Consider the following 144,179-nt stretch of genomic DNA (forward strand, 5'->3'; position numbering starts at 1 on the left):
TCCTTGTATCCGTGGACCCGATTATATAACCAAATTTTTTCGAAAGTTCTTAGGTGGGAATTCAATTAGTTACCTAGGATTATCTTCCAACAGATGCATGATGTGAGGTTGGGGTTCGACGTTTAGTGGATTCGTTTGTTCACGCCCTTTCTTATAGACGATAGTCTCAATATATGTCATCACATATGCTACATCAAGCCTTTTAGTTTGCTACGCTTAGGGAGCATATTCAAGCGTCATTTCAATATGATAATACGATGTACGATCAAGCCTGTGCGAACCTTACCACGAAAATATCGAGAAAAATGGCTGTCATGAATTTGTTTTTGGCTTGTTTAGTATTCCTCATCCTTTGTTTTGTTGGTGTATAGTAATTCGAGTTGCTTCGATGTAAAGTGGTGATTTCATATCTTTTCTAAGTGGTGTTCTCATATTTCTACGAGAGTGCTAGTAATTTTTGTTCAATCAATTGTCATGTCAATTATTTCAATCGAGTGCTTCTCTTCAAGTTAAATCAAACTTCTCCAATATTTGCAATGTCATTCCTTATAGTTCTTTCTAGAGTTCGTCTCATTTGTCCCAAGTTGCCTTTGTTTTTTCCCACCCTTCCGCCCTTTTATTCAGTGATTTAATTATCATCCAAGTGCATTTCTTTTTATTGATGCTTCTGCTATATTTTCATTCGTATTGTATATAGTGATTCATAATATTCTCATGAGTTTCGAGTTCATCATTTTTCTTGTTGTTTTTCTTCTCCGGTGGATTCAATCCAAGCTTTCGGTGTTCATCATATCCTTTTCATCCTCTAAATGATTCATGTGTTGGAAATTCTTATTCAAACCTCTCTTGTTTATTCATCCCTCTATTTTATATGGAGTGTTGAAGATATCTCAGAAGATTGTGTTTACGTTGAAATCCTTTCAATTATTTCGAGGTTCTCACCTCATAAAATTTTATCTCTACCGGTGCAATCTCTCTTCTAAGCAAATTGTTTCAACGGTGTTTCTCTTTTGAGTGGTGTTGGGGATATTATCCCGTCATGAGACCCGCACTAGGGGGCCGGGTCAGGATAATGGCGGCTCAGTGATTCCATTTTCAAGATGGGCCATGACTTATGAAGCGGAAGACACAAGGCGTATACTGTGAGAGCCGGTTGCAGCCCAAGACACGAAGAAGGTGACTTATGGCCCATATGGGAAAAGAGTCGCTTGGAGTTTCCTTGCATAAGGGACAAGGCGAGTTAGAGATGTATCGGTTCATGAATGGTAATATGACCCGGACTCTTGTAAACCTAGAGCCTCGAATTGTATGTAAAGGCGACTCTCTAGGATTGATAGGCTAAGTTAACATCAATCGAGAGCTAGGTCAGGCGAATCCGCACCCTTGTACTCGATTTCCACAACAATATACACATAGCAGGATGTAGGATTTTACCTCAATCTGAGGGGCTAAACCTGGGTAAATTTATCTCCCGTTTCCTGATCAACCCTTTGAGTCCCCACATAGTTGCGGTGGCTTCACCACTAAGTCCTTTCACAAGGACATCTGCCGTGACAAAACCACGACAGTTGGCGCCCATCATGGGCCTGCGCACAGTGTAGTTGAGTTCTCAAGGGAGCCCTTCCAGGGTTTGGGAGCTATGAGGTCGGCCTCATGATTAAGAGTCGCCGCGGAAAGTACTACGCCGACAATTCGAGTTGGGGTCCTGAGGCCGATTAAGTCGAATCAGGATACCGGGTCCCCTTCGGCAAGTTCAACGTCTTTATCGACAATATCAGAATGCCGGTTCCCGAGCCGGACATCTGCACCGACATCGCCGAGCCGGCTCGGCTCACCCAACCTGCCACATCTTGGATTGTACGATGTTGCGTCTTCGTCGGCTTCACGCAAGGGGCTAGCCTCCCGATGAGTTGGAGGCTGATGGAGATACCTGTGTCAATTCTGATGGCGAGTCGTCGATCAGAGATACTTACTCGATCTGCCCTCTCTATGAGGGAAGGCTCGGCGGGTTCCCTGAGGCGGTGATCTCTGAAGGGCCACAGGAACCACCCCGCCAAGTCTCCATCTATATGACAGGGGCTACGACGGCTCAGGACCAGCCAACACACGGCAACCGCCAATGGGGCCAGTGGATCTGGGAAGACCCCGACTCATGCCATGTCAGATTTGATGGCTGAGATGTCAAAACTCATGGCAGTAGCCGTAACGGCTGATAACCAAGAGGAAGTTAATACTGAATTAGCTAAACTTCATGAAGAGATGGCTCAGATACAACGCCAGATCGATTTGAAGAAAACCCGGATGGCGGATCAGCAGGTTCAAATTGATGAAGAGGTGGAGCGTTTGAAATTGGAGGCATGGTGACTCGATGCGAGCGAGTCGCGTCGGACGCTATATATTAGAGAAGGCGTCAGAGTCGTGTCCCACCCAACCTTAATCCTAATCTCCTGTTCAGCAACCCGCAAACGCCCGACACGGACCACAACCCGCCACACCAGAGAAATCCATAAGGTGAGATTGTCCAGCAGCCAATGCAGCCCCCGTTGAACCCGTCGGCGACTTGGCACTTCCAAACACCTAAGGGTCACTTCTCCAACCTAGTGGATAATGTGCTAGCTGCGACCTGCCACTTGGAGTCTCTTCCTATTTGTGGGAATACCGCGTTGGAGGTAGAGGCAAGGAACGCCATCAAGATGTTAAAAATGGCGGTGGTCCAGCAGGCGAAGTTTTCATACAGTCGTGATCGTCTGCACTCCACCCGCAGGCAAGCCACACGAAGAGTCGCCCAGATGATCCTTCGGCGGTTTCCAGCGATGTCCTTCGACACCAACCTCAGATCAATCCACCAGAGCCGCCAACATCGAATGCTCAGGCGCTTGTCAATGCGGCACGAGCCGCCCGACAGGCCGAGGCAGAGGCAGTGGCGGCATTGGCAGGTCAGGGAGTTCCACCTTATGCCCAGCCGACTCCTAGATACAGTGTGCATGAACAAAGGAATGTAGGGGTCCCGTGCCTATCTTTTTCTCTGTGCAATGACCACATGCCCAGAGACTTCAAAGGCCCCCGTAAGGTACCCAACTATACACCCGACCTTGAGCCGGGGGCGTGGGCCAATAGTTATGAACTAGCTATGGATATGCTTGACGCTAGTGACGCGGTCTGCACTAAGTATCTCACCATGATGTTGGAAGGGCCAGCTCGCACGTGGTTGAAGAACTTACCACCTAACTCCATCAACACTTGGGCGGACACTAAGGAGCGCTTCGTCAAAAACTTTCGAGGAACCTGCAAGCGTCCAATGACCATCATAGATCTCCAACACCGTGTTCAGCGAGCGGATGAATTGGCTCACCATTGGACAAGGCAGGTCACGGAAATCATCCACTCTTCGGATGACATTAGGATGGCTCAGGCCGTGTTGATCTTGGAGAAGAACTGTCATTTCAAGCCCTGGTGTTGAAGCTTGACCGCCTCAAGCGGAAGGTGCAAGATATGGGCGAGTTGATGTATATTCTCACCAGGTATGCTGAGTCGGACGACACGAAGGACGCCGGATCTGATGACGAGAAGGCTAGTGAAGTTAAAAGGGGAGATGGAGCTAAGAGTCACTTCCAAACTTCTAGGCGCAATAACAACAAGGGAAGTCAAGGACAAAAAAGGCACCAGGATGGCATGTCTGATTTTGTTGCTAACACCAATGCTGGAACCAAGAATGAACAGCGAAACATGAATCAAGGCGGCTTTCAGGACCAGGGCTTTAGTGGAAGGAAGTCGCGTAATTATGAAGAGCTTCTCAAGGGACCTTGCCCTAAACATAGTACCCTAGCTGCCCCGTCTACTCACTCTTGGGAAAACTGTTTTGTGATGCACGAGCTCCGTCTTCAGGCGTCCCGAGATCACTAATGAGGCAATGAGGGAGCACAGCAGGGTCAGTTTGGCCCGGGCGGGTCACGAGGTGTTTTGTTCAGTGACATTCCTAACCCAGGGCCTCAGGGGCGAGGCGGCTCACATCATAATGCTGGACAGTCATCGGGCCAAGGTAGTCAACAGCCGAACAACTAGGTTTTTTCATGGATGGGGGTAGCAGTATCAACATCTTATACTATGACACCTTCCAGCGGATGAACTTTGATGAGAAGGACTTAATGCCCTCAACCATGATTTTTTCACTGCATTGTTCCGGGCAAGTTGGCGTACCCTATTGGGCAGATCAAGTTCAATGTGGCTTTCGGTGATGAGTCCAATTACAAGGGCGAGTCATTGACATTTGAGGTAGTCAAAATTAAAAGTCCTTATCATGCTTTGTCCGGGCGACCGACTTATGCTCGTTTCATTGCGCGGACTTCTTATGTGTACCTCAAGCTTAAAATGCCGGGTTTCAAGGGCATCATGACATTCAATAGGAACCGGAAGATAGCTCAAGAGTGTGAAGAAGTAGATGCTGCATATGCCGAGTCGGCGTGTGCTGCTGAGGAGTTGAAGTTCCACAAAGCCAATGTGGATCCAGCTCACATGAGACCGTTGAAAAAGCCGATGGTGTATTCTGAGCCGCCCCCTTAAGTTCAAACCGGCAGACGATACCAAGCAGGTTGATTTCGTCCCTGGCGACTCTTCCAAACAGTTAACTATTGAGACCGGCTTGGATCCCAAATAGGAAAGCGCCCTCATCCAATTCATCCGTGAGAATCGAGACATCTTCGTATGGAAACCTTCTGACATACCAGGTGTACCGAGAGAATTCGCTGAGCACCATCTCAATGTAGATCCCAAGATGAAGCTGGTTCGTCAGTACCTTCATTGTTTTAATGAGAAGAGGTGCAAGGCAATTGGAGAAGAAGTCGCCTGGCCTTGGCCACCGGGTTCATCATCAAAGTTTTTCATTCTGAGTGGTTAGCTAACCCGGTCTTGGTTCTCAACAAGAACGACACCTTTTGCATGTGCATTGACTACACAGACCTCAAAAAAGCTTGTCTGAAAGATCCTTTTGCCCTTCCCTGTATCGATCAAATCATTGACTCTACGGCATGTTGTGAGCGGCTGTGCTTTCTGGATGAGTACTCTGGTTATCATCATATCAAGATGGCCAAGGAGGATCAGGAAAAGACGACTTTTATCACCCCCTTTGGTTCTTTTTTGCTATGTCTCAATGCCTTTTGGGCTCAAGAGCGCAGAGGGACTTATCAAGCTTGTATTCAAAATTGTCTGCACAGACAGATTGGACGTAACATCCATGCTTATGTCGATGACATCGTGGTAAAGTCACAGAAGAAGGAAACACTTCTAGGTGACCTCAAGGAGACGTTTGACAACATCCGGGTGTATCAGATGAAGCTTAACCCGACCAAGTGCGTTTTTGGGGTTCCTGCAGGAAAAGTTCTGGGATTCTTGGTGTCCGAGTGTGGCATAGAAGCTAACCCAGACAAGATCAAGGCCATAACTTCTCTTGGGAAGTCGGCTAACATTAATCAGGTCTAGCGTATGGCGTGTCATATCGCGGCACTGCGTCATTTCATAAGTCGCCTCAGGAAGAAAGCTATTCCTCTTTATCAGTTGATCAAGAAAACAAATCACTTTGTCTGGACCAATGCGGCTAATGTGGCTTTCGAGGCCGTCAAGAAGCTACTTGCAGAGTCGCCCGTGCTGGCAGCCCCAGCTGACAAAGAGCCAATGGTCTTGTACATTGCCGACAGGCATTGGTGGCGGCGCCTCAGGTTGGTGGATAAACGCTCTCTAAGGTCCTCATGGATGGGGTTGAAGTATCAACATCTTATACTATGACACCTTTCGGCGGATGAACTTTGATGACAGGGACTTAATGCCCGCAACCACGGTTTTTCACTGCATTGTTCCGGGCAAGTCGGCATACCCTGTTGTGCGGATCAAGTTGAATGTGGCTTTTGGTGATGAGTCCAATTAAGTCATTGACGTTTGAGGTAGTCAAAATTAAGAGTCCTTATCATGCTTTGTCTGGGTGACTGACTTATGCTCGTTTCATTGCCCGACCTTGTTATGTGTACCTCAAGCTTAAAATGCCAGGTTTCAAGGGCACCATCACAGTTAATAGGAACCAGAAGATAGCTCAAGAGTGTGAAGAAGGAGATGTTGCATATGTCGAGTCGGCGTGTGCTGCTGAGGAGTTGAAGTTCCACAAAGCCAATGTGGATCCAACTCACATGAGACCGTTGAAAAAGCCGATGGTTTATTCTGAGCCGCCCCCTTAAGTTCAAACCGGCAAACGATACCAAGCAGGTTGATTTCGTCTCTAGCGACCCGTCCAAGCAGTTCACTATCGGGACCGGCTTGGATCCCAAATAGGAAAGCATACTCATCGAATTCATCCGTGAGAATCAAGACATCTTCATATGGAAACCTTCTGACATGCCAGGTGTACCGAGAGAATTCGCTGAGCACCATCTCAATGTAGATCCCAAGATGAAGCCGGTTTGTCAGTACCTTTGTCGTTTTAATGAGGAGAGGCGCAAGGCAATTGGAGAAGAAGTCGCGTGGCCTCTGGCCGCCGGGTTCATCATCAAAGTTTTTCACTCTAAGTGGTTAGCTAACCTAGTCTTGGTTCTCAAGAAGAACGACACTTTTTGCATGTGCATTGACTATGCAGACCTCAACAAAGCTTGTCCGAAAGATCCTTTTGCCCTTCCCCGTATTGATCAAATCATTGACTCTACGGCGGGTTGTGAGTGACTGTGCTTTCTGGATGAGTACTTTGGTTATCATCAGATCAAGATGGCCAAGGAGGATCAGGAGAAGACAACTTTTATCGCCCCCTTTGGTGCTTTTTGCTATGTCTCAACGCCTTTTGGGCTCAAGAGCGCGGGGGCGACTTATCAACGTTGTATTCAAAATTGCGTGCACAGATAGATTGGATGTAATGTCCATGCTTATGTCGATGACATCGTGGTAAAGTCACAGAAGAAGGTAACACTTCTAGGTGACCTCAAGGAGACGTTTGACAACCTCCGGGTGTATCAGATGAAGCTTAACCCGACCAAGTGCGTGTTTGGGGTTTCTGCAGGAAATTTTTTGGGATTCCTGGTGTCCGAGCATGGAACAGAACTAACCCGGACAAGATCAAGGCGATAACTTCACTTGGTAAGCCGGCTAACATTAATTAGGTCTAGTGTATGGCGTGTCCTATCGCGGCACTGAGTCGTTTCTTAAGTCGCCTCGGGAAGAAAGCTATTCCTCTTTATCCTTTGGTCAAGAAAACAAATCACTTTGTCTGGACCAATGCGGCTAATGCGGTTTTCGAGGCCGTCAAGAAGCAACTTGCTGAGCCGCCCATGCTGGCAGCCTCAGCTGACAAAGAGCCAATGCTCTTGTACATTGCCGACAGGCATTGGTGGTGGCGCCTCAGGTTGGTGGATACACACTCTCTAAGGTCCTCATGGATGGGGGTAGAAGTATCAACATCTTATACTATGACACCTTCCGGCGGATGAACTTTGATGAGAAGGACTTAATGTCCTCAACCACGGTTTTTCACTGCATTGTTCCGGGCGAGTCGGCATACCCTATTGGGCGGATCAAGTTGAATGTGGCTTTCGGTGATGAGTCCAATTACAGGAGCGAGTCATTGACGTTTGATGTAGTCAAAATTAAAATTCCTTACCATGCTTTGTCGAGGCGACCGACTTATGCTCGTTTCAGTGCCCGGCCTTGTTATGTGTACCTCAAGCTTAAAATGTCGGGTTTCAAGGGCACCATCACAGTCAATAGGAACCGGAAGATTGCTCAAGAGTGTGAAGAAGGAGATGCTGCATGTGCCGAGTCGGCGTGTGCTACTGAGGAGTTGAAGTTCCACAAAGCCAATGTGGATCTAGCTGCCATGAGCCCGTTGAAAAAGCCGATAGTTGATTCTGAGCCACCCCTTAAATTCAAACCGGCAGACAATACCAAGCAGGTTGATTTCGTCCCTGGCGACTCTTCCAAGCAGTTCACTATTGGGACCAGCTAGGATCCCAAATAGGAAAGCGCGCTCATCGAATTCATCCATGAGAATCGAGACATCTTCGTATGGAAACCTTCTGACATGCCAGGTGTACCGAGAGAATTCGCTGGGCACCATCTCAATGTAGATCCCAAGATGAAGCGGTTCGCCAGTACCTTCGTCGTTTTAATGAGGCGAGGCGCAAGGAAATTGGAGAAGAAGTCGCCCAGCCTCTGGCCGTCAGGTTCATCATCAAAGTTCACTCTGAGTGGTTAGCTAACCCGGTCTTGGTTCTCAAGAAGAACGACACTTTTCGCATGTGCATTGACTACACAGACCTCAACAAAGCTTGTCCTAAAGATCCTTTTGCCCTTCCCCGTATCGATCAAATCATTGACTCTATGGCGGGTTGTGAGCGGCTGTGCTTTCTGGATGAGTACTCTGGTTATCATCAGATCAAGATGGCCAAGGAGGATCAGGAGAAGACGACCTTTATCACCCCCTTTGGTGCTTTTTGCTATGTCTCAATGCCTTTTGTGATCAAGAGCGCGGGGGCGAATTATCAGCATTGTATTCAAAATTGTCTGCACAGATAGATTGGACGTAACGTCCGTGCTTATGTCAATGACATCGTGGTAAAGTCATAGAAGAAGGAAACACTTCTAGGAGACTTCAAGGAGACGTTTGACAACCTCCGGGTGTATCAGTTGAAGCTTAACCCGACCAAGTGCGAGTTTGGGTTTCCTGTAGGAAAATTTCTGGGATTCCTGGTGTCCGAGCGTGGCATAGAAGATAACCCGAGACAAGATCAAGGCGATAACTTCGCTTTGGAAGCCGGCTAACATTAATCAGGTCCAGTGTATGGCGTGTCGTATCGAGGCACTGAGTCGTGTCATAAGTCGCCTCGGGGCGAAAGCTATTCCTCTTTATCAGTTGCTCAAGAAAACAAATCACTTTGTCTGGACCAATGCGGCTAATGCGGCTTTCGAGGCCGTCAAGATGCAACTTGCTGAGCCGCCCGTGCTGGTAGCCCCAACTGACAAAGAGCCAATGATCTTGTACATTGCCGCTAATTCTAAGGCGGTGAGTGTGGCGGTGGTTGTTGAACGCAAAGAAGAAGGCAAATAATATCCTATTCAGAGGCCTGTGTATTTCGTTAGTGAGGTATTGACCCTGTCCAAACAACGGTATCCTCGTTGGCAGAACTTGGTCTTTTGGATTTTTATGGCAAGCCGGAAGTTGAAGCACTACATCTTGGAGCACCCAATCGCTATGGTCAGTTCTGCGTCGTTAGGGGATATTATACAGAACCGAGAAGCCACTAGGAGGATTGCTAAATGGACGATAGATCTTGGTCCTCCTCATGTGAAATATATGCCTCGCACAACCATCAAGTCTCAGGCTCTAGTAGACATTATCAATGATTGGATCAAGTTGCGGATTTAGGAAGATAGGCCTGATAACACATATTAGACTATTCATTTTTATGGTTCTAGGCAGTTGGAAGGCTCAGGAGCTGGAGTGGTGTTATCATCCCCAAGAGGAGACAAGTTTTGCTATGTTCTGCGGCTTATGTTTCCTTGCACAAACAATGTAGCCGAGTACGAGGCTTTGCTTCATGGGCTCAGGATGGCTAAGGATATGAACCTAAGCCGAGTCAGGTGCTTAGGCGACTCAGATTTAGTGGCTCAGCAAGTGTCAGGAACTTGGATACTAAGGATCCAATGATGGCGGCTTATAGGCATGCGGTAACCGAGGTGGCGGGTTATTTCCATGGCTATTAGGTTGATCATATTGATCATCGACAGAACGAGGCTGCTGATGCTCTCTCCTGACTCGGATCAAAACGTAAGCCCGTTCCCCCCAATGTGTTCTTGGATGTCTTACATAATTCTTCTATAAAGTTTCTTTCTGGGGAAGACATAGCAGTTCCTGACCCGGAGTCAAAGTTGGTGGCGGCTCTCCAGGCAACTCCTGACTGGACGATACCCTACATGGCTTATCTAGCTTGAGGCGAGTTGCGAGCTGATGAAGTTTTTTCTTGCCAAATCGTGCGGCGGTGCAAGTCCATGGTTATACACAAAGGCGAGTTGCACAAACAAAGTACTTGTGGGGTTTTCTAGTGCCGTGTCTCACCGGAAGAAGGGCAAGATATTCTCAATGAGATACATGCGGGCGATTCTGGACACCACGTCGGGGCACGATCCTTGGTGTCAAAAGCTTTTCGCCATGGTTTGTACTGGTTGACGGCTCATGCCGATGCAGAGGACATAGTGCGTTGATGTGACAGATGTCAGAAGTTTGGACGTCAGGCACATGTGCTGGCTCAGGAATTGCGCATGATCCCAATTAGATGGCCTTTCATAGTTTGGGAGCTTGACATGGTCGGCCCGTTTAAAAAGTCTTGTGACAAAAAGACCCATCTGCTGGTGGTGGTTGATAAGTTTACTAAGTGGGTTAAAGCAGAGCCGGTAAGCAATTGTGAAGTAGAGACAACGGTAAAATTCCTCAAGAAGCTGATTTTCGATTTTGGTTATCACCATAACATTATTACTGATAATGGTACAAATTTGTCTAAGGGGGCAATGAAGGAGTTCTGCCAAAGAGAGCACATCCGGCTTGATGTATCCGCAGTAGCTCATCAACAGTCTAATGGTCAAGATGAATGGGCTAACCAGGAAATCTTGCATGGGATAAAGCCCCGGCTCATGGTTCCTCTGCAGCGCACTCCGGGTTGTTGGGTCGAATCACTTCCTTCTGTACTTTGGAGTATCAGAACAACACCAAATAGATCTACTGGTTACACTCCTTTTTTCGTCGTCTATGGGGCAGAGGCGGTTCTCCCAAGTGATATAAGGCATGATTCTCCCAGAGTCGCTGCATACGTAGAAGCCGATAATGAGCAAGGACATCAAGATTCTTTGGATGCTCTCGAGGAGGAGCGTGATTTAGCCTCAGCACGATCGGCAATCTACCAACAAGACTTACGTCGTTACCACAGTCGATGAGTCAAGAGCCTGGTCTTCCAGGAGGGCGACTTGGTTCTTCGACTGATTGAAGATCATACGGGTATGCACAAGCTTTCACCTCCATGGGAGGGACCTTTTGTCGTTAGCAAAAACCTCCACAACGGCTTGTATTACTTGATTGATCTACGCCCTAACAAGCCTACCACGGAGGAAGAAACAACCCGCCCATGGAACATTGCACATCTGCGGCCCTACTATACTTACAGCCATTGGCTCCTTATCCATGTACATACTTAGGTAATTGTGTACTCTTTACATTACATCAATAAAGCCGGTGCCCATGAAATTCGGGGTCTTTACCGTTTCAGCCTATATTTGAGCATGAGTCTTTATTGATTAAAATAAGCCGCCCAAGAGGATGAGTCGCTGCCAAGGAGGCCATCCAAACATGGACGCTATTAGTATTAAAGAGAGTGAGTCGCCCTTATGTGATCACTCAGACATGGATACTAGTAAAGCCAAAGAAGATCAAGTGCCATGATGCACGGTTCAAACATAGGCGCCAATGTATGATAATGAACGATAAAAACCGGCTTACTTGGGGGCTACTAGTCCCCAGGTAGTTTAGAAATAATAGCATAGTCTTCTGCTATCCTATGCCCGTTTTTCCTTGATCATAGGTCCTTTGGGGGCTTCTGACTCATTGAGTCCCGCCTTACTACCCTCTTGGCTAGCGAAAAATTAATGCTTTACAATGGTTATACTGGACTGTATGTTTTGCGACTCGCCCATAAGACCAGTGTACTCTTGGCGAGTCAATCCAATATTGGACCCTGAACTTCCAAGGTTAAAACATTGAGGTACTTGCAAGAGCCAGCATATGGAAAATAGACAAACCATGGGTTCACTGAACCAGCTCCACTGAAGCTTGACTTGAGCCTGATCAGCAAATCTAAACACACAAAGGTTTTTGCAAAAACCTCTTAGGTATGGCTAGAGCCTTGCAAGCTCGTCTACCCGCCGCAACTCACTGAGCCAGCTTATTTTCCACCTCATATGGTGTTATACTTTCAGGAAGAGATTCAAAAATTGTGTTGACTCATTCAAATTAGGCGATGATCAAGGAAGAAAGAACACAATACTTCCTAAATCTCTGACAGCCAAATAAGGCGAATTATATTACAAGGTAACGCCAGGAAAGTGTGTCATCCCTGTTAATGCAAGTACATAAGCAGTTTAAAGTATGCTCAAAAGCGAATTACATGGCTCGTAAAGGCCAAAAGTTTTTCTATATTAACCCGGTGGCAAGTTCCCTTCGGGTTCAGTCTCTTCTTCAGGTTGAAGTTTCGAAGGTCGCCACGTCTAAGCCGCCTCCGGGCCACCCTGTGCCGAGTTTTGGGGTCTTGGATCTGGAAGTTATCCAGATCCCAGATGCAATTGATTAAGGCATGAAATTCATCTTCTTATGTCAAGATGGTTGACGGGTCAGCATTAGAGGCAAAAAGATGCTTACGACGCTGAGGAGTCAAGTCCATTGGTGCAAAACTGGGAGTCGACACACGCTTACAGTCATCATCATAAGCCGCCTGATACTTTGATAGGTCAAGGCTCTCAGCAAGTCGGCTTGCTGCAGGGCGAACATCCTTTACGCACTGAGCATAGTCTTCTTGCATAAACTCTGTGACATCATCCTTATATTCAGGAAATCTGCCAGCTATTTCATCGGGCTTGAGCTCTGGAGCATAGGCTATAGATCGGCTCATAGATGCGATCATGCCTTTTCGTGCGGATGATTTCCTTATTTCCTCTATATGTTGGGGAATGGTTGAGAGACGCCTTAGCATATCCTTGATATATTTAACCGGCTCCTTATCCCCCCATACAACCTTGACAATCAGTAAGCCGCCAGCATAGAGTTGCTCTGTAAGGGTATATATTGCCTTCGGCTTCAGAACAGAATCATCATGGAGATTGGCGGATCGAGGGCCTGCAAGGAGCAAATGAAACATAAGTCGCCTGGCACCTTGTGTCCTTTACAAAAATTATAACACGCACTATATCAAGGACTTACCAAAGATAGCATTGGTCATATTGGAGATGTGTTGACGAAGACCAGTCAATTCTTCTATGTTTTGTTTTAATTGGCCCTCGGCGTTTTCATCACGTTTCACCAGGGCGACTTTCTCAGCTTCAGTTGACTCTTTGTAACAAAGATGCTTAGCCTTGACCTTTTCAAGTTCTGTCAACGTGGCTTGAAGTTTTTCCTCTGCCGCAGCCCTGGCGTATTGCTGACGCCCCAAACTTTTTGCCATCCCATTTAAGGATGCGTTAGTTTGACTTACATTATCCTACACAATCAAGCAGGAAGGATCAGTGACCTTACCGCTACTTGGTCGCATTGATCGGCGGACATCAAGTCTCAAGCACATTGCAAGCAATACACTTGACACTTGGCGGCTAATGTATTTGCTTCTCTAAAAAAAGAGGGCGGATTAATAAATAAGGCCCGACTCATTTTCAAGAAGATGACCCGGCCCTTGGGGGCTATAGGTTGAAGTTTTTCAAGATTATTAAACAAGACCCGACTCATCTTCGAGAAGATGACCCGACCCTTGGGGGCTACATGTTGAAGTTTTTCAAGATTATTAAACAAGACCCGACTCATCTTCAAGAAGATGACCCGGCCCTTGGGGGCTACAGGTTGAAGTTTTTCAAGATTATTAAACAAGACCCGGCTCATCTTCAAGATGATGACCCGGCCCTTGGGGGCTACAGGTTGAAGTTTTTCAACATTATTAAATAAGTCCTGACTCATTTTCAAGAAGATGACCCGACCCTTTGGGGCTATAGGTTGAAGTTTTTGAATATTATTTAATAAGACCCGGCTCATCTTCAAGAATATGACTCGACCCTTGGGGGCTACACAGGGATATATGGGATAATTTATTCCATACCTCGTATCTTTTCTTCATCATGTTCACCATGCCAGCTTCAAAGTCTCAGCTCATGGAAAGGCGGGTTAAATATCCTACATGAAGCTCTTCAAAATTCAGCTTCTCGATATTGGGGAGTTCAAGTGCAGATTTTCCTTTGACTATCTTAGTTGAGACGTCCCCGACAGTATGCTTAGCCAACACATTATGGACGGGTGTCGTATGACCCGTCTCAATAATGACAACAACATCTCCTTCAGGCATGGCGTCTTTGGATGACTTCAGGGGACTTGGCGAGTTGAGATTTTCTTTCTTACTCGGATCCATGGTCATATCATCAGTTTTTGGCGGATTGGCTTGAACATCAGGGATATTATCCATGGTAGTGATTTCTGGAGGATCAGTATAAGTTCCACTTGGTTCATCTAGAATATCGTGGATAGAGGCATCTGTTTCTTCCACTTCAGGCTTTTCAATATTTGGAGCTAACCCGCCGGTTTTCCGTTTCTTTGCTTGGGCTCTAAAAAATAAAAGGTTAAAACATATATAATGACATGTGAATGACATATGAAGTATCGAAACAAGGTTTTGTAAAGAAAATAATAGTATACCCTGCGAGACGAACAAGGGGTGGCTGTTTTGAGGATGCTGAGTCACCAGATGAAGGAGGAGACACCTGTTACAATAGAAAATTTTGGTGAGTTTGAGCAAGTTGACAATATACTTGATAAGGAAAGAGTAGGTACCTCAGTGAGGCGCTTGCGGCCGGATGTTTTTTCAGGCATACCCTCCATAAGATCACCTGAGGATCTACGGGTGTGGCGTTTTGGATTATACAAAGCCTTCTTCCAAAGGAAGTTAGGATCCAAATGAGCATGTGGGTGATTCATAGAGACTTTCCTACAAACCCGACTTTGAGTCTTTCCAAGGAAATATTTGAGTTAGAAGATATTGACATTACCTCAGCATCTTCAGCGTCAGTTTCAACGTCATACCCTGAGAATGAGACAAATGGTTACAACAAGCGTATGATACAAAAAAAGGACAATCTAGACATTTACCTCGGACAATTCTTCAACATTTTGTGACTTGCCCAAGACAGATGACTCGCCCGCACCTGTCTTGGCTTTCTTCTTCTTGGCAAGAGTCTTGACCCTTTTTACGGGCGTCTTTACTATCCTACGTTTCGAGAAGGGCATGTTTTTCTACAACAAGGGAAGTTAGTCCTACAAGAGAGCAAAGGGAAATACCAAATAAGACGGGTAAAGGATGAATTTATTTACCTCAGGAGGTGTCGTGGGAATGAACCTGACATTAAGGTGTAGGGTACGACTGGAGAGGGCAGAGTCCTAGTTGCGGCAAGCTTGTACATAAGATGTATGAGTTTAGGCCCCTCTTAGAGGTAATTGCCCTAAGTCTCAGTGCTCGGGAGCTCTTGTAGTGTGGAATGTGTATTACAGGGGGTGCGAACCCTTGTGCCAGAGGGGAGGGGTGTCTTATATAGAGTGCGCCACCCCTCATCAAGGCCTCAACATCTAAGGGCTCGATCAATATGGTTTAAATATATATGTTACTGATAACGTATGTATGTAGTTAATGCTATTTATGGCCATTAGCTGAGCGCACGCCCGTTGGCCTCCATGGAGGTGGCTTCTGGTATTCTATGTCGACTGGAACCGTCTAAGTGGAAGTAGGTCGTTGAGTGGATGGGAATATCTTCCAAGTGTTTATGTATCGAGTGACTTTTTAGGTGCCATGACCATCCAATCGGAATCTTCTGTGTGACCCTTCAGCTCATAATGAGGTACCCTTGGGTAGGACATTTAGGTTGGGCCTATGACCCTACCCTAGGTACATATCCCCATCATTAGCCCCCGAATGGATTGGGGTTCGAGTGAAGAAGGGGTCAATGCGGATTCTGTCGAGCCATACTGACCTTGGTCATACTCCTCGGATTGATGGAACTTCGTGTCGACTGTAATCTTTGTCATTCACCTTGATCGATTCTGTTGCGAAGTGTGTGCGAGTAAGTTTAAGTGCTTGAAGTTACTCCGAGTGATTGATGGGATCTTTGGATGTGATGGATCACTTCGGCAGGCCCAGATTTCACAGGATTCAAAATTTTGGTTTCCGCACGCTGCGCAGGGATGACGCAACTGTCAGGGCAAGTGGAGCAACGACGCCTCGATTATCGCACCATCATCATCTCCATGCATCATGTCTCCTCTGATATTGGGATATGCTGGGATCTGGGGGGGGGGGACCAGTCGGTGACACAGTCGATCGGTTATATAAATGCGTCCGACGCTAGGGTTAAGCCCGTGCCTTCTTTGATCTTTCCTTGCTTCTTCTCCACCTCTGTCCCGCAGGCTTCGCTTAGGTTCTTCTCCACCACCGCGGCCATGACGAAGGGAAAGACCTCCAAGCTTGAGCGCGCCAAGAAGGGAAGCAAGGCGAAGAAGCTAGGTCGGACCGCACTGCCGCCGGGGTGGATTTAGGGGGATTTTCTGCCATCCACCGTGAAGTAGGAGGACTTCCTGGATCTCATGGAGCACGGAATGGTGGTAAAAAACTCTTGGAGGTTGCCGGAGGGGGAGCTTGAGCCAGAGCCCCGTGAGGGGGAACGAGTCCTTCTCCTCACACATGTCGAGCGAGGTTTCTCTCTGCCTCCACACCCTTTTATTCGGGGCTTCCTCTATTATTTTGGGGCACAACTTCACAATCTCCCTCAGAATACCATTGCATATCTCTCTGCGTTTATCACCCTGTGTGAGTGTTTCCTAGGTTCTCCTTCTCACTTGGGGCTGTTCAAGCACATATTCTCTGTGCGATCCCAGACGGTGAAAAAAGCGAACCCAGGCGATAATAGGACCAACGTTATCCAGTTGTGTGGCAGTTTAGGGATTCAAAGAGTCATGCTTTGTTTTTGACTCGGCCAGGCCGGACCTGGTCGAGTGGCTTTGTATCTAGTGGGGGCACGCTGAGTGCACCCACTGGGTGTCGTCCCCAAGACTGTTGTCGAGTGCTCGCCTCGGCAAGGGTCTAATTGGGAAACAGTTGGTATTTCTTTTTGGTTACTCGGTCAGGACATGCCTGGTCGAGTATTTTCATGTCCAGTGGGGGCATGCTAAGTGCACCCACTTGGTGTAGTCCCCCAGACTAATGTCGATCGTTTACGAAGGGCACTAGTCATAAAACTTGGGTGGGTGCGGCGGACCGCTAGTTGGTCCAATGAACTGTATTTCTCCACTCAGAAGTAGAAAATAATAGTGCCGACTGAAATGTATTTCTGCACTCAGAAGTAGAAAAAATATTAGCATTGACTGAAATGAATTGTTTATGTTTTTCAGAAGGCTTGTGAGATTGGTTCAAAATACACCAATGTAGAATCAGAAAAGAACCAACTACAACTGGATTACGACGCTTTGAAGAAGACGCTTGAAGACAAGGACAAAGTCCTTGCAAAGCTTAAGGAAAAGTCTGAAGCTGATGAGCAGAAGCTGGCAGACTTTAGTAAGTTGGTAGATGAAAATGCTAAACTAAATAAAGAAAGAGTGGAGTGGGGGAAAAAGCTCGATTCCATGGAAAAGAGGGGAAAAGTTCAGGAAAAGTTTGTGAAGGACTTCCTGGCGGAGATGCTTCTGACGCTCATGGGTATGTTCTCTTCACCGAGTGAATATTTACGAACTTCGTCGAATGAATTGTGATTGATTCTTCGTTTTTCTTCTCATACATAATTCTCCCTGGACTTTGAGAAAGAGACCTTCGAGGTGGATCTGTATCTGGACCCTTTCAAGACCCCTGTCCCTGACGCCTTGGCTGTAAATATGTACCGCCTCAACTATCGCCTCCTGAAGGTTCAAGGGTACATTGCTCGACTGCGAGCTACTGTGGGGAGAATTGACAAGGAATTGTGGCCTGAAGACACTGGAGGCTGTGATCGGTCTCCTGGGTCAGATTCCTGACAGGGTCCAAGCATGGAAGAAGTCAGCCACACGGTGTGGAGCTGATGTCACCCTCTCACTTCTGAGAGTCCATTGCAAGGAGGCGAGAGAAGATAAGTTGAAGGATCTCCAAGTGGCGAACACGAAGAAACTCGAGTTCGAAAATTTCATGGAGACTTCCATCGAATCGTCTTCCATCGAATCGCATTGCTGATGGAATTCATCTCGATACCTTCATCGAGCCCGCAAGTCCCGGGGAGCCTTGAGAAGTAACTGCAGTTACTATCAAAACTTAAATTCACCTCGATATGCTGAGTGTTTTATGTATCGTTAAACTTCGTTCGGGTGTGGAAACTGAGTACTTTTTGGTTGCACGGATGACTTTGATCCGTGCCGAATTCTTTTGAACTTATCTGCTTTTGAGATTTGCTTGATTTGTGAACCGCTCGAGTGAATATGTTGCTATTAATTCGAGAAAAGTTTTTGACTTAGGCGATTTACTCGCAGCTAAGTCTCCGAGTGTAAAGTTTTCCTTTCACTCGGAGTATATTTTTACTCACGCGAATTGTGTTTGCAGCTAAGCCCCTGAGTGTGAGGATTTCTCTTCACTCGGAGTACGTTTCGTACTTAGGCGAAAACTGGTTTGCAGCTAAGCATCGAGTGAATAGTTTGTTATTCACTCGGAAGTTTTTTTAACTTAGGCGAATCATGTTCGCAACTAAGCCCCCGAGTGTGAGGATTGCTCTTCACCCGGAGTATGATTTGTACTTAGGCGAAAACCGGTTCGCAGCTAAGCATCCGAGTGAATAGTTTTTTATTCACTCGGAAGGTTTTTTTTTAACTTAGGCGAATCATGTTCGCAGCTAAGCCCCCGAGTGTGAGGATTGTTCTTCACTCGGAGTATGATTTGTACTTAGGCGAAAACCGGTTCGCAGCAAAGCATCCGAGTGGATAATTTGTTATTCACTCGGAAGGTTTTTTTAACTTAGGCGAATCATGTTTGTAGCTAAGCCCCCGAGTGTGAGGATTGCTCTTCACTTGGAGTATGATTTGTACTTAGTCAAAAACTGGTTCGCAGCTAAGCATTCGAGTGAATAGTTTGTTATTCACTTGTAAGGGTTTTTGAACTTAGGCAAATCATGTTCGTAGCTAAGCCCCCGAGTGTGAGGATTGCTCTTCACTTGGAGTATGATTTGTACTTAGGCAAAAACTGGTTCGCAGCTAAGCATCCGAGTGAATAGTTTGTTATTCACTTGGAAGGTTTTTTTAACTTAGGCAAATCATGTTCGCAGTTAAGCCCCCGAGTGTGAGGATTGCTCTTCACTCGGAGTATGATTTGGGTGAGAAGCTGCTCCATCGGAATCGACACAAATTGAAGAAGTTATGACGTTGACAAGCAACATTGGTCAGCAAACTTCATCTGTTACATCACACCAATTAGTGATCAAGCATAAAAGCATTTGAGTAAATCTGCATTCCATGCACGCGGCTCGTCGATCCTCTTCTGTAGATTGTAGAGTCGATAAGCACCATTGTTCAACACCTTGGTGACGACGAAAGGCCCTTCCCAAGTAGGAGCTAGCTTATGAGGTCACTGCTGATCCACTCGGAGTACCAGATCACCTTCGTGGAGTGCGCGACTCTTGACATGTCTTGATGAAAACGACATAAATCTTGTTGGTAAATTTTTGACCGAATTAACGCCATCTCGCACTCCTCCTCCAAGAGATCCACTCCATCCTATCGTGCTTGCTCGGCTTCAGCTTCTGAATAGATATCCACTGGGGTGAATTATGGAGTAAATCATTCGGAAGAATGGCTTCAACCCCTTACACCAGGAAGAATGGTGTTCTCCCAGTCGACCGATTCGGGGTTGTCCTCAGAACCCAGAGAACAGAAGGCAATTCAGTCACCCAAGCGCCCGCGACATACTCAAGGTCTCGCATGAGTCGAGGCTTCAATCCTTGGAGGATCATACCATGTGCTCGCTCAGCTTGGCCGTTGGTTTCGAGATGGGCAATGGATGCATAATCCACTAGGGTCCGTTGGTTAGAACAGAAAAGTCTGAATTAACCGAGTCGAAGTTTGACACGTTGTCCGTGATTATGCTGTGCGGGACTCCATACCGGAATGTAATATCTTTCATGAATTTGATGGTCGTGTGGGAATCCAACTTCTTGATTGGTTTAGCTTCGGTCCATTTGGTAATCTTGTCGACTGCAACGAGCAAGTGTGTGAATCCACTCTGACCCGTTCAGAAAGGTCCGACAATATCTAAGCACGAGACAACAAACAACCAGATGAGAGGGATAGTCTTCAAAGCAGATGCAGGTTTGTGAGACAAGTTGGAGTAGAACTGACATCCTTCACAATGATCAACGGGATCTTTGGCCATTTCATTTTCGCGTGGCCAGAAGAATCTGGCTCGGTATGCTTTGGCGACGATGGTCTGAGAGGACGCATGATGGCCACAGGTCCCCGAGTGGATTTCTTCCTGAATCAGTTGGCCCTCCTCTGGAGAGATGCATCGTTGAGCTACGCTGGTAACACTCTCTCTATAGAGCTGATCACCCATCACCGTGAAGGCCTTCGACCTACGGACAATCTGTTTGGCTTTGTCTTCGTCTTCTAGCAACTCTCGCCTTAAGATGTATGCCATGTACGACACTGTCCAGTCGGGTGTGATTACTAGAATTTCCATGATCAGATCGACGACTACTGGAACATGAACTTTAGTCGGATTGTAATCACTCATAGGTTGCGGGGGCTCTTGAGTGAAAGGGTCTTCTCACACCAACGGGGTGTGCAAGTGTTCCAAGCACACATCACTGGGTACAGGTTTCCGAGTGGATCCAATCTTAGTCAATTCATCGGCTGCCTGGTTAACCTTCTCGCACCAAAGGGCGCGTGATGGAGTTCTAAGCCTTCAAACTTCTTCTCCAACTTCCTCACTGCATTGCAGTATCCTGTCATGGTGGGGTTCCTGACATCCCATTCCTTCATCACCTTGTTAACCACCAAATCCGAGTCACCATATACCATCAGGCGTCGGACGCCGAGTGAAATGGCCACACGCAACCCGTAAAGGAGAGCTTCATACTCAGTTTCATTGTTGGCGGAATTGAAATGGATCTGAAGGACATAATTAAGCTTGTCACCTTTTGGAGACACCAGCACCACACCAGCACCGGACCCATTTAACATTTTGGAGCTATCGAAGAACATAGTCCAATGTGCTAAGTGAATCTAAGCTAGTTGTTGTTGTTCCACCCACTCGCCCATAAAATCAGCAAGGGCCTGAGATTTGATGGCTTTCTTTGCCTCAACTTTGATGTCCAATTATAACAACTCCATGTCCCATTTAGCCACTCGACCTGTTGCGTCTTGGTTATGAAGAATTTCTGATAGTGGAGCATCGCTGACGACTGATATAGAGTGATCTTGAAAGTAATGCGCCACCTTCTTTGGTGACATGTATATTCCATACAGAAGCTTGTGGTAATGGGGATAACTTTTCTTCGAAGGGGTCAATACTTATGAAATTTAATAGACTGGGCACTGGACCTTGTAGGCTTTACCTTCTTCTTCTCTCTCAACTGTCAGAACTGTGCTGACGACCTGATTGGTGGCTGTGATGTATAGGAGCAGTGGTTCTTTGCTGTGCGGAGCAGCAGACACCGACTCGGTGGAAAGCAGGGCTTTGAGCTCTACAAACGTTGCTTCTTCTTCATCATTCCACTCGAACACATCTGATTTCTTCATCAGTCGGTATAAAGACAGTGCCTTCTCACCGAGACGAGAGATGAACCGACTCAATATATGCTTCCAGACAACCTGTGAGTTTTTGTACGTCGTGCACCTGCACAGGGCTTTGCATTCAGACGATGGCGCCGATCTTCTCGGGGTTATCATCGATCCCTCGTTCGGAAACAAGAAAACCAAGTAACTTGCCGCCAGGAACACCGAAAGTGCACTTGGTTGGATTTAGCTTGATATCATACTTCCTAAAATTAGCAAATGTTTCTGCTAGGTCAGCCAGCAAGTCGGAAATTTGCATGACTTGACCACAATATCATCCATGTACGCTTCAACGTTCCGACTGATATGATCGAGCAGGCACTTCTGGATCATACACATGAAAGTCGCACCAGCATTCTTTAGACCAAAAGGCATGGTGATATAACAGAAAATCCGAAAGAGGTGATGAAGGCCGTTTTTATTTCGTCTGGACCAAACAGATGGATCTGATGGTAGCCAGAATAAGCATCAAGGAAAGATAAACGCTCACACCCCGAAGTTGAATTGACAATTTGATCAATGTGGGGGAGCGGGAAGTGGTCTTTCGGGCAGACCTTATTAATGTTCTTGAAGTCGATACACATGCGAAGGGTTTTGTCCTTCTTGGGGACCATGACAACATTCGCAAGCCACTTCGAGTGGTATACCTCGCGAATGAATTTGGCCTACAAGAGTCGCGCCACCTCCTTGCCGATTGCTTTTCTCTTCTCCGATGCATACCGTCACAAGCACTCCTTGACCATCCTTGCCTTCGGATCCACTCTCAAGCAGTGCTCAGCCAGCTCCCTGGGTACGCCTGGCATATCAGCAGGCTTCCATGCAAAGATGTCCAAGTTTTCACGAAGGAATTGAGTGAGCTCGGCTTCCTATTTGCCGTCGAGTGTTGTGGATATGTTGGTCGGAGTAGCATTGGGATCTGTCGGGTGGATGTGCACTGGTTTGATCTCGCCTGCCAACTGCAAAGCACACTCAGAAGCAGGCTTCTTGGAGCGCATTAGATCGGTAGGATTGGCGTTCTTCCGATACTCTTCCAATTCGACACCAGCCATTTGCTGATCTGCAATTTTGATCCTTGTTGCAAACACTCTTCAGCAATGGGACGATTTCCTGAGACAGTGATGACTCCTTTAGGCCCTGACATCTTCATCTTCAGGTAACATGCTCAGGCCATGAAATGTGCATAGACGGGACAACCCAGAATGGCATGATATGCACTCTGGAAGTCTACCACCTCGAACGTCAGCTTCTCCTTGCGAAATTTCTTGTCGGAGCCAAAAACAACATCCAATGCAATCTGGCCGAGTGACTTGGCCTTCTTTCCTGGGATGACTCCATGGAATGACATGGTGCTCTCGCTGAGTCAGGACATTGGAATGCACATTCCCTTGAGAGTTTCTACATACAGGATATTCAGTCGGCTTCCTCCATCCATCAATACTTTACGAAGCTGAACACCCTCCACAACTGGATCAACAACCAGAGCCTGTCGACCTCGAGTCGAAACATGAGTTGGGTGGTCCGACTAATCAAATGTTATGGGGGTCTACGACCACTTCAGGTACGTCGGGGTGGAAGGCACTGCCATGCTGACTTCTCTGTTGATGACCTTCAGTCAACTTTTGCTCTCTACGTCAGCAAAAATCATAAGCGTTGCTTGGACTTCAGGGAAATCATCTTTTTCTTTGTCGTTTTCTTTTTCAGGATCTTTTCCACTCGACTGACCCTCTTTAAACTCCTGGATCAACAGTCGGCAATGCCGAGTGGTGTGCCTTGGCAATATCAAATTTCCCTCTTCGTCTTTTTTCGTGTGGAATAAACACGACTGATCTAGAACATCCGATTGAGTCTTGGATTTCTTGGGAGGAAACTATGTCTTGGGCTTTCCCTTGTATTTTCCTGCCGACAGAGCGGCTGCTTCTGCTGGTGTAGCGCTTTCAACCTTCTGCTTTTGCTTCCGATCGAAATTGGCGTCGGTGTCGACTGCTTTACCTTTGCCTCTACGGAGGCGGTCTTCTTCCTCCCCGTTAGCATAACGGGTTGCTATCTCCATCATTTTTCTCATTGACATGTCACCTGTCCGGCCGAACTTCAGATACAACTCCCTGTACCTGACGCCTGCTTTATCTCTCTCTCCAATCTTTTCAAGAAGAGTAAGTGGTATGCTAAATCGTTGCTTGTCATCAAATTAACTTGATGAAGGATAATCATAACATAATCCTTATTCTCGTTTCATCAAAGTTCTTGCAATCCTTCTTCTCGAGTGCCTCATGATATCAAATCTTCATTCTAAGTTGTTTATCTTTTCTTTTCCAGAGTTTTTAGCCTTCTCAAGTATCTCTTCGTCAAGCTTCGTTTAAATATTTGCAATATCATAATCTTATTCTTTTCAACCTTCAATTATTTTCTATCATTCTTTCATTCCGGTGTTCTCCAAGAGGTTCTTCATGGTGGTCATCTAGGATTTAATTCATTCTTGAAGTGTTCCTCAAGATTCTTGTTGGAGAACCTCAAGTTTTCTTTGTCTTTCATTTCCAAGAGCAATTGTTCCTCCATTTTCCTTTGAGGTGGTGTTATAGAATTCATGACTCATGAGGAGTCTCTAACAGAATTTGTTTCAAGAATGAGATATTTAAACCCACCAATTCTTTCATCATGAGATATTTTCAACCCATCTTTTCTTCCATTGAGCTATCTTGGTTTAGATTTCACCTAGAGCTTTTCGTAAGGAATGTTTCTATCATGGTGCTTGTCATTAATCCAAGTTCTCAATGTATCCTATGGGTGATAGAAGTTTGCATATCCTATTGCTCCCAAGCAATCTCTGTTTCCGTTAGTGGCCGACTATCACCTCATTATTTGAGATGGTTTTCATAAGCCCACTACAAGCTTCTTATTTTTGTTGTTGATTTTCCAACAACTTCGTTCAATTCTTCTTGTAAGGATGCTCTTCAATTCAATTGTGGTAGAATTTGTATCAATTACCATTTGGGTAAAACCAATGTGGTTCCGATGCCCTCAGCCGCAAACCAGCCACATTAAATGCATTAATGGAAGCTTTGCCTCCTTAGCTATAAGAACAGATGGACGAACTCAACTTGGCTATTGTTGTTCCTGACCACGCTGCTATGCTAGAAGTCATCCCCACTCTAGAAGAAGAGGTCCGTAAGGCCCAACCGGAAGACCGGTTATTGCAATAGCATGTCGCTCGAATGCAAGCCAGCAAGACTCAAGATTTCCTAGTATATGTATACCAGACACCGGAGATCTGAGGCAAAGGATATTAAAGGAGGCACATGAATCATCATACTCTATCCATTCTGGTGGAACCAAAATGTACGAAGACCTAAAGCAGCCATTTTGGTGGGATGACATGAAGAAGGACATTGTATATTTTATCGCGTGTTGTGACATATGCAACAGAGTAAAGGCGGAACATCAGAAACCCGTCGGACTGCCTCAACCCTTACCCTTTCCAAAGTGGAAATGGGACGATGTAGGCATGTATTTCATCACGGGACTCCCCAAACCCCCTCGAGGGAATAATGCCGTATGGGTAGTGGTGTACATGCTAACCAAAGTGGCCCATTTCATTCAAATTAAGACCATGTACCCAGCAGACCAACTTGCTCAACTATATGTGTCTAGAATCATGAGCTTGCATGGAGTTCCAAGAACCATCACCTCCGATCGATGATCTCTTTTCACCTCAGCATTCTAGTCACGCCTTCATCAAGCTTTGGAAACCGCCCTAAAGTATAATACAACCTATCATCCTCAGACAAGCGGTCAGACTGAACGAGTGAATTAGATACTAGAAGAGATGCTCCGAGCATGTACACTCGCTCAAGGGCCTAAGTGGCAAGATAGTTTGCCCTATGTAGAGTTTTCCTACAACAACATCTATCAGATTAGTCTCAAGATGTCACTATATGAAGCCTTGTATGGGCGTAAGTGTCACACACCTCTGAATTGGTCTCAGACAGGAGATAGCCACATCTTCGGGACTAACTTAATAATGGAAGCTGAGAAGCAAGTAAGAGAAATCCGGGATAGACTTCAGGCGGCAAAATATTGAGAAAAGGGTTACTATGATTTCAAACATCGGCAGATCAATTTTGAACAAGACGAGTATGCCTCTCTCCGAGTCACACCCATGAAAGGAGTCAAAAGATTTTAGACTCGCGGGAAGCTTGCACCAAGATATATTTGCCCATTTCCCGTCATGTCCAGGGTTGGTACACTTAGCATATTAGTTGGAACTTCCACCTAAGTTGTCGGACGTACACGATGTCTTCCACATGTTGTAGTTGCAAAAGTGTGTCTCACAGCCAGAGAAACAAAATGATATGACAGAAATAGAGCTTGCTCAGGTTCTGACTTATGAAGAGAAACCCTTATGGATATTGGATGAAATGGAAAGAGTGACCCGTAGTAAGTCAGTCAAATTTTACAAAGTACAATGGGAACACCGTACGGAGGAAGAAGCAACGGGGGAAAGAGATGACTTTTTAAGGAGTGCATATCGTGAATTTTTCCTGAGCAACCGAATCTCGGGGACGAGAATCATCCTAAGGGGGGGGGGAGGTTTTTGACACCATGATTTTTGCCCCTTTTTCTTGTCTTCGATTTTTATTGAATACTTGGTTTGAAATTGAGTTTTTTAATCATCTCATGGGGATTTGCACTTGGGCATTCTTTTGGCCTGCACCCAAGTGACTCCTAGCTCTCTCAAACCATCTTGAGATATCGTCTCTCTCAAGATATTGCCATATAAATATTTTGCTTAAAGGCATAATATTCAATTTCTCCCTAAAAATGAGTATTTCACTCTTCTTCTCCAAAGCAACCCTCATTTTTATTGCCTAGAAAAATCTAAAAAAAATCTCTATCATTCTTTAGGTCATGCCTCATCTTCCTATGCAAAAATATCTCATGGTCATGTGAAGAATTTTGGCTCAGGAAAAATATTTTCTCTGTTGGACAGAAAAGTCACTTTGTGAACGAAGTGCACTTTTGCAAGATCCATTTGAGCTGATATTTTTCTAGCATGGCTACCTTCGAACCTGAACCTTAGCCTCCAAGTTTCAGCTCTTATCTCCTTTTAATTTTCTCGCAATTTTCTGATACAGTTTCTATCCAGAAAGTTGTCGGCTCTCTAATTTCTTGTTCGAGCAGCCTGGCGATGAACCAAGACCACAACTCAGTCTGCCCTTGAAAGGACTAGAGCCTAGACATGGTCTGGCAGCCTTGGCGCATGTGTAGCACCAATTCACGTGGTGACAGCATGGAAACAAGGTGTTCGACAAGTGCTCGGTACGCTCTGCGTGTTGGCCATCGCTCTGTCTCGCGTGTGAGCTCGCCTCGCGACACCTCGGCGTGTCTCTGCCCTCCTTCTGCTTCGGCCCGTTCCTCCCCATCCCTCTCTGTCGCTCCCCAACGCCAATGACTAGCTCGGCGGACGCGGACACGACGGCCAAGGGAGAACAGTGACGCGCGTGATCAAAATATCCCGCCTACGTGTCCAATGCTTGGCTCGGCGTTGCCGCTGTGTTTGGATGATCCCCCTGACCTCTCCCATTCGTCTGAGCCCGTCCCGTCGGCTCTCCCCACTGTAGAAGCTTCACCGGCAGCCGAGAGCCCTACCTCGGCCTCCCCTATAAATGGAGCCCCTCCCGAGCCATTCTAGCCACCTCAACCAACTCCACTGGCCACAAGACCTCTAGTGAAGCACCGCGGCAAGGCCGAGTGAGCCTCCAGCTGCCGATCATCGCCGGAGTTGGTCGCGGATCCCCTTCTATCGTCCGCTCGCTCTGGTGTTCCCTCCCCTTTTACATCTCCCCAGGCGTGCTTTTGAGCTTCCCTGGAGCGCGACGGTGCTGCTGGACCCCGTCAACCTCGCCGGAATCCCAAGCTCCGACGAGGTCCACCGCTCGCCGTCTCTGGAGAAGAACCCCGCAACACCATCCGACCTCCTCTGCTCGAGTTTCTGGTACGTACGTGCTCACCTTGATGAGCTGCCTCCATTCCCCTCCTCACCGAAGGCAGCCGTACCCTCCTCACCGGAGAATCATCACCGATCGAGTTGTCGTCCTTGTTCTCTCTCTCTCTATTGGAACTAACAAGAGCCCCCCCTCTGTGAGTCAGTCTTTCTTCTCTCTCCCGAAGCGGTATAAGTGAAGACGTATTCTGGGAATACGCGTTCGACGTGGCCCTCTCTGGGTTTTCCTATTTCCTGTTTAAATTCAATTATTTTGACAAAACAAATTGACCAGCTCTAATTACAAAACCATAAGTCCAAATGAGATGATTCTTTTAGCAATAGTTTTTATTGATCTCCTCTTACAACATGGAAAAATTGAGTTTTTTCCTTGCTGTACATATTTCCTGGTACATTAAAATGCTTTATCTGACATATTCCTTTTAAAATTTGGATTATTTTCAGAAGGTTCAACTTGTCTTGAAGAGGACGAGGATTTTTGTGACCCTTCTTTGTACTAAGGCAAGCCACCACAAACATTTGCAAGGGTGACTTGCAATGATTATGATTTTACTTGAACTTAAATTCATATATGTCATATAATCATTTAAATGGCATCACTTGTGCTAGCTTAAAATTTCTTCCTATTCCTAATATGATAGTAGAAATAAGATGGTTACTTCGTTAAGAATGTTCAGTAGAGTTGTATCATGCTTATGTTGGTACCTTCATTAGGTCGAATTTGTGCATCTGCATGTAATGGCATTTTCATGTCATATTATGGCTCGAGTAAATTTTATTTCAATTAAAAATGATAATAATACAACTTGAACATATTTTCTATCGAGTCACGGTGCTACCGAATCAAGATTCCTAGTGCAACGACATTTGCCTTTATGGGAAGGCCCTTATTCGGTCTACTCACAAGCCGATGCTTCCAACAAGGGAAGGTTATGCGCTTGCGCTTCCCTCGTCCGGTAGGCAGGCATAGCCTTGTGTGACCATAGTTGTTTTGATACCATTGTCCCTGTTTGGGATCATTTTGTTTTGCCACGATGGTGGCCGGGTGATGTTTAGGGTGGCATCCGGGGCCACCCATGACTTAGCCCAAAGGGGATTTGGTCGGAGTGACCGGGAGAGTGTCATGTAGTAGGTTGGTTTCGTCAGAACACCGTTGGTCCACCCGAATGGGAACACGAGGCCATGGGTTCTATGGTGTGGGTACTTTGTCATAATCTTTGCAGAATGTGTATACAATCTATCGATAACCGCGTCCTTGGTCACAAACACAATTCGTAGTAGGTCATATCGTGGATCAACAGAAAGAATTAACCTGCACACTGATGATATAATCAGGTCACATGTTATATGGTTTCTCGAGATAAACGAGATGGTTTCTTTCGTGATCTGGAGGTGATCACCGTGGTAAGATGGTCATATGGTTACAAGGTAACCGTGATGGTAAGAGAGAAACTAAGTCGCTATCACTTGCACTTCATGAGTAGCATGTCATGTCTTGCATATAACCTGCTCTAATATTCTATCGTTGTTTGTCATTATTGTATATTCAAAGTACTCACTCGTGTGTCATGCCAGTTTCAGGAGAAGCCTTGCCAGGAGTCTGAGTTACATCATTACAGTCTAGGCCGTGTTCCAGCATTGTTCGTGTGATCTGGAGTCCCTCTACGTCGTCTTTCCGCTGTCGACTAGTTTTGCCATTAGCATCGAGGCCCCATGCTTGTCTACGAAATAATGTACATATGTATAGCCGCACCGTGTGTGCTGCTGGGCCTTGCTTCTTTATGTAATCTTGAACCTATGTATCCGCTAGAGATCAATAAAGCGGTTCTATTTCTGTACCAAGTTTTTTTGTATTGCCAGAAGACATGATCCATGGGATAGGAGTGTAGGGTAAACAGTTGCTCTGAGCCATGGTGCCACATAGGTGGAGCAACAAGCTATGAAGATGCCCATCAATTGATATCAACGCGGGGAGCAGGGATTGCCATGCAATGGATGCACTTGAGCTATAAGTGTATGAAAGCACAAGTGAAGCTAAGTGGGTGTGCATCCAACCTCCCTCCTCATGAAGACGTGAGGCATTGGAGGAAGCCCATCATTGGAATCTACTAGCCGAGTTCTATAACAGAAAATTCCCATTAGCATATGAAAATGACAACTCAAGAGACTCTCTATATGAAGAACATGGTGCTACAGCAACACGAGTGTGGAAAAACAACAGTAACTATTGCCCCTTCTCTCTTTTCTCTCATTTCTTTCATGGTGGGTTTTCTCTTTTTTCGCCTTCCTCATTTTTTCTTTTTTTTCTTTTTTCGTCCGGACTCTCATCCTAAATTGTGGGGGAATCATAGTATCCATCATCCTTCCCTCACTGGGACAATGCTCTAATAATGATGATCATCACACTTTTATTTACTTATAACTCGATATGAAAACTATAGAAGATGACTCTATATGAATGCCTCTGGCATTGTACGAGGATGTGCAATGATCTAGCATAATATGTAGATAATGATGAATGATGGTTGTGCCACAAACACTATGTCAATTGTATGATCATGCAAAGCAATATGATGATGAAGACACAAGTCATGTGACGAAATGGTTGAAATTGCATGGCAATATATCTCGGAATGGCTATGAAAATGCCATGATAGGTAGGTATGATGTATTTTTTGATGAAGATATAAGGAGGCTTATGTGAGATAGAACATATCATATCATGGGGTTTGGATGCACCAGAAAAAGGTTGCACAACTCTCAAGGTGAGAATTGGGAATGCACGACACCGAAGAGGCTAGCAAAATATAGAAAGGTGAGTGTGCGCATATCCATGGATTCACATTAGTCATAAAGAACTCACATACTTATTGTAAAGCCTTATTAGCTCTCTCAAATCAAATTAGTACTAAGGGAGTCCGGTACAAGGGGTCCTCGGGCTGGTGACCTATGTTCACAGGCCAGACTCATGGGACGCCCTATGATTATCGTTGAAGGGCCAAACTACAAGATGACGCCGTATCCAGAAGGAAATCTTTTAGAACCTTGGTGTATGCTCCAAGTCATGATGGTGGATTCGACATGTTTACCCCCTGATGTGACTGACATTATGTAACCCTAGGAACCCCTGGTATCTATATAAACCAGAGGGTTTTAGTCCGTAAGGAAGATTGAGATCAATACTCCTAGAGTTTAGACCACATCATACGATCTCGAGGTAGATCAACTCTGTACTCGGTTCTTCATCATCAATACAAACAAAGCAGGACGTATGGTATTACCTCCATCAAGAGGGACCAAACCTGGGTAAATATTGTCTCCCTTGTATCCTATTACCCATGGATCCCAAATCTACAATGTGAGACCACCTACTTGAGATTCGTCGGTTTTGACACCAACATCAAAGCCCAGCTCGCCGTCAAGGAAAGAGGGGTGAATAAGTGAGCTCGACTCCCTCCATAGGTCCTGGATTCTTCCCACGCTCAAATCAAATAGGGATATGTTCCCCACAACAGAGCCTTGCTAGCCGTAAAATATGTGCCCCGGAGGTACGCGCTCAAAATACAATGGGTAGCTACGGGACCTGCATACATAAGGACCAAGTATCCGACTTAACCGAGCTATGGTCAAAACATGTCTTCGAACAATATCAGGTATAATAATGGACCTACTCAGCATCAAGCTAAACACACTTCGGCGACTTCTCAAGACCTCCTCTCACAAAGGCCCGCTCGCCGACTACTACCACCTCTAAAGGGGCACTTAGCAAAGGCGCAAACATGCAGCAGGGCACAGTAAAGGGCATCAAGCCATCCATAAAAAGACCTTGTGGAAACCTTTCCTTTGTAAATTTATGTTTATAGTATCAATAACAGTTCCTTGGGCAGATCGGATTGTACGGATAGGTCTCGTGAGTTCATCGGAAATATAGACCAATTTTTACGGTCCCATGGCAATCATTTACATTGTATAGCCTTTTTTATTTTTTCCTTTTCCTCTCTTCGACACCAACACAAGCCAGTTAGATACATATTTTAGATGCGATCGACTAATCGACCGGGGGCTTGATTATAAAGCTCACCCTAAGCATCACCCGACACCATTTCCCACACTGTGTGCTAGGCGTATTGGATATTGCGTTATATGCATTGGTTCCGAATTATGTCTTGGGTCAATAGTTCGGTTCCCCAACTCTTGTGGTTACCCTTTTATGTTAACATGTTCGGATAAAGTGGTAAAGGGAGAACCACTACGATTGTACGTGTAGCTCGCATGGTTAAGTACCTCAATGGAGAAAGCAAAAACTGAGTGTCATAATAAGTGCGAACCGGTCTGCGATCTGAAGACAAGTGTTAAACTAAGAATCGATGGAGGTTCATCGTGTTATACGAAGGGTTTGAAGTTACACAAACCAAGTGAGAATGTTTTTAACCTCGGTATATCTAAACATCACAAATTACAGGGGGCTGGTAACTAGTCCCTACAATCAAGCTCCTACGGTTAAGTGAAAGCATTGAAGCGGTATAGTCTGATGGCCTTGTTTCCTTCCGTACAACCACCTCCAGGCACAAAGACGCTGGCTAAGGGTAATAGTGCGGAAGTCAAAAACAACTCTGATAGCATCTACCAGGGGGCTGAAGCCGATGAATGGAAACTTTTAGGTTAAAATAGCCACACAGGAGTCAAAATTAAACAAAGCAAGGCATGATATACCATGAAAAACAATAGCATTATATTGCACAAAAGTTTAACTATCAATACGTGATAGTATTTTCACTCAAGAATTCCATCCTTCAAGCACTGGGTTTCTATTGCCCTTGCACCATCCATAACGGTGGGAAAGTACAGTTCATGGCGACTATGCTCCTTTCCAGGCGGTGGGTATCCGGTGGCCATCTTGGTTGGCTTTAACTTTGACCAATGCAGCATGGTCTGCGCAAATGCCTTCCGAGCTCCCTCAATGCATATAGAGTGCTTTAGGACGCCAACCTAGGACATGGCGGCAATCAGCTTCTGCACCAGGCTGAAGTAGCTACTCGGCAGGGGCTCGGTAGGCCATAGCCTCATGCAGGGGTACTTCATGGCTGGATACGCCACCCTATACAACTCCATCAACTATTTCAGCTGATCGGAGATGAGGAGAGGTTGCACAGGGGCTTGGGAATGCAGCCAGAATAGCCTCATCTTGGCACCCCACCTTGGGATGCCTAGTGCCTTGCCGCATCCACAACACTCTTTGGGAGGTGCGCAAACGCGCCTGGAGAATGCCATACTCGGGTGAGCACTGCGAACCTTTTCCCACCAAAGGCACATGGCAGTAAGTATTTTTTAGTGTTGGGGAACGTCGCAAGGGAAACAAAATTTTTCTACGCGCATGAAGACCTATCATGGTGATGTCCATCTACGAGAGGGGATGAGTGATCTACGTACCCTTTTAGATCGTACAGCAGAAGCGTTAGTGAACGCGGTTGATGTAGTGGAACTTCCTCACGTCCCTCGATCCGCCCCGCGAACAATCCCGCGATCAGTCCCACGATCTAGTACCGAACGGACGGCACCTCTGCGTTCATCACACGTACAGCTTGACGATGATCTCGGCCTTCTTGATCCAGCAAGAGAGACGGAGAGGTAGAAGAGTTCTCCGGCAGCGTGACGGCGCTCCGGAGGTTGGTGATGACCTTGCCTCAGCAGGGCTCCGCCCGAGCTCCGCAGAAACGCGATCTAGAGGAAAAACCGTGGAGGTATGTGGTCGGGCTGCCGTGGGAAAGTCGTCTCAAATCAGCCCTAAAACCTCCGTATATATAGGTGGGAGGGAGGGGACCTTGCCTTGGGGCTCAAGGAGCCCCAAGGGGGTCGGCCGAGTCCAAGGGGGGAGGACTCCCCCCCAAACCGAGTTGGACTTGGTTTGGTGGGAGGGAGTCCCCTTTCCTTCCCACCACCTCCTTTTCCTTTTCTTTTCTCTCTTGATTTTCTCTCCTTGGCGCATAGAGCCCTTTTGGGCTGTCCCACCAGCCCACTAAGGGCTGGTGTGCCACCCTCAAGGCCTATGGGCTTCCCCGGGGTGGGTTGCCCCCCCCGGTGAACTCCCGGAACCCATTCGTCATTCCCGGTACATTCCCGGTAACTCCGAAAACCTTCCGGTAATCAAATGAGGTCATCCTATATATCAATCTTCGTTTCCGGACCATTCCGGAAACCCTCGTGACGTCCGTGATCTCATCCGGGACTCCGAACAACATTCGGTAACCAACCATATAACTCTAATATGCATAAAACAACGTCGAACCTTAAGTGTGCAGACCCTGCGGGTTCGAGAACTATGTAGACATGACCCGAGAGACTCCTCGGTCAATATCCAATAGCGGGACCTGGATGCCCATATCGGATCCTACATATTCTACGAAGATCTTATCGTTTGAACCTCAGTGCCAAGGATTCATATAATCCCGTATGTCATTCCCTTTGTCCTTCGGTATGTTACTTGCCCGAGATTCGATCGTTAGTATCCGTATACCTATTTCAATCTCGTTTACGGGCAAGTCTCTTTACTCGTTCCGTAATACAAGATCCCGCAACTTACACTAAGTTACATTGCTTGCAAGGCTTGTGTGTGATGTTGTATTACCGAGTGGGCCCCGAGATACCTCTCCGTTCACACGGAGTGACAAATCCCAGTCTTGATCCATACTAACTCAACTAACACCTTCGGAGATACCTGTAGAGCATCTTTATAGTCACCCAGTTACATTGCGACATTTGATACACACAAAGCATTCCTCCGGTGTCAGTGAGTTATATGATCTCATGGTCATAGGAATAAATACTTGACACGCAGAAAACAGTAGCAACAAAATGACACGATCAACATGCTACGTCTATTAGTTTGGGTCTAGTCCATCACGTGATTCTCCTAATGACGTGATCCAGTTATCAAGCAACAACACCTTGTTCATAATCAGAAGACACTGACTATCTTTGATCAACTGGCTAGCCAACTAGAGGCTTGCTAGGGACGGTGTTTTGTCTATGTATCCACACATGTAAATGAGTCTTCATTCAATACAATTATAGCATGGATAATAAACGATTATCTTGATACATGAATTATAATAATAACTGTATTTATTATTGCCTCTAGGGCATAATTCCAACAGTCTCCCACTTGCACTAGAGTCAATAATCTAGCCCTCACATCACCATGTGAATTACATTGTAATAAATCTAAGACCCATACAGTTCTGGTGTTGATCATGTTTTGGCCGTGGAAGAGGTTTAGTCAGCGGGTCTGCTACATTCAGATCCGTGTGCACTTTGCATATATTCACGTCCTCTCCCTCAACGTAGTCGCGCATGAGGTTGAAGCGTCGTTTGATGTGTCTGGTCTTCTTGTGAAACCGAGGTTCCTTTGCTAAGGCAATGGCACCAGTGTTGTCACAGAACAAGGTTATTGGATTCAGTGCACTTGGCACCAATCCAAGATCCGTCATGAACTGCTTCATCCAGACACCCTCCTTAGCCGCCTCCGAGGCAGCCATGTACTCCGCTTCACATGTAGAATCTTCTACGACGCTTTGCTTGGAACTGCACCAGCTTACTGCACCCCCATTAAGAATAAATACGTATCCGATTTGCGACTTAGAGTCATCTGGATCTGTATCAAAGCTTGCATCAACGTAACCTTTTACGGCGAGCTCTTCGTCACCTCCATACACGAGAAACATCTCCGTAGTCCTTTTCAGGTACTTCAGGATATTCTTGACCGCTGTCCAGTGATCCACTCCTGGATTATCTGGAACCTACCTGCCATACTTATGGCCAGGCTAACATCCGGTCTAGTGCACAACAACCCATACATGATAGAACCTATGGCTGAAGCATAGGGGACGGAGCGCATATGCTCTCTATCTTCATCAGTTGCTGGGCACTGAGTCTTACTCAATCTCGTACCTTGCAGAACTGGCAAGAACCCTTTCTTGGACTGTTCCATTTTGAACCTCTTCAAAACTTTATCAAGGTATGTGCTTTGTGAAAGTCCTATCAGGCGTTTTGACCTATCCCTATAGATCTTAATGCCTAGAATGTAAGCAGCTTCTCCTAGGTCCTTCATAGAGAAACTTTTATTCAAGTAATCCTTTATGCTCTCAAAAAACTCTACGTTGTTTCCAATCAGTAATATGTCATCCACATATAATATTAGAAACGCCACAGAGCTCCCACTCACTTTCTTGTAAATACAAGATTATCCAACCACTTGTATAAACCCAGATGCTTTGATCACCTCATCAAAGCGTTTGTTCCAACTCCGAGATGCTTGCACCAGTCCATAAATGGATCGCTGGAGCTTGCACACCTTGTTAGCATTCTTAGGATCGACAAAACCTTCGGGTTGTATCATATACAACTCTTCCTTAAGGAAACCGTTAAGGAACGCCGTTTTGACATCCATCTGCCAGATTTCATAATCGAAAAATGCAGCTATTGCTAACATGATTCTGACGGACTTAAGCATCGCTACAGGTGAGAATGTCTCATCGTAGTCAATTCCTTGAACTTGTGAAAAACCCTTTGCCACAAGTCGAGCTTTATAAACGGTCACATTTCCGTCAGCGTCCGTCTTCCTCTTAAAGATCCATTTGTTCTGAATGGCCTTGCGGCCCTCAGGCAGTACCTCCAAAGTCCACACTTTGTTCTCATACATGGATCCTATCTCGGACTTCATGGCTTCCAGCCATTTGTTGGAATCTGGGCCCACCATTGCTTCTTCATAATTCGCAGGTTCATTGTTGTCTAACAACATGATTGATAAGACGGGATTACCGTACCACTCTGGAGCAGCACGTGGTCTCGTCGACCTGCGTGGTTCGACAGAAACTTGAACTGGAGTTTCATGATCATCATCATTAACTTCCTCCTCAACCGGCGTCGCAATGACAGGGGTTTCCCCTTGCCCTGCGCCACCATCCAGAGGGATGAGAGGTTCGACAACCTCGTCAAGTTCTATCTTCCTCCCACTCAATTCTCTCGAGAGAAACTCCTTCTCGAGAAAAGCTCCGTTTTTAGCAACAAACACTTTGCCCTCGGATTTGAGATAGAAGGTGTACCCAACTGTCTCTTTTGGGTAACCTATGAAGACGCACTTTTCCGCTTTGGGTTCCAGTTTTTCAGGCTGAAGCTTTTTGACATAAGCATCACATCCCCAAACTTTAAGAAACGACAACTTTGGCCTTTTGCCATACCACAGTTCGTATGGTGTCGTCTCAACGGATTTTGATGGTGCCCTATTTAAACTGAATGCAGCTGTTTCTAATGCATAGCTCCAAAATGATAACGGCAAATCAGTAAGAGACATCATAGATCGCACCATCTCTAATAGAGTACGATTACGACGTTCGGACACACCATTACGCTGTGGTGTTCCAGGCGGTGTTAGCTGTGAAACAATTCCACATTGTCTTAAGTGAGCACCAAACTCGAAACTCAGATATTCACCCCCACGATCAGACCGTAGGAACTTGATCTTCTTGTTACGATGATTTTCCACTTCACTCTGAAATTGCTTGAACTTTTCAAATGTTTCAGACTTGTGCTTCATCAAGTAGACATAACCATATCTACTTAAATCATCAGTGAAGGTGAGAAAATAACGATATCCGCCGCGTGCCTCCACGCTCATCGGACCACACACATCGGTATGTATGATTTCCAACAAGTCACTTGCACGCTCCATTGTTCCTGAGAACGGAGTCTTAGTCATCTTGCCCATGAGGCATGGTTCGCACGTGTCAAGTGAATCAAAGTCAAGTGACTCCAAAAGTCCATCAACATGGAGTTTCTTCATGCGCTTTACACCAATATGACCTAAGCGGCAGTGCCACAAAAATATGGCGCTATCATTGTTAGCTCTAACTCTTTTGGTCTCAATGTTATGTATATGCGTATCGCTATCAAGATTCAATATGAACAATCCTCTCACATTCGGTGCATGACCATAAAACATGTTACTCATAGAAATAGAACAACCATTATTCTCTGACTTAAAAGAGTAACCGTCTCGCAATAAACAAGATCCAGATATAATGTTCATGCTCAACGCAGGCACTAAATAACAATGATTTAAGTTCATCACTAATCCTGACGGTAACTGAAGTGACACTGTGCCGACGGCGGTTGCATCAACCTTGGAACCATTTCCTACGCGCATCGTCACTTCATCTTTCGCCGGCCTTCGCCTATTCCGCAGTTCCTGTTTCGAGTTGCAAATATGAGCAACATAACCGGTATCGAATACCCAGGCACTACTACGAGAGCTGGTTAAGTACACATCAATAACATGTATATCAAATATACCTTATTTTTCTTTGCCCGCCTTCTTATCTGCCAGATACTTGGGGCAATTGAGCTTCCAGTGACCCATACCCTTGCAATAGTAACACTCCATTTCCGGCTTAGGTCCAGCTTTGGGTTTCTTCGTCGGATTGGCAACGGGCTTGCCGCTCTTCTTCGAATTGCCCTTTTTTCCTTTGCCGTTTCTCTTGAAACTAGTGGTCTTATTCACCATCAACACTTGATGCTCTTTACGGAGTTCAGACTCTGCGACTTTCAGTATCGCAAACAACTCGCCGGGAGACTTGTTCATCCCTTGCATGTTGTAGTTCAACACAAAGCCTTTATAGCTTGGCGGCAGTGATTGAAGGATTCTGTCAGTGATAGCTTCTTGCGGGAGTTCAATCCCCAGCTCAGCTAGACGGTTTGAGTACCCAGACATTTTGAGCACATGTTCACTGACAGATGAGTTTTCCTCCATCTTGCAAGCATAGAATTTATCGGAGGTCTCATACCTCTCGATCCGGGCGTTCTTCTAAAAGATAAACTCCAACTCCTGGAACATCTCAAATGCTCCATGACGCTCAAAGCGACGTTGAAGTCCCGGTTCTAAGCCATACAAGACTGCACATTGAACTATTGAGTAGTCCTCCTTACGTGCTAACCAAGCGTTCTTAACATCCTGATCAGCTGTAGCGGGTGGTTCATCTCCTAACGCAGCATTAAGGACATAATCCTTCTTCCCAGCTTGTAAGATTAGCTTAAGATTACGAGCCCAGTCTACAAAGTTGCTTCCATCATCTTTCAACTTAGCTTTCTCTAGGAACGTATTAAAATTCAGGATGACTGTCGCGTGAGCCATGATCTACAACACAAATATATTCAACGTGGACTTAGACTATGTTCAAGATAATTAGAGTTTAACTTAATCAAATTACACGCTAAACTCCCACTCAAAAAGTACATCTCTCTAGTCATTTGAGTGGTTCATGATCCACTTACACTAGCTCAAGTCCGATCACCACGTGAGTTGAGTATAGTTTCAGTGGTAAGCATCCCTATGCTAATCATATCATCTATATGATTCATGATCGACCTTTCGGTCTCATGTGTTCCGAGGCCATGTCTGCACATGCTAGGCTCGTCAAGCTTAACCCGAGTGTTCCGCGTGCGCAACTGTTTTGCACCCGTTGTATGTGAACGTTGAGTCTATCACACCCGATCATCACGTGGTGTCTCGAAACGACGAACTGTAGCAACAGTGCACAGTCGGAGAGAACACAATTTCGTCTTGAAATTTTAGTGAGAGATCACCTCATAATGCTACCGTCGTTCTAAGCAAAATAAGGTGCATAAAAGGATTAACATCACATGCAATTCATAAGTGACATGATATGGCCATCATCACGTGCTTCTTGATCTCCATCACCAAAGCACCGGCACGATCTTCTTGTCACCGGCGCCACACCATGATCTCCATCAACGTGTTGCCATCGGGGTTGTCGTGCTACTCATGCTATTACTAGTAAAGCTACATCCTAGCAAAATAGTAAACGCACCTGCAAGCACACACGTTAGTATAAAGACAACCCTATGGCTCCTGCCGGTTGCCGTACCATCGACGTGCAAGTCGATATTTCTATTACAACATGATCATCTCATACATTCAATATATCACATCACATCATTGGCCATATCACATCACAAGCATACCCTGCAAAAACAAGTTAGACGTCCTCTAATTTTGTTGTTGCATGTTTTACGTGGTGACCATGGGTATCTAGTAGGATCGCATCTTACTTACGCAAACACCACAACGGAGATATATGAGTTGCTATTTAACCTCATCCAAGGACCTCCTCGGTAAAATCCGATTCAACTAAAGTTGGAGAAACCGACACTTGCCAGTCATCTTTGAGCAACGGAGTTACTCGTAACGATGAAACCAGTCTCTCGTAAGCGTACGAGTAATGTCGGTCCAAGCCGCTTCCATCCAACAATACCGCGGAATCAAGAAAAGACTAAGGAGGGCAGCAAAACGCACATCACCGCCCACAAAAACTTTTGTGTTCTACTCGAGAAGACACCTACGCATGAACCTAGCTCTGATACCACTGTTGGGGAATGTCGCAAGGGAAACAAAAATTTTTTACGCGCACGAAGACCTATCATGGTGATGTCCATCTACGAGATGGGATGAGTGATCTACGTACCCTTGTAGATCGTACAACAGAAGCGTTAGTGAACGCGGTTGATGTAGTGGAACGTCCTCACGTCCCTCGATCCGCCCCGCGAACAATCCCGCGATCAGTCCCACGATCTAGTACCGAACGGACGGCACCTCCGCGTTCAGCACACGTACAGCTTGACGATGATCTCGGCCTTCTTGATCCAGCAAGAGAGACGGAGAGGTAGAAGAGTTCTCCGGCAGCGTGACGGCGCTCCGGAGGTTGGTGATGACCTTGTCTCAGCAGGGCTCCGCCCGAGCTCCGCAGAAACGCGATCCAGAGGAAAAACCGTGGAGGTATGTGGTCGGGCTGCCGTGGGAAAGTCATCTCAAATCAGCCCTAAAACCTCCGTATATATAGGTGGGAGGGAGGGGACCTTGCCTTGGGGCTCAAGGAGCCCCAAGGGGGTCGGCCGAGTCCAAGGGGGGAGGACCCCCCCCCAAACCGAGTTGGACTTGGTTTGGTGGGAGGGAGTCCCCTTTCCTTCCCACCTCCTCCTTTTTATTTTATTTTGTCTCTTGATTTTCTCTCCTTGGCGCATAGAACCCTTTTGGGCTGTCCCACCAGCCCACTAAGGGCTGGTGTGCCACCCTCAAGGCCAATGGGCTTCCCCGGGGTGGGTTGCCCCTCGGTGAACTCCCGGAACCCATTCGTCATTCCCGGTACATTCCCGGTAACTCCGAAAACCTTTCGGTAATCAAATGAGGTCATCCTATATATCAATCTTCGTTTCCGGACCATTCCGGAAACCCTCGTGATGTCCGTGATCTCATCCGGGATTCCGAACAACATTCGGTAACCAACCATATAACTCTAATACGCATAAAACAACGTCGAACCTTAAGTGTGCAGACCCTGCGGGTTCGAGAACTATGTAGACATGACCCGAGAGACTCCTCGGTCAATATCCAATAGCGGGACCTGGATGCCCATATTGGATCCTACATATTCTACGAAGATCTTATCGTTTGAACCTCAGTGCCAAGGATTCATATAATCCCGTATGTCATTCCCTTTGTCCTTCGGTATGTTACTTGCCCGAGATTCGATCGTTAATATCCGTATACCTATTTCAATCTCGTTTACCGGCAAGTCTCTTTACTCGTTCCGTAATACAAGATCCCGCAACTTACACTAAGTTACATTGCTTGCAAGGCTTGTGTGTGATGTTGTATTACCGAGTGGGCCCCGAGATACCTCTCCGTTCACACGGAGTGACAAATCCCAGTCTTGATCCATACTAACTCAACTAACACCTTCGGAGATACCTGTAGAGCATCTTTATAGTCACCCAGTTACGTTGCGACGTTTGATACACACAAAGCATTCCTCCGGTGTCAGTGAGTTATATGATCTCATGGTCATAGGAATAAATACTTGACACGCAGAAAATAGTAGCAACAAAATGACACGATCAACATGCTACGTCTATTAGTTTGGGTCTAGTCCATCACGTGATTCTCCTAATGACGTGATCCAGTTATCAAGCAACAACACCTTGTTCATAATCAGAAGACACTGACTATCTTTGATCAACTGGCTAGCCAACTAGAGGCTTGCTAGGGACGGTGTTTTGTCTATGTATCCACACATGTAAATGAGTCTTCATTCAATACAATTATAGCATGGATAATAAACGATTATCTTGATACAGGAATTATAATAATAACTATATTTAGTATTGCCTCTAGGGCATAATTCCAACATTTACCATCCACAATTCGTTTGATCACGTCGATCTCCCTCTGGTGGCATTGTGCCTCCACCCGTGCCTCTTGGATCGCTGCGGTAAAAGAGGACAACTTAGAAGCCTCCTTCTTATTCTTCTCCTCAAGGACCTCACATTTAGTGAAGGTGTCCTTGAGATTTTGCTACACTTCAGCAACTCTAGCCTCGTGCTTATCAATGGCAGACTTGGCCGTCAACAGTTTGGCAACTGATTTCTCGGCTGTCGCCTTATGTTCGGCAGCCTCTGGCCTCACCTTGTTCAGCACGACCTTTAGGTTCTCGACCTCCGTGGCGACAACTACAATTGTCATAAAAACACCCCGCACTTAAGGACAAAAGTAAAATACCTCGTTTCGATGAGGAAATTACTGATAGTAGTCCAGTTCAGACGTACCTTCTGCATCATCGAACCGCTTGTTGAGAAGGTCGAGCAACTCCTCAGAGATCTTGAGCTTCCGGTTCATTTCCGCCAACTCCACAGCGTTAGGGCTTGCTGCCGAACATGAGGCCTGCATAAGCAATTTATATGTCTCAAACTCCCAAGTTATCGGATTTTTGGAGCCTCTGCCAGGTTTTCCTATCATCCTACCAGAGTCTTGGGGGCTATGACTCATTTTAATATTATAAGTGTGTTTCTCGCACTATTTTGACCCCCACATGAGTTTTCAAACTCACAAAAGGACCGGGGGCTACTGAATATGGGGATTGCATATAAACCCTTAAATAAAAATTACTTTGTAAAAAAGATATTGTGTAAATTACCTTGAATCCCATCAACATGCCATTGAAAGCTTACGTAAATCCACTGTCAATGGATCAAATGCTTTGTAGAACCTCACCCAGAAGAATGCGGTGTTCTTCGGCGATGGAGGAGTCATTCAAAATCTCCTCCATCATGGTCGGCCACTTGATTTGGGGCTTATCTGTTATGTGTGGCTCCGGGTGCGACATTGCAGTTTCTCCTCTCGGAGAAGTTGGTGTAGATGATTCCGGAGGTTTGGAGGTCTCCGGAACTGTCTTCGGAGAGATCGGGGGTTGTCCGAGCTCTCTCTCTTTTCTTGCCAAGATGGATTCACCCTCCTGGTCTTCGGAGGCCAAGGTGTTAGCCTCGGTCATGATATCATCATCCTCGTCCCTAGTATCCGGCTCCAGGGGGGGTGTCTTTCGGGATACCACCTCCTCGATTTACTCAGTGATCGATGGATGTGTGTTGTGCAAGGCGGTCCCGCTCTCCGCCAGATCGACTCGCAAGGAGTCCTCCTCTGAAGCCCGATTGGTGGGGAAATCATGCGGCGGGCTACAACACGAAAATCATGTATACAGTCGATAACAAAACCTTTAAAGCGGAAAAGTGATTATCTTCAGATACATTTGCACTGGGGTATTGACTGTGGGGGGTCCTTCGAGGAACCCTTTCAAAGTTCTCGAACTCAAGGCCACCTTAGGCTTCCATGGTCTTTTTGGGGCAATGGGAGGTAGATCTCCCTCGATATCTTCGAACGCCGCCCTTTTCCTTGTGTGGGAGGAGCTGCTCCTCTTCCTGCTCAACCCGAAGAGCAGAGCATATGTGTGTACCTTTGGATCGAGAGTCCGGAGGTCCTTTTGAACCGAGGTACCTGCGGCCTGCTTCTTCTCTTCCTTCTTCTTTGACACTCTCTACGGATTTTCGACTATAATGGTCGTTAGTAAGGTCGTCCTAGGGCCCTCGGGCAACGGTGCCGGAAAGTTGCCCCGCTTGGATTTCTTCAGCGAGATCTACAACTATGTAGGAAAGAGGGGTAAGAGCCTTATCGAATGGAAAAATCCGAACGTAAGTAATGAAATTTTGCCTCTCCGGGAGGGTTCGTGGCGTCGATGCCGATGTCTTCCTCCTCGGCTGGCCCATAATATTTTCATTTTGCATCATGAATTACCATTGATATTTGTGTTAATCATGTCCATTATCTCTTATTATCATACAATTCTTATGTTCTTTCTCTCTAAATATGCAAGGTACATCACTGAGAAGGAAATATCTGTAAAGTGGAATTCTGGACCGGGAATTCGAGAAAAAGGCAGAAAAATCAACTTGCTCCAAATGACCTAAAATTTTACGGAGATTTTTCTGAAGTATTTGAGAATTTCTTGGCCAAAAATATACTAGAGAGGGGCCGCATGCTCGCTTGTCGGCCCAGGCTGCGCCTTGATGGCTTATGGGCCCATGGATGGCCCTCTGGCAACCATATTCTCCTATATGGTGTGTCTTACCATAGAAAAAGACATAAGTCATCTTTCGGGACGAAGCTCCACCATTTCGTGGCAGAAACCTGGGCAGAGGCCCTGTTGCTCTCCGCCAGAGAGATTCTGACAGGGAAACTTCCCTTCAGGAGGGGGAAATCGAAGCTATCGTCATCACCAACACTTCCTCCTTCGTGGGAAGACCAATCTTCATCAACATCTTCACCAAAACCATCTCATCTCCAACCCTAGTTCATCTCATGTATTCAATCTCTGTCCCAAAAGCTCAGCTTGGTACGTGTGGTTTACTAGTTGTGTTGATTACATCTTGTAGTTAATGCTTGTTGGATTACTTGGCGGAAGATATTATGTTCAGATCCTTAATTATTATTATTAGACCTTTGATTGTGAACATGTTGATATTGTGTGAGTAGTACCAATTGTTCATGAGGACATGGCATAATTCTTGTTATAAGTAATCATATAAAATTGGTATTGATTCGATATTTTGATGATATGCATGCTGTTACTTCTCTTAGTGGTGTCATGTGAATGTCGACTACATGACACTTCACAATGTTATGGACCTAAGTGAATTTATTGTGGAGTAACAAGTACATGATGGGTTGCAAGAGTGAAAGAAGCCTAAAACCCCAATTTCTGCGTTGCTTCATAAGGGGTTGATTTGGATCCACATGTTTGAGGCTATGGGTAGATTTATCTTAATTCTTCCTTCATAGTTGTTGATGCTTGCGAAAAGGGGCAATCATAAGTAGGTTATTATTTCAAGTAAGAACACCACCTTAGAACCGGTCCACCTACATATCAAATTAGCAAAGTAGCGAACGCGAATCAACTCAATATGATGAACATGACTAGACAGAAATTCCCATGTGTCCTCGGGAGTGCTTGGTTTATATAAGAGTAGTTTCAGGCATGTACTTTGCTATAAAAATGATTGGGCTACCTTGCTGCACCTTTTCTACTATTGTCACTTGTTATGAATTATCCAGCTACAAAAAGATCTATCATTGTTACTTATATCACTTGCAGAGAATACCATGCTGAAAACTGCTTATCATTTTCTTCTGCTCCTCGTTGGGTTTGACACTCTTACTTATTGAAAGGACTATGATTGATCCCCTATACTTGTGTGTCATCAAGACTCTTTTCTGGAGCTGCTGCCGGGGAGTGAAGCGCCTCCCGTAAGTTGGAATTGGTAAGGAAACATTTTCTACATGTGTTGAAATTTACTAATCCTTGTCTCTATGAACGGCCACCCTGTGAGTGGTTTGTTCGGGGTATCTTCACCTTGAACTGAATATGAGGAAGTTTTTCCTGAACCTACTGAAAATGTTTATTATGAAATCCGTTCGGGTATGCTTGAAAAATTGTTATATAATCCATATGATGGTACGACTCATCCTGATTATCATTTGATATTTGCTGATGAGATTTGTGGGTTATTTAAGCTTTCAGGTCTATACGGAGACAAAGTAAAGAAGAAACTTTTCCCTTTATCTTTGGAGGGAAAGGCATTAATGTGGCATAGGCTATTGGATGATATTGGATCACGGGACTGGAATTGTTTGAAGCTAGAATTTCATCAGAAGTTTTATCCCATGCATCTAATTCATCATGATCAGAATTTTATTTATAATTGCTGGCCTCGTTTAGGAGAAAGTGTCGATCAAGATTGGGGAGGCTTAAATCTATTATGCACGCCCTCCCCAACCATGTGCTTCCTAGAGAATTGGTTATACAAAATTTTTTACTCGGTTTTCTCATGCTGATCGAACGTTACTTGATTCTTCTGCTGCTGGTTCTTATATGAAGGAGACTATTGAATTCAGATGGGATCTTTTGGAAAGGATTAAACACAAATCTGAAGATTGGTAACTCGATGAAGGTAAAGTGTTAGGTATAGATCTTGATTCATATTGTGTTAAATCTATCATGGAAACTTCTCCCTTTCATTAGTTTAGCAATAAATATGGCCTTGACTGTGAGATAGTAGCTAATTTCTACGAATATTTGGCTAATGATACGTCTCCGTCGTATCTATAATTTTAGATTGTTTCATGCCAATATTCTACAACTTTCATATACTTTTGGCAACTTTTTATACTATTTTTGGTACTAACATATTGATCCAGTGCCCAGTGTCAGTTCCTGTTTGTTGCATGTTTTTTGTTTCGCAGAATATCCATACCAAACGAAGTCCAAATGTAACAAAAACTTACGGGGATTTATTTTAGAATATTTATGATTTTAGGGAAGAAGAATCAACGCGAGGCGATGCACGGAGTGCCCACAAGCCCTGTAGCCGCTGCCAGGGGGTGGGCCCGCGGCTGGCAGGCTGGTGGCCACTCCTTAAGGCGTTGGTACCCTCCTTTCGCTGCAAGAAATATAATATAAGGAAGAAAATCATGTTAAAATTTCAGCCCAATCGGAGTTACGGTTCTCCGGGAATTTAAGAAACGGTGAAACGCAGAATCTGGGAACGCACAAACAAAAGGACACACAGAGAGAGATCCAATCTCGGAGGGGCTCTCGCCCCTCCGCCGCCATGGAGACCATGGACTAGAGGGGAAATCCTTCTCCCATCTATGGAGGATGTCAAGGAAGAAGAAGAAGGAGGGGGGCTCTCTCCCGGAGGCGCCGAAACGCCGCCCGGGACATCATCGTGTGACGGCGATCTACACCAACACCTCCGTCATCTTCACCAACATCTCCATCATCTTCCCCCATCTATATTCAGAGGTTCACTCTCCCGCAACCCGCTGTACCCTCTACTTGAACATGGTGCTTTATGCTACATATTATTATCCAATGATGTGTTGCTATCCTATGATGTCTGAGTAGATTATCGTTATCCTATGAGTGATTGATGAACTGCTATGATTGGTTTAATTTGCTTGTGGTTATGTTGCTGTCCTTTGGTGCCCATCATATGATCGCACGCGTGGATCACACCATAGGGTTAGTTGTATGTTGATAGGACTATGTATTGGTAGGCTAGAGTTACAGAAGCTTCAAACCTAGCATAGAAATTGATGCATATGGGATTGAAGGGGGACCAATATATCTTATTGCTATGGTTGGGTTTTACCTTAATGAACGTTAGTAGTTGCGGACGCTTGCTAATAGTTCCAATCATAAGTGCATAGAATTCCAAGTAAGGTATGACATGCTAGCAGAGGCCTCTCCCACATGATACTTGCTATCGATCTAGTAATGTAGTCAATTGCTTAGGGACAATTTCGCAACTCCTACCACCACTTTTCCACACTCGTTAGACACTCGTAGTTCTTTCTTTATCTAACCAACCCCTATTTTTACTTACGTGTTCTTCACTTTCTTGCAAACCTATCCTATCACTCCTACAAAGTACTTCTAGTTTCATACTTGTTCTAGGTAAAGCGAAAGTAAAGTGTGCGTAGAGTTGTATCGGTGGTCGATAGAACTTGAGGGAATATTTATCCTACCTTTAGCTCCTCGTTGGGTTCGACACTCTTACTTATCGAGAAAGGCTACAATTGATCCCCTATACTTGTGGGTTATCAGCTACCTATGTTGATCTTCCCAAGGAGAATTTGTTTAGATATCGTCTTCCCATTGAAAAATTACCCGAGGAACCTGTTAAAATTAAGAAGGAAGAAATGATTGTTAAACATGTTGATCCAATTATTCCTACTTAAATGTAGAAACCTCCTTTTCCTATTAGGATTAGAGAACATTCTAAGGCTACAACGGTGGTTAATAACAGTTATGTTAGGATAACTACAACTTCTGAAAAAATAAATGATGAGCCTAATGTTGCTATAGTTAAAGATCTCCTAGTTGACAATATTGATGGGCATGTTATTTATCTGTGTGAAGCTGCTAGAATTACAAAACCTCTTAGAAACAAACGAAATGAACTAGATAAAAGTAAACCAATGGTAGGCGTGCCTGTAATCTTAGTTAAAAATGGAGATCATTGCTATCATGGCGTGTGTGATGTTGGTGCTAGTATTAGTGCTATACATTTTACGTTATATCTAGAAATTATGCATGATATAGCACCCTCTGAAATTGAAGATATTGATGTCACTATTAAACTTACAAACCATGATACTATTTCACCACTTGGGATTGTTAAAGATATTGAAGTCTTGTGCAGAAAAGTCAGGTACCCCACAAATTTCCTAGTACTTGGTTTGTAACAAGATAACTTTTATCCCATCATATTTGGTAAACCTTTCTTGAATACAGTTAATCCTGAAAATAATTGTGCTACTAAGAATGTCAAAGTGAGCTTTGGTGATATTTCTCATGAGTTTAGTTTCTCCAAGTTTAGAAAACAGCCACATGAAAAAGAATTGCCTAATAAGGATGAAATAATTGGTTTTGCTTCTATTGATGTACCACCTACCGACCCACTGGAACAATATTTGCTAGACCATGAGAATGATATGCATTTGAATGAAAGGAATGAAATAGATAGGATACTCCTTGATCAACAACATATCCTTAAGCACAACTTACCAGTTGAAATTTTAGGTGATCCTCCTCTACCCAAGGCAGATCCCGTATTTGAGCTTAAGGCTTTACATGATACTTTGACATATGCTCATATTGATGACAAGAACATATATCCTGTTATTATCAGTGCTAACCTTTCAGGGCATGAAGAAAAGAGATTACTCAAAACTTTAAAGAAGCACAAGGCTGCTATTGTATATACTCTTGATGATCTTAAGGGCATAAGTCCCACTCTCTGTCAGCACAAGATTAATATGGAATCGGATGCTAAACCAGTCGTTGATCATCAACGCCGTATCAAGCCTAAGATGAAAGAGGTGGTAAGAACTAAAATACCAAAACTTCTGGAAGCAGGTATAATTTATCCTATTGCCGATAGTAGATGGGTAAGTCTTGTCCATTGTGTTCCTAAGAAAGGAGGTATAACTGTTGTTCGCAAAGATAAAAATGAACTTATTCCACAAAGGATAGTAACTGGTTATAGGATGGTAATTGATTTCAGGAAATTGAATAAGGCTACTAGAAAAGATCATTACCCCTTGCCTTTTATTTATCAAATGATGGAAAGATTATCTAAGCACACACACTTTTGTTTTGTTGATAGATATTCTAGATTCTCTCAAATACCTACGTCAAAAAAGGACCAAGTGAAAACTACCTGTACTTGCCCTTTTGGAACTTATGGTGATAGGCGTATATCTTTTGGTCTATGCAATGCACCTTCTATCTTTGAAAGATGTATGACTCCTATATTCTTTGACTTTTATGAAAAGAGTGTTGAGGTTTTCATGGATGATTTTTCCGTTTATGGGACTTCCTTTGATGATTTCTTGAGGAACCTTGCTCAAGTTCTGCAGAGATGTGAAGAAACTAATCTTGTGCTTGGGCATAAAACTTCTGAACAAGGTATTGAGGTGGATAAGGCCAAAGTTGATGCAATAGAGTAAATGCCTTGCCCAAAAGATATCAATGGTATAAGAAGTTTCCTTGGTCATGCTAGTTTCTATAGGCATTTCATTAAGGATTTCTCAAAGATCTGTAAGCCATTAACTAATCTTCTCCAAAAAGACTTTCCCTTTGTTTTTTATGATGATTGTGTAAAGCCTTTGAAATACTTAAGAAAGCCTTAATTTCTGCACCTATTGTCCAACCAAGTGATTGGAACCTACCATTTGAAATTCTGTGTGACGCTAGTGATTGTGCCGTTGGTGTTGTTCTAGGGCAGAGAGTAGACAAGAAATTGAGTGTTAGTCATTATGATAGTAAGACCCTAGACACTGCTCAAAGAAATTATGCTACTACTGAAAAGGAATTTTTAGTAGTTGATTTCGCTTGTGATAAGTTTTGACCTTATATTGTTGATTTTAAAGTAAATATTCACGCTGATCATGCTGCTATAAAATACCTAATGGAAAAGAATGATTCTAAACCTAGACTAATTAAATGGGTAGTATTCCTCCAAGAATTTGGTCTTCATATTGTCGACAGGAAGGGAGCTGGCAACCCTGTAGCGGATAACTTGTCTAGGATGGAAATTGTTCTTGATGACCCACTTCCTATTGATGATAATTTTCCCGATGAGCAACTTGGCGTTATAAACAGTTCACGTAGTACTCCTTGGTATGCGGGTTATGCCCATTACATTGTTGCCAAATATCTTCCGAATAGTTTAACCTATCAACAAAAGAAAACATTCTTCTATAATTTATGACATTACTTTTGGGATGAACCACATCTTTATAAATAAGGAGTAGATGGTGTTATTAGATGATTTATACCTGAGCATGAGCAGGAAAATTTCGAAGGAAATGTCATTCTGAGGCCTACGGAGGACACCATGCCGGTGACAGAAATGCACACAAGGTATTTCAATCCGGTTTCTATTGGTTACTCTTTTTAAAGATGCTCGTAAGTATGTCTTTTCTTGTGATGAATGCCAAAGAATTGGTAATATTGGTAAACGTCAAGAAATGCCTATGAACTATTCACTTGCTTTTGAAATAATAGATGTGTAGGGTTTTGACTTTATGGGACCTTTTCCTTCCTCTAATGGGTTGATACATCTCCAACGTATCTATAATTTTTGATTGTTTCATGCTGTTATGTTATCATTCTTGGATGTTTTATAATCATTTTATAGCAATTTTATAGCATTTTTGGGACTAACCTATTGACATAGTGCCTAGTGCCAGTTTCTACTTTTTTGCTTTTTTCCTTCACAGAAAATCCATATGAGATGAGTTCCAATTTCCATGAAACTTTATGGAGATTTTTCTGGACCAGAGGGAACTTGGGGACCAAGATTGAGCAGCAACCAAGGCCCAGGGGTCCCACTAGACACCGGGGCACCAGAGGCCCCTGTCGGCTGGCGCGGCTTGGTGTCTAGTGGGGACCTCCCAAAGCTTCTGCACCACCTCTCAGCTCTATAAATACCCAAATATTCCAAAAAACCTAGAGGAGTCAACGAAAAATCATTTCAGCCGCCGCAAGTTCCAGAGCCACGAAAACCAATCTAGAGCCTTTTCCGGAGAAGAACATGATCATGGAGGGGTTCACCATCTCCATTGGTGTTCCTCCCATGACGAGTGAGTAGTTCATATCATACCTATGGGACCGTAGGCAGTAGCTAGATGGCTTTCTCTCTCATTTTGTTTCTCAATACAATGGTCTCTTGGAGATCCATATGATGTAACTCTTTCTTTTGCGGTGTGTTTATTGGGATCCTATGAATTGTGAGTTTATGATCATATCTGTGAAAACATATTCATGCTTGATTATTATAGCCTCGTATTTCTTCTCTGATATTTGGTTTTTGTCTGGCCAACTTGATCTTTTATCTTGCAATTCGAAGAGGTGCTTTGTGATGGGTTCAATATTGTGGTGCTCAATCTCAGTGACAGAAAGAGACATGACACGCATGTATCGTTGCCATTAAGGATAAAAACATGGGCTCTATTCCTACATGAATAGATCTTATCTACATCATGTCATCGTTCTTAACGCATTACTCTGTTTCTCCATGAACTCAATACACTAGATGCATGCTGAATAGCGGTCAATCTGTGGAGTAACATAAGTAGATGCAGGCAGAAGTCGGTCTACTTATTTTGGTCGTGATGCATATATACATGATCATTAACATGAATATCATCATAATTGTTTTTCTATCAATTGACCAACAGTAATTTGTCTACCCACCGCTTGCTATTTTTCGAGAGAGAAGCAACTAGTGAAACCTACGCCCCCCGGGTTTACTTCACATAATCTGTTTGCAATCTCTACTTTTCTATTTGCTTTTTTTACTTTATTTGCTCTTTTGTTATTAGATCTATATTATCAAAAAACCCAAAAATACCTTGTTGCGTTCAATTTTCTATCACTCTTATTTACATCTATCAATATATCCTTACTTTACCCATGAGGGTTTGACAAGCCGTTTACACGTTGGGTTGCGAGTATTTGCTATTTGTGTGCAGGTGGTGCTTACATAGTCATGTGGATCTTCCTACGGGATTGATACCTTGGTTTCTTAACCGAGGGAAGTACTTGCCATCGCTGTGGTGCATCACCCTTTAAGCTTGGAGGGAAACCAGCGCACCCGGGAGGTACACCAGCTTTCTTTACAAGATGGACAGTTCTCTTCCTGGGCCTCTTCACACCAGCTTTCTTTGCAGGTGCATCCTTGGAAAGCTCATTGCTCTTCCTGGCATACTCAAGTGCTCTCAGATCAGCTAGAGTAGCAGTGAATTTCCTGACAACCTTCTTAGGAGGGGCCTTCGAAGGAGATCAACTCTCTTCAGGCACAAAGTCTAAATCCTCCTCATCAGAATTTAGCTTCCTTCTCTGCCTGGTGGCTGCCAAGGGCAAGCCATGGGAGCTATATGATCCAGGATCAGGGTATGTCCTCTGTACACTAGTGCGAGCATCCAAGTCAACACTTGGTTCCCTGAAATCATTCTGACTATCATCTGAACCTGACATATTGACAGACACGCTCGACATCAAACATCATAACCTGTGAAGTGGATATAGGAAAGACAGAATGCATGAGCGTCATAAAATTCAGTTATTTTTGAAATTTGGAGTCTGAAACTTAGGGTATGATCTTCTACATGATGTAAATCGGTGGTACCAAGGTGGCATTTTCGGAGTCACCAAGAAAGCTTACTCACTTAACAGAAACTTGGCAGTCATTTTCGGTGACACCGTAAAGAGATGCTCGGTGTCACCAAGTTGCTTCTCAAGAACCCTAAAACAAGAATCGGTGGAAGCGATTTTACAAACTCGGTCTCACCGAGTTGCATACGGTGGCAGATTAGATCCAAAATTTCCTGCTTCTACTAATCTAAGGATTCATCTGGTGGGCAGGAGGTTTTCACACGGTTGAAGAATTAAGATTCCAATGCCTGAGAATTGGACGGGGAAACACAAAGGAGATCGAACCATACCTAGCTCGGTGGCGGTTCGGCTACGGCGACAACGACGGTGTGGATTGCATCGATAGCGGCGAATCCCAGAGGCAGCGAAGCTCGGGGAGACAAAGGCGATGACCTGTGGTCTTGGGGGTAGCAAAGGTTTGGCAAACGAACCGTTTTGACGAAGTTTAATCAAAGGATTCGGCCCGTGGATATATATATCCGTGTGTTGTCAGTGTCACCGATATGGCAAAATCGGTGGCACCGAGTTCCTCAACTGCCAGTTGACAGGGAAACTCGGCGTAACTGAGTTGGCGATTTCGATGGTACCAAGATAGGACAACCTCATCAACTTTGAAAAATTGGTGGCGCCGAGTTTGTGGAGTTGGTCACACCGAGTTTTTCAAAGAGATTTCGGAAGGCAGCCTTTGACGATACGGAACACCAAGTTTTTCAAAGAGATGTCATCTTGAAAATTTCCTGCTTCTACTAATCTTCACACAGAGGGATCGACAAGTTCTTGTTCAAGATTTGTGATGAAGCATGAATATAACTTGAGATGAGATAGCATAGATAGCTAGAGAAGGGTCTAGGCATTCTTGTCCATCCAATTGGTAAAAGATAAATCAAAATCCAAATAACAACAATTGGATGTCCTCGAATGATCAAACACATGCATACCAACATGCTCACATAATAAGAATGATGAATAAAACATGGTGAACATGCTCAAACATCCTAGCAACTATCAAGCACTTCGGTGATGACAATGTCATCTATATATGAGTATATTGACATAGGAGCCAAGTAAGAATACTTGATCGTTGGTCATGCTCGTCATTAAGCACAAGTGGGGTTACCACTTTTACATAAGCATTAATGTGTTCGTATCCTTAGGAGATGCTTATACTCAAGTCTTAGAGTAAAGCTCCCCCTTGATATGATATCCCCACTAAGAGGGATCAACTAATCTTGGGTTTTGTCGTAGATGATTTCAAGTAGGTGAAGTAGTGGTGGATGCTCAATGTTGATGAAGATCATCTTCAGTTGGGAGCAATCCTTGTTGTTTTCATACTCCTTTCACCTACATGGGTAAGTCCCAAAGCAAAAGGAACATATGCAAGAATATCTATGGACATGGAGTGAAGCACACATGGGATAATGTCCAAAGATGCATTAATTACCTTGTTCCTTGCTTACCTTTGAGGGAATGTGTGACTCCTTGAACTGATGTATATGGTTGAGGGTGATTGCATATAGTTCTTGCCAAAATGAATAAGAGTGAATTTCATTGGTAGAGTCATGCCTCAAGAACTTCTAGTTCTTCCTCTTGGGAATCCACACCAAATTGATGGGAATCCTTGGAGTTGTGGTAGCACTTGTTGAGGTAGAGCTAGTAGTATCCTTGGGAATCCACTTGACCTTGCCTTGGGGTTCTTCTTCAAATAGGTCAATGTCATCTTGAAGCTTTCCCTTGACTTTGTGGTCTTGTGGTAGAAGGCCATCTTGTGATTTCATTCCTTTGGAAGGAGTGGAATCACACTTCTCTTCTTGGGGAACAAACTTGGGAGTGGGAGATGGACCTTCTTCCCAAACATCTCCGTTGACGTTGAAGTAGCCAACACCTTAATTCTTCCGACCTCCTTGCTTGCGCACAATTTCCTCAAATTGATTACTTCCGGCAAGACTCTTGAAGACACCTCTCTCTATAAACCCTTTCAATAGATCATTTTCTTGCTCAAGTGTAACTTGGATAAGAGAATCATTAGTGGAATCAATAGAGTTACTAGCAACAACATTATTGGATTTAGGTTTAGCATTGTTGTTACTAGATGAAGAATCCTTCTTGCCTTTGTTACTAGTGTTCCTAGGTTTAACTTGTGGTACAAAGTTAGACAAGAGTAATCGTTTGGCTAGATAAGAAGAACTCTTCTTCCGAAGATCATCATTGATTGCTTTTAAGAACTCATGCTCTTGCTCCAAGTTGAGCTTCTCGAAGTGTAGCTTCTCATGGGTTCTTGCAAGCTCTCTATGATGTTCTAGAGTAGTCTCATGAGCTAACTTAAGAGTTTTTAATTCTTGAGTTAGTCGTTCAATTTCTTTCTTATCATCATGATTCGATTCTCTTGACTAGCATGATAAATAGTAAGTTCATTTTCAGTGCATTCACTAGTTTTATCTAGCAACAAGTCATCTTCTCCTAATAAGTCATCCTCATCATTATTGAAATCAAGATACTCACGATGTGATACCTTGGGGCCTTTAGCCATGAAGCAGTTCCTGACTCCCTCATTTGGTGAATCAAATAAGTCATAGGAGTTGGTGGAAACAAGCGCAATCCCGGCAACACCTTCATCTTGACTATAATCGGAGTTGGAGTGATTGCTTCTCTTGGAGTGGTGATCATACTCGGAGCCAGAGAACCGTTACACACAAAAGGGCAAACTTGGTGACACTGAAGTTGGAAACTCGGTGGTACCGACTAGCACTAAAGGTGTGAACTTTTTAATCTTGGTGAGGCCGATATATACAACTCGGTGGCACCGAAAAGGTGACTAATGGTCAGATGGCCAAACTCGGCGGCACCGATACTCAAACTCGGAAATTCCGATTTTGTGTATCTTGGCAACAAAATGTTGGTCACCCAAACTCGGTAGCACCGATGCAGTTTCGGTTGCACCGATTTGGTGTGAATGGCTAGGGTTCTGTCTCAGGTTCAAACTCGGTGGGTCCGATGTGGAAATGTCGGTGACACCGAATTTGTGAATGTGGTACTTGACAGAGTGGATATGTGGGAAAAATGAGTAAGTGTTTTGGTGGCTAATTTTGAGCATTTGATCAATCAGTTCAGTTTACTACCTCACCCCCTTTTAATAGTATTGGCTTTCCTATGGACTCAAAATTGATTTCTCACAAATATAAAATGAAGAGTCTTCTAGCTTGAAGCTTGAGCCAAAATTATTCCTTTCTTGCATCAAGGGGCATCTCCACAAAAACCATAATCCATAACATCTTTTGAACTTTTCTGAAATATACTTGGGAAACACATTAGTCCAATGATGCATATGTTGTGATCAATTATCAAAACCACCCTAGGGAGCAATTGTGTTTTCAGTAGGTATGGACGGCACCCGTGATACGGTTAGCCGTGGAATGTGAAACAATGGTGGAATAGGAATAAACTTTTTTTAGTTTGGGAACCGCCTATAATTTGTTTAGCATGAAGGATATTGGAAACTCTTAGTCATTCTCGTTGACAGGAAAAGCATGCCACCCTAAAAAAATTATCTCTAAGTTTTTCACTTTGAGCAATGGCACCTCTAGAAATCCCTGCTTACCTCTGCGAAGGGCCTATCTATTTACTTTATGCAATCTTTATTTTTTGAATTTCAGTCTCCATCTTCTCTTATAAATCCCCAACTAAGGAACACTATTATCACATTTGAGCATTGGATGTAGTTAATATTTGAGTATGTTGCATGAATAGATCAATGATAGAGCATAATGGGCTAGGGATAACGTTCTTTAGCGTTGATATTTTGAAAGACTTAGTTGCTTGTTGCTTTGCTTGAGTATTGAAATATTCATGTCAAATTATAGACTATTGCTTTGCATCATCTACAAGTCCATATGTCCATGCTGAAAGAAAAATAATATGATAAGCATGTCAGGTAGCATTTCACGAACAAAATTATTTTTTTATCATTTACCTACTCGAGGAGGACCAGGAATTAAGCTTGGGGATGCCGATATGACTCCAAGATATCTATAATTGTTTATTGTTTCATTCTGTTATGTTATCATTCTTGGATGTTTTATAATAATTTTATAGCAATTTTATATCATTTTTTGGGACTAACTTATTGACATAATGCCTAGTGCGAGTTGCTGTTTATTGCTTTTTTTCCTTCACAGAAAATCCATATCATATCAGGTCCAATTGCCACGAAACTTTACAGAGACTTTTTTTGGACCAAAAGGAAACTTGGGGCCAAGATTGAGCAGCAGCCAATGCTCAGGGGGCCCACTAGACACTAGGCCGCGCCAGAGGCCCGTGGCGTGTCCTGTTGTCTAGTGGGGCCCTCCCGAAGCTTCTACAACGCCTCTCAGCTCCATAAATACCCAAATATTCCAGAAACCCTAGAGGAGTCGACAAAAAATCGTTTGGCCGCCGTAAGTTCCAGAGCCACGAAAACCAATCTAGAGCCTTTTCCAAAGAAGTACACGATCATGGAGGGGTTCACTATGTCCATTGGTGTTCCTCCCATGATGAGTGAGTAGTTCATATCATACCTACGGGTCCGGAGGCAGTTGCTAGATGGATTTACCTCTTGTTTTGTTTATCAATATAATGGTATCTTGGAGATCCATATGATGTAACTCTTTCTTTTGCGGTGTGTTTGTTGGGATCCATTGAATTTTGAGTTTATGATCAGATCTATGAAAACATATTCATGCTTGATTATTATAGCCTCGTATTTCTTCTTTGATATTTGGTTTTGTCTCACCAACTTGATCTTTTATCTTGCAATGGGAAGAGGTGCTTTGTGATGGGTTCGATCTTGCGGTGCTGAACTCAGTGACAAAAAGAGACAAGACACGCATGTATCGTTGGCATTAAGGATAAAAAGACGGGATATATTCCTACATGAATAGATCTTGTCTACGTCATGTCATCGTTCTTAAGTCATTACTTCGTTTCTCCATGAACTCAATACAGTAGATGCATGCTAGATAGAGGTCGATGTATGGAGTAATAGAAGTAGATGCAGGCAGAAATCGGTCTACTTATTTTGGACGTGATGCGTATATACATGATCATTGTTATGAATATTGACTATTTTCTTTTTAATCAATTTCACAACAGTAATTTGTGTGCCCACCGCTTTCTATTTTTCTCGAGAGAAGCCAATAGTGAAACCAATGGCCCCCGGGTCTACTTCACATAATCTATTTGCAATGTATACTTTGCTATTTGATTTTCTACTTTATTTTCTCTTTTGTTTTCATATCTATATTATCAAAAAACTCAACAATACCTTTCTGTGTTTTATTTTCTATCACTCTTATTTGCATCTACCAATCTACGTGTTGACAACCCCTCTACGTGTTGGGTTGCAAGGATTTGCTATTTGTGTGCATGTGCTGCTTACATAGTCTTTAATTTGGATCTTCTTAAGATATTGATACCTTGGTTTCTTAACTGATGGAAATACTTGACGTCGTTGTGTTGCATCACCCTTTAAGCTTGGAGGGAAACCAACACACCCGCAAGGGACGTCATGGGTATACTCGTCTTTTAGTTGCTCTTAATTACGTTACTAAGTGGGTAGAAGCTATTGCAACTAGTAGTACTAATCATAACATTTCTATTAAAATGCTTAAGGACATTATCTTTCCGAGGTTTGGACTGCCTAGATATTTAATGACTGATGGTGTTTCACATTTTATTCATGGTTCTTTCTGGAAACTTTTATCTAAATATGATGGTAACCATAAGATTGCATTACCTTATCATCCTTAATCTAGTGGTCAAGTTGAATTGAGCAATCGCGAAATAAAATTAATCTTGCAAAAGGATGTCAATAGGTCGAGAAAGAATTGCTCTATGAAAAGCTTGCCATTTACCTCTTGAGTTAGAACAAAAAGCTTATTGGGAATTTAAGGAACTTAATTATGATTTTAAACTTGCCGATGAAAACATGTTATTCCATATTAGCTCACTCGATGAATGGAGGACACACGCTTATGAAAATGTCAAGTTATTTAAAGAAAAGGCTAAAAGATGGCATGACAAAAGAATCCGAAAACGAGAATTTAATGTAGGAGACCTAGTGATTTTGTACAATTCTCGTTTTTGATTCCTTGTAGGGAAACTCCTCTCCAAATGGGAAGGACCATATGTTGTCGAGGAGGTTTATCGCTCCCATGCTATAAAAATTTATAACTTCGAAGGTAAAAACTCGAGAGTGGTGAATGGGCAAAGAATCAAGCATTATATTTCAGGTACACCCATTAATGAGGAAACTAATGTGAACCAATTCATAACATGGGAGGAGCACATAATGGAAGTCTTCTGGAACACTCTAGAAACCTGAAAAAGGGTAGGGACGTGGTACGATAAGTAAACCTACTCCAAAAATTCCAGAAAAAAATAATTTTTGCTAGTTTTGGTATTTTAGAAAAAATATAAAACTGAAAAGAATTCCAGGGGACCCACGAGGAAGGCACAAGCCAATACGCCCCCTAGGCCGCACCCTGATGGCTTGTGGGGCCCTCGTGTGCTTCCCGGACTCCGAATTCTTCCCGAGCACGTATTCTGACCAGGAAAAAGTAGTTATATGTTCTCACATGTGTTTTGACCACCGCATCGCGAGATTTTCCTGTGTTCTTGTTTCGAGCAGTTTTTCAAGCACGCTTGAGAATATGTCGTCTCAAGATTCAGATGGAGAGAGCTATGTCTCCCACTATATTGTGGATCCAAAGATTTTTGGCGATATCTATCCCTACATTTGGTCCACGGATGAGGAGGGGGACAATGAGTTGGAGGAAACAAAGGAAGCTAGCTCAAATGAAAATCAAGTTCCACTAGCCCATCCTAAAGATATGCATGTGGAATTCAAGAAGTCAAGTCTCCCAAACGGAGTAAATAAATCTAAGAATCAATTTAAGCTATCACGTTTTCTACAGGAAAACAAGATGGAATTATGCAAGAAAATATTGAATCATGAGCAAGAAAACGATGACTTGAGGGATGAGAATTTTATCCTCCCATGTAAGCTCGAGAAGAAGAATGCTGCTACATCACCACCACCATCACCTGAGGAGGACGCTTGAGTACATGGGTATGGGCACCACCCTTGGACTGCCCCGAGCTTGCGGGAGGTGCCCCGGTATCGTATCACCATCACTTCCATCATTACTATCTATCTTAGTTTGATCCTTAGTTGTTTCATGATTTAGAGAAAAAAAATTCAGATTCACTTTTCTTAGAATTTTTTCTTTGAGTTCCATCTATCCTTAAATCGAGTACGCGAGTTATATAATGAAGATTAGTTCAGTTTTTGTGCTTTACCTGTGGGCACCCATCATCATAGCATGGAAATAAAAATAAAGATAAAGACCATATGATCATATTACGAGAAGTAATGACTTCACAAAAAAAGGGTATAAGTGATAAAAGTTCTTGATGGTAAACAAACATAGTATTAGTCATCGTTGCAATCTAAGCAATATTATGACAGAGGAGAGGAGACTCATATATAAATACACTATCTTGGACATCTTTTATGGTTGCGAGCCTTCATCAAATATTATATAATGATCAAGTGTTGATGTTGGACATGGAAGGCAACGTAATGATCATGGTAGTTTATATTGAGATAGAAGTTATATTGTCTTGGATCCTTCAACATGTGATGCTTACTTTAGATCCTTTGCTAGACCAAAAATTCCGCACTAAGTAGAGATACTACTTGTGCATCCATAACCCTGAAACCCAGTTTCTTGCCATGAGAGTCCACCATACCTACCTATGGATTAGTAAGATCCTTCAAGTAAGTTGTCATCGGTACATCGAGGAATAAAAATTGCTCATAAATATGTATGATCTTTTATTGCAAGGGAAAATAAGCTTTGGATGTGTGATGCCAAAGAAATAAAAGAGACAGAGTGCATAATAAAGTTTGCTATCATAAGGGGCAATATAAAGTGATTTTCCTTTGCACTAAGAGTGTGCACATCCAAAAACTTAAAATCCCATGACAACCTCTACTTTCCTCTGCGAAGGGCCTATCTTTTATCTTTGGGACTTCAATCTTGTGCTTGAGTCAATAAAGTTTATTCCTCTTCCTACCTATTAATTCTATAGTGGAAGGCACCATGTGTTGAGTAAAGATTTAGATTTATATATCCAAATGGATGTAGATGATCATGATTTATTATTGTTGATGTTATCCTTAAGGTAAATAAGTTGGGTGGAAAATCATTTAAGCCCCTATCTTCCCATGTGTCCTATGGAAACATGAGCTCCAAACATATGCCTTGAGCATGAGCAATCATGGAAGACTAGATGATAGTTGAGTATGTGGGCTTGCCAAAAAGGAATATCTTACATAGAATCTCCTATGAATTATGATGAATTATGATTGTCTCATTGATTGAGAACATAGTTTGTTGATTGTCAATAAGGTTTATGCTTCGTACTCCAATAGTTGTGGATGGATTGTTACTTGTTTATGAGAAGTTATATGATAAAATACTTGCTCCTATAATAATATTTATGATGCTCTCATGTTCGTATTTTATTTTTATTGATACCTCTCTTTCTCTAATCATGTGGTCACTATTTTCAAGCTCGTCTTTCGCTTGAGGACAAGCAGGGTCTAAGCTTGGGGGAGTTTATACATCCATTTTGCATCATGAATTACTATTGATATTTGTGTTAATCATGTCCATTATCTCATATTATCATGCAGTTCTTATGTTCTTTCTCTCTGAATGTGCAAGGTACAACACTCAGAGGGAAATATGTGGAAACTGGAATTCTCGACCGGGAAACTGCGAAAAAGGCAGAAAAATCAACTTACTCGAAATGACCTTTAATTTTATGGAGATTTTTTTTGGAATATTTGAGAACTTATGGGCCAAAAACATACCAAAGAGGGACCACCTGCTGGCCACAAGCCAACTGGGTGCCCCCAGGTCGCGCCCAGATGGCTTGTGGGCCCATGTCTACCATCTTCTCCTATATGGTGTCTTTTACCCTAGAAAAATACACAAGTCATCTTTGGGAATGAAGCGCTGCCGTATCGAGGTGGAAACCTAGGCAGAGGCCCTTTTGCTCTCCGAGAGAGAGAGATTCTGCCAGGGAAACTTCCCTCGAGGAGGGGGAAATTGAAGCCATCGTCATCACCAACAATTCCTCCTTCGTGGGAGGACTAATCTTCATCGACATCTTCACCAACACCATCTCATCCCCAACCCTAGTTCATCTCTTGTATTCAATCTCTGTCCCAAAACCTCAGATTGGTACATGTGGTTTACTAGTTATGTTGATTACATCTTGTAGTTAATACTTGTTGGATTACTTGGCAGAAGATATTATGTTGAGATCCTTAATTATTATTACACCTCTGAACGTGAACATGTTGATGATGTGTGAGTAGTAACTATTTTGTTCTTGAGGACATGGGAGAAGTCTTGTTATAAGTAATCATATAAAATTGGTATTCGTTCGATATTTTGATGATATGGATGATGTTACTTCTCTTAGTGGTCTCATGTGAATGTCGACTAAATGACACTTCACCATGTTATGGGCCGAAGGGAAGTCATTGTGGAGTAACAAGTAGATGATGGGTTGCAAGAGTGACAGAAGGTTAAACCCCAGTTTATGCTTTGCTTCATAAGGGGTTGATTTGGATCCACATGTTTCATTCTATGGTTAGATTTATCCTAATTCTTCTTCTTTCGTAGTTGCGGATGCTTGCGAAAGGGGGTAATCATAAGTTGGTTGTTAATTCAATTAAGAACGTCACCTTAGCACCGGTCCACCTACATATCAAATTATCAAAGTAGAGAACGCGAATCAACTCAACATGATGAATATGACTAGGCAAAATTCACATGTGTCCTCGGGAGCGCTTGCTTTATATAAGAGCACTTTCAGCATGTCCTTTGCTATAAAAAGGATTGTGCTACCTTGCTACACCTTTGCTACTATTGTCACTTGTCACTTGTTATGAATTATATTTCTACAAAACAATCTATCACTGTTACTTATAGCACTTGCAGAGAATACCTTGCTGAAAACTGCTTATCATTTCCTTCTACTCCTCGTTGGGTTCGACACTCGTATTTATTGAAAGATCTATGCTTGATCCCTTATGCTTGCGGGTCCTCAGCCAAGTCTTTTGTGGCTTGAACATCACCTTCCAAACCTTGTTGTGGGTGATGCGGTAGAAGTGTTGCACAGTGACCGGGTCATTTAACCTATAGGACCACATAGGGGCTGGCGGATGTTGACACGGGAGGAGGCGACGGCGTAGCATGACCTGAACCATGTTGGTAAGCTTGATTTTCTTCTTCACCAGGATGGAGATGCACCTTTGTACCGCCAACACCTCCATAGATACCCTCCAATCGATCCCCTTCTTCCTCCATGACACCAGTCTGGTGGGAGTCCGGATCTAAATCCAAGGTGTGCTGCCCACTCCACGTCACGTGGTTCGGTGATGAAGAAACACTCCTGCCGTGAGACCTTGACGGCATCTATGAAAGAACCGTCTGACCATTGAACCTAGGGAAGCTGGCTAACCATCACTCCCCCACAGTCCACCCACTCGCCTCTAACTATCTTTGGCTTGACGTTGAACACTTTCAACCACAAGCCTAAGTGGGGTTGGACCTGCAGAAAGGCCTCATAGACGGTGATGAAATCAGAAATATGCATAAAAGAGTCCGGGGGAGGTCATGGAAACCCAAACCGTAGTAAAACATCAAACCCCTCAGGAAGGGGTGGAGGGGAAAACCGAGGCCCCGTAGGAAGTGAGGGACGAACACCACCCACTCACCTTATTTTGGCATGGGGATGACCTGGCCCTTCTCCGGAGCGCGATGAACAATGTTAACTAACAAGTAGCCGACGTGCTTCAACTCCAAAAAGTCGTTGTTGGTGACACACGAGGCCAACCACTTGCCTTTAGAACCAAAGCCAATCATGGATGAATTGGGGAAAAGGTTTGAAGAGATTGGTGGAGGATGGGGCTTGGGAGCTTGGAGCTCAAAGGGTTAGGAAAGGTGATGGTGATGCGAGATCTAAGAAGCATGTGGAGCTATGGTGGCAGTTTGCTTTTTATAAGCCACCTCAATACCAAGAGCCCCTCTGCTGCACCATGGACTCGCCACTTCCCGATAAATCATAAAGTTATGTGTGCATGGGATAGCCCAAATCATAAACCATATCCTCTAAAAAGAGGGACACGATCTCCATATTGATGGAACGTGCCAATGAAAAAACTGCCTCGAACGACGGACCGAGTTTTTGTAACTGGTCAGTGGTCATGATCGACCGCGAGCTTTCACTAAAGAGTTGTCAAACATAAGTGTTGTTCACACTCGAACGGTTGGCCATCGAGGCTAAGTCACATATATTGTTCGGAAACGGGGAAGTCATCAGTGTCCGAACTAATACCGGCCAAATATAAATGGTGAGAGGAACTCACCCCGTCAGTTGAAGACCTTAGACGCAAGAAGCTTCAAGGAAACAAGACTACGACAATGGAGGCCAGTTCGGGGGCTACTAAAGGAGTCCGGGACTAAGCGGTCCTTGGGCCGCTGACTTATCTTCACGGTCTGGACTCATAGGCCGTCCTATGATTATTGTTGAAGGGCCAAACTACAAGACGACACCATATCTAGAACATAATCGTCTGGAACCTTGGTGTATGATCCAAGTCACGATGATTGATTCGGCATGTTTACACCCAGATGTAACCAACATTATGTAATCCCCAGGAACCCCTGGTATCTATACAAACCAGAGGGTTTTAGTCCATAAGGCAAATTGAGATCAATACTCCTAGAGTTTAGACAACATCATACGATCTCGAGGTAGATCAACTATGTACTCGATACTTGATCACCAATACAAAAAAACAGGACGTAGGGTATTACCTCCATCAAGAGGGCCCAAACCTGGGTAAACATTATCTCGCTTGTATACTACTAGTACAAATGCCCGTGCGTTGCATCGGATCAAAAAAAGAGCAAAATCTGCTTCGTGTCCATCATTGGGCAACATTTCCTATATCCAGTTCTGATTGTCTCTTTTCAGAGTATGACGTATGAATTTGAAAAAGCCACCTTAACATCCTTCATTTGATGAAAGAGTAGTCGTGCATGGAATACTTTGTCATTAAATTTTTACTTTTCGAGAGAACATGGTTATTTACTTTTTAAAAAAGGAACATTTTTGATCATTTTTAAAAAATGGATTTGTTTTATAAGATTCACATTTTTTCACACACTATTTTTAAAAACAATTTTGATTTATTTAATTTTTGAGATTTTTTATAAATGAAAACATTCTAAAAAAGGTTGTTACATTTTTTGGAAATATTAAATATAAAATGGTGAAGATATTTTAAAATGCTCACATTTTTTGAAATAATTTCTTTTGAAATAGTCTTTCACTTCAAAAACACACACTCTTTGTTTGCAGTAAAATAAAAGAATTGTTGGTGTTTGAAGCATCTAGTATAGAGTTGAGAAAGTCATAGTCATGTCCTTGGATGGCGTCTCCGTCGACTTATCACTATGACTGGGTGAAAGAGAAGTGGTGGATGTGTTCTCATTGGGATATACAAATGGTGAAATTGTTGTATACAATTTAAAGTTTAATAAATAATCCAATATTTTATTTAAAATTGTCAGAAGATAATAAATGTAACATGATTTATAGGACGTTGAATATTTTGAAAGATAACGTTCTATTTTCATTATTTGGGCTTGGCCCAAAAAACACTTGATGCACACGAAAATACAATGCACATGCTCTTTCCCTAAAAAACATGCATGCATGAACTTATCTCCCCTCTCTTTCCCTACGTTTAAGTATCCCTGCTGCTCGAAGTCCCTAGCACTGCTGTCACCTGCTTGTGCCCGCTCGCCGTTCTTGGGATACAAAGCACTTCGTGCCGTGTTCTTCCACCTTGACCATCAAACTATATTTTTTTAAATCGAATGGGCAATATAACAGTTGTGGGTGTCATTGGTTGGATCATTGGTTCATCGATTTATTTGTGATAAAGAAACCAAGTTATTAGAAATAACCTAGATCAAATGAGTACACATAATATCATATGTAATATAAAAATAACCAAGCATAATTTATATGTACCGCACAGATTCAAAATAAAAATATGAATGGTCATTGAGAGCCAACCTTTTTGTGAGAATAGAAGGGCCACACAATTAGAGCATGTGCAAGTGCACGCACGCAACCGATGTTATTTATTTTAATTGCTCCCTCCTCGGTCCATGCACATCCAACAACATCATCGTTTGAGGGATTGAATTAGTCTGTGTTTATTGCTAATTTGAGATGTCATTGTCCATGAGCTAGTGATAACCTGGCTTCTAATATAAATAAAAATCCAATTCTTTTGCAATTGGATACCCAAATTTAGCATACTCCACATTCATCTCTCTTATCATCAGTGTTTGGTTCTGCAAAAAATAGGTTCAACATGTAAAATCAAGGCAACTTAACTGCATACAATTTTCTAAGCAGAGTCAACAAACCTTTGCATCATTCAAATGTCACAAGTGAATTGTTTCAGTTCGGGATCTTGAAAAAATCAAACCAACATACATCTCCTAGGCATAGGCATCAATGGTATGCATGTGATGCTGGAGCCTGGCCAACTTCCCTTGACCCCATTTACTGTATCATATCCATGGAGACAAAGGGAAAAAAGGTTTCAACGGACTTAGGCGGGCATCCATGATCAGGTTTCAGAGGGAGAAGACTCACCGCCTGCTGGTAAGGTCCGGACCATGGTGGTCCGTCTCCGCTTTGTCGATCGATAAGATCACTGAGATTGACCAGCCAACTGGGTACTCATCACCTTGCTATACCAAATCTGGTTGAGGCTGCCGTTGGTGCTCTGGAGGTCTGCAGCCGGGCTCTGTAGTGCTCTATTTGTTGTTCGATTCACCACAGTGAGCGGGGAACACCGTCAAGAGAACAATGTCGATATCCAATCAAGACGGTAGAATAGATCAAGATTATTTCAAAATAAAATGAATAACAAACATCATGCATCTATGTGAACAAAATTATAATCAACAAGGAGCATAATTATATTTGACAGAAGCCTCAAACCCGATTGAAATCACAACGAGTACACTTTTCTTAATTTGGTCTTTACAACTATAAAAAGTAAGAATAATAAATGTGCACCGTCATTTCAAATCCAAGACAATATTATCAAGGTTAAGTATTGTGCAACGCTTCTATCTTTCTTGTAGATGGAAAAGTTCAAGATGGAAGGTTAGGCAGATGCAAATGAGTTACAATACATTAGGAAAATTCATTGCTACAACGAACATGTTATTGGTAAACTTATTTTCATGATTGTATATCACAATATCTTCGAATCGTAATCTAATCAAGTTTTGTCGAGCCCATGGCTGGGTCGACGCTGCCTATTGCCAGCTTCGAAAGTATAGACAACAACAATGCAACATCATAACAAGTCTGTAGTTGACCTGACTTGATCACTCGGAATCTTGGTTGATGGCACTACATATGAGAAAAATGTTTGCCTATCGTTTGTACCAACATTTAACATCATCAGCTAAACTAGCATAATTGCTTGGGACTAAATGAAGCAAGGATGGTTCGGGTTTCAGACTAAACTTTTCACAATTACTTGCAAGTGGCTAGACAACATAGCCTGAAGCAGTAAAATGGCATAGTAGACAGTGGGCAACAAAGGTAAATTTATCTAACCAAAGACCAATTATAATTTATTTTACATTAGGAGATGAGGAAGACAACAGGAATGCATTCAATTAGGACTCAAAAGGTAGACAGATAATAGACCCGTAAGCAACATATGGCTCAACCCAACGCAACATGTTAATGGTGGCCTTGTTGACCTTAAGGAACACACCATTAAATATCTGTAGAAGTAAATTTTAGTAGTGAGCATATTTAATCATTTACAGAAGTAGATGTATCAAGCAACATGTGCATTCATAGAACCAAATAATTGATCAACCCACCTGTCTCAAATGCAAAAGCTGCAAGATCTTCTTGGTCTTAGGGTGCATAGCGTTGATACTGAGGTGAAACGTTACAGAAAATTAGCTTAAACACATGTGCACACAAATCCAAATGAATGTAGATAGCAAGGAGCAAATAAAAGTGACCCCTTTTCCACAGATACAGACGACAAACAACAGCTTTGCCTCAGGACTGACACAGAACCCACCCTTCATTCGGGCCTCACGCTTAAGTTGCACCAACTCCTTGTCTTGCTCCCAATACCCACATTAGCATATTGAGTTGTTGACAATATTCATTCATTACTGAGAGCAGGTTTATCAATTATTCCATCAGATAGAAACACCAACATGTCAATGATCAATCGAGCTAGATTAGAGCTATGTGGTAGTAGCGCATATGTCGAACTACATAAGAACAAACTGAATCTGAAGGATTTATACTAAACTAACGCGACTCTACACACATATCAAGTTGACTCACAGTAATGCACATCACAAAAGCATACAAAAATGGACCGCTATGAATAAATCTTGCGTATAGAAGTGCTAAACTCCGAACACTCCTTCCCTATCAATAGAAGACAAGAAAATGAGTAGTTGATAAAGTCCAAATTCGACTCGGCACCGCCCCAAAACCTAATCAGTGGAATTAGCGCAAATCGCACGTTTGTAAATCCAGAACACAATCCACAACCACGAACGAGCAAGGGGCATTGGATCGAGCAAGACATGAGGAGTGATCTGACCTCAGCCTCGTACTCACGCCGCTCCTGCACCGTGGGAGGGGAAGCAAAGGGGGAGGAGCCGCGCTGCAAAAGCCGTCCCTATCGCCACTCAGGTTAGCTTCATGTTGCCGCCGACCATCCGCCTCACCTCGGATTCGCCTGCCCCATGCCTCGCTAGAGCATCGCGCTGCCGGTGGCAGCGTCGCCAGCACCTGTAGCCCCGAGCGTGGTCGATCCCGTCGGCCTCCCTTACTACTTCAGGTGGAGATGGGGAGATGGGGTGGCATCATTTCGCAGGGTAGGACGACACACTGGAGGTGGAGATGGGGTGGAGGAGTGCGGCGGGGCGGGGCGGCCCAGGACAGCGCGGTGGCGCATTGGAGGTGGAGATGGGGTGGAGGCGTGCGGCGGGGCGGGGCGGCCCGGGACGGTGCACTGGAGGTGAAGATGGGGTGGCGACACGCAGCGGGGCGGGGCGGAACGGGACGGCGCGCTGGATGTGAAGATGGGGTGGAGGCGTGCAGTGGGGCGGGGCGGTGAAGGAGAGCTTCCTGCGGCGCATCGGGTCGCCTGTGAGTGGATAAGAGGAAGGGGATCACCACGGACATAGGGACTGCGGGTTAACTACATAAAAAGGCAGGGGCCTTTTTGCAAAAAAAGCCACGATGGGTTTTCCAACATAAGTGATAGCCGCTTTAGTATTAGATAAAGATTACCCATCGATCCAAGATCCAGAGTTCAGGACCCCTTACCCATGATTCGCCGATTTTAATACCGATAACTTCCGCATGGCCCTAGGGAGGAGGTTGGTAGGAGTTAATCATCACATGCTGAGGGAGTCCAGGACTACGGGGTCCTTGGGCCGCTTACCTATCCGTATGGGCCAGGCTCTCTCAGTACTTCGACCATTGAAAAAAGTGTTGTATTCTAGATGGACTCTTCTGAAGACTTGGCATGCAATCCAAGCAGATATAGGCATTGACATATTCCTTCTCTGTTGTAACAAACCTTGTGTAAACCCTAACACCCCTAGCGTCTATATAAGCGAGGGGTCCATAGCTCGCAAAAATATTAAGCTCGTTACGATTAGGGTTTAGACCATAACATCGATCTCGTAGTAGATCAACCTTGTACTCTGTACTATCACATCAATAATAGCAAGAGCAGGACGTAGGGTTTTACCTCCATCAAGAGGGCTCGAACCTCGATAAAACACCGTCTCCATCATCTCTTGTTACCCACCCTAGATCCACAGTTCGGACCCCCCTACTCGAGATCTGCCGGTTTTGACACCGACATTGGTGCTTTCATTGAGAGCTCTGCTACAGGATCACGAGAAGGATCAACGGATCGTTTGGACATCAATGATGGCATTGAGTCCAGAGATATCTTTGTCGCTGGTCAAACCTCGACCGAAAACCTCGGAGACTCCGAAGCTTTAACTTTGGACCCTACACTAGACTTAGAGTTCGGAATAGGTTTTAACCTCGATTCGACCTTGAGCCAAGATCCGACTATGGAATTCGAAGGCACGAGGGTCATCTTGCCTGAATACACTTCCTACGCCGGAGCTTTGGAATGCAGTCCCATCGGGGCTTCGATCGCGAGTCCGGCAGATCTCTCATGGTCGAATGAGACTAAGACCCAAGCACGAACCGATGACTATTCGGATGAGCGGTCTCCTACCCATGACCTTTCTGACCCTCGATCTAGGCGCTGGGAACTTCATTTCCCGCCCAACACCCATTTTGTCGCCACCATTGAAGACGTAACCGATTTGTTAGACTTCTCTTCTGAAGAAGCTGAAGATATGGACATGGCTATTCAATCACCAGACCCTCCCGTCACGGGACGATGGACTGCAACCTCCACTTATGATGTCTACATGGTGGACACTCCCATGGATGAAGGTGATACGGGAAAAAGCGATGATGACACCCCAGCCAAAAATAATGGCGATGAACCTGTCAAACACCGCCACCCGCGCAAAAAGCCAAAAGCTCATAAGGGCAAGGAAAGCAATACAAACACAGGGGAAAACCCATACCCTAAGGATACGAAAAATCTTGTCGTATCCCCAAAACCCTCAGACACCGCATATAACCCTGATTTACGAGGATACATGGTCAAAGACCAGTCTGAGGATCTTGACGACTCCGAAGACATCAACTACGTTCCTTCGATCAAGGAGGACGAGAGCCTTGGAGCCAAAGACTTCTTTGTCCCCGAAGACCCGCTGGATCAGGAAGTGTTCAAGCAACAACTCATCACCACTGCTCGGAGCCTTAAGATAAAGCAAAGACAGCTCAAAGCTGAACAAGACTCCAATAATGAAAGATGGACCAAGGTCTTGGCTGCGGAAGAAGGGCACGGACAGGAGCGACATGGTCCAACCAAGAGCTACGCACGTCGGCGCCCATTACTGGATTCTAAGACGAGGACATGGAGTCCGCACCACCCTGTTTTGCACAAGATGATCAACCAGACCGTCCTCCTTGAGGACGGGATAAGCAAAAATAGCCAGCTGAAACCAAGGACCAAAATTATGTACGGCAAAAAATCAATTCTAAAGCAGATCAAACCAGATCCATTTATAGATCCGGAAGTCGCACTCCCGCAAGACAGAACAGATACCAAGCTCGTTCCAACCAGAACGATTGTGTCCGGGACGCTCAGCACGGTAGAACCTTGACTGATCTCTAGCACAATACGACTTGGATAAGGGGAGCCTCTCACCCAATGTGCTTCACAGATGAGGTAATGAGGCATCAGTTCCTCGAAGGGTTTCAACCCCTTAATATAGAATAGTATGATGGTCCGATAGATTCATCTGTCTAGATTGAGGATCTCCTCTTGCATATCCATATGGCCCGTGGAGATTATCTCCGTGCCATAAAGTACTTACCTCTTAAGCTCAAAGGCCCGACAAGGCAATGGCTGAACAACCTCCCAAAAAACTCTATCGGGAGTTGGGAGGACCTCTAATACACCTTTCGAGACAACTTTCAAGGCACTTGCGTTCGGTCACATGGGTCTGATGACTAAAGCCACATAATCCAGTAGCCCGATGAGTCCTCCTGACAATTCTGGAACAGATTCCTCACGAAGAAAAAGCAGATTGTTGATTGTTCGGACGCTGAAGCATTGGCTTCCTTCCATAATAATATACGGGATGAGTGGCTTACCCGGACAATGGGACAGGAACAACCAAGGACAATGGCCGCCCTCACCTCCCTCATGACCCACCATTGTGCAGGCGAGGATAATTGGCTGGCTTGCCGGAATAACCCTCCCTCAAACCTAGTCACTTCTACAGTCTGGGATAGCAATGGAAAAGCACAAAGCAACAAAAACAAGCATCGACACAACGACGGTGAAGCTGATGACAGGACAATCAATGCCAGATTTAGCAATTCTAGGTCCTGACCCAAGAAGAAACCCTTCAAGGGAAATCGGGACGGTCCGACCGCACTGGAAAAAAAATACTCGAAAGGCCCTATCTGATACATGTCACTCCAAATAAGCGTGCTACACACACCAACCATAATTGTTGGGTGTTCAAAGAGGTAGGTAAAAGCATGGCCGAAGACCAGGCCAAAAGCCCGTGCAGCGAGGACGATGAAGAGACCTGTCGCCCGAACAATGGGGGCCAAAAGCAGTTTCCCTGTGAAGTATAGAAGATTAAGATGATCTATGTCACCCGTCTTCCCAAAAAGGAGAGTAAGCGCGCGCTTCGGGGCGTATATGACATAAAGCCGGTAGCCCCGAAGTATAATCCATGGTCGGCATATCCGATCACCTATGATCGCACGGACCACCCTACCAGTATTCGGCATGGGGGGGGTCATCGGACTTGGTACATGATCCCATAATTGATGGGTATCACCTCACACAAGTCCTCATTGATGGGGGCAGGAACCTTAACCTTATTTACGAGGACACAGTGCGGAAAACTAATATTGATCCATCATGAATTAAACCTAGTAAGACCACCTTCAAAGGAGAAATTCTTGGTGTCGAAGATCGCTGTTCAGGCACGATAACCCTAGAGGTAGTGTTCGTCTCACATAACAACTTTCAACGCGAAGATTTAATCTTCTATATCGTCCCTTTACGCAATGGGTACCATGCACTAATACCTTGGTACAGCGTTCGCTCGATTCAACGCCGTCCTTCATTATGCATACCTCAAGATGAAGATGCTTGGACCCAAGGGTGTTATCACTGTCAATGGTAACACTGAACGATTCCTTCGGACCGAGGAACAAACTATGACTTTAGCACCCGAAGTACAGGCCAATGACACGACTGTTAAACCAAGAGTATCTGTTAAGGAGCATAAACGGGCTCGTGTCCTGCCATACTCTAATACCTTGGTGGATAAATAGGGAAACACCCTCATAGCAGCACATTCCCTCGAGCAAAGTACGTACCTCAAATACACAACTTTGCGCTTAAGATTCCATGGGAATCTATGAGGACCAATAGTACACCGCTAACTGTTTGGATAAACCGAACCATGAGCAGCACAATCTCCGGACATATATAGGTACCATGAAGGACCAATTTGTGCGTCAAGCACACATACACATCGATGGCTTCTCGATACCACCATTGACCACAAGAGTTGCTCATCGGAGTTGCCTTGTGGGGAACCCTGACTTACGAGTCGAGATCGTCAATGAACGTGCTGAGTGATCCCAGAGATCAATGCTCACCGAACACACAGATAATGAATATTAAGAGTCTGACATCCAAGTACCGAATTATTACATTAGATGACCGAATGGTCAAGTTCACAAGGTAGGGCCTATAAGGCCAAATCACACTGATACAAGTAGTGGCGGAAATCTTAGGGCTAAGCGGGTTCCCATGCCATCAACCTACACCGACATGCATTCTGACTGGGAAGCGTCCTAGCTCGCAGGGCCGTCTCCGAAGACATACTCTTCTCCAAACTCCGGTCCTTCCATGTCTGGTCAATAATATAACTAGTGGAAAGCCAATGAGTACTTTTGAATGTACTCGCAAACAGCCCATGATATGAACAATGCAATTGGTAGTATAACAAGTAATATAGTTTTGGTGGGTAGCAACTTAACTATGAATAAAATTGTTCATGGATATGCAACTCGAACTAGATGTTGTTTAGAAGAATAGGTTACATATATCAATATATCTCTCATGGGCTGAACACTCCGGGTTCACCCGATATGCCAAGTCACCAAACTTGCTGATATCAATTCTCTCATGATAACCCCATTAAACACACATACACATACACACACACACACTTTGTTTTATCCAGAAATGATTAGACGTAGTTTAAACAGTACCACCCAACTGTCCTTGACCGTGGACACGACTATTCAAATAGTTTTACACTCTGCACAGGTAGTACGCTGGACCCACGAGATCCGGGAAACTTTCCTGTCATCCACGACTCGCGGTATATAACATACCCGAGGTAAGTACCCGATCAATGCCTTTCCCCTGACGATACTAGAAAAAAAGGTCCCCTCGATCGGTACCCAGCCCACATGATGTATGTCTTACGAGCACTGACTCTGGATAGTATCATCCATGCGGGGACCAACGGTGTGCCTGGAACACGTAAAACCGGCATAGCCGCCCTACCTGGCACGACCCCATCATGAGAGTGACCACACATCACTCCTGCCACTAGTAATGTTCCTCTTTGCTAACACTGATCAGAGTAATCAACAAAGCCCCGTCCCATAAAGGTGTAACGTGGTTGTACATGTAAGGTTGGGACGGTCGACACATCATAAATCTAATCCCATTTCCGAAACCGTACGCACACAAAATACCCAGTGCACCACTTCACCAAAAGTGGCCACCCATCTCATCATCACCCTCGGGCATTAGTGGCACCCGACGGGGTTTTTATAAACCTTTGATTTTATACACCATCATTCTCATGCTACTATGCTTAGCTCTACTTGTCAACATGATATTAGCGTGACCCTCATAGGTGGTAGGATCATGCTCAAAATGCAAGTGCTTCGGAGGAGCCATCGGTAACATCATTTCAATGATATACCGATGCTTATGATCACATGCAACGGAAATATTTTCTCTACTAGCACGCGATATAACATATGTTCACAACATGGTCAAAAGGTTGCTTGCCTTGGTCAGCTAAGTATCCGGGGTCTTCAAGTCCAACTCCTTCGTCACACGGGGTTTCTATTGTCGTAATAAATAAAAAGCAATAAGTAGCTCACTCCAAAACAGATCACAAAGTCACTTAAAAAATGTTGTTTAATTCTGATAAATCCGTATTGTTATTTAAAAAAATATTCTCTCTGGTTTTAGTGAAAGAATATTTTTAAAATCAATTTAACAAAAGCAAAACTATTCCTAATTAGCCTTTTTAATTATTATAAAACAAATAAGTTGTTATAAAAATTTGCCTAACAGTTCCATTAAATACTCCTCAATTTTAGAAAAATAACAGTGGAAGAATCGTTAATTTTCATTGGTTAAATCTTTTATAAAAATCATTTGAAACCATGTTTTACATAAAAATAAAAAGGGCAACAGCCCTGGCCTGGCGGTTAGTTTTGAACTTGACGCACGGGCCCCTGCGGTCAGCGGCTGCGGGAAGCGAGGGAGAGAGAGATGGGCCACCGACAGGTGGGGCACACGTGTCGGGGTCGTCTCCTACCTGTGGACATTGAGGAGGAGGAGCACGCCGGCGTGGCTACCGACGCCCTCAGGCCCTAACAACGGCAGGAATGGGTCCGGCTCATCGTCGCCTACCTGCTGATGGTCGAGTCAATGACGGGGGGGGGGGCTCTGGTTCACCTGCGACGAGGAGGCCGCGGCGGAGAGGTTTCGGTCAACGGTGGAGGTGGTGGCTACCGTCACGGATTCGCTCGAGGTGAGAGAGGGGAAAGATTCCTGGGGTCTTGGCGAGTGCGAAGGAGGGAAGAGGGGCTCGAGAACCGCCGTGTAGCCGGAGATCGACAAAAGCTCCAAGGCGAAGGGGCTTCGGTCGATCTCGAGCTCCGGGGCTCTTTCTGCTCGAGGGGGTGGCTAGGGAGGCGATTGGGGACTCGATCAAGTGGAGTGAGGGGTTCTAGAGCAAGGGGAGGGGCTATAAATAGGCCCGCGATGGTGAGCCGACTCGGGTGCGCTGGTGATCCCACCATCGCACGCATGACGGTGCAGAGAGAGGCTGGGGTCGAAACCACGGTCTTAGGACGTGGTTTTGGACCTCCGAGCTCACTGCAAGCGACGACGAAGCGAGGAGTGGTGTGCCTGCAGGTCCGCGCTCCTCTGTCCGCTACTGGTGTGCGCGGGCACGCATCGCACCGGCTCTCATCGCGGGAAAGGAGGGGCACTGGGGCCTGCCTAATGCAGAGGGGCTGTCGGGGGAGAGGAGAGACACCGCGGGGAGGCTGGAACTCGCCGACGGAGCCACCCCACCTCGGTTTCTCTCTATAGCGTGCCCAGAGCGCAGCTTTGGCATACCACGGCATGCTGGAGCGCTCTGGGGTGCCTTGTACGGGTCTGGCGTGTCCCGGGATCTTGCTGGGAGATGCCTAGTCGTTTGAATCCCATGGGAGCTTCGGCTAGTCAAAGGAGGGGAGGAAAACAGGTGCTGTCAGCCTTGCGCTGAAGCTCAAATTGGAGTTTTTGGATTTTCAACTTTGAACCAGAGAAGGGCCACTTGAATGGAGTTAGGCACTGATCCTAGCCACCTAATCTAGGAGTTTGAGAGAAAGGGAATGGTTTTAGCTGGGGTTAAGAGGGGTTTTGCCATACTGTCAGAAGGTGCTCGACAGTGGTTAGGGGTGGTTGCACCCCACCACTGGCTTTGCAAATTAATAGGACTAGGTTTGGGGCAACAACATGCGGCTACACCAAGTTTGGGCTCCGTTGGACAAGTTTAGCTTTGTAAACTTGAAATTATCCCTAAATGACCAGATCTATTCCTTCCAAAGGGAGTGTGGGCAAATCAAATCCTAAAAATCCCATTTTGGCATGTAGTCCTCATTTCAGGTATTAGGCACTCCTGCAAAGTTTTAGCTCCATTGGATAAACTTTGCTATGTAGAGTTGCTCTAACTTCATTCTGGACAGAAAGGGTTTTTTGAATTATTTGGTGACCTTAACCACCTTGGATCAAGGTGAAACTTTATGTGGGCACCAAATATTGTTTAGGAAGGTCACTCGAATTTTCTAGGAATTTATGGAGAATATTTCCTTTGGAAATATTTCAAAAGTTCAAAACAGACCGAATGGGTTTTCACGGTTTTACTCAAATATATATAATATAATTAGGAGTTGAAGATCTTATGTATGGAAAATATATGTCTTTCTGAGTGTCTCCAAATTTTCTCAGATTTTTCTAAGGCAGAAAAGTATTTTTCCATATAGGGATATCATTTCTGGCCTCAAAAATGGACATCCAAATAATTTAGGGAAATAATTCATAAAATAATTATTTTATGGTTTTGGTGAAATAAAATGTTTTAGAACCAAATCACCAACTTTGGATAAGATCACTTCTTGCCATCAAGGACTTGTAGTGCAACCCAAAGCAGGGTTTTGAAATGACGAGAATAAGAGAAAAGGGTTTTGAAAATAATTAAGTTATGAGAAATATGGTTTTTGATATCACACAACCAAGCATACAAGCATACAATGACAACCATGGCACTCACATCATTTATTTTGGATTTTTTTAATAAACTCAGATTTTTGAATTACAGAAGAAGTGAAGTGAAAACAGGGTGTGACATCCCTCCTGTCCAAGGAGTATCCTCCAAATGAGTAAAGGCGCACACATGCAGTAGGGTGCTTGCAGGAGCATCAAACTAGTCATATCCAACCCTGTGTAAACCTCTACTCTCTACTATTTTATTGCTCTATATATATACATATGCTTGTGAAACTCTGAATTATACAATTCATAATTCGTCGGAAGTAAGGAAGTTCTTTTGTTACTTCTGAGCTTAGCAATGATTTTTTGCCTCCTACTTTTCCCGAACTGCTTCTCGAGTACTTACACAAGTTTGTTTTGTATGCATACATTGGCTGAACTAACAAGGGGTTTGGTCTTCACAATCACCACTTTGACACCGTTACATTGCTATTTGGAATTTTACTAAGTGCGAGGTCATGGATTTGCGTTGTATGCATCACTTTCGAATCATGTCTTTGGTCAAATGTTGGGTTGCCCTGCTCTTGTGTTTACCCATTTATGTTCCGCTAGTTCGGCTAAAAGGGTAAAGGGAGAACCACTGTGATTGTATTTCCAGTTCATCTGGTTAAGTACCTTAGTGGAGAAAGCTGAAAAATGACCGACATGATGAGCGAGAACTCGTCCGCGATCCGAATACAAGTTTCAAACTATGGAACTGTTAGGGGTTCATTGCCTCTTGCAACAGGTTTGAAATCATTCAGACCAAGTGATTAAAGATTTTTAACAACACGGTATAAACCCAATATCACAAATTTTCGAAAGAGTTCTACTTAGCACCCATAGTCATGCTCTTATGGTCAAATGGAAGTATTAAAGCCCGATGGTCCGATTGCTTGGTTTTCTCCCACATTACCGCCTTGATGGTGCCAAGAAGTTGGCTAAGGGTAACTATGCGAAAGTTCAAATCAGCCTCGCTACAATCTGGTGGGGGCGGGGCTAAAGCCGATGACCGAAAACTTTCAGTATTAAAAACCAAAACAAGAGTTGGAATTCAAAGGCATGATCTACCATGCAGAAACTAAAAGGCATTGTATCATACAAGAACTTTTACAGGATAGCATCCTCTAATCAAGCACTATGTCCTTCGTGCAAAGTGCCTCTATAGCTCGGCCACCCTCCACATCAATGGCAAAAAAATGTCCGGGGCACATGTGCTCCTTACCAGGCGGCGGAGGTGTAGTGGCCATCTTTGTGGGCTCCAACTTTGGCAAATGCATCATTGTTTTGGCAAACTTCATCCAAGCTCCTTCGATGCAGACCAAGTGCTTCATGACGTTAATTTGAGGTGACACCACAATTATCTTCTGAACCAAGCCGAAATAGCTGCTTGGCAACGGTTCGGCCAGCCACAGCCTGATGTACGAGTCCTTCATGGCCGGCGCGGTCATCTTGTGTAGCTCCATCAACTACTTCAACTGGTCAGACACCGGTTGAGGATGTTGTTGATTCAGGAACTGTGCCCACCAGAGCCTCTGCTATGCCGCATCCTCCTGAGAAGCATAGTACTTCTTAGCCTGTGCCGCACTTTTCGGCAAATCAACAATCGCACCTGAAGAGCTCCATACTCGGTTAAGGGATACAAATCTGTGCCCGCCAAAGGTACATTGCAATAAATATCGCTTACCAGTCGCGGTTAGTTTGATCTGATGAACCTCCTTTCGGAGATCATGCGCCTCCTTCTGTGCTTCTTGGAGGGCAACGATTACCGATGTCAGTCCGATTGATTTTTCTCTTTCTTTTTTCTCAAGGGTCTCATTCTTTGTGATCGCCTCCTTCAGTTCATGCTGAAGTTTGCTAACCCGAGCTTTAGATTTCTTGCTGATAGCCTTATGTTGTATGGCCGCTGCCCTATGTTCGGCGGCCTCTTGCTTGGCTTGGCTCAGTTCGACCTTGAGACGATCAACATAGGCAGCCACACCTATGATAATTAGTTGGTAAGCACTCATAGAGAGACAAAATTGCATATAAATCCATATAAATGCTAAGGCTCGTGCACTCAGTTTGAGCGTCTTCAAAACGTTTGTTGATGCGATTTGGCTCTTCTTCAGAAACTCTTAGTTTCTGATTCATCTCCTCCAACTCCAGAGAGTTGGGGGTTGTGGCTGATGCAGAGTCCTGCAAAAGAACATATTGTGTTCATTTTCAGATCTTCAAATATATATTTTGCCAGGATGCATTCTGGTCAACCCACCTGACCCCAAGGGTTGCACACATTGTTTTCCAAATAATTGTAGCCCCTGCACGAGTCTTTCAAAATCACACGGGGTTTGGGGGCTACTGGTATAATAAAAGATTTAGATAGCGCATAATTATAAAAAAAGTATGCGGATTACCTTGATGCCTGTTAACAGTGCGTCGAAAGGTCATTTCAGACTGCAATCAATGGACTGAGTACTTTGCAAAACCGCACTCACATGAGTGCGGCATTCTTCGGGAATGGAGGGGTCATTTAAACCTTCCTACCTTAGCTTTGGCCATCCAGTTTGAGTGGCTCCGCCGTGGATGGCTCCGGGTGCATCGTAGTAGTCTCCCTTAGCAGAGAGACTACTACTGCTGGCACCAGAGACAAGAGATCCTCCAAAGTAGTCTTCGGAGGATACCCAGAGGGTCTGGACCCTCCCTCCTTCATCACCAGGGGGAGTTCATCCTCCTGGTCCTTGGTGACCGAAGTATTGATCTCGACCATAGTATGGTCATCCCTGACCGTGGTATCCGACGCAGGGGGCCCTCCGTGGATACCGCTTCCCCGGTCCCATCGGCTATGGGGGGAGCTGGGTAGGGCGATCCAGTATCGCTTTCACCCAAGTTAGTTGACACGGAATCCCGCTCCGAAATATGATTGGTGGGAAGATCACTTTGCAGGCTGTAATACAAACAATTAGTCTAATTAGAACCGTGGTACATACCTCTTGGCTCGGGGTTTCACCCTAAGGGTCCTTCGAGGGACCGGTGCCTCATCCGTAGACTCCTCATATGTGTCCGGAATATCATCAAATAGGGCCATAGGGGCCCTACGTGGCTTCTTCGAAGCAACATGAGCTTTGTCTCCCTCAGCGTCTTCGTACGTCGGTCTCTTTTTGGTATGAGAGGAGTTGCTTACCTCCTCCTCATCTTCCTCTTCTTCTCCCTCCATGTGGGAGGGAGCTAGTGTCTCTTTAGACTTTGTGTTCGGGGGACCCTTCGATCAAAGCCCCGAATATTCTTATTCCCTTTCTTCTGTTCCTCCTTCTCCCTCGGAGCCGTGTACAACTTCTCGACGAACATGGCTACCATCAGAGGGGTCATGTCATCCTTGGGCAGAGGCGCCACATAGTTAATCCGTTTAGATTTCTTCAGTCAGATCTGCAAGTATTGGGAAGAAGGGGTAAGTGACTTATTAAAGGAGGGATGAAAGGTAAAACAATTCGGTAAAAGCGTTACTGGTCTGGCAAGATTGGGGAGGGAAAGGCCTTCATCATCCTCCTCGCTAGGCTAAGTATTTTGCAACTTGAGCAGAACATTCCATAGCTTCTTGAGTGTGGTACTTAAAAAGCTCCATATCGGGCCAGCTGCACTGTCCGGATTCTCCGGATCATACTCCCACATCGGGATGGACCGATGCTGGCAGTGGTGAAGGCTGTGATGCAGCATCACGTGTACCACGTTGGTAAGGTCGATCTTCTCCATTAGATCTGAGATCCTCTTCGTGAGCTCCTTCACGTCAGCGCCTCCCCCCAATTTAGGACCTTCTCCATCTAGGATGTGAGGCACGTAGGGGGGCTAGATCTGAATGCAGGAGGAGCTACTTCACCGACGTTGCGTGGCTCAGTGATGTAGAACCACTCTTTTTTGCCATGACTTGATAGTGTTGATGAATGTGCCCTTTGATCATGTAGCCCCATTGATCTTATCGATCATTGCCCCTCCGTAGTTTGCCTGCTCACCGTTGAAGACCTTGGGCTTGACGTTGAGAACCTTCAACCACAAGCCGAACTGGGGTTGGACCCGCAAGAAGGCCTCGCAGACCATGATGAAAGCGGAGAGATGGGTGATGGAGTTCGGGGGGAGATCATGGAAGTTGAGATCGTAGTAAAACATGATCCCTCGAACGAATGTGTGAAGGGGAAAGCTAAACCTCTAATTAAATGAGGGACAAAAACTACCCTTTCCTCATCCCTTGGTGAAAGCACAATTGCTCCTAGGATGGTTTTGATAATTGATCACAACATATGCATCATTGGACTAATATGTTTATCCAAGTATATTTCAGAAAAGTTCAAAATATGCTTTGGTTAAAGACTTATGTGGAGATTCCCCTTGATGCAAGAAAGGAATAGAATTGGCTCAAGCTTCAAGCTACAAGACTCATCATTTTATATTTGTGAGAAATAACTTTTGAGTCCATAGGAAAGACAATACTATTAAAAGGGGGTGAGGTATTAAAATGAACTGGTTGCTCAAGTACTCAAATTTATCCACCAAAAATACTCAATCATTTTTCCCACATAACCATTCTGTCCAAAACCACATACTCAAAATCGACGCCACCAACTTTCCTATTGCGGCACCATCGAGTTTCATCTCAGACAGAACCCTAGCCATACCCACCAAATCGATGCAACCGAAACCATATCGGTGCTACCGAGTTTGGGTGAGCAACATTGTGTTGCCTCGATACACAAAATCGTAATTTCCGAGTTTGAGTATCGGTGTCACTGAGTTGTGTCATCTGATCCTTAGCCACCTTTTCAGTGCCACCGAGTTGTGTATATCGGTTCCACCGAGATTCAAAAGTTGTTTCCTTTAGTGCAAATCGGTACCACCAAGTTCAGAACTTCGGTGTCACCGAGTTGGTCACTTTATGTGTAATGATTGTATTTTGTCTGCTACCTATATATACCCATCCACCCATCTCTCATTTGAGGGAGAAGCACTCCGAACACACACTTCATTGCCAGATCCATTTTTCTAAGAGAGAGCCACCTACTCATGTGTTGAGACCAAGATATTCCAATCCAATCATTTGAAACTTGATCTCTAGCCTCCACAAACTGCTTTCCACCAAATCAATCTCTCCTACCCATGCCTATTCTGTGAGAGAGTGATTTTGTGTTGAGGAGACTATTTTTAGAAGCACAAGATCAAGGAGTTCATTGTTCTACCACATCTCTTACCTTTTGGAGGATGGTGCCTCCTAGATTGGTTAGGTGTCTCTTGGGAGCCTCCTGTTGGGAAACGTTGCATGGGAAACAAAAAATTTCCTACGCACACGAAGACCTATCATGGTGATGTTCATCTACGAGAGGGAGATTTGATCCACATACCCTTGTAGATCGCTCAGCAGGAAGCGTTAAGAAACGCGGTTGATGTAGTGGTACAACTTCGTGATTCAAATCACCGTCGTCCCACGATCCGTTCCGATCTAGCGCCGAACGGACGACACCTCCGCGTTCAGCACACGTGCAACTCAATGACGATCTCGGCCTTCTTGATCCAGCAAGAGAGACGGAGAATTAGATGAGTTCTTCGGCAGTGTGACGGCGCGCTGGTGTTGGTGATGATCTATTCCTGCAGGGCTCCGCCCGAGCTCCATAGAAATCTAATCTAGATGAAGAACTATGAGGTGTAGATTTGAGTTGCATGTGGCAAAGTTGTGTCTCAAAAGCCCTAAACCTCTAGTATATATAGGAGGAGGGGAGAGGCAGCCTTGTGCAGCCTTCGTGCACCAAGGAAACCCTCCTTGGGTCGGCCAAAGTGGGAGGGAGGAGTCCTTCTCCAATCCCACTTGGATTAGGACTCCTTCCTTATTTTCCCACCTTTTTTGGTTTTTCCACTTTTTCCTCATGGGCTTTCCTTGGATGAATTTATCAGCCCATTATACCTTATTGTACATCCAATAAACCCACATGGACCCCTTGGGGCATGGTGGGCCCACCCAGTGGGCCCCCGGAACCCATTCATCGCTCCCGGTACACTATCGATAATGCCCAAAAACTTTCCGGAATCCAAACACCAACTTCCTATATATCAACCTTTGTTTGCGGACCATTCCGGAAACCCTCATGATGTCCGTGATCTCATCTGGGACTCCGAACAACCTTCGGTCACCAACACATATAACTCAACTATACTAAAACATCACCGAACCTTAAGTGTGCAGACCCTGCGGGTTCGAGAAGTATGTAGACATGAACCGAGACACTCCCCGGTCAATATCCAAAAGCGGGACCTGGATGTCCATATTGGATCCTACATATTCTACAAAGATCTTATCGGTTGAACCTCTATGCCAATGGTTCATATAATCCCGTATAACATTCCCTTTGTCCTTCGGTATGTTACTTGCCCGAGATTTCATCGTCGGTATCCCTATACCTATTTCAATCTCGTTACCGGCAAGTCTCTTTACTCATTCTGTAATACAATATCCCATGACTCACAATTGAGTCACATTGGTTGCAAGGCTTGTGTGTAATGTTGTATTACCGAGTGGGCCCCGAGATACCTCTCTGCCACACGGAGTGACAAATCCCAGTCTTGATCCATGCTAACTCAACGGACACCTTCGGAGATACCTGTAGTGCACCTTTATAGTCACCCAGTTACGTTGTGACGTTTGATACACACAAGGTATTCCTCCGGTGTTAGTGAGTTACATGATCTCATGGTCATAGGAATGAATACTTGACACGCAGAAAACAATAGCAATAGAATGACACGATCACATGCTACGTTCATAGTTTGGGTCTTGTCTATCACATGATTCTCCTAATGATGTGATCCTGTTATCAAGTGACAACACTTGTCTATAGTTAGGAAACCTTGACCATCTTTGATCAACGAGCTAGTCAACTAGAGGCTTACTAGGGACAGTGTTTTGTCTATGTATCCACACATGTATTTGTGTTTCCAATCAATACAATTATAGCATGGATAATAAACGATTATCATGAACAAAGAAATATAATAACAACTAATTTATTATTGCCTCTAAGGAATATTTCCAACACCTCCTACTTCGTGTTGTGGAGTTGAACCAAGATGTTTGTAAGGGCAAGGAGATCGCCTACTTCATGAATATCTACTATGAGTAAGGCTAGTCCTTCGTGGGCGGAAGCCGTGGTGGAATAGAAAAGGCCGCTTCTTCGTGGACCCTTCGTGGGTGGACCCCTACATGGACTCTCGCAACCGTTACCCTCCGTGGGTTGAAGTCTCCACTAACATGGACGTACGATAGCGCCACCTATCGAAACCATGCCACAAATGTATGTGTCAACCTCATGCGTTTGATCTCCCTACCTTACTCCTTTACTTTACACTTGCATGGTTTACTTTCCGCTACTATACTCTTAGAACAACATGTGTAGGGTGTACTTGACTTACCATAACTGTCAAAACTGGCCCTCAACTAAAATTTGAAAAGGCTAAGTTTTTTATCTTGTCAAGTAGTCTCATCACCCCCCTCTATACATACTTTCGATCCTACAAGTGGTATCAGAGCTTTGGTCTCCATTACATTGGTTTCACGACCTAGGAAATTATGGCATATAGTGAGGGAAGTTATCATCGTAGATGTCCATACTTCGATGGCACTAATTTTGCTAGTTGGAAGCATAAGATGAAAATGCGTATTCTTGGTTTCAATCCCTCCGTATGGGCTGTTATTCGTGTTGGTGTGCAAGGAGATTTCTTCCAAGAAGCGACAACGTAAGAACTAAATATGTTGCAATTCAAAGCACAAGCGTGTGTCATCATCTTCAACTGTCTTTGCCCCGAAGAATTCAACAAAATCAGCCGCCTTGAAATTGCAAAGATTTGGGATACTTTGATTGATATGCATGAAGGTACTGATTTTGTCAGAGAATCTAACTTGCATGTGCTTCAAAGTCAGCTTGACAAGTTCAAGATGAAGGACGGTGAAGGTGTTGCTGAAATGTACTCTAGGCTAGTTGTCATCACCAATCCGATTGCCGGCTTAGGAAGTGAAGAGATGGTCGACAAATTCATCATCAAGAAAATACTTAGAGCTCTTGATGGAAAGTATGAGACAGTGTGCACATTGATCCAAATGATGCCAAACTACAAAGATCTCAAGCCAACTGAAGTCATTGGTAGGATTGTTGCTCATGAGATGTCACTCAAGGACAAAGATGAGCTACACAACAAGTCAAGCGGTGCTTACAAAGCTTCATGTGATGTTCCCGCTACTACAAAGGACAATCTTGTCACTGGTGAAGATATAAGCCTCATGGTCATAAAATTCAACAAGTTCTACAAGAGTAGAGGCAAAGAGAGAAGCTCAAGTTCAAGACATCATGAGAAGCATTTGTACAGTCGTGACCGAAACTGCTACAACTGTGGGAAGCCCGAACACTACTCCAATGAGTGCTCGACTCCCTACAAACTAAGAGAAGAGTCACCTCGAAGATGAAGCTCAAGGGATGAGTCACCTCGCAGAGAGAGAAGGAGTACAGAACATCGTGATGAACGAAGACACTCATGGAGAGGCAAGGAATCGGAGAAGAAGGACAAATACACCAAGAGAAGATGAAGAAGAAGATATCAAGCTCATGTTGGTGAATGGATTTCTGGCTCCGAGACTGTCAACTAATCGGAGAGTAGGTATCACTCCAACTCCGACTATAGTCAAGATGAAGGTGTTGCCGGCATTGCACTTGTTTTCTCCAACTCCTACGACATATTTGATTCACCAAATGAGGGGTTCGGAAACTCCTTCATGGCTAAAGGCCCCAAGGTATCACACCCCGAGTATCTTGATTTCAATAGTGATGAGGATGACTTGTTAGAAGATGACTTGCTCTTTGATAAAACTAGTGATTGCACTGAAAATGAACTTGCTAATTACCATGTTAGTCAAGATAAATCGAGTGATGATGATAAGAAAGATATTGAACGACTAACTCAAGAATTAACACTCTTAAGTTAGCATATGAAACTACTCTAGAAGATCATAGAGAGCTTGCAAGAACTCATGAGAAGCTACGTTTCAAGAAGCTTAATTTGCAGCAAGAGTATGAGTTCCTAAAAGCGATCAATGATGATCTTTGAAAGAAGAGTTCTTCTTATCTAGCCAAGCAATTACTCTTGTCTATCTTTGTTCCGCAAGTTAAACCTAAGAACACTAGTAACAAAGGCAAGAAAGTTTCTTCATCTAGTAACAACAATGCTAAAGCTAGATCTATTGATGTTGTTGCTAGTAGATCTCTCGATTCCACTAATGATTCTCTAAGCCAAGTTGCACTTGAGAAAGAAAACAATTTATTGAAAGGGATTATAGATAGAGGTGTCTTCAAGAGTCTTGCCGGAAGTAAGCAATTTGAGGAAATTGTGCGCAAGCAAGGAGGACATCGAAAGAAACAAGGTGTTGGCTACTTCAACGTCAACGGAGATGATTGGGAAGAAGGTCTATCTCCCATTCCTAAGTTTGTTCCTCAAGAGGAAAAGTATGATCCTACTCCTAACAAGGGAACAAGCTCACAAGATGGCCTTTTACCACAAGACAACAAGGGCAATGGGATGCTTCAAGAGGACATTGACTTATTTAAAGAAGAACCCCAAGTCAAGGTCAAGTGGACTCCTAAGGACACTACTAGCACTACCTCATCTAGTGCTACCACAACTCCAAGGATTCCCATCAATTTGATGTGGATCCCCAAGAGGAAGAACTAGGAAGTTCTTGAGGGGTGACTCCGCCAATGAAATTCACTCTTGTTCTCTTTGGCAAGAACTATATGCAATCAACCTCAACCATATGCATTAGTTCAAGGAGTCACACATTCCCTCAAAGGTAAGCAAGGGACAAGGTAATTAATGTATCTTTGGAATTCATTACATATGTATTTCACTCCATGTCAATCGATGTTCTTGCATATGTTACTTGTGCTTTGGGACTAACCCATCTAGGTGAGAAGAGTAAGAAACAATAAGGATTGTTCCCAACTCAAGATGATTTTCATCAACATCGAGCATCCACCACTACTTCACCTACTTGAACTCTTCTGTGACAAAACCCAAGGTTAACTTATCCCTCTTAGGGGGATGTCATATCAAGGGGGAGATTTACTCTAAATCTTGAGTATAAGCATCTCCTAAGGATATGAACACTTTAATGCTTTATGTAAAAGTGGTAACCCCACTTGTGCTTAATCGATGAGTGTGACCTATGATCAAGTATTCTTACTTGGATCCTAAGTCAATATACTCATATATAGATGACTTTGTCATCGCCAATGTAATTTGATAGATGCTAGAATGTTTGTGCATGTGCACCATGTTTTATCCATCATCTTATTTTGTGAGCAAGTTGGTCTGCATATTTTTGCTCATTCAAGGACATCCAATTGTTGTTATTTGGCTCTTGATTTATCTTTTGATAATTGGATGGACAAGAATGCCTAGGACCCTCCTCTAGCTATCTATCCTATTTCATCTCAAGTTCTATTCACGCTTCATCACAAAACTTGAACAAGCACTTGTCGATCCCTCTGTTTGAAGGAGCACTTGGAGTTCCATATCGTCAAAGGCTGCCTTTCAAAACTTCTTTGTGAATATGGGTGAAACCAACCCCAAAAACTCAGTTCCACCGAATTCCCAAAGTTGATCTGGTTTTTCAATCTCGGTACCACCCAAATCACCAACTTGGCTACACAGAGTTTTCCTCTCAGCTGACAGTAGAGGAACTCGGTGACACCAATAACGACAGGTATAAACCGTTTCATTCCCAAAAACCATAAGTTGCCGCCGGAGGACCCCTGGTCATCGCCTTTGACTCCCCGAGCACCTCCGTCATTGGGATTCTCCATCGTCGATGAAATCTTCGCCGTCGTCACCGCTGTAATCGGACTGCCACCAAGCTAGGGTACGGTTCTGATCTCCTCTTGCGCTCCTGTGATCTGACTCATGCGCATTAGGAATGTTTCTCTATGAGTCACCATGTGCAAACCCCTCCTTCCACCAGAAATTCTCGTAGATCTGCGAACGAAAGATTTTTAGGTTTAGCCGTCCGCAGAACTCATCTCGGTGACACCAAATTGCACAAATCGGTTCCATTGATTTTGAATCTAGGGTTTGTGAGAATGACCTCGGTGAGACCGAGTTGTAACTTTCGGTTCCATGGAAGTGATGGCCAATTCTCTATAAAGTAGTTCATTTGTCTCGGCGACTCTGAAAATTCACACTCCGTGCTACCGAAATGTGATCTGCAGAAAGCTAAAACTAAGGATTTCTTTTTTCAAATTTTTGAAAACCTTCTATATTTTGTGATGCTCAATGCTTCTAATCTTCTATATCTGTTTCACAAGTCTGCTTGTCTGCTTGTCTGTTGGTTTCCTGTCTGCTCAATCTGTCAAGGTGTCAGGATCAGATGATAGCTAGAATGATTTTAGAGAAAACATTGTTGAGATGGATTCAGGCACAAGTCATGAGAATACAACTTCTGACCCAAGTCCCCCCCAGCTCCCATGGCTTGCCCAACTCAGCCACCAGGCAGAGGAAGAAGCTTGACTCAGATAAAGAGGGCTCGGATTTTGTGCCAAAGGAAATTTAGCTCCTCCAAAGGCTCCTAAGAAGACTCCCAAGAAAGAGTATGCTAAGCCAGATGATCTTAGAGCTCCTAAATTTACAAGACAGAGTACATCACTTTCCATTGACAATCCTCCTAAGAAGGCTGGTGCAAAGAGAGCCAGGAATAGGGTGATTCATGTTTTTGTAAGACCTATTTCCATATATGAGGATCCAAAAGATGGTGCTGGACAAGAAGAGATCCCAGCTGATGCCCCTCCTCCCCCTCCTAAGAAGAAGAAGATCATGGTTGATGCCATGCCCAGGAAAACTGCTCCAAAGCCTCCTACTAAGGCTAAAAAGTATGTAGGTCCCAAGAGAAGTATAAAGGACATTCCTGTAGCTACCAAGGAGAAAGGCCCTACTTCGAGTGCCCTTGCTGCACAGCAAGAAGAAGAGGATGCACCTATTCTCAGAAAGCTCCGACCAAATCTGCCACTGCACAGTGTTGCTCATTCAGTAGATGAAGATACGAAGAAGAGGAAAGATGTAGGTTTGAGGAAATGGAGAGCTGCTGATCCATATGTTGTCAGGAGAAGAACTACCATCGATCCAAGGTTTCACACCAGGGAACAACAAGATTTTTATTGGACTATCTTGCATGACAAAAGTCCAGCTGTTACTGACATGAGATATGTTGACTGGGCTTATATCAAAGCAAATGAAAATTTGTTTCCCCACGTGCAAGACAAATTCAAGTGTGTCGACATTGAAGACTTTGTTGGAAAAGAGATGACCCCATGGAATGATGAACTGATCATGCAATTCTACTCAACTGTTCACTTCTATGGAGATGGTTCTATTGTTTGGTTGACTGGTGGTCACAAGTATGAGTCAACAACCAATGAGTGGGACACTATCATTGGTGCCCCTAAGAAGAAAGAGAGTGATGTTGATGTGTACTCTGAGCAGAAGATGAGTCACAACTCCATGGAAAACATGTACAATCCGATTCCTCACAAGTTTGGCTGAGTGTAGTTCTTGCAAGCAGAGATACCCACAACTAACACCATTCTGAGATACACCTTGATACCTAAATCATGTGATGAGAAGATGATTCAAGGCCACTCCATAAATTTGCTGCACCATTTGGACTCTCACACTAGATTGAGAGTGATGGACTTGATAGTAGAGACTATCTGGAGGACTGTTGCTGATTAGAAAAGATCTTGTGGATATGCCCCGTACATTCAGATGCTTATCAATGCCAAGATAGGCAAGCATCCATTTCTACTTGCTCGTCCCCATTTACCTCTTCAACCAGAATTTGAAGACAATGAAGTGATACTGGATGACAATGATCCTAGCTCAGCTGTAGCTAGAATGGAAGCAGAGGCAGCAGAAGCCGAGGCTGCTAGAAATGTGCTACCACCAGTTCCACAACCATAACTCGAGTTGAGCAAATGGCATCTCTAGTTATCTATGTCTAAGGTATGGAGAAGAACATTTAAAAGATTCTGCTAAATCAGAAAAGCTTAGAGAGAGTCGTGGAAACAAAGTTTCATGACATGGATGTGAAGGTAACAGAGCTTACCACTATAGTCAAACAAGTTCAACATGAAGTTAACTCAGTGAAGATTCCATGCTCAGATGATGACGATGATGATGATGATGATGAAGAGTCGCCTACTCCCACAACTACTCAGTTTAGCACTAGGCATAGGTCAGCTGTTGTACCGGCTCCGGAGACAAGACATACTTATCAGCTAAGGCCTGTTCACCTGTGTTGGGGAACATTGCATGTGCAACAAAATTTTTCCTACGCACACATAAGATCTATCCATGGTGATGACCATCTACGAGAGGAGAGATCAGATCCACATGCCCTTGTAGATCGCTAAGTGAGAAGCATTAAGAAACGTAGTTGATGTAGTCGAACGTCTTCGCGATCCATATCGCAATCCGCCCCACGAACTCCATCCTGATCTAGCGCCGAACGGACGGCACCTCCGCGTTCACCACACGTATAGCTCGATGATGATATCTTCCTTCTTGATCTAGCAAGAGGGACAAAGAGGTAGATGAATTTTCCAGCAACACGACGGCGTGACGATGACGATGGTGGATCTACTCTGGCAGGGCTTCGCCATGTTGTACCGAACTAGCTACAAGGTGTCACGAGGTGGTGGAGGGAGAGAGGGCTGCGAAGTGGCTTGAGGTGCAAAAATGCTCTCTACCCTCCACTATATATAGGAGGGAGGGGAGGGGTGGCGCACTAGGGACTTGCCGTAGGGTTTGGCCGGTGCAAGGAGGAGGGAGGAGTCCTCCTCCAATATGGTTTGGGGGAGGAGAACTCCTCTCCAATTCGGTTTGGGGCCACGTCTTTTTCCTTCTCGAATTCGGCCGAATAGGCCCTCTTGGGCTGGCCACCAGCCCACCAGGGGCTGGTGCACCACCCTTGGGCCTGTTTGGTCCCCTCCCGATGGAACTCCGAAACCCATTCGTCACTCCCGGTACTCTACCGGTAATGCCCGAAATCCCGTTGGAAGACAAATGGATACTTCCTATATATCAATATTCGTCTCCGGACCATTCCAGAAACCCTCGTGATGTCCGGGATCTCATCCGGGACTTCGAAAAACATTTGGTTATCAACATAAATAATTCAACTATAACGAAACATCACTGAACCTTAAGTGTGCAGACCCTGCGGGGTTGAGAACAATGTAGACACTACCGAGACACTCTCTGGTCAATATCTAATAGCGGGACCTGGATGTCCATATTGGATCCTACATATTCTATGAAGATCTTTAATCGGCTGAACCTATATGTCAAGGATTCAGTTAATCCCGTATAATATTCCCTTTGTCCTTGGGTATGTTACTTGCCCGAGATTCGATCGTGGGTATCTCTATACCTATTTGAGTCTCTTTACTTGTTCCATAATACAAAATCATGTGTCTAACTCTTTAATCACAATGCTTGCAAGGCTTGATGTGATATTGTGTTACCGAGTGGGCCCCGAGATACATCTCCGTCATACGGAGTGACAAATCCTAGTCTTGATCTATGCTAACTCAACGGACACCTTCAGAGATACCCGTAGAGAACCTTTATAGTCACCCAGTTATGTTGCAACGTTTGATACACACAAGGTATTCATCCAGCATCAGTGAGTTACATGATCTCATGGTCATAGGAATATATACTTGACATGCAAAAAACTGTAGCAATAAAATGACACGTTCACATGCTATGTGTTGGAATTATGCCCTAGAGGCAATAATAAATATAGTTATTATTATAATTCCCGTATCAAGATAATAGTTTCTTATCCATGCTATAATTGTACTGAATGAAGACTCATTTACATGTGTGGATACATAGACAAAACACCATCCCTAGCATGCCTCTAGTTGGCTAGCCAGTTGATCGATGATAGTCAGTGTCTTCTGATTATGAACAAGGTGTTGTTGCTTGATAACTGGATCACGTCATTGGGGGAATCACGTGATGGACTAGACCCAAACTAATAGACGTAGCATGTTGATCGTGTCATTTTGTTGCTACTGTTTTCTGCGTGTCAAGTATTTGTTCCTATGATCATGAGATCATATAACTCACTGACACCGGAGGAATGCTTTGTGTGTATCAAACGTCGCAACGTAACTGGGTGACTATAAAGATGCTCTACAGGTATCTCTGAAGGTGTTAGTTGAGTTAGTATGGATCAAGACTGGGATTTGTCACTCCGTGTGACGGAGAGGTATCTCGGGGCCCACTCGGTAATACAACATCACACACAAGCCTTGCAAGCAATGTAACTTAGTGTAAGTTGCGGGATCTTGTATTACAGAACGAGTAAATAGACTTGCCGGTAAACGAGATTGAAATAGGTATGCGGATACTAACGATCGAATCTCGGGCAAGTAACATACCGAAGGACAAAGGGAATGACATACGGGATTATACGAATCCTTGGCACTGAGGTTCAAACGATAAGATCTTCGTAGAATATGTAGGATACAATATGGGCATCCAGGTCCCGCTATTGGATATTGACCGAGGAGTCTCTCGGGTCATGTCTACATAGTTCTCGAACCCGCAGGGTCTGCACACTTAAGGTTCAACGTTGTTTTATGTGTATTTGAGTTATATGGTTGATTACCGAATGTTGTTCGGAGTCCCGGATGAGATCACGGACGTCACGAGGGTTTCCGGAATGGTCCGGAAACGAAGATTGATATATAGGATGACCTCATTTGATTACCGGAAGGTTTTCGGAGTTACCGGGAATGACGAATGGGTTCCGGGAGTTCACCGGGGGGGGCAACCCACCCCGGGGAAGCCCATAGGCATTGGGTGAGGCACACCAGCCCTTAGTGGGCTGGTGGGACAGCCCACAAGTGCCCAATGCGCCAAGAGAGGGAAAATCAAGAGGAAAGAAAAAAAAGGAAGGAGGTGGGAAGGAAGGGGGACTCCTCCCACCAAACCAAGTCCAACTCGGTTTGGGGGGGGGGGGGAGTCCTCCCCCCCTTTGGCTCGGCCGACTCCTTGGGGGTCCTTGGACCCCAAGGCAAGGCCCCCCTCCCTCCCACCTATATATACGGAGGTTTTAGGGCTGATTTGAGACGACTTTCTCACGGCTGCCCGACCACATACCTCCACGGTTTTTCCTCTAGATCGCGTTTCTGCGGAGCTCGGGCGGAGCCCTGCTGAGACAAGGTCATCACCAACTTCCGGAGCGCCGTCACGCTGCCGGAGAACTCTTCTACCTCTCCGTCTCTCTTGCTGGATCAAGAAGGCCGAGATCATCGTCGAGCTGTACGTGTGCTGAACGCGGAGGTGCCGTCCGTTCGGTACTAGATCGTGGGACTGATCGCGGGATTGTTCGCGGGGCGGATCGAGGGACGTGAGGACGTTCCACTACATCAACCGCGTTCTCTAAAGCTTCTGCTGTACGATCTACAAGGGTACGTAGATCACTCATCCCCTCTCGTAGATGGACATCACCATGATAGGTCTTCGTGCGCGTAGGAAAACTTTTGTTTCCCATGCGACGTTCCCCAACAGTGGCATCATGAGCTAGGTTCATGTGTAGATGTCTTCTCGAGTAGAACATAAAAGTTTTTGTGGGCGGTGATGTGCGTTTTGCTGCCCTCCTTAGTCTTTTCTTGATTCCACGGTATTGTTGGATTGAAGCGGCTTGGACCGACATTACTCGTACGCTTACGAGAGACTGGTTTCATCGTTACGAGTAACCCCCTTTGCTCAAAGATGACTGGCAAGTGACGGTTTCTCCAACTTTAGTTGAATCGGATTTGACCGAGGAGGTCCTTGGATGAGGTTAAATAGCAACTCATATATCTCCGTTGTGGTGTTTGCGTAAGTAAGATGCGATCCTACTAGATACCCTTGGTCACCACGTAAAACATGCAACAACAAAATTAGAGGACGTCTAACTTGTTTTTGCAGGGTATGCTTGTGATGTGATATGGCCAATGATGTGATGTGATATATTGGATGTATGAGATGATCATGTTGTAATAGAAATATCGGCTTGCACGTCGATGGTACGGCAACCGGCAGGAGCCATAGGGTTGTCTTTATACTAACGTTTGTGCTTGCAGATGCGTTTACTATTTTGCTAGGATGTAGCTTTAGTAGTAATAGCATAAGTAGCACGACAACCCCGATGGCAACACATTGATGGATGATCATGGTGTGGCGCCGGTGACAAGAAGATCGTGCCGGTGCTTTGGTGATGGAGATCAAGAAGCACGTAATGATGGCCATATCATGTCACTTATGAATTGCATGTGATGTTAATCCTTTTATGCACCTTATTTTGCTTAGAACGACGGTAGCATTATGAGGTGATCTCTCACTAAATTATCAAGACGAAATTGTGTTCTCCCCGACTGTGCACTGTTGCTACAGTTCGTCGTTTCGAGACACCACGTGATGATCGGGTGTGATAGACTCAACGTTCACATACAACGGGTGCAAAACAGTTGCGCACGCGGAACACTCGGGTTAAGCTTGACGAGCCTATCATGTGCAGACATGGCCTCGGAACACATGAGACCGAAAGGTCGATCATGAATCATATAGTTGATATGATTAGCATAGGGATGCTTACCACTGAAACTATACTCAACTCACGTGATGATCGGACTTGGGATAGTGTAAGTGGATCATGAACCACTCAAATGACTAGAGAGATGTACTTTTTGAGTGGGAGTTTAGCATATAATTTGATTAAGTTGAACTCTAATTATCTTGAACATAGTCTAAGTCCACTTTGTATATATATTTGTGTTGTAGATCATGGCTCACGCGAGTGTCATCCTGAATTTTAATACGTTCCTAGAGAAAGCTAAGTTGAAATATGATGGAAGCAACTTTGTAGACTGGGCTCGTAATCTTAAGCTAATCTTACAAGCTGGGAAGAAGGATTATGTCCTTAATGCTGTGCTAGGAGATGAACCACCCGCTACGGCTGATCAGGATGTTAAGAACGCTTGGTTAGCACGTAAGGAGGACTACTCAATAGTTCAATGTGCAGTCTTGTATGGCTTAGAACCGGGACTTCAACGTTGCTTTGAGCGTCATGGAGCATTTGAGATGTTCCAGGAGTTGAAGTTTATCTTTCAGAAGAACGCCCGGATCGAGAGGTATGAGACCTCCGATAAATTCTATGCTTGCAAGATGGAGGAAAACTCGTCTGTCAGTGAACATGTGCTCAAAATGTCTGGGTAGTCAAACCGTCTAGCTGAGCTGGGGATTGAACTCCCGCAAGAGGCTATCACTGACAGAATCCTTCAATCACTGCCGCCAAGCTATAAAGGCTTTGTGTTGAACTACAACATGCAAGGGATGAACAAGTCTCCCGGCGAGTTGTTTGCGATGCTGAAAGTCGCAGAGTCTGAACTCCGTAAAGAGCATCAAGTGTTGATGGTGAGCAAGACCACTAGTTTCAAGAGAAACGGCAAAGACAAGAAGGGCAATTCGAAGAAGAGCGGCAAGCCTGTTGCCAATCCGCCGAAGAAACCCAAGGCTGGACCTAAGCCTGAAACAGAGTGCTTCTATTGCAAGGGTATGGGTCACTGGAAGCGCAATTGCCCCAAGTATCTGGCAGATAAGAATGCGGGCAAGGAAAAATCAGGTATATTTGATATACATGTTATTGATGTGTACTTAACCGGCTCTCGTAGTAGTGCCTGGGTATTTGATACCGGTTCTGTTGCTCACATTTGCAACTCGAAGCAGGAACTGCGGAATAGACGAAGGCTGGCGAAAGACGAAGTGACGATGCGCGTAGGAAATGGTTCCAAGGTTGATGCAATCGCCGTCGGCACAGTGTCACTTCAGCTACCATCGGGATTAGTGATGAACTTAAATTATTGTTACTTAGTGCCTGCGTTGAGCATGAACATTATATCTGCATCTTGTTTATTGCGAGACGGTTACTCTTTTAAGTCTGAGAATAATGGTTGTTCTATTTCTATGAGTAACATCTTTTATGGTCATGCACCGAATGTGAGAGGATTGTTCATATTGAATCTTGATAGCGATACGCATATACATAACATTGAGACCAAAAGAGTTAGAGTAAACAATGATAGCGCCATATTTTTGTGGCACTGCCGTTTAGGTCATATTGGTGTAAAGCGCATGAAGAAACTCCATGCTGATGGACTTTTGGAGTCACTTGACTTTGATTCACATGACGCGTGCGAACCATGCCTCATGGGCAAGATGACTAAAACTCCGTTCTCCGGAACAATGGAGCGTGCAAGTGACTTGTTGGAAATCATACATACCGATGTGTGTGGTCCAATGAGCGTCGAGGCACGCGGCGGATATCGTTATTTTCTCACCTTCACTGACGATTTAAGTAGATATGGTTATGCCTACTTGATGAAGCACAAGTCTGAAACATTTGAAAAGTTCAAGCAATTTCAGAGTGAAGTGGAAAATCATCATAACAAGAAGATCAAGTTCCTACGGTCTGATCGTGGGGGTGAATATCTGAGTTTCGAGTTTGGTGCTCACTTAAGACAATGTGGAATTGTTTCACAGTTAACATCGCCTGGAACACCACAGCGTAATGGTGTGTCCGAACGTCGTAATCGTACTTTGTTAGAGATCGTGTGATCTATGATGTCTCTTACTGATTTGCCGTTATCATTTTTGGGTTATGCATTAGAAACAGCTGCATTCACTTTAAATAGGGCACCATCAAAATCCGTTGAGACGACACCATACGAACTGTGGTATGGCAAAAGGCCAAAGTTGTCGTTTCTTAAAGTTTGGGGATGTGATGCTTATGTCAAAAAGCTTCAGCTTGAAAAGCTGGAACCCAAAGCGGAAAAGTGCGTCTTCATAGGTTACCCAAAAGAGACAGTTGGGTACACCTTCTATCTCAATTCCGAGGGCAAAGTGTTTGTTGCTAAAAACGGAGCTTTTCTCGAGAAGGAGTTTCTCTCGAGAGAATTGAGTGGGAGGAAGATAGAACTTGACGAGGTTGTCGAACCTCTCATCCCTCTGGATGGTGCCGCAGGGCAAGGGGAAACCCCTGTCATTGCGACGCCGGTTGAGGAGGAAGTTGATGATGATGATCATGAAACTCCAGTTCAAGTTTCTGTCGAACCACGCAGGTCGACGAGACCACGTGCTGCTCTAGAGTGGTACGGTAATCCCATCTTATCAATCATGTTGTTAGACAACAATGAACCTGCGAATTATGAAGAAGCAATGGTGGGCCCAGATTCCAACAAATGGCTAGAAGCCATGAAGTCCAAGATAGGATCCATGTATGAGAACAAAGTGTGGACTTTGGAGGTACTGCCTGAGGGCCGCAAGGCGATTCAGAACAAATGGATCTTTAAGAGGAAGACGGACGCTGACGGTAATGTGACCGTTTATAAAGCTCGATTTGTGGCAAAGGGTTTTTCACAAGTTCAAGGAATTGACTACGATGAGACATTCTCACCCGTAGCGATGCTTAAGTCCGTCAAAATTATGTTAGCAATAGCTGCATTTTTCGATTATGAAATCTGGCAGATGGATGTCAAAATGGCGTTCCTTAACGGTTTCCTTAAGGAAGAGTTGTATATGATGCAACCCGAAGGTTTTGTCGATCCTAAAAATGCTGACAAGGTGTGCAAGCTCCAGCGATCCATTTATGGACTGGTGCAAGCATCTCGGAGTTGGAACAAACGCTTTGATGAGGTGATCAAAGCATTTGGGTTTATACAAGTGGTTGGAGAATCCTGTATTTACAAGAAAGTGAGTGGGAGCTCTGTGGCGTTTCTAATATTATATGTGGATGACATATTACTGATTGGAAATAACGTAGAGCTTTTGGAGAGCATAAAAGGTTACTTGAATAAAAGTTTCTCTATGAAGGACCTAGGAGAAGCTGCTTACATTCTAGGCATTAAGATCTATAGGGATAGATCAAAACGCCTGATAGGACTTTCACAAAGCACATACCTTGATAAAGTTTTTGAAGAGGTTCAAAATGGAACAATCCAAGAAAGGGTTCTTGCCAGTGTTACAAGGTACGAGATTGAGTAATACTTAGTGCCCAGCAACTGATGAAGATAGAGAGCATATGCGCTCCGTCCCCTATGCTTCAGCCATAGGTTCTATCATGTATGCAATGTTGTGCACTAGACCGGATGTTAGCCTGGCCATAAGTATGGCAGGAAGGTTCCAGAGTAATCCAGGAGTGGATCACTGGACAGCGGTCAAGAATATCCTGAAGTACCTGAAAAGGACTAAGGAGATGTTTCTCGTGTATGGAGGTGACGAAGAGCTCGCCGTAAAAGGTTACGTCGATGCAAGCTTTGACACAGATCCGGACCACTCTAAGTCGCAAACCGGATACGTATTTATTCTTAATGGGGGTGAAGTAAGCTGGTGCAGTTCCAAGCAAAGCGTCGTAGCAGATTCTACATGTGAAGCGGAGTACATGGCTGCCTCGGAGGCGGCTAAGGAGGGTGTCTGGATGAAGCAGTTCATGACGGATCTTGGAGTGGTGCCAAGTGCACTGAATCCAATAACCTTGTTCTGTGACAACACTCGTGCCATTGCCTTAGCAAAGGAACCACGGTTTCACAAGAAGACCAGACACATCAAACGACGCTTCAACCTCATCCGCCACTACGTCGAGGGAGAGGACGTGAATATATGCAAAGTGCACACGGATCTGAATGTAGCAGACCCGCTGACTAAACCTCTTCCATGGCCAAAACATGATCAACACCAGAACTGTATGGGTGTTAGATTTATTACAATGTAATTCAAATGGTGATGTGAGGGCTGGATTATTGACTCTAGTGCAAGTGGGAGACTGTTGGAATTATGCCCTAGAGGCAATAATAAATATAGTTATTATTATAATTCCTGTATCAAGATAATAGTTTATTATCCATGCTATAATTGTATTGAATGAAGAGTCATTTACATGTGTGGATACATAGACAAAACACCATCCCTAGCATGCCTCTAGTTGGCTAGCCAGTTGATCGATGATAGTCAGTGTCTTCTGATTATGAACAAGGTGTTGTTGCTTGATAACTGGATCACGTCATTGGGGGAATCACGTGATGGACTAGACCCAAACTAATAGACGTAGCATGTTGATCGTGTCATTTTGTTGCTACTGTTTTCTGCGTGTCAAGTATTTGTTCCTATGACCATGAGATCATATAACTCACTGACACCGAAGGAATGCTTTGTGTGTATCAAACGTCGCAACGTAACTGGGTGACTATAAAGATGCTCTACAGGTATCTCCGAAGGTGTTAGTTGAGTTAGTATGGATCAAGACTGGGATTTGTCACTCCGTGTGACGGAGAGGTATCTTGGGGCCCACTCGGTAATACAACATCACACACAAGCCTTGCAAGCAATGTAACTTAGTGTAAGTTGCGGGATCTTGTATTACGGAACGAGTAAAGAGACTTGCCGGTAAACGAGATTGAAATAGGTATGCGGATACTGACGATCGAATCTCGGGCAAGTAACATACCGAAGGACAAAGGGAATGACATACGGGATTATACGAATCCTTGGCACTGAGGTTCAAACGATAAGATCTTCGTAGAATATGTAGGATCCAATATGGGCATCCAGGTCCCGCTATTGGATATTGACCGAGGAGTCTCTCGGGTCATGTTTACATAGTTCTCGAACCCGCAGGGTCTGCACACTTAAGGTTCGACGTTGTTTTTTGTGTATTTGAGTTATATGGTTGGTTACCGAATGTTGTTCGGAGTCCCGGATGAGATCACGGACGTCACGAGGGTTTCCGGAATGGTCCGGAAACGAAGATTGACATATAGGATGACCTCATTTGTGTCACATCCCTAAATTTTAAGCTAGATAGCATTGTGCTCATGTCTTCTTTGCATTTGCATCTAAGAAGTTTCAACAAAAACAACAAAGTGGCAAAGGAAAAACTCAAAACCCTAGTCACCATTTCAATTAAAGGAAATTTCAAACTAGTTCAAAATCAATGAACCCAAAATGGCCTCAAGAAATGTTCAAACTTTCTGATTAATCATGAAAGCAAATGAGCATTGGAGAAAACTATTTTCTTTACACTTCAAGCATTTTAAATAAATGCAAAAGCCACTGGTTTCAAATCTAAAAATTTGAAAACAGAAGCTATAATTTTCCAGAGCCTCCCCTATCCATTCCCCGCCTCGGTTCTCCTCCTCCGCCCGGATCCCCTCCTTCTCCCTGTTGCCGCCATTAGAGCCGAGCTCGAGCTCGAGCTGGCCATTGCCCTGGCCATAGGAACCCCTCCCCGAGCACGCCATTAGATCCGCCTCGCCGCCCTGGTCGTCTCTGCAGAAGCAGAAGTCCCCTCGAGCCCTGCAACGCCCGCAACGCCGTCGTCTTCTTCCTCCGGCCGCCGGACATCTCCCGTCGATTCGTCGCCCCCAGGCCTTCCCCGAGCCGTCTGAGCTCTTCTCTGCACTCCCTGTGAGCATGCGGTGGTTTCCCCTAAGCTTTCCCCGTCGATCCCCTTCTCTAGTCCTAGTTTCACCGGAGCCCGACGAGCACCGCCGCTGCCGCTCGTCGCCGGTAGCCCTCCGATGTCCAGCTCGTCCTCCCGTGAGCACCAGAAGCTCCAGGACGACGCATAGATGCCGTAGCAGCTAAGAACTAAGCGTGGATCCCCCTGATTCGAAGCCCCCGACGACGCCCGAGCTTCGGCCGCCGCTCCGGCTCGTCGCCGACGCCTCTTCCGGCGACCCTAGCCTCCCCAGTTGGTCCTGCCAGATCGGCCGCTTCGCGAGCTTGCTTTAGCTGCCAACCGCGTGCGATTTGGTGCTGTGCAGCACCGTCTAGGTCGCCGGCGACCACCCTCCGGTGGCCGTCGACGTGGCCGGCCATTAGGGCCTAATCGCCCTCCTCTGAGTCGCTGACAGAGGGCCCCACGCCTGGTCAAACCCCAATTAGGGGCTGGTCAGCGCGGGATTAGCCCAGAGAGGCTGACGAGTGGGCCCCCCCTGTCAGGTTTGACTTGCACAGGTCGGCTGACCTGCTGACGTCAGCCTGATGCAATAAATGGAATTTCCAGTATAAAAATAATTCAGGAAATTGCTAAAAATTGCAAAAATCATAGAAATTAATCTGTAACTCCAATGAAAATAATTTATATATGAAAAAGTATCAGAAAAATTCAAGGATTCTGATTATGCTATTTTCAAATATGTTTGAAAAAGTTACAGAACCCTAAATTGTGAAATAAGGAATAATTCAATTCTTTTAATCACTTTATAAATGGAATTTGCAAAAATATCCAAATTTCATTATAAATGCAATGATCACACACTGCCCTAGATGTAAATCAGTACCATAACATGACATTTCATGCATGTTAATTTTAGGTTGATCTGAGCATCAGGTCGAATCAATTAAACCGGTATCCGGGAATACCCGTTTGAATTGCTATTCGAATGTGATTCAAATCAACTCTAAACTTAAAACATCTTGATTATAATAACTTATCACTTTGCATTCTCATGCCATGCTCATGCATCATTTTGATTGCATATGATTGTTATTGAATGTTGCCGTTCATTTCGGTAGGCTCCGCACCCCCGGATTCCACCGAATATCCGTCCGACGGATATCGTTCCTCCTCTGAGCAACAAGGCAAGCACCCTCTTTTGATCATCCCGATAACACCTATGTTCTTGCTCCTGCACCTATTTAATGCATTAGGATCAAATGCTACAACTGCTTTTGCCACGATAGTTGGACCCACTTCCTTTGCATGACTTAACCTTGTCACAGTAAATAGCCGAACCTTGCAACCTAGCATACCTGGTAGATGCTTGAGCTATGATGTGCCTTATCCTGCTATGCATGCTATGCTTAGAGTTGTGTATGGTCTGTCATCTGGGAGATGAACAGAAATGTGGAATGTGTTCGGTAAGCAAAGGTCGTGTGTTAAACTTGATTTGGTAAAGGTACCGGTGAAAGGCTGTGTAGGAGTACATGGCGGGTTGTTTCATTGGAACCGTCCTTAGGACCTGAGTTCCGTGTATGTAATCCAAGACTAGATACTACCACATGCTGGGCCCTGAAATATGACCCCGCTCGGCCTATTAATCGCGTAGTACTCGGTCCAGGAGTTGCAAGTAGTTTCTGGTGTTTATAGTAATGCTGGAGGCCGTGCATGGTGCTGACCTGAGAGGTGGGCCGTGATGCGGTAGGCAGTGGCACGGTGTACCAAGTGGCACCCGGATGGTGGGCTTGGGAACCCTGCGCACATCGTTTGAGGCCGTGGCGGAAACCTCGGCCGGACTTCCGTACGGGTTACTCTCAGATAGGCGATAAACCTGGACTAGGTACTAGCGTGGTTAACGGTCGTGGCCGACTCCCTCGCTGGGCTTCCGCTTGAAGGTTGCCGAGGTGCATGACGTGCACATGGCGATAAGTGGCGGGAGCGTGTGTGACGAAGTACACCCCTGCAGGGTTATGATCTATTCGAATAGCCGCGTCCGCGGATATGGACTACTTGGAGACATATGTTGTTCATAGATAACCTCAATGGCTACTCATAAAATTGTCCAGATAAGCGTGAGTGTCGTGGACGGCATTTCCGTACGGAGACGGAATGATTCCACGATAGTGTATTGTTGTGGTGTTAGTGGACTCGTGTGCGAGAAATCAAGTTGTCAAAATTATTTAAAATTGCAAGTTGTCTAGCCACGAGTCAAATGCTGGCTTTCCGCTTGAAACCCCACAATACCTTTTGATACCTCGCATGAGTAGTTAGTTCTCCTAAAGTCTTGCTGAGTACCTTCGTACTCATGTTTGCTTAATAAATGTTGCAGAGGTTGCTAATGACCCTAATGGAGGGTTCTTCGTAGACATCGACGACGACGAGTAGCTGGTGTCCCAGCTACGATCTGGCCCTACGTCGGCTCTGTAGTATAGTCAGGCCACGTGCCTTCTAGTTGCTCTGTCTGTACCCAGACAGTTTATAACTCTTCCGCTGGCTTGTATTGTGTGACTGCTATTGTGGGTCGTGAGACCCTTAATGTGTAATATTATGTGTGTGGCTCTTCCGAGCCTCTTAAATAAAGCTTGTATGTTTATGGTTATGTTGTGATGCCATCGATGTATCTATACATATCGGTATGCCATGCGTACGTGTGTCGTACTTGATATGTATGGGGTTCGATTACCTAGTCGTGAACTTTAGTAGCACTCCTTACAAGGAAATGCCCCTTTGTGGTCCAACGAGCCTTGGTAGTTCGCTACTGCTCCGGACACATTGGTTGACCGGCATGTGTCCTTCTTAGCTGCTGTGTCTGTCCCCTTTGGGGAAATGTCACACGATGTAATGGAGTCCTTGTAGCTTGCTACGACTCGTCTACATTCGCCGGTGACCGACACCTGCTTTGTTGGGTCATGTATGCCTGTCCTTGTGCGGTACTGCCACTTTGGTTTATGACTAGACATGTCGATCCGGGTTCTTTGACATTGGATTGCTAGCGATACTATCGCATACGTGAGTCAAAAGACGCAAACGGTCCCGGCTAAGGTAAGGCTGCAGCCGTGGAGTTAACCGTGCGTGAGACCACAAAGGGATGCGATGGATTACAGGCTAGATTCCTATGGCTTAGGATCGGGGTCCCGACAGCGTTGGTATCAAAGCCTGACTGATTGTAGGATTACTAAGCCAAACTGGTCGAAGTTGAGTCTAGAAATGCTTTAGTTATATATAAGGGAATTGTTTGTGGAAGGGAACGTAACACTCTTGTTCTCTTCTCAAGGTATTCTATTCTGGTCATCCTCGTCTTTTCTGCGGGAATTAAGGACTAGGTTAGTCATCTTCTCCTATGATCGGATTTTTGATCGGTAGATTATAGGACTACGGGTCGAGAGATATTGGGTTTCTTTTATTCCTAGGAGGCAGGAAGTAAGTTTGATGATCAGAGAGTTGAACTTGATAGTTGAGTGGTGACGCTATTTCATTTTTGGGTTGTCTCAAAATTTGTTTTTGAGCATTTACAGCTGTTATGCTGCCCAATTTTTGCATTCAGAGCTCTAATGCTTCTGCATTACTCTCTATTTACAGATGCCTGGCCGTCCTTCTCGTCAGGTGGTACGTCTGACCAGGTGCATTGATGTACCAGGTCATACGGCCATGCTGGTCAGGATGATGTCGGTGTGCGGTTACCGCTGGTACCCCGAGTACACGGTAGAGGAACAGTACCGAGACTTAAACCAGAGCCAGTACATCTGCACTGTTAGGGTATTTCTAGACTACCCTGGAGCGGAGAAGCCAATCCATTGGTCCTATGGGTTGGGAGTCACTGTTGACATGGCAGTACAGGATGCTGCCTATTCAATGCTGACTATCATGAGAGCGAGACATGCACTGCTGCAGAATTCAGAGTTCTGCTATGTTCCGGCCTCTCAGTCTGGCGAAGAGGGATACATCAGTGGAGTCTATTTTGATTCTTCTATGGAGGACCCACTTCTGTAGTCCACCGTTGAGATGCTAGAGAACAGAGATAGGGATGCTCGTGCTCTCCGCATGGAGCTTTATGCTACCCGTGCCCGTCTGTGGACAGCTTTGACACAGCTGGCACCGGTAGTCCAGACAGGGTATGGAGAGATGGAGATGCTGAACCCTGTTAGGACCCATCTTCCGGCCCACGTTGACTGGCCAGCTATAGGAGGAGTCACACCTCTTCGGGGCCCCCTCTTACCACCAGTCAGGGGACCAAGGCCACATCCGTGTCCTTATGGATCCCAGGGATCTCAGGCTAGAGTGTTTCCTGATCCGCAGGTTGAGCTTCCAGGTCATGGAGGTAATCTCTATGAGATGTTCTATGCGGATGCCTGAGATGTGAGCGGAAGGATAGTATGGTAGTAGCCGTACGTTCACAGTCCTGTGTGACTTGTGGAGTATGGTAGTAATGTGAAACGAATTCCGGAGGCCTAGATAAATAATGCATAGGAAGCTTGTAAGCCTCTGATGAGTAGTTCCACCATTTCAGTAGTTTGCTCTTCGAGTAAGTTTGTATTGAACTATGTAAGGGTGTGTATGAACCATGGTGTATATATAGCAGTTGCTTGTTACCATGTTGTTCGGATATTCATTTCCGCATTCCGTGTGTTCAGTACATTCTTAATCCATAGCTAGTAATGATTTGATATTGGTCTAAGCTATGAGTTTGTTTGTCAGGATGGTGTTCACCAGGTTGAACCGTGCCCCAGCCCATGAGCAAGGTGAGGGTAGTCAAGCGTCGCAGGAAGACCTGCCTCACCCACCCTCTCTGGTAGAAGTGATGCTTGAGGCAGAGAGAAACAAAAGGGAGACCAACCGACTGTTAGAGCGTATTGAGCAGAATACGGCTCGACAGCCTAGGAATGCTGCAGTATCCCTCAATGACTTTGTGAAGCTGAATCCTCCAAAGTTTCATCATTCCGTCGATCCCCTCGACGCTGATGACTAGCTATGCAGCATTTCACGCAAGATTCGCTCGGCAAATGTATCTGAAGCCGACAAGGTGACCTTCGCGACGTATTTCCTGGAGGGACCCGCCAATCTGTGGTGGGAGAAAGCTATGCGTCCCGCTGAACCAGTGGCCACATGGGCAGACTTCAGTGCAGCATTTCGTCTGCACCATATTCCAAAGGGCGTGATGGACAGAAAGAGAGAGGAGTTCTGTGCCTTCACTCAGGGCAAGTTGTCTGTGGATGCCTATAGCCGCGAGTTCGGTAACCTCGCCCGCTATGCAACAGAGGAGGTGTCTACTGACGCCAAGAAGCAAGCAAGATTCCGTAAGGGTCTGAGCCCTGAGCTCCGTCGAGATCTGCGCCTCCATGAGTGTGCAAGCTTTCAAGCCCTGGTCAACAAAGCGATCAGTGCGGAGACTGGTCATACTGACTTCGAAGCCACAAGGAAGCACTCCCGTGACTTTGGCTCGTCTTCTGGTTCCGTGTTTCCAAAACGCAGGCTGTGGGTTCCAAACAGTTCTCTGCCGCCAAGATACACTTCGAGGCCATCCTACGTGGCGCCTCAGACGAATCAGGCCAACCCTCTAGCAAAAGCTTATGGTGGTCCAGCTGGCAATGTTGCACCACGTGCCAACCAGGTGATATGCTACAAGTGTGGAGAACCACGGCATTATTCCCGTGAGTGTCCTCAGAATGTGGGTGCCAAGCAACCCGGAAAGTCCGTCGGGCAGGCCAAGTCGGGCAAAGCGTTTTATGTGAAGGCAACTCCTGCACGTGGCCGTGTGAACTATGTGTCAGCAGAAGAAGCTGCAGAGGATCCCGACGTCATGCTGGGTACGCTTCTTGTTAATCATCACCCAGCGTCCGTTCTCTTTGACACTGGGTCTTCTCATTCCTTCATTTCAGAAAGTTATGCACAGTTGCATAACATGTCATTCTGTGATATGCCAATCCCATTGGTTGTCCAAACCCCTGGTAGTAAGTGGCAAACCTCTAGGATAACCTATGGCAATGAAATTCTAGTAGACAGGCTAGTTTTTCTAGCCTCATTGATAGCATTGAAATCTTCGGATATTAATATCATCTTGGGCATGGACTGGATGTCAGCTCACTATGCCAAGATTGATACTCACTCTAGAAATGTCCAGCTTACCCATCCCTCGGGTGAGATAGTAAATGTCTCTACTCGAGCTGCCAAATGCCAGCTCTATTCCCTAAATGCCAACCCTCTTCCAGAACTTGAAGACATTTCGGTAGTCCGTGACTTCCTGGATGTTTTTCTAGAGGAACTGCCAGGAATTCCACCTGACAGAGATGTAGAGTTTGTGATAGATCTTGTTCCGGGAACTGTCCCAATAGCCAGAAGACCTTATAAGATGGCACCCCTGGAGCTAGCCGAACTTAAGAAGCAACTAGATGAGGCCTTGAGTAAAGGTTTCATTCATCCTAGCTCTTCCCCTTGGGCTTGCCCCGTCCTCTTCGTCAAGAAGAAAGACGGAACGGATCGGATGGTTGTAGATTACCGACCAGTTAACCTGGTCACCATAAAGAACAAGTATCCTCTTCCCAGGATCAACGACCTGTACGATCAGCTCGCTGGATCCTCAGTCTTCTCCAAAATGGATTTGAGGTTGGGATACCATCAAATCAAGATTAAGAACGGGGACATTCCAAAAACGGCTTTTGTTACTCGTTATGGCCAATATGAGTACACTGTTATGTCCTTCGGTTTAACCAATGCCCCAGCCACCTTCTCTCGGCTGATGAATTCAATCTTTATGGAGTATTTGGATAAATTCGTCGTAGTATACCTCGATGATATTCTCATCTACTCAAAGGATGAACAAGAACATGCCGAGCATCTAAGGCTGGTATTGATGAAACTTCGAGAGCATCGCCTTTATGCCAAATTTTCAAAATGTGAATTCTGGTTACCAGAAGTGACCTATCTAGGCCACGTAATCTCTGGTAAGGGTATTGCTGTCAATCCCGAGAGAGTTCAAGCTGTCCTTGATTGGACTCAACCTGAATCGGTTAAGCAAGTTAGGAGTTTTCTTGGTCTAGCGAGCTATTGTCGCCGCTTCGTCGAGAATTTCTCCAAGGTTGCAAAGCCTCTAACTGAACTCCTCAAGAAGGATAAAAAGTTCGAGTGGACACCACAGTGTGAGCATAGTTTTCAGGAACTGAAAAGACGCCTGACTTCCGCACCTGTGTTGCTACCACCAGATTTTTCTAAGGACTTTGTTATCTATTGCGACGCCTCGCGACAAGGATTAGGTTGCATTCTCATGCAAGATCGTCATGTGATCGCATACGCATCTCGACAGTTGCGACCACATGAGGATAATTATCCCACACATGACCTTGAGCTTGCAGCTGTGGTCCATGCACTAAAAACCTGGCGACATTACCTTTTGGGTAATCGTTGCGAAATATTCACTGATCACCAAAGTCTGAAATATATCTTCACCCAGCCGGATTTGAATCTCAGGCAAAGACGGTGGGTTGAGTTGATCTCGGATTACGACTTAGGGATAACTTACACCCCGGGGAAGGCCAATGTTATGGCCGATGCACTAAGTCGTAAATCTTATTGTAACAATTTGATGCTACAACAAGGTCAACCACTTCTCCATGAGGACTTTCGGAAGTTGAATCTTCATATTGTTCCTCAAGGATTCCTTTCTACCCTGGTGGCGAAGCCTACTCTTAAGGATCAAATTATAGCTGGCCAAAAGCGTGACAAGGGTATATCACGGATCAAGGAGAATATTTTTAGCGGAAACGCTAAAGAATTTTCCATAAATGATCAAGGTGTGGTATTCTTCCAGAATCGTTTAGTGGTTCCTAAGAACCCACATCTAAGGCAGTTAATCCTTAAGGAGGCTCATGATTCCCCTCTCACCATTCATCCCGGTAGTACTAAGATGTATCAGGACCTACGCCAGAGGTTCTGGTGGACTAGGATGAAGAGAGAAATTGCTGAGTTCGTTGCTAACTGCGACGTCTGTCATCGAGTTAAGGCAGAACATCAAAGGCCTGCTGGCACCCTTCAACCTTTAGCTATTCCTGAATGGAAATGGGATAAAGTTAGCATGGATTTCATTACCGGATTTCCCAAGACCAAGAAAGGAAATAATGCTATCTTTGTGGTCATTGACCGTCTTTCCAAAGTGGCTCATTTTCTTCCTGTTCGTGAGAGTATAACAGCTAGCCAGCTAGCAGAGTTATATATCTCTCGAATAGTGTCTCTTCATGGTGTTCCCCTGGAAATTAACTCAGACCGTGGAAGTATCTTTACTTCTCGCTTCTGGGAAAGCTTTCAGAATGCCATGGGGACTCACTTATCTTTTAGCACTGCTGTCCATCCCCAGTCAAGTGGTCAAGTAGAAAGAGTGAATCAAATCCTAGAAGATATGCTTCGAGCTTGTGTTATTTTGTTCGGTATGAATTGGGAGAAGTGTCTTCCATTCGCCCAATTCGCTTATAACAATAGTTATCAATCAAGCTTGGGCAAAGCCCCTTTTGAAGTTCTCTATGGACGAAGATGTCGAACACCTCTTAATTGGTCAGAAACCGGAGAGAGGCAACTCTTTGGCCCGGACATGATCCAGGATGCAGAAGAGCAGGTTCGCATTATTCGTGAAAAGTTGAAAACAGCCCAGTCTCGTCAAAAGAGCCAATATGATCGCCATCATAAGGCTGTGACCTTTGAAGTTGACGAGAAGGCTTATCTTCGGGTTACACCTTTGAGGGGTACCCATCGTTTCGGTATCAAGGGCAAGTTGGCTCCTCGTTACATTGGACCTTTTCGCGTTCTTGCCAAACGAGGAGAAGTTGCCTACCAGTTGGAACTTCCTCCGCATCTTTCCAAAGTTCATGATGTTTACCACGTCTCGCAACTCAGGCGTTGCTTTTCGGATCCTATCCGTGAAGTGGACCACGAAACGCTTGATCTCCAAGATAACCTTTCTTACCGAGAATACCCCGTGCGTATTCTTGATCAAGCTGAGCGTACCACTCGACGTCGAAACCTCAAGTTTCTTAAAGTTCAATGGTCAAATCATTCTGAAAAGGAGGCAACTTGGGAAAGAGAGGATCGTCTCCGACTTGAATATCCTGCGTTATTCCCGACGACTTCTAAATCTCGGGACGAGATTCTTTTGAGTGGGGGTGAGTTGTCACATCCCTAAACCTTCAGCTAGATAGCATTGTGCTCATGTCTTCTTTGCATTTGCATCTAAGAAGTTTCAACAAAAACAACAAAGTGGCAAAGGAAAAACTCAAAACCCTAGCCACCATTTCAATTAAAGGAAATTTCAAACTAGTTCAAAATCAATGAACCCAAAATGGCCTCAAGAAATGTTCAAACTTTCTGATAAATCATGAAAGCAAATGAGCATTGGAGAAAACTATTTTCTTGACACTTCAAGCATTTTAAATAAATGCAAAAGCCACTGGTTTCAAATCTAAAAATTTGAAAACAGAAGCTATAATTTTCCAAAAATGTTGAAAGTCTTGGAAATGAGTGGGGACATTTTAACAAATATTTCAGGAGGTTTAATTTTTTTTTACTTTTTGTTTTGGAGCTGAAATAAATAGCAAAGCAATAAATAGCAAAACAGAAAAAAACAGAAAAGGAGAAAATAGAGAAAGACTTACCTGACGCCCACGCTAGGCCCAGCCCATCTCGCCGCTCGTCCCCTTCCCCGCGCCAGTAGGCAGCAGGAGGTGGCCGCCGCCTCCTCCGGCGCGGCCACGCACCTGCGTGCCTGCCTGGCCGCCGGTTCGCGCTGGCGACCGCGGGGATAAGCTCCCCAGAGCCTCCCCTATCCATTCCCCGCCTCGGTTCTCCTCCTCCGCCCGAATCCCCTCCTTCTCCCTGCTGCCGCCATTAGAGCCGAGCTCGAGCTCGAGCTGGCCGTTGCCCTGGCCATAGGAACCCCTCCCCGAGCACGCCATTAGATCCGCCTCGCCGCCCTGGTCGTCTCTGCAGAAGCAGAAGTCCCCTCGAGCCCTGCAACGCCCGCAACGCCGTCGTCTTCTTCCTCCGGCCGCCGGACATCTCCCGTCGATTCGTCGCCCCCAGGCCTTCCCCGAGCCGTCTGAGCTCTTCTCTGCACTCCCTGTGAGCATGCGGTGGTTTCCCCTAAGCTTTCCCCATCGATCCCCTTCTCTAGTCCTAGTTTCACCGGAGCCCGACGAGCACCGCCGCTGCCGCTCGTCGCCGGTAGCCCTCCGATGTCCAGCTCGTCCTCCCGTGAGCACCAGAAGCTCCAGGACGACGCATAGATGCCGTAGCAGCTAAGAACTAAGCGTGGATCCCCCTGATTCGAAGCCCCCGACGACGCCCGAGCTTCGGCCGCCGCTCCGGCTCGTCGCCGACGCCTCTTCCGGCGACCCTAGCCTCCCCAGTTGGTCCTGCCAGATCGGCCGCTTCGCGAGCTTGCTTTAGCTGCCAACCGCGTGCGATTTGGTGCTGTGCAGCACCGTCTAGGTCGCCTCCGGCGAACCCTCCGCCGCGGGTTTGGTCGCCGGCGACCACCCTCCGGTCGCCGTCGACGTGGCCGGCCATTAGGGCCTAATCGCCCTCCTCTGAGTCGCTGACAGAGGGCCCCACGCCTGGTCAAACCCCAATTAGGGGCTGGTCAGCGCGGGATTAGCCCAGAGAGGCTGACGAGTGGGCCCCCCTGTCAGGTTTGACTTGCACAGGTCGGCTGACCTGCTGACGTCAGCCTGATGCAATAAATGGAATTTCCAGTATAAAAATAATTCAGGAAATTGCTAAAAATTGCAAAAATCATAGAAATTAATCTGTAACTCCAATGAAAATAATTTATATATGAAAAAGTATCAGAAAAATTCAAGGATTCTGATTATGCTATTTTCAACTATGTTTGAGAAAGTTACAGAACCCTAAATTGTGAAATAAGGAATAATTCAATTCTTTTAATCACTTTATAAATGGAATTTGCAAAAATATCCAAATTTCATTATAAATGCAATGATCACACACTGCCCTAGATGTAAATCAGTACCATAACATGACATTTCATGCATGTTAATTTTAGGTTGATCTGAGCATCAGGTCGAATCAATTAAACCGGTATCCGGGAATACCCGTTTGAATTGCTATTCGAATGTGATTCAAATCAACTCTAAACTTAAAACATCTTGATTATAATAACTTATCACTTTGTATTCTCATGCCATGCTCATGCATCATTTTGATTGCATATGATTGTTATTGAATGTTGCCGTTCATTTCGGTAGGCTCCGCACCCCCGGATTCCACCGAATATCCGTCCGACGGATATCGTTCCTCCTCTGAGCAACAAGGCAAGCACCCTCTTTTGATCATCCCGATAACACCTATGTTCTTTCTCCTGCACCTATTTAATGCATTAGGATCAAATGCTACAACTGCTTTTGCCACGATAGTTGGACCCACTTCCTTTGCATGACTTAACCTTGTCACAGTAAATAGCCGAACCTTGCAACCTAGCATACCTGGTAGATGCTTGAGCTATGATGTGCCTTATCCTGCTATGCATGCTATGCTTAGAGTTGTGTATGGTCTGTCATTTGGGAGATGAACAGAAATGTGGAATGTGTTCGGTAAGCAAAGGTCGTGTGTTAAACTTGATTTGGTAAAGGTACCGGTGAAAGGCTGTGTAGGAGTACATGGCGGGTTGTTTCATTGGAACCGTCCTTAGGACCTGAGTTCCGTGTATGTAATCCAAGACTAGATACTACCACATGCTGGGCCCTGAAATATGACCCCGCTCGGCCTATTAATCGCGTAGTACTCGGTCCAGGAGTTGCAAGTAGTTTCTGGTGTTTATAGTAATGCTGGAGGCCGTGCATGGTGCTGACCTGAGAGGTGGGCCGTGATGCGGTAGGCAGTGGCACGGTGTACCAAGTGGCACCCGGATGGTGGGCTTGGGAACCCTGCGCACATCGTTTGAGGCCGTGGCGGAAACCTCGGCCGGACTTCCGTACGGGTTACTCTCAGATAGGCGATAAACCTGGACTAGGTACTAGCGTGGTTAACGGTCGTGGCCGACTCCCTCGCTGGGCTTCCGCTTGAAGGTTGCCGAGGTGCATGACGTGCACATGGCGATAAGTGGCGGGAGCGTGTGTGACGAAGTACACCCCTGCAGGGTTATGATCTATTCGAATAGCCGCGTCCGCGGATATGGACTACTTGGAGACATATGTTGTTCATAGATAACCTCAATGGCTACTCATAAAATTGTCCAGATAAGCGTGAGTGTCGTGGACGGCATTTCCGTACGGAGACGGAATGATTCCACGATAGTGTATTGTTGTGGTGTTAGTGGACTCGTGTGCGAGAAATCAAGTTGTCAAAATTATTTAAAATTGCAAGTTGTCTAGCCACGAGTCAAATGCTGGCTTTCCGCTTGAAACCCCACAATACCTTTTGATACCTCGCATGAGTAGTTAGTTCTCCTAAAGTCTTGCTGAGTACCTTCGTACTCATGTTTGCTTAATAAATGTTGCAGAGGTTGCTAATGACCCTAATGGAGGGTTCTTCGTAGACATCGACGACGACGAGTAGCTGGTGTCCCAGCTACGATCTGGCCCTACGTCGGCTCTGTAGTATAGTCAGGCCACGTGCCTTCTAGTTGCTCTGTCTGTACCCAGACAGTTTATAACTCTTCCGCTGGCTTGTATTGTGTGACTGCTATTGTGGGTCGTGAGACCCTTAATGTGTAATATTATGTGTGTGGCTCTTCCGAGCCTCTTAAATAAAGCTTGTATGTTTATGGTTATGTTGTGATGCCATCGATGTATCTATACATATCGGTATGCCATGCGTACGTGTGTCGTACTTGATATGTATGGGGTTCGATTACCTAGTCGTGAACTTTAGTAGCACTCCTTACAAGGAAATGCCCCTTTGTGGTCCAACGAGCCTTGGTAGTTCGCTACTGCTCCGGACACATTGGTTGACCGGCATGTGTCCTTCTTAGCTGCTGTGTCTGTCCCCTTTGGGGAAATGTCACGCGATGTAATGGAGTCCTTGTAGCTTGCTACGACTCGTCTACATTCGCCGGTGACCGACACCTGCTTTGTTGGGTCATGTATGCCTGTCCTTGTGCGGTACTGCCACTTTGGTTTATGACTAGACATGTCGATCCGGGTTCTTTGACATTGGATTGCTAGCGATACTATCGCATACGTGAGTCAAAAGACGCAAACGGTCCCGGCTAAGGTAAGGCTGCAGCCGTGGAGTTAACCGTGCGTGAGACCACAAAGGGATGCGATGGATTACAGGCTAGATTCCTATGGCTTAGGATCGGGGTCCCGACAATTTGATTACCGGAAGGTTTTCGGAGTTACCGGGAATGTACCGGGAATGACGAATGGGTTCCGGGAGTTCACCGGGGGGGGCAACCCACCCCGGGGAAGCCCATAGGCATTGGGGGAGGCACACCAGCCCTTAGTGGGCTGGTGGGACAGCCCACAAGTGCCCAATGCACCAAGAGAGGAAAAATCAAGAGGAAAGAAAAAAAGGAAGGAGGTGGGAAGGAAGGGGGACTCCTCCCACCAAACCAAGTCCAACTCGGTTTGGGGGGGGGGAGTCCTCCCACCTTTGGCTCGGCCGACTCCTTGGGGGTCCTTGGACCCCAAGGCAAGGCCCCCCTCCCTCCCACCTATATATACAGAGGTTTTAGGGCTGATTTGAGACGACTTTCTCATGGCTGCCCGACCACATACCTCCACCGTTTTTCCTCTAGATCGCGTTTCTGCGGAGCTCGGGCGGAGCCCTGCTGAGACAAGGTCATCACCAACCTCCGGAGCGCCGTCACGCTGCCGGAGAACTCTTCTACCTCTCGGTCTCTCTTGCTGGATCAAGAAGGCCGAGATCATCGTCGAGCTGTACGTGTGCTGAACGCGGAGGTGCCGTCCGTTCGGTACTAGATCGTGGGATTGATCGCGGGATTGTTCGCGGGGCGGATCGAGGGACGTGAGGACGTTCCACTACATCAACCGCGTTCTCTAACGCTTCTGGTGTACGATCTACAAGGGTACGTAGATCACTCATCCCCTCTCGTAGATGGACATCACCATGATAGGTCTTCGTGCGCGTAGGAAATTTTTTGTTTCCCATGCAACGTTCCCCAACACTATGTTCATAGTTTGGGTCTTGTCCATCACATCATTCTCCTAATGATGTGATCCCGTTATCAAGTGACAACACTTCTCCATGGCTAGGAAACCTTCACCATCTTTGATCAACGAGCTAGTCAACTAGAGGCTTACTAGGGACAGTGTGTTCTCTATGTATCCACACATGTATATGAGTTTCCATTGAATACAATTCTAGCATGAATAATAAACGATTATCTTGAACAAGGAAATATAATAATAACTATTTATTATTGCCTCTAGGGCGTATTTCCAACATTTTTCCACTTTCACTAGAGTCAATAATCTAGCTCACATCACTATGTGATTTACAATGTAAGAATCTAACACCCATACAGTTCTAGTGTTGATCATATTTTGCTCGTAGAAGAGGTTTAGTCAACGGGTCTTCAACATTCAAATCCACGTGGACTTTGCAAATATTTATGCCCTCCTCCTTGATGTAATCTCGGATGGAATTGAAGCATCCCTTTATGTGTATGGTCCTCTTGTGAAACCTTGGTTCCCTGGCTAGAGCAATGGCACCAGTGTTGTCACAGAACAAAGTCATTGGATCAAGTGCACTCGGCACAACTCCAAGATCTGTCATGAACTTCTTCATCGAGACACCTTCTTTAGCCGCCTCTGTGGCAACTATGTACTCTGCTTCACATGTACAATCAACTAGCATGCTTTGCTTGGAATTTCACCAGCTAACCGCATCCCATTAAGAATAAATACGTATCCGGTTTGTGACTAAGTGTCATCCAGATCAGTGTCAAATCTTGCATCGATATAACCCTTTACGACTAGCTCTTTGTCACCTCCATAAATGACAAATATTTCCTTATACCTTTTCAGGTACTTCAGAATATTCTTTGCCGCTGTCCAATGCTCCATTCCAGGATTACTTTGAAAGCTCTCCGCCATACTTATGGCCAGGCTGACATCAGGTCTTGTGCACAACATTGCATACATGTAGAGCCTATGGTTGAAGCATAGGGGACGACACTCATCTTTTGTCTATCTTCTGCAGTTACTGGGCATTGAGTCTTACTCAACTTTATACCTTGTAACACATGCAAGAACCTCTTCTTGGACTGTTCCATTTTGAACTTCTTCAAAACATTATCAAGGTATGCGCTCTGTGAAAGTCCTATCAAGCATCTTGATCTATCTCTATAGATCTTGATGCCCAATATGTAAGCAGCTTCTCCTAGGTCCTTCATTGAAATTTTTTTATTCAAGTAATCATTTACGCTTCCCAAAAGTTCTATATTGTTTCCAATCAGCAATATGTCATCCACATATAATATTAGAAACGCTATAGATCTCCCACTCACTTTCTTGTAAATACAAGCTTCTCCATAAACTTGTATAAATCGAAACACCTTGATCACCTCATTAAAGCGTTGATTCCAACTCCGAGATGCTTCCACCAGTCCATAAATGGATCGTTGGAGTTTGCATACTTTGTCAGCATTCTCTAGATCAAAAAAACCTTTTCTTTCATCATATACATCTCTTCCTTAAGGAAACCTTTAAGGAACGTTGTTTTGACATCCATCTGCCAAATTTCATAATCGAAAAATGCAGCTATTGCGAACAGGATTCTGACAGACTTAAGCATCGCTACGAGTGAGAAAGTCTCATCGTAGTCAACTCCTTAAACTTGTGATTTTTTTTCCGAAAGTCGAGCTTTATAGACAGCGACATTACCTTCTACATACGACTTCTTCTTAAAGATCCATTTGTTCTGAATGGCATTTCGCCCTTCAGGTAATACTTCCAAAGTCCATAGTTTTTTTTCATACATAGATCCTATCTTATATTTCATGGCCTCTAACCATTTGTTGGAATCCGGGCTCACCATTGCTTCTTTATAGCTCGTAGGTTTATCGTTATCTAAAACCATGATTGATAAGACAGGGTTTCCGTACCACTCAGGAGCAGCAGGTGCCCTTGTCGACCTACGAGGTTCGATAGAAACTTGATCTGAAGTTTCATGATTTTCATCATTAGCTTCCTCTTCCACTGGTGTAGCTTCGACAGAAACATCTTTATGTCATGCGCCACCATCTAGTTGAACTAATGGTTCTATAACCTCATCAAGTTCTATCTTCCTCCCATTCAATTCTTTCTAGAGAAACTCTTTCTCAAGAAACGCTCCGTTTTTAGTGACAAACACTTTGCTTTCGGATCTGAGATAAAAGGTGTACCCAAATGTCTCTTTTGGGTAGCCTATGAGATGCACTTTTCCGCTTTGGGTTCCAGCTTTTCAGGCTAAACCTTTTTGACATAAGCATCACAACCCCAAACTTTAAGAAACCACAACTTTGGCTTCTTGCCAAACCACATCTCATATGGTGTCGTCTCGACGAATTTATAAGGTGCCCTATTTAAAGTGAATGCAGTTGTCTCTAATGCATAACCCCAAAACGATAACGGCAAATCAGTAAGAGACATCATAGAATGCACCATATCAAATAAAGTGCGATTACGACGTTCGTACACACCATTACGTTGTGTTTTCCAGGCGTTGTTAACTGTGAAACAATTCCACATTGTATTAAGTGACTGCCAACTCATAACTCAGATATTCACCTCCTTAATCAAATCATGCGAATTTGATCTTCTTGTTACGATGATTCTCAACTTCACTCTAAAATTGCTTGAACTTTTCAAACATATCAAACTTATGTTTCATCAAGTAAATATAGACATGTCTACTCAAATCATCTGTGAAGGTGAGAAAATAACGATAACCATTGTGTGCCTCTATGCTTATTGGTCCACATACATCAATATGTATGATCTCCAACAAGTCACTTGCACGCTCCATTGTTCCGGAGAATGGAGTCTTAGTCATCTTTCCCATGAAGTATGGCTCACATGTGTCAAGTGATTCAAAATCAAGTGACTCCAAAAGTCCATCAACATGGAGTTTCTTCATGCGTTTTATGCCAATATGACCTAAGCAGTAGTGCCACAACAAAGTGGTGCTATCGTTATCAATTCTACATCTTTTGGCTTCAATGTTATGTATATATGTATCATCACTATCGAGATTCAACATGGAAAAAACCCTCACATTGGGTGCATGACAATAAAAGATATTACTCATATAAATAGAACAACCATTATTCTCTGACTTAAACAAGTAATCATCTCTCAAAAAACAAGATCCAGATATAATGTTCATGCTTAACGTAGGAACTAAATAACAAAAATTTAGGTTCATCACTAATCCCAATGGTAACTGAAGTGAAAGTGTGCTGACGGCAATCACATCATCCTTGGAACCATTTCCCACGTGCATCCTCACTTCATCCTTTGCCGGCCTTCAGTTATTCCGTAGTTCCTGTTTTGAGTTGCAAATGTGAGCAACAGAACCGGTATAAAATACCCAGGCACTACTACGTGAGCTGGTGAGGTACACATCAATAACATGTATATCAAATATACCTTGTTTGGTGTTGGACACCGTCTTATCGGCCAGATACTTGGTGCAGTTCCGCTTCTAGTTACGAGTCCCCTTGCAATGATGACACTCAGTTTCCTACTTGGATCCAGCCTTGGGTTTCTTCGTCGGAGGGGCAACAGCTTTTCCACTCTTCTTGGAGTTACCCTTCTTGCCCTTGTCGTTTTTCTTGAAACTGGTGGTCCTATTGACCATGAACACTTGATGTTCTTTCTGGATTTCTGACTCAGCGACTTTCAGCATTGCAAACAGCTTGGCGAATGATTTATTCATCCCATGGATCCTATAGTTCAACACAAAGATCTTATAGCTAGGTGGCAGTGATTGAAGAACTGTGTCAGTGATAGCCTCTTGTGGGAGAGCAGTTCCTAGCTCACCTAGACGGTTAGAGTACCCAGACATTATGAGCACATGTTCACTGACAGACCCGTTCTCCTCCATTTTGCAAGCATATAATTTATCGGAGGTTTCATACCTCTCGATCCGGGCATTCTTCTCAAAGATAAACTTCAACTCCTGGAACATCTCATATGCTCCATGACGTTCAAAATGTCTTTGAAGTCCCAGTTCTAAGCCATACAAAACTGCACATTGAACCAATGAGTAGTCATCCTGACACGACTACCAGACGTTCATAACGTCTGGGATCGCTGGTTGGGGTGGTGCTTCACCTAGCGGCTCATCAAGGACATATTGCTTTTGGGCAGCCATGAGGATAAGCCTCAGATTACGGGCCCAGTCAACAAAGTTGCTTCCATCATCTTTCAGCTTAGCTTTCTCTAGGAACGCATTAAAATTCAGGGTTGCTAGTGCGCGAGCCATTGATCTACAACATAAATTTGCAAAGATTACTAATAAACTCCCACTCAAATTGACATCCCTCTAGTCATTCGAGTGACACATGATCCAAATTCACAAACTCAAGTCCGATCATCACGTGAGTTAAGTTAGATTCAATGGTGAACATCTCTATGTTGATCATATCTACTATATGACTCATGTTCGACCTTTCAGTCTCTTGTATTTCGAGGCCATGTATGTACATGCTAGGCTCGTCAAGTTTAACCTGAGTATTCCGCATGTGCAACTATTTTGCACCCATTGTATGTGAACGTAGAGTCTATCACACCCGATCATCACGTAGTCTCTCGAAACGACGAACTGTCGCTACGGTGCACACTCGGGGAGAACACAATTTTATATTGAAATTTTGGTGATGGATGTCCTTATAACTCTACCGTCGTCCTAAGAAAAATAAGGTGCATAAAATGATTAACATGACAATTAAATCATAAGTGACATGATATGTCCATGAACTTGTGCTTCTTGATCTCCATCACCAAAGCACCGAGATGATCTCCATCGTCACCGGCGCCACACCATGATCTCCATCATTGTGCTGCCATCGAGGTTGTCGCGCTAACTATGTTGTTACTACTAAAGCTACTGATTAGTGATAAAGCAAAGCATCATCAAGCACAAAATAATTAAAGACAACCATATGGCTCCTGCCGATTGCCGTAGCATCAACGTGCAAGTCGATATTTAACTATTACAACACGTTCATGTCATACATCAAATATATCATATCATGTCCTTGGCCATATCACATCACAACTTACCGTGTAAAAACAAGTTAGACGTCCTCTAATTTGTTGTTGCATGTTTTACGTGGCTGCTATGGGTATCTAGTATGATCGCATCTTACTTACGCAAAATCACAATGGTGATATGCAAGTTTCTATTTAACCTTATCCAAGGACTGTCTCGGTCATATCCGATTCTGAAAAATGTTGGAGAAATAGGCAACCGCCAGTCATCTTTATGCAACAAGTTGCATGTTGATGACGAGGTGATGTATATGCTTCTCGCCCCTATTTGGACCCCAAGTGGAAGGTGGAAATGTAGTCAGCGGAAAATTTCCCTCACACAAAGACGGTAAGGTTTATCGAACCAGTAGGACTCCTAGGCTCAACAAGTAGGTGTCTTCCACCCTGGTGCTAGTAGAAGACGTGGACCTGCACACATAACAAATAAATTTGCTCCCAACGAGTACAGAGAGGTTGTCAATCTCTCCGGCCTTGTAGTTTGCAAAGGATCAAAACACAAGCGTTAAGGTAATAGTGATTGCAACGAAAAGTAAAGAAAGCGGTAAATAGTGTAGGTGTAAGCAATGATGATGATATGGACCGGAGTCACATGATGTTCACTAGTGATGTCTCTCTCCCAACAGACGATAAACAACTATGCTAGGGTAAACAAATCACGATTGGGCAATTGACAGAATTATGATCGCACAACAATGCTAATTATGCTCCTTGATAGTTAGAGGTTCAATAGTAATGGGCAATACACCGAGACGAGTAGACCATTTATTCATCAGCATCTACTTACTAATCATCCACCTTGAGATATCTATCCAGAACATCTCCCCGGTATTAAGTTGCGAGCCCCACCCAAAGTGTAAACTCAAAGCAACGAACAACTGCATTAATGAACTATGCGTAAGGTAAACAATCCTTGCAACCTTGGTCACAAGCACCATTGTTTTCTCCCTGGTGGCAACAAGCACATCCCCTAGTCTCATGTTTGTGTCACTCAAGCTAGACATCGAGGGGCCTGAAACCACAATCATGCATAACGCTCCCTCTTGGAGTCACGATCTACTACTTGGCCAAAGCAATATAAAGCAACGGAGAACATGCAAGAATCACTAAGGAACATAATATAAAAGGATAATAAAATATATAACTGATAACAATCTGAACATAATCTATAATACGTCGGATCCCAACAAACCGAGCACAACAGTAGCAAGAGAATTACATAGATGCCTTGATCATGTAGGGTAGCTCACAAGGACTAACCATTGAAGCACAAGATTGGAGAGAATACATCACATACCTACTGGTCATGGACTCATTGTCCAAGGAAACTACTCACGGCACATCCGAGAGGCGTCCATGGCGGTGGAGAAGCTCCCGGAGGTCAATCCTCCCTCCGGCAGGATGCCGGGAAGAGGTCTCCTCTCGTTCGAGATCTCGGAAGCACTGCGGGAGCGAAACGATAGAGAAATTTGTGATTCCAGATAGTCTTCGAGGGTTTCCTCGCGGAACACTAAGTATAGGCCAAAGGAGGGCACCGGAGGAGGTGGGGCCCACCCAGGCGACCTCCTGGCAAGGCCTGCGCCAGCAGGCTATTGCAAATTGCCCTAGAGGCAATGGTAAAATAGTTATTACTACATTTCCTGTTTCAAGATAATCGTTTATTATGCGTGCTATAATTGTATAGAATGAAAACATAAATGCATGTGTGGATATATACAAAACCCTATGTACCTAGTAAGCCTGTAGTTGACTATCCAGTTGATCAAGGATGGTTAAGGTTTTCGTACCATATACAATTGTTGTCACTTGATAATTGGATCACGTCATTGGGAGAATGATGTGATGGACAAGACCCAAACTATAAACGTAGCATGTGATCGTGTCATTTTGTTGCCATTGTCTCTGCTTGTTAAGTATTCATTCCTATGAGTATGAGATCATGTAACTCACTAACACCGGAGGAATACCTTGTGTGTATCAAAAGTCGCAATGTTACCGAGTGACTATAAAGGTGCTCTACAGGTATCTCCGAAGGTGTCCGTTGAGTTAGCATGGATCAAGACTGGGATTTGTCACTCCGTGTGAAGGAGAGGTATCTCGGGGCCCACTCAGTAATACAACATAACATATAAGCCGTGCAAGCAATGTGACTAAAGTGTAAAGAGACATGTCGGTAACAAGATTGAAATAGGTATAGGGATACCGACGATCAAATCTCGGGCAAGTAACATACCGAAGGACAAATGGAATCGTATACATGATTGTATGAATCCTTGGCACACAGGTTCAACCCATAAGATCTTCGTAGAATATGTAAGATCAAATATGGACATCCTGGTCCCACTATTGGATATTGACCGGGGAGTGTCTCAGGTCATGTCTGCATAGTTTTCGAACCCGCAGGGTCTGCACACTTAAGGTTTTGTGACGCTTCGGTATAGTTGAGTTATAGGTGCTGGTGACCGAAGTTTTGTTCGGACTCCCGTATGAGATCACGGACGTCACAAGGCTTTCCGGAATGGTCCGGAAATAAAGATTGATATATAGGATTATTTCATTTGGCTTCCGGAAAGATTTTGGGAATTACCGGTAGTGTACCGGGAGTGACGAATGGGTTCCTGGTTTTACCGGGAGGGGACGCCCACCCGAGAGAGAACCTAATAGGCCCATGGGTGGTGCACCAGCCCTTGGTGGGCTGATGAGGCCAGTCCAATAGGGCTATTTCGGCCAAAGGGAAAATATCAAAGGAGAAAGAAAAAAAAGAGGTGGGAAGGAAGGAAGGGACTCCACCTTCCAAACCGAATTGGAGTAGGTGTCCCTCCTCCTCCCATCGGCCGACGCCCTTCGGGCTCCCTTGAGCCTCAACGCTAGCCCCGTCCCTCCTCCTATATATACTAGAGGTTTTAGGGTTTTTGAGACACGGCTTTGCTACGTGCAACCCTAAACCTCTACTTCACAGTTCTTCCTCTAGATCGGTTTTCTTTGAAGCTCGGGCGGAGCCCTGCAGGAATAGACCATCACCATCATCGGTGCACCGTCACGCTGCCGGAGAACTCATCTACTTCCCCGTCTCTCTTGCTGGATCAAGAAGGCGGAAATCATCATCGAGCTGTTCGTGTGTTGAACGTGGAGGTGACGTCCGTTCGGTGCTAGATTGGGACGGATCGTGGGACGACGATGATTTGAATCACGAAGTTGTTCCACTACATCAACCGTGTTTCTTAATGCTCCCCGCTTAGAGATCTACAACGGTATGTGATCCAATCTCCCTCTCGTAGATGAACATCACCATGATAGGTTTTCGTGTGCGTAGGAAATTTTTTGTTTCCCATGCAATGTTCCCCAACAGTGGCATCATGAGCTAGGTTCATGCGTAGATGTTATCTTGAGTAGAACACAAAAGTTTTTGTGGGCGTTGATGTTCAATTTTCTGCCCTCCTTAGTCTTTTCTCGATTCGACGGTATTGTTGGATTGAAGCGACCCGGACCAACCTTACCCGTACGCTTACGAGAGACCGGTTTCATCGACTAACATGCAACTTGTTGCATAAAGATGACTGGCGGGTGTCTGTTTCTTAAAGTTTAGTTGAATCGGATTTGACCGAGGCGGTCCTTGGAGAGAGGTTAAATAGCAATTTGCACATCACCGTTGTGGTTTTGCGTAAGTAAGATGCGATCATACTAGATACCCATAGCAGCCACGTAAAACATGCAACAACAAATTGGAGGACGTCTAACTTGTTTTTGCAGGGTATGCATGTGATGTGATATGGCCAAAGACATGATATGAAATATTGGATGTATGAGATGATCATGTTGTAATAGTTAAATATCGACTTGCACATCGATGCTACGGCAACCGGCAGGAGCCAAAGGGTTGTCTTGAAACTAACGTTTGTGCTTGCACATGCGTTTACTATATTGCTAGGTTGTAGCTTTAGTAGTAATAGCATAGATAGAACAACAACGTTGATGGCGGCACGTTGATGGAGATCATGGTGTGGCGCTGGTGACGATGAAGATCATGCCGGTGCTTTGGTGATGGAGATCAAGAAGCACAAGATCATGGCCATATCTTGTCACTTATGAATTGCATGTGATGTTTGTCCTTTTATGCACCTTATCTAGCTTAGAACGACAGTAGCATTGTAATGTGATCCCTCACTTAAATTTCAAGATGAAATTGTGTTCTCCCCGACTGTGCACCATTATGACAGTTCGTTGTTTCAAGACACCACGTGATGATCGGGTGTGATAGACTCAATGTTCACATACAACGGGTGCAAAAAAGTTGAACACGCGGAACACTTGGGTTAAACTTGACGATCCTAGCATGTACAGACATGGCCTCGGAACACAAGAGACCGAAAGGTCGAGCATGAATCGTATGGTTGATATGATTAACATAGAGATGTTTACCACTGAAACTACACTCAACTCACGTGATGATCGGACTTGAGATAGTGAATTTGGATCATGCCACACTCAAATAACTAGAGGGATGTCTATTTGAGTGGAAGTTTATTAGTCATATGATTAGCTGAACTCTAATTGTCTTGAACATAGTCTAAGTAAACTTTGCAATATTTTATGTTGTAGATCAATGGCTCACGTAGTAGCAACCCTAAATTTCAATATGTTCCTAGAGAAAGCTAAGCTGAAAGTTGATGGTAGAAATTTTGTAGACTGGGCTCGTAATCTGGGGCTTATTCTACAAGCTGGGAAAAAGAATTATGCCATTGATGCAACGCTAGGAGACGAACCACCCGCTACGTCTGAACAAGACGTTTGAACGCTTGGCAAGCACGTAAGGAGGACTACTCAGTAGTTCAATGTGCAGTCTTGTATGGCTTAGAACCGGGACTTCAACGATGCTTTGAACGTCATGGAGCATATGAGATGTTCCAGGAGTTGAAGTTTATCTTTCCTAAGAATGCCCGGATCGAGAGGTATGCGACCTCCTATAAATTCTATGCTTTCAAAATGGAGGAGAATTCGTCTGTCAGTGAACATGTGCTCAAAATGTCTGGGTACTCAAACCGTCTAAAAGTGCTGGGGATTGAACTCCCGCAAGAGGCTATCACTGACAAAATTCTTCGATCACTGCCACCTAGCTGCAAGAGGTTTGTGTTGAACTATAACATGCAAGGGATAAATAAGTCACCCAGTGAGTTATTAGCGATGCTGAAAGTCGCGGTGTGAGAACTCCGGAAAGAACATCAAGTGTTGATGGTAAACAAGACCACTGGTTTCAAGAAAAGCGGCAAAGGCAAGAAGGGTAACTCCAAGAAGAGCGGCAAAACCGTTCCCCTCCGACAAAGAAACCCAAGGCTGGACCTAAGCCGGAAACTGAGTGCTAGTATTGCAAGGGGATGGATCACTGGAAGCGCAACTGCCCCAAGTATTGGGCTAATAAGAAGGCGGCCATCGCCAAACAAGGTATATGTGTGATATACATGTTATTGATGTGTACTTAACCAACTCTCGTAGTAGTGCCCAGGTATTGGATACCGGTTCTATTGCTCACATTTGCAACTCGAAGTAGGAACTACGGAATAAATGAAGGTTGCTGAAGGATGAAGTGATGATGCACGTGGGAAATGGTTCCAAGGTTGATGCAATCGCCGTCGGCACAGTCTCACTTCAGTTACCATCGGGATTAGTTATGAACTTAAATAATTGTTACTTAGTGCGTGCGTTAAGCATGAACATTATATCTGGATCTTGTTTATTGCGAGACGGTTACTCGTTTAAGTCACAGAATAATGGTTGTTCTATTTTTATGCGTAATATCTTTTATGGTCATGCACCCAACGTGAGGGGTTTGTTCATATTGAATCTTGATTATGATGACACGCATATCCATAACATTGAGACCAAAAAATGTAGAGTTAACAATGATATCACCACCTTTTTGTGGCACTGCCGCTTATGTCATATTGGTGTTAAGCGCATGAAAAAACTCCATGCTGATGGGCTTTTGGAGTCACTTGATTTAGAATCACTTGACACATGCGAACCATGCCTCATGGGCAAGATGAGTAAGACTCCGTTCTCTGGAACAACGGAGCATCAAGTGACTTGTCCGAAATCATACATACTGATGTGTGCGGACCAATGAGTGTGGAGGTGCGCGGTGGATATCGTTATTTTCTCACCTTCACTGATGATTTGAGTAGGTATGGATATATCTACTTGATGAAGCACGAGTCTGAAACATTTGGAAAGTTCAAACAATTTCAGAGTGAAGTTGAAAATCATCGTAGCAAGAAGATCAAGTTCCTACGATCTGATCGAGGGGGCGAATATCTGAGTTTCGAGTTTGGTGCTCACTTAAGACAATGTGGAATTGTTTCACACTTGACACCGCCTGGAACACCACAACGTAATGGTGTGTCCGAATGTCATAATCGTACTTTGTTAGATATGGTGTGATATATGATGTCTCTTACCGATTTGCCATTATCGTTTTGGGGCTATGCATTAGAGATAGCTGCATTCAATTTAAATAGGGCACCATCAAAATACGTTGAGACGACACCATATGAGTTATGGCATGGCAAGAAGCGAAAGTTGTCGTTTCTTAAAGTTTGGTGATGCGATGCTTATGTAAAAATGCTTCAGCTTGAAAAGCTGGAACCCAAAGAGGAAAAGTGTGTCTTCATAGGTTACCCAAAAGAGACAGTTGGGTACACCTTCTTTCTCAGATCCGAGGGCAAAGTGTTTGTTGTGAAGAACAGAGCTTTTCTTGAGAAAGAGTTTCTCTCGAAAGAATTGAGTGGGAGGAAGATAGAACTTGATGAGGTTGTGGAACCTCTGCTCCAACAGGATGGTGGCGTGGGGCAGAGGGAAATCTCTATCGAGGCAACACCAGTTGAGGAGGAAGCTAATGATGATGATCATGAAGCTTTGGATCAAGTTACTATCGGACCTCGCAGGTCGACAAGATCACGTATTGCTCCTGAGTGGTACGAGAATCCTATCTTATCTATCATGTTGTTAGACAACAATGAGCCTAAAAATTATGAAGAAGCAATGGTGGGCCCAGATTCCATCAAATGGTTAGAGGCCATGAAATCCGAGATAGGATCTATGTATGAAAACAAAGTGTGGACTTTGGAAGTATTACCTGAAGGTCGCAAGGCTATTCAGAACAAATGGATCTATAAGAAGAAGACAGACGCGGACGGTAATATGACCGTTTATAAAGCTCAACTTGTGGTAAAGGGTTTTTCACAAGTTCAAGGAGTCGACTACGATGAGGCATTCTCACCCGTAGAGATGCTTAAATCTGTCAGAATCATGTTAGCAAGAGCTGCATTTTTCGATTATGAAATCTGGCAGATGGATGTTAAAACGGCGTTCCGTAATGGTTTTCTTAAGGAAGAGTTTTATATGATGCAACTCGAAGGTTTTGTCCATCCAAAGAATGCTGACAAAGTATGCAAGCTCCAGCGATCCATTTATGGACTGGTGCAAGCATCTCGGAGGTGATCAAGGCGTTTGGGTTTATACAAGTTGTTGGAGAATCTTGTATATACAAGAAAGTGAGTGGGAGCTCTGTAGCGTTTCTAATATTATATGTGGATGACATATTGCTGATTGGAAACAATGTGGAGTTTTTGAAAAGTGTGAAGGATTACTTGAACACAAGTTTTTCAATGAAAGACCAAGGAGAAGCTGCTTACATATTAGGCATTAAGATCTATAGAGATAGATCGAGGCGCCTAATAGGACTTTCACAAAGCACATACCTTGATAAAGTTTTGAAGAATTTCAAAATGGAGCAATCCAAGAAGGGGTTCTTGCTAGTGTTACAAGATATAAAGTTGAGTAGGACTCAGTGTCCAGTAACTGCAGAAGATAGAGAAAAGATGAGTACCGTCCCCTATGCTTCAGCCATAGGGTCTATCATGTATGCAATGTTGTGCACAAGACCGGACATCAGCCTGGCCATAAGTATGGCAGGAAGGTTTCAAAGTGATCCAGGAGTGGAACACTAGGCGCCGGTCAAGAATATTCTGAAGTACCTAAAAAGGACTAAGGAAATGCTTCTCGTTTATGGAGGTGATGAAGAACTCATCGTAAAGGGTTACGTTGATGCAAGCTTTGACACTGATCTGGATGACTCTAAGTCTCAAACCAGATACGCATTTATTCTCAATGGGGGTGCGACAAGCTGGTGAAGTTCTAAGCAAAGCATCGTAGCAGATTCTACATGTGAAGCGGAGTACATGGCTGCCTCGGAGGCGGCTAAGGAGGGTCTATTGATGAAGCAGTTCATGACGGATCTTGGAGTTGTGCCGAGCGCACTAAATCCAATAACTCTGTTCAGTGACAACACTGGTGCCATTGCTATAGCAAAGGAACCAACATCTCACAAGAAGACCAGACACATCAAACGACGCTTCAACCTTATCTGCGACTATGTCGAAGGAGAGGACGCAAATATTTGCAAAGTGCACACGAATCTGAATGTTGCAGATCCGCTGACTAAACATCTTCCACGAGCGAAGCATGATCAACACCAAAACTGTATGGGTGTTAGATTCATTCCAATGTAAACCACATAGCAATGTGAGACTAGATTATAGACTCTAGTGGAAGTGGGATACTGTTGGAAATATGCCCTAGAGGCAATGATAAAATAGTTATTATTATATTTCCTGTTTCAAGATAATCGTTTATTATACATGCTATAATTTTATTGAAAGAAAACATAAATGCATGTGTGGATATATAGACAAAACTATGTCCCTAGTCAGCCTCTAGTTGACAAGCCAGTTGATCAAGGATGGTTAAGGTTTTCTGACGATATACAAGTGTTGTCACTTGATAACTGGATCACGTCATTGGGAGAATGATGTGATGGACAAGACCCAAACTATAAACGTAGCATGTGATCGTGTCATTTTGTTGCTATTGTTTGTGCGTGTCAAGTATTCATTCATATGACCATGAGGTCATGTAACTCATTGACACCGAAGGAATACCTTGTGTGTATCAAGCATTGCAACGTTACTGGGTGACTATAAAGGTGCTCTACAGGCATCTCCGAAGGTGTCCGTTGAGTTAGCCTGGATCAAGATTGGGATTTGTCACTCTGTGTGACAGAGAAGTATCTTGGGGCCCACTCGGTAATACAACATCACATATAAGCCTTGCAAGCAATGTGACTAAAGTGTTAGTCACAGGATCTTGTATTACAGAACGCGTAAAGAGACTTAACGGTAACGAGATTGAAATAGGTATATGGATACCGACGATCAAATCTCGGGCAAGTAACATACCGAAGGACAAAGGGAATGGTAAACGAGATTATATGAATCCTTGGCACAGAGGTTCAACCAATAAGATATTCATAGAATATGTAGGATCCAATATGCACATCCAGGTCCTGCTATTGGATATTGACCCGGGAGTGTCTTGGGTCATGTCTGATAGTTCTCGAACCCGCAGGGTGTGCACACTTAAGGTTCGGTGATGTTTCGATATAGTTGAATTATAGGTGCTGGTGACTGAAGTTTTGTTTGGAGTCTCGAATGAGATCACGGACGTCACGAGGGTTTCAAGAATGGTCCAGAAACAAAGATTCATATATAGGATTGTTTCATTTGGCTTCCGGAAAGATTTCGGGCATTACCGGCACTGTATCGGGAGTGACGAATCGGTTCTGGGTTTTATCGAGAGGGGCCACCCACCCGGGAGAGAACCTAATAGGGCCATGGGTGGCGCACCAGTCCTTTGTGGGCTGATGAGGCCAGCCCAATAGGGCTATTTCGGCAAAAGGAAACAAATCAAAGGAGAAAGAAAAAAGGAGGTGGGAAGGAAGGAAGGGACTCCACCTTCCAGACCGAATTGGAGAAGGAGTCCCTCCTCCTCCCTTCGGCCGACGCCCTTGGGGCACCCTTGAACCTCAAGGCTAGCCCCTCTCCTCCTATATATACTAGAGGTTTTAGGGTTTTTGAGACACGACTTTGCCACATGCAACCCTAAACCTCTACTTCGTAGTTCTTCCTTTAGATCGGTTTTCTGCGAAGCTCGGGCGGAGCCCTGCAAGAATAGATCATCACCATCACTGGTGCGCCGTCACGCTGTCGGAGAACTCATCTACTTCCCCGTCTCTCTTGCTGGATCAAGAAGGAGGAGATCGTCAGCGAGCTGTTCGTGTGCTGAACGCGGAGGTGCCGTCCGTTCGGTGCTAGATCGGGACAAATCGTGGGACGACGGTGATTTGAATCACGAAGCTGTTCCACTACATCAACCACGTTTCTTAATGCTTCCCACTTAGTAATCTACAAGGGTATGTGGATCCGGTCTCCCTCTCGTAGATGAACATCACCATGATAGGTTTTCATGCGCGTAGGAAAATTTTTGTTTCCCATGCAACGTTCCCCAACACAGGCTGCCTTGGAGGCCCCTGGCCCCCCTTTTTCCCTCCTTCCGTGATCTCGAAGCTTTTGTTTTGCTTATTTTTTTATATATTTTTCTGGATTTTTTCTGGCTTCAAAAAATTGGGTAAAAGCCCATGCAAAGAGGACATCAGCAGACATGAACTCGCACTAGGTGCACTGAGTTAGTAGGTTAGTCCAAATATGTGTAAAATGATATAAAAGTTTAGAAAAACATATAACAATGTCACCCAAAAGATCATGGAATAAGCAGAAATTATAGATACGTTTGGGACGTATCAACATCCCCAAGCTTAATTTCTACTCGTCCTCGAGAAGATAAGTGATAACACAATAATTTCTGTGGTGACATGCTAACACACATATATCAGAACTTCAAAGTAAAGCAAGTGAGATATGAAATTCAATTCAAGACAATAACAAGCAAGAGTCTATATCTTGTATTGAATTTAGCAAAGTAAGAACATAAAGGTGCAAGAGCTCTCGTAGTCCGTGACTCGAATGTCTCCAAATGGTGTTTGCGCGAAAGAAGTGGGAGATGGGTTCAGATATAATTTTTTTAATTGAGAACTCAATCTACTAAACCTCACACTTAGTCTCCTTCGAAATCTTATTTTGACTCATCTCCAGACCACTTCTTAGGCACAAGTCAAAATGATCCTCTCCCTTTGTAGTGACCCGACTCAAAATGAGTCAAGCCTCTGTGTCTGTGCCATCCTTGGATTAGTATGCTGGCACACACAGTACATCAATGTATATATCAAAGTGCAATCACATGTAAATAACGTAAAATCTGATATATGCCTCAAAATCTCAGCGAAAACAGTCAAGGGAGTGGAGTCCCAATGAACACTAACGGCAAGTTGAGTGCAGACCGTAACCCTGAATCATACTCCTACTCGTCGAATAAAATATCTGCAACATAAGACGTTGCAGTCGTGTAGGTCAGCATATTGAATATGCCGGCAAGTCACAAAAGAGAGAGGTTAAAAAGTATCATATATACTATATGCATATATGGAAGGTGGGGCTGTAAGTTTTTAGCGGAAAGCAAAGTTTGCTCCTACAACAAGAGAGGGCTAAAAAAATATTACTACATGGTTGGTTGTTAACGAGATGGTTCCACCAACCAATTCTCATACCCAAGTTATCAATATTACCCACATCAATAAGTTAATGGTGTTGAGAATTCCAGATACCTTCAGTTCCTTTGGCTCAAGTTGTGCACGACCGTGGACACGGCTAATCGATTAGGTTTGAGTACTCTGCAGAGTTTTGCACACATTCCCCACAGGATTTGATCGCCTCCCTTGAAGTCCTCGCACTTCAGGGTGTTTGAGAACCGGATGATCAAAACATGGTCTTTCAACGGGTTCCTCTGAGCCTCTGTCGGTGCCCATCCAATCCTACTGTTCTTCTACATCTCGTAGCACCGCCCGTCCAGTGTCACCACGTTGTCCAACCAAGCCGGAGCCCATAATGACTTGTGGCTGTGCAGGTAAGCCTTAGGTCTTGAAAATGTCCATCCATCTCTTTGAGCCTGGGTGAAGCTTTCCGCAAGATGTCAAGGCGCTTCTCCATGCATCCCGGGTCCTCCTCTGGTTTATCCCAGGGAGTCCATCTGAACCGTCCTTCACCTAGAGGTATGTTGCATCACGAGGTCTCGAAAGTCTTGGAATATCCGGTCTTGATTATTATATTCTCACAACACTTGTGAATAACACTCAACCATAACCCCGTCTACTAAAAGCATAGAAAAATAAAATTCATCATCCCGGGCCAAGTAACAAGGGGGTTGGGTGCCAACCACATGATACTACATCATGATCCAAATTTCCAAGTACCTATTTTGCATGCAATTGGATGAAGAAGGTAGAACTACCATGCATATAAAACATGGGTAAAAACATGATCAACGTGACTTGCCTGGTAATGTTGATGGAGATAGATATCGCTCTCAAGAAATAACTTGATAGAACTATTCGTCACTCTCCGATGAAATCTATATAATCAAACATAGTATTCATATAAGCAATCATACTAGCAATCATCCTAGCATTCAATATAACAAACAACAATAAAACTGATGCAATAAAATCAATAAGAAAGATCAAATAGAAATCCAAAAGAAACTTCAAAGAAAAACTATGGAGCCTTCTACTACAACAATCACTAAATAGTTTTCGTCCTAATTAAACTTAACAACAAAATAAAACACTAAAATAGTAAAATAATAGAAAAGAAAATATAAATTAACTAAGAAAACAGAAAGTATTTTTCATAAAACAATATTATTTTGAAAGTATTTTCAAATAGGACATCAAACTAGCAACGAAATCAATTTGCAAGTTATTACCGAACTTGAATTGATTTCGTGCTATCAAATAAAATAAAATTTTGTTGTTGTTGAAAACCTACTGTTAACTAACAGAAAACAAAAATATAACCTTTCACTAGTATAAAAGAAAATAATTAAAAACCATTATAGCTAAAGAACTAGTAACAATCCTATAACAGAATTTGTTTTACATGAAATAAGGAGTTCAAATATTCGAAAAATTCTGAAATTTTACCTCGTGGTAAATAAGATCACTAGTGATCGGTAGCAAAAAGAATGAATTAAAAATCTATTTATAAACTCCAGATATTAACAAAACAAGATTTAAAGCAAATCTGCTTAAATTCAAATTTAAATTTTCAAAGATGGTCAAATTTTATATCTACAGAAACTACATAAAAGTTTGATCCAACGCAAAAAGAATCACCTCATTCGGAGTTATAGACTAATAGATATGAATTTTATAAGTTTGCTCTTTTTCTGAAAAAAACTGTTACGGGATTTTTTTGAAGCTCACCGGAGTTAGTCGCCGGAGTTGGAGAAGACAACGGGAAGGTGCCTCTGGTGGTGGTCCGAGGTGGCGGAGGGGTGCGGCCGGCAGAGGGGAACCACGTCGATCTCTTGGTGGCGTCGAGGTGGCGTCGGGGGCGTTGAAGGGCGCGGCAGGAGCTCCTGGAAGCTTCGGTCCGACCGGTTCTCCGGCGAGGTGTGGGCAGCGGCGAGAGGCGAGGAGAGGCACGGTTCTAGGGGAAAATGGATAGACCATGGGTGGGGATCTTATATAGGGCGACAAGAGGTCCTGGGAGGGAAAGCTCGAGGAGACCGGTGCGGATTTCTGACAAGGAAGCTTCATGGAAGCTGCAACGCACAGAAAAGGAAGGTGTCGTGAGGTAGAAGAAGAAGTGTATCGGGCCTCATTGGCATTTCCTGATGGCCCACGATTCCTTTCCAAATAAAAGCAATTTGTTTCATTTTTATTGTAATAGGAAAGTAAAACATAAAAAGGAAAATAAATATAACTCCAAATATAGAAGTATTATATATCAAAATTATCATAATAATATTTCCCACAATGTGGACAATTTCTTTTTTACAAAATAAAAACTTTCCAAAAATGTATTTTTTTAAATCCAATAAAAATTCAACTTTTGCCATTAAAATTTTTGGTACTCTTTTTCTACTGACTTTTATTTGGGGGGGGGTGTCATGTTACCTCCTCTCTTTTTTGCTTGGCAAGTATATTGTCAGGAAATTTTTGTGGTTGAAATGTTTTGCCAAAAATAAATTCGAATCAAATACCGAAAGAAATTCAAATGCCACCTTGATTCAAATTCCTTATAGTTGAAGAAGTCATGTTATCTTCTCTCACTAATTTTAAACAGATGAATTTGAATTCACGGGAAAAAGGGGAAAGTCCTTTTATTCCCTCTCATTCAAAAGTTTTGAAAAATGTCAAACTTCACTCAAGTTTCTATCACTCAAACAAACAATCAATCAATCTAATAATTTTATTAACATTCCAAAATTTGGGATGTTACACCCTTTCGACTTTGAGCACTCATGCAATGGACGAGGGTAAGCAAGATATGTTGGCACTTAGGATGGCAAATAGAATAATGATGGGGAATGAAGACAAAAAGATGTGAAAGGCTCACATCAATGAGGACAACTATAGGCGAGAGAAAGCCAAATGATGGATATGATGTGAGGAGTAGGGATTGCCATGTAGCTGATGCACAAATGAGCTAAGGTAAGCTCTCCAATGGAACTAGTAGGGGTGCATCCAACTTGCTTGCCCATGAAGACCTAGATCTCATTTGAGGCGGCTTATCATTGGAATATGCAAACCAAGTTCTATAGTGTAAGGATCCCCACATAGTTATGCATGAATGATAATCTCTATGTAGTACCAATATAGTAAAGGAGTACGAGTGTGGATCTTTCAAAAGGAATAGTAGTGTTGCCCCCCTTCTCTCTTTTTTTTTCTCTTTTTTTGTGGCCTCTTTGGCTCTTTCTTTTGATCTCTCATTTGTCCTCTTTGATATCTTTTGTTTTGTCCACTTTGGGATCTTTTCCTCACTTAAGGGCAACACTCTATATTTTACATGAATGGAAATAAAAATCATCACACTTTATAAGAAGTAATCAACATAAAGACAAGTGAAAACTATCATGATGTATGCAAATGTATGCCTTTGCCACTGTAGCAGGATATGCAATGATACTAGCGCGTCATGTAGCAGTAATAAGTGCAAGGCCCAAATATCATGCGGCTCCACGATCAAGCAAAAGCATGTATTACATGAAGATCAAGTCATGAGATGATGGATGTTACATGGCAATTTATCTCGGAAAGGCTACGAAAATTCCTTAATAGGTAGGTATGGTGGCTGTTTTGAGGAAGCATATAATGAGGCTTATGTATGACAGAGCGTATCATGTCATGGGTTTGGATGCACCGGAGGAGTTTGCACCAACTCTCAATGTGAGAAAGGGCAATGCACGGTAGCGAAGAGGCTAGCAGAATATGGGTGGAAGGGCCAACAATCGAATACTCACATTAGTCCGAAGAACTCATACACTTATTATCGGTACCTCTCTATCTAGTTAGGAAATTCGCAAAGAGACAAGTACCCCGAGGAGGAATGTTTGGGGGTTTGGTTATCCTTGCGCATCCTCGACTCCTGGTAACGTGAGGGTACTCTATATATTCCAACCGCTCCAAAGGTTAGCGATCAATTTAGTAGCTAGAGTTCTCAACTAATCTGTAATTTTGAAAACACACGGATTTCCCAAAATATGACACCCATCACTAATAGGCTCAAGCTCTTGGCACCAATAGTCCAAACTTACTCAAATCAACACCTCAAAACTATCGCAAGTTACTACTATATTTAAATAGCAACCTCATTTACCTACTTATGCAAGACAGACAACTCAGTGCAACAAGCCAGCTCTCTAAACAAGATAAGCATGATTACTCAAGAGAGTTCCAAAATCAACCTAAATAAAATATCTTAAGAAGATAATCATGAAAGCTAAGAGCTAAGCATGACAGTAGCTACGAAAAGATGAAGAACACACAAAAAGAATAAGCATGAACACCTATGTTGTGTTCTAGAGTGTAATGGAGCGTGTCTCTCTCCCAAACAAGGTAGGTTAGGTTCCGACTAGTTATGAACAGCAAGCAAAACTAAAACAAACTGAAAAGCAAATAGCGGGACGCTCCAAGCATAGCACATATCATATGAAGTGATAAAAATATAGTATGGAGATGGACGACCTAATGATTGTTGATAGAGAAGGGGATGCACGGGGGCATCCCCAAGCTTAGACGCTTGAGTCTCCTTTGAATATTTCTTGGGATGCTCAACAACTTCATCCTCATTTTTCCTTGGAAATAGGTACGTACCTTTCACTTTCCCTCGTAAGCGTATGTGTCCTTAACCTAAATCATTGAAGCCTCTCATGGCTCGGAGGAAGTCCCTTCCAAGCACTATATTCCCTTTGTTGGGCTCCATGATGAAGAAATCAATTGTTGCACTCCTTTTAGAGAATGTAACCTGGGCATCTTTTGTTGGGGAACGTCGCATGGGAAACAAAAAATTTCCTACGCGCACGAAGACCTATCATGGTGATGTCCATCTACGGGAGGGGATGTTTGATCTACGTACCCTTGTAGACTGTACAGCAGAAGCGTTAGTGAACGCGGTTGATGTAGTGGAACGTCCTCACGTCCCTTGATCCGCCCCGCGAACCATCCCGCGATCAGTCCCACGATCTAGTGCCGAACGGACAACACCTCCGCATTCAGCACACGTACAGCTCAACGATGATCTCGGCCTTCTTGATCCAGCAAGAGAGACGGAGAGGTAGAAGAGTTCTCCGGCAGCGTGATGGCGCTCCGGAGGTTGGTGATGATCTTATCTCGGCACGGCTCCGCCCGAGCTCCGCAAAAACGCGATCTAGAGGTAAAACCGTGGAGATATGTGGTCGGGCTGCCGTGGCAAAGTTGTGTCAAATCAGCCCTAAAACCTCCGTATATATAGGGGGAGGAGGGGGAGCCTTGCCTTGGGGTCCAAGGACTCCCAAGGGGGTCGGCCGAGCCAAGGGGGGCAACCCTCCCTTCCAAACCGAGTCCAACTAGGTTTGGAAGGAGGAGTCCTTCCCCCTTTTCCCACCTCCTCTTTTTTTTCTCTTTGATTTTGTTCCTATGGCGCATAGGGCCTTCTTGGGCTGTCCCACCAGCCCACTAAGGGATGGTGCGCCACCCCCAAGGCCTATGGGCTTCCCCGGGGTGGGTTGCCACCCCCGGTGAACACCCGGAACCCATTCGTCATTCCCGGTACATTCCCGGTAACTCCGAAAACCTTCCGGTAATGAAATGAGGTCATCCTATATATCAATCTTCGTTTCCGGACCATTCCAGACACCCTTATGACATCCGTGATCTCATCCAGGAATCCGAACAACATTCGGTAACCAACCATATAACTCAAATACGCATAAAACAACGTCGAACCTTAAGTGTGCAGACCCTACGGGTTCGGGAACTATGTAGACATGACCCGAGAGACTCCTCGGTCAATATCCAATAGCGGGACCTGGATGCCCATATTGGATCCTACATATTCTACGAAGATCTTATCGTTCGAACCTTAGTGCCAAGGATTCATATAATCCCGTATGTCATTCCCTTTGTCCTTCGGTATGTTACTTGCCCGAGATTCGATCGTCAGTATCCGCATACCTATTTCAATCTCGTTTACCCGCAAGTCTCTTTACTCGTTCCGTAATACAAGATCCCACAACTTACACTAAGTCACATTGCTTGCAAGGCTTGTGTGTGATGTTGTATTACCGAGTGGGCCCCGAGATACCTCTCTGTCACACGGAGTGACAAATCCCAGTCTCGATCCATACTAACTCAACAAACACCTTCGGAGATACCTGTAGAGCATCTTTATAGTCACCCAGTTACGTTGCGACGTTTGATACACACAAAGTATTCCTCCGGTGTGTGTGAGTTATATGATCTCATGGTCATAGGAACAAATACTTGACACGCAGAAAACAGTAGCAACAAAATGACACGATCAACATGCTACGTCTATTAGTTTGGGTCTAGTCCATCACGTGATTCTCCTAATGACGTGATCCTGTTATCAAGCAACAACACCTTGTTCATAATCAGAAGACACTGACTATCATTGATCAACTGGCTAGCCAACTAGAGGCTTGCTAGGGACAGTGTTTTGTCTATGTATCCACACATGTATATAAGTCTTCATTCAATACAATTATAGCATGGACAATAAATGATTATCTTGATACAGGAATTATAATAATAACTATATTTATTATTGCCTGTAGGCCATAAATCCAACAGTCTCCCACTTGCACTAGAGTCAATAATCTAGCCCTCACATCATGATGCGAATTACATTGTAATAAATCTAACACCCATACAGTTCTGGTGTTGATCATGGTTTGCCCGTGGAAGAGGTTTAGTCAGCGGGTCTGCTACATTCAGATCTGTGTGCACTTTGCATATATTTACGTCCTCCCCTTCGACGTAGTCGCGGATTAGGTTGAAGCATCGTTTGATGTGTCTGGACTTTTTGTGAAATCGTGGTTCCTTTGCTAGGGCAATGGCACCCGTGTTATCACAGAACAAGGTTATTGGATTCAGTGCCCTTGGCACCACTCCAAGATCCGTCATGAACTGCTTCATCAAGACACCCTCCTTAGCCGCCTCCGAGGTAGCCATGTACTCCGCTTCACATGTAGAATCTGCTACGACGCTCTGCTTGGAACTGCACCAGCTTACCGCACCCCCATTAATAATAAATATGTATCCGGTCTGCGACTTAGAGTCGTGTAGATCTGTGTCAAAGCTTGCATCGACGTAACCTTTTACGACGAGCTCTTCATCACCTCCATACACGAGAAACATCTCCTTAGTCCTTTTCAGGTACTTCAGGATATTCTTGACCGCCGTCCAGTGATCCACTCCTGGAGTACTCTGGAACCTACCTGCCATACTTATGGCCAGGCTAACGTCCGGTCTAGTGCACATCATTGCATACATGATAGAACCTATGGCTGAAGCATAGGGGACGGTGCTCATATGCTCTCTATCCTCATTAGTTGCTGGGCACTTAGTCTTACTCAATCTCGTACCTTGTAAAACTGGCAAGAACCCGTTCTTGGACTGTTCGATTTTGAACCTCTTCAAAACTTTATCAAGGTATGTGCTTTGTGAAAGTCCTATCAGGCGTTTTGATCTATCCCTATAGATCTTAATGCCTAGAATGTAAGTAGCTTCTCCTAGGTCCTTCATAGAGAAACTTTTATTCAAGTAATCCTTTATGCTCTTCAGAAACTCCATGTTGTTTCCAATCAGCAATATGTCATCCACATATAATATTAGAAACGCCACAGAGCTCCCACTCACTTTCTTGTAAATACAAGATTCTCCAACCACTTGTATAAACCCAAATGCTTTGATCACCTCATCAAAGCGTTTGTTCCAACTCCGAGATGCTTGCACCAGTCCATAAATGGATCGCTGGAGCTTGCACACCTTGTTAGCATTGTTAGGATCGACAAAACCTTCGGGTTGCATCATATACAACTCTTCCTTAAGGAAACCGTTAAGGAACACCGTTTTGACATCCATCTTGCAGATTTCATAATCGAAAAATGCAGCTATTGCTAACATGATTCTGACGGACTTAAGCATCGCTACGGGTGAGAATGTCTCATCGTAGTCAACTCCTTGAACTTATGAAAAACCCTTTGCCACAAGTCGAGCTTTATAAACGGTCACATTGCCGTCAGCGTCCGTCTTCCTCTTAAAGATCCATTTGTTCTGAATAGCCTTACGGCCCTCAGGTAGTACTTCCAAAGTCCACACTTTGTTCTCATAGATGGATCCTATCTCGGACTTCATGGCTTCTAGCCATTTGTTGGAATCTGGGCCCACCATTGCTTCTTCATAATTTGCAGGTGCATTGTTGTCTAACAACATGATTGACAAGACGGGATTACCGTACCACTCTGGAGCAGCACGTGGTCTCGTCGACCTGAGTGGTTCGACAGAAACTTGAACCGGAGTTTCATGATCATCATCATTAACTTCCTCCTCAACCCGCGTTGCAACGACAGAGGTTTCCCCTTGCCCTGTGCCACCATCTAGAGGGATGAGAGGTTTGACAACCTCATCAAGTTCTATCTTCCTCCCACTCAATTCTCTCGAGAGAAACTCCTTCTCGAGAAAAGCTCCGTTTTTAGCAACAAACACTTTGCCCTCGGATTTGAGATAGAAGGTGTACCCAACTGTCTCTTTTGGGTAACCTATGAAGATGCACTTTTCCGCTTTGGGTTCTAGCTTTTCAGGCTGAAGCTTTTTGACATAAGCATCACATCCCCAAACTTTAAGAAACGACAACTTTGGCCTTTTGCCATACCACAGTTGGTATGGTGTCGTCTCAACGGATTTTGATGGTGCCCTATTTAAAGTGAATGCAGCTGTTTCTAATGCATAACCCCAAAACGATAACGACAAATCGGTAAGAGACATCATAGATCGCACCATCTCTAATAAAGTACGATTACGACGTTCGGACACACCATTACGCTGTGGTGTTCCAGGCGGTGTCAACTGTGAAACAATTCCACATTGTCTTAAGTGAGGACCACACTCGAAACTCAGATATTCACCCCCACGATCACACCGTAGGAACTTGATCTTCTTGTTACGATGATTTTCAACTTCACTCTGAAATTGCTTGAACTTTTCAAATGTTTCAGACTTGTGCTTCATTAAGTAGACATAACCATATCTACTCAAATCATCAGTGAAGGTGAGAAAATAACGATATCCTCCGCGTGCCTCTACGCTCATCGGACCGCACACATCGGTATGTATGATGTCCAACAAGTCACTTGCACGCTCCATTGTTGTGGAGAACGTAGTTTTAGTCATCTTGCCCATGAGGCATGGTTCGCACGTGTCAAGTGAATCAAAGTCAAGTGACTCCAAAAGTCCATCGGCATGGAGTTTCTTCATGCGCTTTACACCAATATGACCTAAGCGGCAGTGCCACAAAAATATGGCGCTATCATTGTTAACTCTAACTCTTTTGGTCTCAGTGTTATGTATGTGTGTATCACTATCAAGATTCAATATGAACAATCCTCTCACATTGGGTGCATGACCATAAAAGATGTTACTAATAGAAATAGAACAACCATTATTCTTTGACTTAAAAGAGTAACCATCTCGCAATAAACAAGATCCAGATATAATGTTCATGCTCAACGCATGCACTAAATAACAGTGATTCAAGTTCATAACTAATCCTGATGGTAACTGAAGTGAAATTGTGCCGACGGCAATTGCATCAACCTTGGAACCATTTCCTACGCGCATCGTCACTTCATCTTTCGCCAGGCTTCGTCTATTCCGCAGTTCCTGTTTCGAGTTGCAAATATGAGCAACAGAACCGGTATCGAATACCCACGCACCACTACGAGAGCCGGTTAAGTACACATCAATAACATGTATATCAAATATACCTGATTTTTCTTTGGCCGCCTTCTTATCAGCCAGATACTTGGGGCAATTGCGCTTCGAGTGACCCATACCCTTGCAATAGTAACACTCTGTTTCAGGCTTAGGTCCAGCTTTGGGTTTCTTCATCGGATTGGCAACAGGCTTGCCGCTCTTCTTTGAATTACCCTTCTTACCTTTGTCGTTTCTATTGAAACTAGTGGTCTTATTCACCGTCAACACTTGATGCTCTTTACGGAGTTCAGACTCTGCGACTTTCAGCATCGCAAACAACTCGCCGGGAGACTTGTTCATCCCTTGCATGTTGTAGTTCAACACAAAGCCTTTATAGCTTGGCGGCAGTGATTGAAGGATTCTGTCAGTGATAGCTTCTTGCGGGAGTTCAATCCCCAGCTCAGCTAGACGGTTTGAGTACTCAGAAATTTGGAGCACATGTTCACTGACAGACGAGTTCTCCTCCATCTTGCAAGCATATAATTTATCGGAGGTCTCATACCTCTCGATCCGGGCGTTCTTCTGAAAGATAAACTTCAACTCCTGGAACATCTCAAATGCTCCATGACGCTCAAAGTGACGTTGAAGTCCCGGTTCTAAGCCATACAAGACTGCACATTGAACTACTGAGTAGTCCTCCTTACGTGCTAACCAAGCGTTCTTAACATCCTCGTCAGCCATAGCGGGTGGTTCATCTCCTAGCGCAAGATTAAGGACATAATCCTTCTTCCTAGCTTGTAAGATTAGCTTAAGATTACGAGCCCAGTCTACAAAGTTGCTTCCATCATCTTTCAACTTAGCTTTCTCTAGGAACGTATTAAAATTCAGGGTGACTGTCGCGTGAGCCATGATCTACAACACAAATATATTCAAAGTGGACTTAGACTATGTTCAAGATAATTAGAGTTTAGCTTAATCAAATTACTAGCTAAACTCCCACTCAAAAAGTACATCTCTCTAGTCATTTGAGTGGTTCATGATCCACTTACACTAGCTCAAGTCCGATCATCACGTGAGTTGAGTATAGTTTTAGTGGTAAGCATCCCTATGCTAATCATATCATCTATATGATTCATGATCAACCTTTCGGTCTCATGTGTTCCGAGGACATGTCTGCACATGCTAGGCTCGTCAAGCTTAACCCGAGTGTTCCGCGTGTGCAACTGTTTTGCACCCGTTGTATGTGAACGTTGAGTCTATCACACCCGATCATCACGTGGTGTCTCGAAACAACGAACTGTACCAATGGTGCACAGTCGGGGAGAACACAATTTCGTCTTGAAATTTTAGTGAGAGATCACCTCATAATGCTACCGTCGTTCTAAGCAAAATAAGGTGCATAAAAGGATTAACATCACATGCAATTCATAAGTGACATGATATGGCCATCATCACGTGCTCCTTGATCTCCATCACCAAAGCGCCGGCACGATCTTCTTGTCACCGGCGCCACACCATGATCTCCATCAACGTGTCGCCATCGGGGTTGTCGTGCTACTCATGCTATTACTACTAAAGCTACATCCTAGCAAAATAGTAAACGCATCTGCAAGCACAAACGTTAGTATAAAGACAACCCTATGGCTCCTGCCGGTTGCCGTACCATCGACGTGCAAGTCGATATAATCTATTACAACATGATCATCTCATACATCCAATATATCACATCACATCGTTGGCCATATCACATCACAAGCATACCCTGCAAAAACAAGTTAGACGTCCTCCAATTTTGTTGTTGCATGTTTTACGTGGTGACCATGGGTATCTAGTAGGATCGCATCTTACTTACGCAAACACCACAACAGAGATATATGAGTTGCTATTTAACCTCATCTAAGGACCTCCTCGGTCAAATCCGATTCAACTAAAGTTGGAGAAACTGACACCCGCCAGTCATCTTTGAGCAACGGAGTTACTCGTAGTGATGAAACCAGTCTCTCGTAAGCGTATGAGTAATGTCGGTCCGAGCCGCTTCGATCGAACAATACCGCGGAATCAAGAAAATACTAAGGAGGGCAGCAAAACACACATCACCGCCCACAAAAACTTTTGTGTTCTACTCGAGAAGACATCTACCCATGAACCTAGCTCATGATGCCACTGTTGGGGAACGTCGCATGGGAAACAAAAATTTTCCTACGCGCATGAAGACCTATCATGGTGATGTCCATCTACGAGAGGGGATGTTTGATCTACGTACCCTTGTAGACCGTACAGCAGAAGTGTTAGTGAACGCGGTTGATGTAGTGGAATGTCCTCACGTCCCTCGATCCGCCCTGCGAACCGTCCCGCGATCAGTCCCTCGATCTAGTGCCGAACGGACGACACCTCCGCGTTCAGCACACGTACAGCTCGACGATGATCTCGGCCTTCTTGATCCAGCAAGAGAGACGGAGAGGTAGAAGAGTTCTCCGGCAGCGTGACGGCGCTCCGGAGGTTGGTGATGATCTTATCTAGAGGTAAAACCGTGGAGATATGTGGTCGGGCTGCCGTGGCAAAGTTGTGTCAAATCAGCCCTAAAACCTCTGTATATATAGGGGGAGGAGGGGGAGCCTTGCCTTGGGGTCCAAGGACTCCCAAGGGGGTCGGCCGAGCCAAGGGGGGCAACCTTCCCTTCCAAACCGAGTCCAACTAGGTTTGGAAGGAGGAGTCCTTCCCCCTTTTCCCACCTCCTCTTTTTTTTCTCTTTGATTTTCTTCCTATGGCGCATAGGGCCTTCTTGGGCTGTCCCATCAGCCCACTAAGGGCTGGTGCGCCACCCCCAAGGCCTATGGGTTTCCCCGGGGTGGGTTGCCCCCCGGTGAACACCCAGAAGC

Source organism: Hordeum vulgare, chromosome 2H (genome assembly GCF_904849725.1).
Source record: "Hordeum vulgare subsp. vulgare chromosome 2H, MorexV3_pseudomolecules_assembly, whole genome shotgun sequence".
Classification (NCBI taxonomy): Eukaryota; Viridiplantae; Streptophyta; class Magnoliopsida; order Poales; family Poaceae; genus Hordeum; species Hordeum vulgare.